This window comes from Natator depressus, chromosome 17 (assembly GCF_965152275.1).
Source record: "Natator depressus isolate rNatDep1 chromosome 17, rNatDep2.hap1, whole genome shotgun sequence".
In the NCBI taxonomy this organism is placed as follows: Eukaryota; Metazoa; Chordata; order Testudines; family Cheloniidae; genus Natator; species Natator depressus.
Window position 1 is genome coordinate 19,903,290 of NC_134250.1, and position 118,108 is coordinate 20,021,397.

General features: G+C 49.5%; 4 protein-coding genes across 6 annotated transcripts; 2 read left to right on the forward strand and 2 right to left on the reverse strand.

The window, feature by feature from the left end:
• Positions 1-8,636: 8,636 nt before the first annotated feature.
• Positions 8,637-51,010, forward strand: MMP28 (matrix metallopeptidase 28). 2 transcript variants are annotated; one of them, XM_074974844.1, is made up of 8 exons: positions 8,637-8,751; positions 20,927-21,006; positions 23,582-23,769; positions 37,366-37,587; positions 41,079-41,324; positions 43,335-43,484; positions 45,008-45,175; positions 49,387-51,010. In XM_074974844.1, exons 1-8 carry the CDS (start codon positions 8,656-8,658, stop codon positions 49,779-49,781), a joined length of 1,545 nt encoding a protein of 514 aa, XP_074830945.1. In that variant the 5' UTR covers positions 8,637-8,655; the 3' UTR covers positions 49,782-51,010. The 2 variants fall into 2 exon arrangements, with proteins under 2 accessions (XP_074830945.1, XP_074830946.1); XM_074974845.1 differs by lacking the exon at positions 8,637-8,751 and adding an exon at positions 9,697-9,815.
• Positions 51,011-61,282: 10,272 nt separating this feature from the next.
• C17H17orf50 (chromosome 17 C17orf50 homolog) lies at positions 61,283-65,321 on the reverse strand. The gene is made up of 3 exons (XM_074974954.1): positions 64,954-65,321; positions 62,213-62,373; positions 61,283-61,416 (listed from the first exon to the last, which is right to left on the reverse strand). The coding sequence occupies exons 1-3, from the start codon at positions 65,202-65,204 to the stop codon at positions 61,283-61,285; spliced, it is 546 nt and encodes a 181-aa protein (XP_074831055.1). The 5' UTR covers positions 65,205-65,321.
• A 1,133-nt stretch (positions 65,322-66,454) lies between these two features.
• Positions 66,455-81,593, forward strand: GAS2L2 (growth arrest specific 2 like 2). 2 transcript variants are annotated; one of them, XM_074974753.1, is made up of 7 exons: positions 66,455-66,485; positions 69,348-69,724; positions 72,268-72,506; positions 73,323-73,430; positions 75,345-75,441; positions 76,397-76,697; positions 77,674-81,593. In XM_074974753.1, exons 2-7 carry the CDS (start codon positions 69,367-69,369, stop codon positions 79,694-79,696), a joined length of 3,126 nt encoding a protein of 1,041 aa, XP_074830854.1. In that variant the 5' UTR covers positions 66,455-66,485; positions 69,348-69,366; the 3' UTR covers positions 79,697-81,593. The 2 variants fall into 2 exon arrangements, with proteins under 2 accessions (XP_074830854.1, XP_074830853.1); XM_074974752.1 differs by lacking the exon at positions 66,455-66,485 and having other exon boundaries at positions 69,279-69,724.
• A 13,097-nt stretch (positions 81,594-94,690) lies between these two features.
• Positions 94,691-117,822, reverse strand: RASL10B (RAS like family 10 member B). The gene is made up of 4 exons (XM_074974507.1): positions 117,712-117,822; positions 108,286-108,657; positions 96,103-96,227; positions 94,691-95,283 (listed from the first exon to the last, which is right to left on the reverse strand). The coding sequence occupies exons 2-4, from the start codon at positions 108,499-108,501 to the stop codon at positions 95,013-95,015; spliced, it is 612 nt and encodes a 203-aa protein (XP_074830608.1). The 5' UTR covers positions 108,502-108,657; positions 117,712-117,822; the 3' UTR covers positions 94,691-95,012.
• Between the last annotated feature and the right edge of the window lie 286 nt (positions 117,823-118,108).

Genomic DNA, 118,108 nt, shown 5'->3' on the forward strand with positions numbered 1-118,108 from the left:
GGTGCACATTCTGTGTTTGTAATCTTAGGATAACCTCCCAGTAACAGAGTAGAATATTGACAGGATCAGCCTCCTCGTCTTGTAGATCAATTGGGTATGATGCAGTTTTGCTGTGTGAGGATCTTTGAGGCATCATCTCAAAAACAGACCTCTTGTCAATTCTGCATGGGCACTAAAGATACCATGACTCTTAGATCTAACCGATGCCTTTCAGTGTCCGTTTTTAGAGCAGAATGGTTGCTGGACATTTTCTATGTCCCCAAGGGATGTGTCCCCGAGCCTCTGTTTGCCAGAAGGTAGGAATGGGTGACAGGGGATGGATCACTTGATGATGACCTGTTCTGTTCATTCCCTCTGGGGCAGCTGGCACTGGCCACTGCCAGAAGACAGGCTTCAGAGTAGCAGCCGTGTTGGTCTGTATCCGCAAAAAGAACGGGAGGACTTGTGGCACCTTCGAGACTAACAAATGTATTAGAGCATAAGCTTTCGTAGGCTACAGCCCACTTGATCGGATGCATGGAATGGAACATATAGTGGAGGGGGAGGTAACGTAAAACTAAATGAGCGCTTCCCATTTTCACCCCTTTAGGTGTTACGTATTTCCCCTGAACTACATCAAGACTGGAGCCGGTGAGCACCAATCTGCTTTGGTGTTTCTGTGCAGGCGGCGTTGCCATGTTAGTCAAACAGACGTTTGCTCTATGGCTTCTTGTAGATTGTAGATTTACTTTTTTGGTTTAGGCCTTAAGTATGCAACACCATTGAGCTAGGCAGTCTGTGTTGTAAATTCCTGTGCTCATGTGATTGCAATCTTGTTGCAGCATAAGTGCTAACCAAACCGCCCCCCCCCCTTAAAAAAAATACCCTGAACAAACTGAGGTTTCCTAGTTTGTAAATTGTCTTGGCTTTGACTGGCTAGGGCCAGTCCAAAATACACAGGCAGAGTTGTTTATTACCCACAGAGCTCCATAGCTGTGCACTGTGATTTTTGCCTTCCTGATAGATGGAATCCTGGTCGCAGAGAGCTTACCATCTCAAGCCCTCGGGCTCTATGTGGATGCATGGATCCATGTGCACAATTCTCCATGCAGGATTGGGGCCTCAAATGAACACGAGCCGAGGCTGATGAGCAGCTGGGTTAGTGGGAGGACAACATAATTATAAACTCATGCGGAAGGTGAGTTCACATATCTAGAGTTTAGCGAGAAGCTTGTCACGTCAAATAAAAACCCCTTCGGTATAGAATGGCTTGAATCAAGTCAAATACGCCACTAGCAAGAATAAAACTTAAATCTTCCCCTTCTCCCCACCACACGTGCTCACCTGGCTAGGCAGTGCTGTTTGCCCCTTGGGCTAGTTTAGGGGCAAGCAGCACACCTGGCCAAGGGGAGCAATGGGGAGGAAAATAGAATATCAGGGCTGACAGAGAAGATGGAGGAAGATTGATCTCTACACCAGCACCTCCTCACTCAGGTAGAAAGCGCTGCCTTGGAAGAGCCAAAGCAAGGACAGTGAATTGCAGGAAGTGGCAAAAAGGGCCTTGGTCACTTAACTAAGCAGAGGAAACAGAACAGGGTGTTAGTTCTTTGGGCATAAAAACGCTTCCAAATTGCATGAGTGTATCTTAATAGCCACCCTCCCCCGCACCACCTTTTGAGATTTAAAACCACTGCTACCTGCCTTTTTCATTTCAAATCAGGTGCAGTCTCAATAGCTCCCACTGAGACCTAAGCGCTTTCCCTTAGTTAAGAGCATCTGTGCTTTCAAATGGCCTGATGCGGCGTGTGCAGGATGATAAATCTTAATGCTGCCTTGGGTGCCTGAAGTCCATCTGTCTTACTAAGCAGGTAAATGACCAATTAAACTGGCCAGGCCAACAACTGGAGCTTTATTCTTCCCACTCTTGCAATGAAAACTTCATGTCGCTTGGGTTGGATTTAGCATTGGTGGCTGCACCACTAATTTTGCTACCAATGTTTTGCACCTTTCTCATGAAATGAAGGACATTTTTTGCTGAATGCTGTGTCTTGTGGGAAACTTGCCGGCCAGCCAGGGAAGGATAGCATTAGCTCTAATGGCAGATCCACTCTCTTAGCTGGTCTTGCTTAGATACAGCATTAAAGACAGTGGCTTGTTTGTTTTTTATTGTGGTGTTTTTGGGTCTTGTAACCAGTGCAAAAGCCCAGATGAAAGTTTAAGTATGACAGCACTCCTACCAGGTCCGTCAGTGGATACTGGATGAAGATCAGTGGAACAAGATTTAATGAGGCAGGAATTGGCCTCTGGTTTTCGAGCTAAAAGGAAAATGAATAGCTGGGAGCTGCCCAGGAGCTGTGTCCAGACTTGTGCTGTCCAGACAAGGTAACGACAGCTGCTAACTCTTTGCCTTCCAATTAAGCAGGTTACTGCTCTTTGAACCTATAGTGTCTTGCACCTAGGCTAGAAAGCTGCCTGCATTTACTCCCAGAATTACGGCGCAGTTGCAAATCTAAATCAGTGCAACTCCTAAAGGGTTCAGCGGAGGGTTTCTGGTTTTATATGGACTTATGTAAATAAAGATATGCTTTTATAATACCCTGCCTTCCTGTAGCAATTTTCATCAGTAGACTTCACAGCAACTTTACAAAGGAGATTAGTATATTATCACGATTTTACAGCTGAGGAAACTGACGTACTGAGAGGAGACCTGACTTGGCCAAAGTGACCCAACAAGTGACTAGCTGAGCCAGGAATAGAGTACAGGTCTCCTGAGTTCTAGTTGCCTGCGCTGTCCGTTAGGCCAGCCTGCTGTAAGATGGAAAGCTTTCTGTCCTGACAAGTTTATAATTAATGCAGCCAAAAAGAGAAACAGGCCAACAGCTCCTGTACAGATCACGTAGGGAAAGATTGGCGGAATAAATGGATTTGAGGGCTCTGGGGTAAGGATTAGTTCTTCCCCCTTCACTCCCCCGATCCCTACATGTACAGCACCTAACACAAGAGATGTAAAGACTTTGCCATTTTTAAAAAGGCCAGCGGGGGTGTTGTTTCGGAAGGTCTTGTTATGAAACAGTGACAGATTATTTATAAAAATGCATCTGGCACTTGCCAGGAGGAATAACAAGTTTATAAAATAACTACATACCACAGAGAGATGCCAGCACAGAAAGCGGGGATGCAGTAATTCCAGAACTTGTAATGCCACAAAAATAGCTAAGAATTCAACACAAGGCCAAGCAATTTCAGTGCTGTCTATATTGGTCACACACTATCCCAGCACCTCTTGTACGGTTGTGCCACTGGGTGAAATCCTGGCCCCGTTGAAGCCAATGGCAAAATTCTTTTGACTTCAGTGTAGCTAGGATTGCATCCAGTAGAAACACCTAGATTAGCCAAGACACAGGTATCTATTATGTTTCCACCAGTAGGTGGCACCTGCTCCTGCCCCAATTTTGGTTGCCCTCAGTTTCGTTATACAAGCTTGGCAACAACACAGCAGTCCAAATTCGCTCTCGGGTGCGAGCAGGCTTTTTAAAAAAAAAAAAACAACTCCTCAATTTTTAGTTCTGACACCCTTCTGTAATTCAGACGAGGCCCTGATCCCGCATAAGTGGTTGTGTGCCTGCTTAACTGCGGGCCCGCCGAAAAGTTCCCTTTGGCTCCAATGAAGCGAGACTCAGTGCGTAAAGTGAAGCATGCGGATAAACCCTTGCAGGATCAGGGGCCTAAGCTTGCGATGTGTTTTACTTATTTTTACGCACGCATAACTCAAATAGCTTTAATTTAAAAATAGTCTTCTGGGAACTGTGTGGTTCAGGAGATGGAAGATACACACTGCCTTTCCCACTCAGCTCGATGGGTCAAATCGAGCCGTGTCAGTGCTAACCCAAGGTTACACTGGGTATGGGTAAGGCCCCTCGTTTTTGGGTTACCAATTTTTACCTTGGGTTTTACAAATCCCGCTATTGGGTTGTACTGATTTCTCCCTGAATTTTGGCCACTCAGGTACATGAAAATACTGATCACGTTAAGGAAATCCAATCCATTACATTAGGTAGGTGTGCTTATGTTAATAAATTAGTCTAAGTGCAAATGCAAGGTTGTCTATTAAAGTAAGGTACGGTAGTGGAAGATACGCACCTGTGCAGGTGGGTACTTGAGTCATAAAAACAGAAGTGCAGTAACTCCCTGGAGCCGGCTCTCTGCTGTGGAAGGAGAGATGGGGGCTCAGTAACCTGGTCAGGTTGCCGAACTGAAGTGGGCCCAGAAAAGGAAGAGTTGGAGGAGGTAGCATGAGGAGATGACTCCCTTTCTACTTCTGGGCCCACTTGTCTCTCTTTGTTGTTTTTCTTCTGGCCTCCCATCCCCCAGTGTTAATCCTGATATTTACCCAGAGAACTATGCAGTTAATTTTGTCCTGTTTTTTAAAAAAAATTATAATAAACACTGATAAATTCCTGGGAAATTTTAAGCAAAATAAAGCCTGAAAATGACCTCCTGAGCTCCCTTCCAACCCTGATATTCTATGATTCTATGAACACCTTCCACTTGATATTTTTTTTAATTGCATTAAAATTGCCTTGAACCCTTCCTATTGCTAAACAGCTGTTAACCATTCTGTTGGTGGATGGGAGAAAGGCCAGCTTTGAAAAGCGGCTGCTATGTAGGAGCTCCTTTTCATCAAGATTTTTCTTATGTGCATGAGACCAATGGGAAAACGTTATCACAATGCAACGGGAAGTTATGTATCTAATCCCTACACATCAATTCCACCTGCCAGAAGGCCCGGCAAAGAGTAATTCTTGTTGTCATTTTGTTATCAAGATAACAAACAGAGGAGCCTGGAATGCTTGGCCGATAGTGATTCATAATGTTGGTTTATAAACTTTTCCTGAACTCACCCCCGCCGGAAACAGACGATGATTTATTTGGTGCTCGGCACTGCTACGCCATCACCCCCCGTATATTTTCATAAACCTTTACGGCTGCAGAAGCGATGTATTTTACCCTCCATTACGTTTTTTAGGCTACAATTATGATGCTAGAGGCCGCAGTTCAGGCTAAGCACTGGGATGCGAGCCACCTTAGAATCAGACATTCAAATTCTGGAAGTCTCATCAGCTGCTGGGGGAGAAAAGGAGAATTTGAAGTCCCTGCAGTTACGATCTTCTGGAAACAAGGCCCTGTACGGATGTTCAAGAGGTTGTGGTGCTATTGTACGGGTGTCTGTGGCCAAACTTCCCCTCCCGGTGCTGCTCTATAGCGTGTTGGTTGCCTGGCTGCTGTTCTCCTCCCAAGAGGTGGCTGCATTTCCATGCTAGGTTAATTGATTCCTGGGTCTAGGTAATTTGCAATATTCTTTGGGATCTTGTATGATGAAAACTGTTTAAAGCCTTGAACCTGAGTCTCTCTCAGTTTGGGGAAGAAGGAAAAGTGGCAGGGTTCAAATTCCTGGATGTAATTCCCACCCTACATTGCAGTTCTGAGTTTGATCCTGAACCTGAAAGGGTCTTTAGGGCAAGTTCAGCTGTGTCCAAATTCTTGAAAGAACCATCGCTCTCACAGGAGCAGCTGATCTCACGTTTCTGGTTTTAGGGGCCAAAATCTCTTGAGCAGCAGCTTTTCAGACCTGGGCTTTCTAGAATCCAGACTTGAGCCTGGGCCCCTGACTCAGCCTTGAGCTCAAGGCCAGCTCCTTGACCCAGCTTCGGCATGGGTCAGACACCAGCCTCCTAAAAATCACAGAAAGGAAACCCAGGAAATGCAGTTAGAAGGTTCACACATTTCTTGAGTCATTAGGGGGCCCTGGTGCAGGTGCTTTTCCAGACACCTCTGCGCAGCGGGGTAATGTGAGGATGGAGTTTCCTGCTTTGTTTGGACCTAAGCCAGTCACTTTCCCATAGTTGTATTCTCAAGTGAAACAGCAGATGGACGGTTACTTCCTCAAGCCGTCTCACACACTGATGCATGTGTAGGAGACTTTTTTTTTTTTTTGCTGCTAAAGGGACTGTTGCTTAGAAGTGCCCTGAGGAACATTCTGATCTTGTATCCGCTTGGCTGTGCCGGTAAACGGACACCAAATATTCCACTGAACCACCCACTCCCGCATCTTGGCCCTGGTCTCTTACGATATCCCACCTCGCCCCTCCAGGCATTCAGGCTCATTGCCCCGGCATCTGAGCGTCTGCCCCAATTCCAGCCTCGCCACTCCCTTCGTTTCCTGTCTTTGGGCCGGCTATCGCTCAGCCTCCGATATCCTGCAGCACCAGGGTCTCCCCTCTCTCTTCCTTTAAATCACTTCTGTGGCCTGCAAGCCGGCAATCTGTACGACAGACAAACATCAGGCAAGGCGCGCTGGGAGAATCAGAGGCTGGCTATTGTTTTCAGTTGGGATGGGCGTTGATGTGGCCTATATAAACTGGTGCTACTTTGGCATCAATCGTAGGTGGCCCTCTCCTGAGACCGACTAATGGGCCTTGGAACCCTTCAAACTGAGGTGGGCCTCCCTGTATTCTCCATCCAAATGAGTTTCTAGGAGCTGCAATTGTGCAGAAATCTTGGGAAGCGAGCCCACTGTCTGCAGGGCGGGACGGGTAGATGGGAGCAGGACAGGCTCAGCGAGAGTCAGCGTGGGGAGGACTAGAAAAGGGGGGAAAGGAAAAAATTTGAGCGAGTCAGTTGCAATGAGCCTGTGGGTTCGCCTACACTGCAGCTGGGTGCGGGGGGGGGCACAATGGGGTAACCGCCCCCAGGATGGACCTAGGGTTTCAAACAGGATTGGCCTCAGGGTGGTTAGCCCCTCTGGCTCCCTGTGCAGCTGTTGCCACGCTGTGATTTTTAGCATGCTGGCTCAGTCAGACCTAACGCAGGTATGTCTCTCCAAGGGGGACGTGACACCCCCAGCTGCAGTATAGACATGCCCTGAGTTGCAAAAGACACACAAGAGTTAGACTTTTGATCAGGGCTTCTTAACCCCATGTCGCTGTTGTTCCCAGGTTACTAGTCCGTGGTGGATAAAAGTCGGAACAAAGGGCTGGGTAAAGTCTTGAAAGCAGGTTAGGAATTCCTTGAGATGAAGGATGGTCTCATGGGTAAGAGACTCAATGGACTGCATTCAACTTTCAGCTCTGACCTCCTTGGACTGGTCATTAAAAAATAATAATCTCCCGGTGCCTCAGTTTCCCCATCTGTAAAAGGGGCTGATAAAACTTCCTCTTCCTCTTTATACTGGAAATGCATCAGGATTGTCTCCTGCTATATGTGTGTACAGCACGTAGTGCAAGGGGGTCTCAGCGTCAGAGACTTCAGCTGCTATAGAAACTCACAAACAATAATGATGTAAGGCTGGAGCGTGGCGTGAATTCTGGTAGCTTGCTACTGGCTCTCTGCAGTGCCCCTAGGTGTGGAGGGGCCGGGATTGGGTCTGGTTTTATTTAACATCTTCATTAATGAGCTGGAAGGGGTTGGAGCCACGCCTAGCTTAAATGAACACATCTGCAGAGGAGATACTTGGACCTCCAGCCGGGCCAGAGCGATACACCTAAATCTTGGTGCAAACTGCCCTGGAAAGGGGCTGCCTGGAGCGTCTGCCAGACTGTTCTGTTGAGGAAGTGGGGGGCAAGGTGAAATGGGCACGGTGTTGTTCCCCCACAAAGCCCGTGGCTGTATGCAGAGCCAGGGCAGGGCCCTGTGCCACCAGAGGAGAGCTAGGCCATGTTTTTAGCCAAAAGCTTTTTGCAGATTCACCTACCCCACAGTGTGTTGTGAATTTGTGTCCACGGTGCCCAATTGTTTTCCGTGCCCCCTCCCCCCGAAAGAAAGAAAAGAAAAGAAAACCCCTCAAGGGTTTGATTTGGGCATTCAAAATGTCTCTCTGTTTCAAAATTTCCTTTAATTTTGTTAAAGGATCATGATCGAAAGTCACCATGCAACATTCCGGTTGATCTCAAACAAAATGTGTCAACCTTTTGATTCAAAAATATCCCTGCTTGGGTTTGACCGCAAACCATATATAATATATATATTTGTTTAAAATTTCAGAATTGCCAGGGACCCAAAACATCCCTTCTTGGCCCAGCTGTGTTCCAGGTCCATCCTGTCTCCATGTATCCCCCAGAGACCAGGCGGGTGGGGTAATAGCTTGGACTGGACCAACAAAGACAGGCTGGCCAGCTCACACCCAGCTCTTCTTCGGGTCTAGACTGGGAACCTGGGGGGAAAGGGGTTGGCAGAACTAACTTGAGGACAAGTGCCCTGCAGAGGAGCTGGGTGCATCGGCCAGCAGGGGCCGGGCCGGGCCCTGGCACCTTCCAAAGGTCGCCTCTCATCCCCTTCGGTTCATCCGAGCTCCGAGGAGCCCGGCGGGGCACCGGGGGCGGGGGGCCCACAGCGGCGAGGCGGGTTTATGGGGCGCAGCGGCTGAAGCCAGGGGGGAACTTGGCCAAAGTTTGGGGGCACAGACCCAGCAGAATCGTGGCTTCCAGCTGGTCCCCGCACGCTGCTGCCGGCGGATCTGCCAGAGCCCCGGGGCCGGGACCAGCCCCAGCGGGGGCGGCGAGCCGAGCCCCGCCCAGGCAGCTCGCCTCGGCCGGGCGTGCCGAGCCCTGCCCCAGCTGGCGAGCCCGGCCGGGCTGCTCCCGGGGCGAGGCGCCAGAGCGGCCGGCGGAGCGCACGGGGATGGAGGCGGCTGCCGCCCTGGCTGCCCTGGCCCTGGGGCTCCTGCTGCTGGCGCCGCCCGGCCCGGGGGCCAGCCTGGAGCGGGGGGCCGCCGAGGTGAGGGGCTGGGGCGGGGCGGGGGGAGCTGCCCAGCCCGGGGGGACTCCGGGGTGCGCGGGGCAGGGCGCCCTGGGGAGGGGCAGAGGGATCCCGGGGGGCTGCGGGGATCCCGGGGGGCTCTGGGGGGCTGTGGGGATCCCGGGGGGCTGCGGGGATCCTGGGGAGCTCTGGGGGGCTGCGGGGATCCCGGGGGGCCCATGGGGAGATCCCGCTATCCTTCGCCCTAGAACAAAACGGGGCTACTTGAGAGACCAACTGAAATCGGCTCTAAGGGAAATTGGGGGATTTCTTTATCTGGGTCAGTTTGCCATTTTATTTGGGTTTCAGTTTATTTTTGTCTTTATGGCACTGAACGGGGGTCTCCCCTCCTGTTCGTTCTGGAGAATTTAGGTGTCAGATTTTGGCACAGAACAAAGGGAGCCTTTAGGGCTTTGAGGTTCCTCTCAAGGGGGCTCTGATTCAGTGAAGATTTACACAGATGCATAATTTTCAAACCATGGGTAGAGTCCCATTGGGTTAACTGGGATTGCTCATGGTTTTAAAATCAAGCACGTGCATAAAACCAGGCAGCAGCATGGTTTTAAAGTATAACCTACAAGATCTGGGAGAAGCTGTTTCCACCCCCGCCCCCCCCCGATCCCCCCAATTATTATCGGTATTGCCAACCCCAACTGCTCCAGAACCGTGAGCCAGCTCTTAAAATTGTGAGACTGGCATAAAATCATGAGATTTAGAAATAAATAAATAATTTTGGATTCTTTTTATTCCCCTCTGGGTTTTGAGCCTTAAGGTGTGTGTGTGACATTTTTAAGCACCTCCCCTCAGTCCTGAGGGTTAGAAAAACAGGAAAGATGGACCAGTGTTTAGGGCCTGGGACTTGGGAATCCTCTATTCAAATCCCTGCTCTGCCACTGACTTCCTGTGTGGCCTTGGGCATGTAGTCAGTCTCTGCCTCAGTTCTGCATCTGTAAAATGGGGATAATAGCACTGCGTCACGGCCGGTTGGAAGGATGAATATGTTCAAGTGTGACATGCTCAGATACTACAGTCCCTCAGGCCACGTAAGTACCGTCAACGTTTATTTTTGTTTTTACATGAAAGTGGAGATGAGCGCTTTGAGATCTGCTGATGAAACGTGTTATCTAAGAGCTAGGTGGTGGTGGTATCAATAATAATAATTATCCTGAATTAATCACATGACTCCAGAAGCTGAGGTTTTAAGAAAAAACATCAAATTTGGCGAGACTTGTCATTAAAACCACAGGAGTAGGTAACACTGGACTACATAAACTAGACGTGCAAGTTTGTGTGCAAATTGTTAATTGTTTTATTTCCTGGCTTGGCCTTTGGTTTTCTTTGTGTTAGTAGTGACTGTGATGGCAATAAAAAATAAAGTTGAAAAGCTACATCTGAAATATCTGAATGTTGAACCGTTATTATCCCCTCTATGCACATGGAGAAAAGGAGGGTGTGGATTCAGATTGGATTCGAATTTGGGAGAGTTGGCTCCCAGTCCCATGCTGAGGGCACTGGCCAACGTTTAGCTGATTCAGGGAAGCACTTTGCCAATTCTCCTTGCAGTCGGCGGGACTTTCTTAAAACAGTGGGGTGTGTGCTTCGGTCCCATTGGCATCAATTAAAGTTAAGCACATGCTTAAAGGTAAGCACGTGCGGAAGTGTTTTCCGGAACCTGGCTCTCTGTGTACAATACAATAAATGACAAAATCCCTGTAGCTTGACGAAGGAAACACCACAAAGCCATTAGAAATAGGCAGAAAGATTGTTTAGAAAAGAAAGGCAGAGAAAGGGTGGGAATACTTGTGTCACCTTAGAGACTAACCAATTTATTTGAGCATAAGCTTTCGTGAGCTACAGCTCACTTCATCGGATGCATAAAGGGTAGTCGGAGAAGTGAGAGAGAATGTAAGGCATAGCTGAAACCTCACTGAGGAATTTTTTATACCTCCTCCCCCAATATCGCCGTGGTGTCTGGCTCCCGTTTCTCTCCCCCTTCACATGCTCAGTCATGAATGTACTTCCCTAGGAATATTTATATGTGCTGAGAAGTCCTCCAAAATATTCCTAAATCTGCCTTCACTTGGTATAGTAGCTCCTCCAACGTAGCCACTCAGTCCATGTGTGTAAAATTGAGCTTGCCAGCACGGGCAGGAGTGGATTTTGTATTTTTGTTTGTTATCGAGTGCTGGGATTAGCCTGCTGTGTTGTGAGAGGTAGTGTGCGTTCCCTCTCCCTTGTTGTATCATGCGGCTTCAGTGGAATTGGTGCTGCCTTTAAAGGAACTAAACACGAGGGCTGTCCACTAATCGCAGTTAATGCCAGCGATTAACGCAAAACAAATTAACGAGATTTAAAAAAAAAAATCGCAGTTTTAATCGCACTGTTAAAGAGTAATAGAATACCAATTTAAATGTATCATAAATGTTTCTGGATGTTTTTCTACCTTTTCAAATATATTGATTTCAATTACAACACAGACTGTGAAGTGTACAGTGCTCACTTTATATAGGGTGACCAGATAGCAACTGTGGAAAAAACGGGACGGGGTGGGGGGTAATAGATGGCTATATAAGAAAAAGTCCCAAAAAACAGGACTGTTCCTTTAAAAATGGGACATCTGGTCACCCTAACTTTATATTATTGTTTTTTTATTACAAATATTTGCACGGTAAAAAAGATAATGATGCAAAGCCGTGTAAACCGACGCACCTTCATTTTCATCATCTGACTTAGATGCTGCCAACAGAAATTAACTCTCTTTTTTTTAACAAGCGTCATCAGCTTGGAAGTGTGTCCTCTGGAATGGTGATTGAAGCATGAAGGGGCATGCGAATGTTTAGCATATCTGGCATGTAAATACCTTGCAATGCCATCTACAATAGTGCCATGTGAATGCCTGTTCTCTTTTTCTGGTGACATTGTAAATAAGAAGCAGGCAGCATTATCTCCCGTAAATGTAAAGAAACTTGTTTGTCTGAGCGATTGGCTGAACAAATAGTAGGACTGAGTGGACTTGTAGGCTCTAAAGTTTTACATTGTTTTGATTTTGAGCGCAGTTATGTAAAAAACCAGTTACATTTGTCAGTTTCACTTTCATAATAAAGAGATTGCACTACAGTACTTGTATGAGGTGAATTGAAAAATATTATTTCTGTAGTTTATCTTTTTCACAGTGCAAATATTTAAGAATCAATCATCAATAAGAATAATATAAAGTGAACACAGCACACTTTGCATTCTGTGTTGTAATCAATTTATTTGAAAACGGAGGAAAAACATCCAAAAATATTTATCATAAATTTAAATTGGTATTCTGCTATTGTTTAAAACTGCGATTAATCATGACTTTTTTTAATCTTACAATTAATTGTGATTTTTTTTTTAAAATCATTTGGCAACCCTACCCAAAACCTCACTCTTGTGGGGCTAACCTCGCACTCCTACCACAGCAGGAAATAGGGGATGTTGGAGTGGCAGAAATCAAATATGTCCCACTTTATTGAACCGTGGATCTATCACGTTGCCCACATCAGAGGCTTTTCATCAGAGCAAGGCTTGGAAGGGTTAGGTTTTATCAGCACACGTCGATAAATGTCAATTTCAGCATATACATGCAAAGGGAGGGGGAAAATGTTTGGATAATATTTGAAATTTACAGATAGGCAAAGAAAGAAAAATGCTGCTTGAAAACTAAGACCTTCTGGGGAAGGCACTGGACTTGGATGGATTAGTTTACACTCCCAGCTTGGCCACCGACTGTCCTTGTGCAAATCACTTAGGCCTGCTCTCCGTTTAAAGATTAGATGGATTTAGCTCCACGCTCTGAGAAATTTCACACCCTGAGTCCTAACCCATGGGGAAAGACACAACTAGGTCGGTGGAAGAATTCTTCTGTAAATCTAGCTACCGCCTCGCAGTGGTGGATTAACGACCTCGACGGGAAAACCCCTTCTGTCGCTGTCGGCAGCATCTACACCATGGCAGCCCAGCTGCAGCCCCGTAGCTGTCCTGCTAGAGTGGCTGTAGCGAAGACGTGCCCAGAGACATGGGCTCTCTGGGCCAGGGGCTATCTCTTGCCAAGTATCTACGCAGGGTCTCGCCCAATGGGATGCTGGTCTGTAGGTGCTATTGTATTTCTGATAAGAGTGACACCCCCACAAACTTTCCTTGTGAAAGATTTAAATTAAACTGTTTTAAAAAATTCTGCTGCTGGAATAATTCCTTCAATTTGGCACCAGTATATTTCCCCCCTTAACAGGAGGACAAGCAGCACTGGGGTGGAGGGAGAGGTCATGAGTCGATTTCCTGTAAGGAATAACAGTCATAATTTTATTGATCCTGTAATCTAAGGAGGAATAAAAGGCTCATTAGATCATAGCTGCTAACAATGGCTAGTGATCGCACCGAGGTGTCAAAGTTCAAAGATAGCTCAGTGGTTTGAGCATTGGCCTGCTAAACCCAGGGTTGTGAGTCAATCCTTGAGGGGGCCATTTAGGGATCTGGGGCAAAAATTGGGGATCGGTCCTGCTTTGAGCAGGGAGTGGGACTAGATGACCTCCTGAGGTCCCTTCCAACCCTGATGTTCTACGAACGTGAACCTCCATGTGGATAATTGCGACGCAATTACATGAGTCACAGATGTGAATGTGCAGCGTGAACAATCAAACTTTCTTTACAGCTGGGTCATGAAACAATCATTGCTTGTTGCTGAAAAGAACGCCCTGGAGTCAAATATTCGAAAGCTTCTGGGACCAGTCCGATTTCGCTTTCCTGACTTTTATTCTGACTAATGGTGACGGATTCTATTTTTTTCCTCTCTTGATATCCCTTTAAAAACAAAACCAAGCCCCCCCTTCCCCCAAACGTTAATACTTTTTAAAAAAAGCAGCGTGTGAAAACTGGTTTGGCAGGTATTTGGGTGTTTGTCAGGTCAGAGCCTCATTCTGAACGCTGGCAAAACTCCCCCAAGCTCCTTAACCCATCTGGTTTCACTTGCACCACAGTGACTCCTGCCTCTCCCGGGGGTGAGCGAGATGACCATTGGGCCACCGAGCGGGGAATGCAGGCTCAGTCGCAAGTCGTTGCAGTCGCTCAGGGCAAAGCCGAGAAGGCTGTCTGCGTCTACAACGGCAATTATTTTCCCAGCGTCCGTGCTGAGTGAAGGGAGTGTACGGTAGCCAGAGCGCGGAGGCCGGAAGACAAAAGGAGGGGGGAGGCATACAGTTCACGAGCAAAGGGGAAATTCTAGTTTATGCTGATGTGAAATTTATTTATTTAATATTAAAGCAACTGAGAAGAATCTCTTTGATTGCTCAGCGGAAAATAACATGGCACAGATGACACAAAGGCCTGAAACTGTGTACATTTCAACCTCCTCGTGGTGGCTAGATGTATTTAATTTTTATAGGGATATACTATGTATTATTGGTGTTCCAGCACCACTCGTGCTCCGCTTGGTGCTTTCCAAACAAGCAGGAAGCCACTGGGCCAGGTTGGTATAGTGCGGTTGCAGGTCTGGTTCACTGAAATTGATGAAGATACTCCATTTACACCAGCTGAAGATCTAGCCCACAGTCCCTGCCCAGAAAAGGCAGGTCAAGAAGACAAACAAAGCATGAAGAGCTTGGAAAAGGCTTAAAATATATGGTCAAAATGTAAACAGCTTACATGTTCTATCTTTGTTCCAATCATTCTGTTGTCGGTTAATTTCATGTTGGAGTGGGTCTTGAGGGACATGCAGGAGAGCGCATTCCTTATGGAGGAATTTCATATGCAGGGGTGGCATGGGAGGAAGAGTAAAGCAGGGTGTTGGTTTAACCGATCTCGGACCTCGTTTTCCGTTGAACTTGGTTCGTGTACCTTTTCAGCGATGGAGGAAACTAGGGCTGTACTTGAAGTATCGTATGTGTGTTTGAAAAAAGATCCATGAGGACTCACTCCAAGAGGCTGTGCCGTCCAGAGTGCAGCTTGGGAGTGTGGGAAATAGACAAACAAGAAGTCTTTGCATCCCCCTAAACCACATGTTTAGAAAGCAGTGAACAGCTTAGGGTGATGCACGTAGCATGGATCCTACCATCGCAGTGTTTATCCTCCTATAGCGCTCTTCACCCAAGCATCTTGCCATGCTTTGTAAACGTTAATTAAATCCTTATCAGTCCTGTGAAGTAGGTAAGTATCGTTATCCCTGTTGGAGGGAAACTGAGGCACAGGAGTTAAGGGCCTTCATTTCAGAGGTGATGAGCACTTGCAGCTCCCATTGACTTTCAGTGGCGCTATTGGCCCTCTGCTTGTCTTCGCTGCCCCTAAGCAGGGGTGCTGGAAGTAGGGGTGCTGGGGGGGCTGCTGCACCCCCTGGCTTGAAGGGGTTTCCATCATATCCAGGGTTTACAGATGGGTTCAGTGGCTCTCAGCCCCGCCCCCCACTGTACAAATTGTTTACTATGCTAGCCATTGGTAACGCTGACCTTGCAGGAGGGAACTCATTGGTTTAACTGCTGAATTGGAATGCACGTGGATTCGCTTGCGTGGCAGCCACTTTATCCACTGTGACGGGGAAAGGGAGATACAAAAATAGGTTCCTTGTAGATTTCTGAGTTGTGCCAGGTGGGACCGATAGCGGAGAGAGGCTGAGGTCCAAAGGACTTGGCATCCAGCTGAAATTATAATTCAAACGAGGGAGAAGGGCTTTCGGAGTGTTTCTGATCTAAAACAATTACGATCTGCCTGAAGTCCCATTGTCTTGGGGTTAAGGATTCAACCTGCAACTAAAATCTGCTGCTTCTAATTGTGGTTTCCAAGGGGAGGAAATTCAAATGGTATTTGCTTCTTGCCTATGGACACTTTCAAGTGAGGAAACACCTTGCCCTCGGCCTGAAGTGTCCATAGGGATGTTTTCCCCGGCGGGAACTCTTGCTCTCTTGGAGTGTTATCCGAGGCGAGGCCAGGACGTTGCAGCTTTGTCTTCCCTTCCAGCTGCAGGCAACCAGGGCCAAGCTTCATGAAAGTCGTTCATGGGAACAGCAGTGGGTGGGCTGTCTGCTCCAGGGCTGAAGCCTCTGCCATAAAGGCCTAATTGGCTTCAATGGGCTTTGGGTCAGGCCCTGACCAGGAAAGCAGGATCTCTATCATAGGTACTTACAAGGCCCCCATTGCCTTAGTACCCGAGTCCCCAGCTCCTCAAAGGTATGAAAGTGCCAACTGCCAAGTTCCCATTGAAATCAATGGTCCTTAGGTGCCTATATACCTTTGAGGATCTGGGCCTGAGTGCCTCATGCTCTTTGGTGTATTTATCTTCACAGCACCCCTGTGGGGCAGGGCAGGGCTGTTCTCCTTGTCCTATGGATAAGGAACCAAGACACAGAGAGGCTACACCATTTCACTTCCCTGCCTCAGTCTCCCTGTCTGCCAAATGGGATAATACAGGCCACCTTTTAGGGGTGTGCTCCTTTGTCAGTGAGCATCCGTGTCAGGACCTGAAAGGGTCAAATACCTTCGCCACTTTCACCCCATGAATCCCCTCCCCCGCAGCATCCTCAGCCCTGTGCATAGTAAGTCCTTCCTGCCCTGGCTTGACCTGCTCCCTGGGGCACTTGCTGCCTTCTGTGAGCAGCTCTGGCTTTGAACCAGCCAGAAGAATTTCCCTCTTGTTTTGCTCCATTCTCCGGTGCAGAGGGAGTGCTGGGCATGTTCTCCTTTAATGCTCCACTATTCATTTCCTGCTGCTTTTTATATTGCATGGAAAATAGAATTTCCCCTTCTGTGGCAGCGGACGGGGTGGGGTGGGGGCTAAAACTTTCCTAGCATTGCGAAACTTTTAATGATGGCTTCTAGCTCTGCCTAGTAACTTTAAACTGTAGCTGTAATGAGATTTAATCATCTTGTTTTGATCAAGTGACATAAAATCCCCCTATTTGTATTCTCCGGGGTGGGGGTTCAGAGCTGTGGCAATTCTAGAGGCTGTGTTGTCTATTGGTTAGAGCAGAGGTGGCTGAGAGTCAGGATTCTTGGGTTCCATTGTTATAGTCAAAGGTCTCTGGTGCAGGGACCTTGCCCCCGATCCCCAAAGGTATTTAGGCACCTGCATTCCATTGATTTCAGTGGGAATTAGGTGCCTAAATACCTTTGAGGACCTGGACCCTTGTCGTGTTCAATGTCTGATAATTGCCATGCAGAGCCAGAGAACTATACACACAAAGCAGAACTCACCCCTTTGTGGATGGCCAGCATAAAACCTATATCCATTTCACTACTAGAGGTTTGTATCTGCATCTGATCAATGATCCGCAAAAAAGGTCCGCAAATATCTGTGGATTTGCAGGGCTCTATTCGCCACCTCTCCTTGCAGGAGTGAATGTCACCCACAAGGACTAATCATGCTCTATCCAGGGTCTGTGCAATTGATTACATAACTGGTCCCCAGAGTAAGAATGGAAACCATTTAAAAATAAACATTCCCCTGCTGTGTTTACAACCCAAATATTTCCTCCCATGAGAGCTGGCAAGTGAAACTGACCAGAAACTAAAGGGAAGGTGACAAGCCTAGTTTCATTTTCAAAGCGGAGTGAAATCCAGAACATTTTAAGGGCTTGTATATGCTGGGAAGCTAATTCAGATTAGGCACAGTATGAATTTAAAGCAGCACAGCTATTCCTGATTAACCCCACTTTGTGGATTAAACTGATTTGGAATATGGCACTCTGGAATAAAAGCATCCAAACCGAGAGTTAATCAGGAATAGCGATTCTGGAGTAACTCTCCATAGAGACAAGCGCTTCACACACAGCATGAGACCTTGTTGACCCACACAATTACTCCAGAATAGCGACTGTGCTTTAAATTCACACCCTACTTAAATTGCAGTTAACTTTCAACTACAGACAAGCCCTTTGTAGAGAAAAATACATTAGATTTCCCCCCCTCCCCGTTTTAAGAATTTGGGGTATTATTAAAGCACACACACGGGAATGTGCTTAAAACGTGACTTTTTTTTAAAACCGAGTATCCCTTTGAATGTTTGTAAAGGGCTTTTAGACTCTCTGATTGGAAATACGTTGTGGCATAACAGTATTGTAATAAGACCGTGCACTTTTTGTATCGGGGGCGTCGGCTTTCCATTTGTGCTGCATTGCACCTTTGGGTGTAATGAAACAATTGGAAATAAGACCAGCAAGCACCATACAAGTAACTGGTGGTGATCTGAGTTCATCTGCGGAGTAACAAATACAAAGGCATAGGTGTTAAAGAGGGGAGGGGAGGGGAGAGAAACCGTCTTATTCCTCAGACATTTTTTTTCTATGCTGTGTGGTTGTAGCCGTGTCAGTCCTAGGATCTTAGAGAGACAAGGTGAGTGAGGTGATGGTTTTTGTTGGCCCAACTTCTGTTGCTGAGAGAGAGAAGCTTTCCAGCGAGACAGATCTCTTCTTGAAACTCGGCTCTCTCACCAACAGAGGTTGGGCCAATAAAAGAGATCACCGTGCCCACCTTGTGTCTCTAACGTTTTGTGTGTGTTTGGCTATACCAGGTGTTGTATATCACAACTGGAAAGACACAGTCTCTGGCAGGGCTATATGATGAAATCTGTGGTCTGCCTGCATTTCCCCCCCCTCAACTCAGGTGTATTTACTCCAGGAATGCTGATAAGGAAAGGGGAGTACCGGAGAGAACAGAGATGGAACAGCCTCTGGGAGTCTGCTGGTCTCTGCTGAGTCTTGGCTAGAAGCTGGATTAATGAGAAATGAGCTCTCTTTGTAGCATGCTAGGATAGCATGTAACGGAAACGGCTTGGCTTTCCCTGAAAGCGATTGCTCACAAAGACCGAGCCAAACAGCAAAGTCACCCGAATTGATCAGAAGCGCGAGGGCTGCGTGCAGTGAGATGAGATTCAGTGCTAATGAATTTAAAGTCAGACACCTAGGAACAATAATTGGAAACCTGAGGACCTGAGCGCCTCACTACCATGGATGGATTCGTCCTCACAACCTCCCTGGGAGGCCGGGCAGGATCCCCATTGTACAGATGGGGAATTGAGGCACGAGGACACCATGGTCTTGTCTACACTGAAAAATGTTTCTGTTTCAGGTATGCTGGTAAAGTTAAAGGGGCAAAAACCCCGAGGCTAGACGCACTTGTGGTCTAAAAGCTTTTGAATCAGTATAGCCTTTTCTGATTCAGCAGAGCAAAATGATCGATACCGGTATAACTGGGTCTGTGCAAAGGCTTTTAATGATGTAACTCTGTCCGCAACAGACTCTGTTTAAGTCAGATTTGAGTTAATGGTAGTATCAGTCATGTTGCTGTGTTAATCACCCCCCACCCCCGTAAGTCTGTGGCAGAGCTGAGAATTGAACCCAGATCTCGTGGTGAAAGCTCTAGCCTGTCTTAGACCCACTGTAGTGAAGGACAGTGCTGGAGAAGAAGGCCTCTGAGAAGAGAGTCTGAAGAAACTGAGATTATAGCCTGGGAAGGAGAAGACTGAAGGAAGGCAGCTATAAACAATTCTGAGGAGTGAAGGGAGGGAACTGTTCATCTCACAGGCTAAATGTGATGGAGCAAGAAATCCCAGATCTGCTCGTAGCCATAGCAACTGGAGGCTGGAATGGACTCGCCAAAGGGAGTTGCGACAACTAGGCCCTGATCCTGCTCACGTTGAATTCAGTGTCAAAGCTCCCATTGCGGGTGCAGGGTTATGGCCTGTCATGGCAGACACCAAAAAGGATGGGATGTTAATGCGACAGAGTGTAACTTGCCTGTCCAGGAACTGGGGAGGTGTAAGGTAAATAGTAGTTAAAAGCCATTGTTATGTTTGACAGCATACACATAAGAAAGTGAGATAAAACCGTAAATACTCTTGCTGAAAGGTTGCAATGTAACATCACTTTATTTCTCAGAATTCAGAGAGAACTACACAAGAACCCAAAAATAGGAGAGACAAAACAGGCTGCTCCCTGGGGGCAGGGAGGCATAACTTTCCAGCCTGACTCTCATCACAAGCTTCACTGCAGAGCCCTCTAGCCTGCAAGCAAGACCAGGAGCCCCTTCTCCCCTTAAAATGATAGCTTGCAAATCCAACATGGTCCTCAGGACACCACAAATATATAGTTTAAAACAAAATATCTACATCCACCCTGCTTAACCCACCCACCCAAATGTATTGGTGACACCTTGGATCATGAAAACAGCCCAGTTGGTCTCACTTCAGTTTCCCATCAGTTACGCTCTCTGGTTCTCATTGCTAGCCGGGGAGGTTGGTTGTCTAATGAAATTGTTTCCACTAGGATGGGAGACAATTTCCTGAGAACTTTTCTATGCATCTTGTATGTTGGACCAAGTCTGACCTGACGAGGTCCCTTTATTTAAATAATTAATAATTAAAGAACAATCTGGAAAACAGAACTCCCTGTTTGCAGAGCAGAGAATGCCATGAGAGCATGTTCCCTCTCCAGTGATGCACCTGGTTCCTTTGCAGCAGAAGACCTTGCACACACAACTTTACTGTGGCCACAAATCTCTCCTGTGCTGGATCCTTTCCCCCACTGAAGGCCATGGGAGTCTTGCCATTGACTTTGTAGGGCGCAGAATGGAGCTGATCGACATCCGGCGTCTTCCTCGTCCCTCAGAGGCTTAGAACCATTTCAGGACACTTGGTGAACTTTGGCTATGGGCTGTGTGGTCGGCAGGCTGTGCCCAGAGCTCTCTGTTTGAGAGGCACGTTGCAGTATTTCCAAAAACTCAGTGGCTCTCAAAAATGTTGGCAGTGTATTGTAATGAACGGGTGCATGTATGTGGCAGTGCGAAAACTACTGCCCTCCGCTGGCTGGAATCAGAATGGCCCAATAATGTCATGAGGCCTATAGTGCCAGCAGAGAAAGAAGAGTCCCTTTTAGCTCAAAGTGGTAGAGGCTGATGCTTTTGGGACGGGAAGATCTCAGTTCTGTGACTTCTGTCCCCACGAAAATCACAAGTAAGCAACATCCACGCAACTGTGTACTCCTAGGTGGGCCTGGTTTTGCTGCACTATTTCCAGACGTGAACGTTGTGTCCCAAGCAATCAAGTGCAGATGAGCAACTGTTAATATTTTCAGGCTTTTTTTTTCCTCCCAATTGTGCTTCAGCTATGACTTAGTTTTCTCTCTTCCTGTTTTTCCTTTGATGGCAGATGTTCCTGGAGAAGTATGGCTACTTTGATAAGCCAGCTCCTAGTGGACCCACGTCTGCACAGTTCATAGAAGCAGTGAGGTAAGAATCTTCCTTCGTGTAGAAATTTCAAATGCAGCAAACCAAGATCCCCATCCAGCCCCCGGCTTCTGGGTTGTGTGAGCTGCCCCCTGACCTTAGATGGGGTTGCCAACTTTCTACTCACACAAAACTGAACATCCTGGCCCTGCCCCTTTGCCGAGGCCCCACCCCCCACTCACTCCACCCCCGCACCCTGCTGTCGCTTGCTCTCCTCACCCTCAATCACTTGCTCATTTTCACCGGGCTGGCTCAGGGGGCTCAGGTGCGGGAGGGGTTGAGGGCTCCGCCTGGGGGGCGCGGGCTCCGGAGTGGGGCCAGAAATGAGTTCAGAGTGCGGGAGGGGGCTCCAGGCTGAGGCAGTGGGTTAGGGTATGGGGGGGGGCATGAGGGCTCCAGCTGGGGGTGCAGACTCTGGGGTGGGGCTGGGGATGAAGGGTTTCCAGTGTAGGAGAGTGCTCTGGGCTGGGACCGACAGGTTCAAAGGGCAGGAGGGGACTCTGGGCTGGAGCATGGGGCTGGAGTGTGGGGGATGTGAGGGCTCCAGCTGGGGGTACGGGCTCTGGGGTGGGACTGGGGTTGAGGGGTTTGGAGGGCAGGAGGGGGATGAGGGCTGAGGCAGGGGGTTGGGGCACGGGGGGGGGGGTATCAGGCATGCAGGCTCTGGGCAGCGCTTACCTCAAGCAGCCGCCATGTCCCCCCACTTCCGTCTCCTACGCGGAGGCGCTGCCAGGCGGCTCGAGGCGCTGCCCTGTCCGCAGTGCTGGCCCCGCAGTTCCCATTGGGGGGACAACATGGCAGCTGCTTCCCAGGAACCGCGCGGCGTGGAGGTTAGCAGGGAGGCCACCAACCGGAAAAGTCGTTGATCGGAGCTGCCAGGATCCCTTTTCGACCGGGTGAAAATCGGACACCTGGTCACCCTAACCTTAAAGTCTCTTCCCAGCAAAGGTCTTTTCCTATGCTCTGTCTCCCTTATGAGCAGACCAAAGCACAGCTGGTTGTTCTAAAATACACAGCCGCATGCCCAGCGCCATTCAGCCCAGTATCTTACTGCACTGATTAGTTTTCCTTTTATGGCCTGGTTAGAATAATATCTGCAGCAATGCTGCAGTTCACGGCTGGCTGGAAGATTTCATGAATGCCTGGGATGACAGCCACACTCATAACAACACCACCACCGGGTCCTTCTATGGTGCTTTTCGTCAGTGGATCTCAAAGCACATTACAAAGGAGGCCCCCTTTGTATCATCGCCCCCATTTTGCAAATGGGTAAACTGAGGCACGAGACATGAGTTGCCCTAGGTCACCCAGAAGGTCAGGAATAGAACCCAGGTCTCCTGAGCGCTAGTCAGGTGCTCTGTTCCCTAGGACGCACCGTCTATGTTCTCTCCTACGCTGGCGTAGAGGGGCCATAGATTTTGAGGCCAGAAGGGTGCATCGTGATTGAAGGGTATCATAGAATCATAGAATATCAGGGCTGGAAGGGACCTCAGGAGGTCATCTAGTCCCACCCCCTGCTCAAAGCAGGACCAGTCCCCAACAAAAAGATTGTTGTCTCCAGGAAGCTGTGCTCCTCCTGGGGCTTTAGTTAATTGATTAATGCCAGGGGCGGGCCTCCCGCCCCAGTGCATCCTCATGGATTGCGTTCGGTGCCATGGAGATTTGCCCTTTCTGAGGGAGCCTGGCTCCGGAGAGTTTACCCTCCCTTCCCCAAGTGCCCAGCCTATGAGCATCAGCGAGAGGGGAGTTTCACACTGGTAAAATGGCACATGTTAGAGGAGGGATCACGTGGCCACCAGCGGCCAATGCAAACGCTATATCGACCCCTGGCTGTATTACGTTAACAGCCCCAGGAGCTTGTAATGCAGCAGAGACAGCAGGAGTGCCGGGAGCTGTATGTGCCTGGGCCCAATCCCCTGATAGCGGACAGGGCTACAAAAGGTTCATCCCCCGTCACACGGCAGACTCCTGTTCCAGCTCCCCTGGGCCACACTCTGATCTCAGAGACTCCTGTGTGTACTCGGGTGACTGCACTGACTTCAATGCGTGTACCCCCGTCTAATTAAGCTCCAATCAATCCTGGGCCTCCCCTGCTAAGACTGCCCGCCAGAGCCAAGTATGCGTCTCATCTGTCTGCTGGGAGCTGAATGTGGAGACCTGCCTGTGAGAAGTTGAACTGGGATGCACTGATTCATTTTAGCAAGGCAGGCAGTGTGGTGCAGCGGTTAGAGCACAGGCCTGGGAGTCGGGAGGCCTGGGTTCTAGTCCAGGCTCTGCTGTTGTGTTCCCTGCTCTGTGCCTCAGTTTCCCCTCTGCAGTGTGGGTAACCACATCAATAAACAGCTTTCAGATCTGTGGATGACACGTGCTGCATCCTGCTCGCAGTACAATGAGAGCTTTGCCGTGGGACTGGGATCTGGTCCTAGAGGTGTAGAGTACTATCATTTCCCATAATGCACCAATGCCAGTGGCTACTCCGTGTGAACCAGTGATTGAGGGCTGGTCGTGCTATCATCCTGCGTGACCATTCAGTTCCCCACCGTCTGCGCTGCCTCTGATGTTTCCCCTTCTTTCCCAGGGAGTTCCAGTGGGTGACCCACCTGCCTCTCAGCGGGGTCCTGGATACTTCCACGGTCCGCCAGATGAACCTGCCGCGGTGTGGTGTGAGTGATGCGGAAAGCCATGCTGCCTGGGCCGAGCGGGTACATGCCCTGCTCTCCGGCAGACGGGCCAAGACGAGACGCGGGAAGCGCTACGCACAGCAGGGTAGGTGCTTTCACTGGTCACGGAGATTTTCATGGGCTGAGCGCAGTAATGCAGACTGCTGGCCAATACAACCTGGCTACATGCTTCTGAACTTTTACATACTGTGACTTGATTCCCAGCGCTCCCATCACTTGGCTGAGGCGCTGGTAGCTAATCCAAGGAAAACAAGAGCAGGAGAAGACCTAGTAAGTTACCTCGTCCTGCTGCTGCCTGGGATGGATTGTTCCTAGAAGCTGCCTGAAGATGGGCCCTTCTGCTGAGTTTTACCCATTCTTTTGCACAATCTGACCTCGGCAACAATTAGAGCTGATTGGAAACTGAAATTTCTGTTCCACGGGAAATTCTGAAATTTAGATTCTTTTTAGGGTTGTCAAGCGAATAAAAAAATTAATCGTGCTGTTAAACAATAACAGAATACCATTTATTTAAACATTTTTGAATGTTTTCTACATTTTCAAATATATTGATTTCAATTACAACACAGAATACAAAGTGTACATGCTCACTTTATATTTATTTTTTATTACAAATATTTGCACTGTAAAAAACAAAAGAAACAGTATTTTTTCAATTCACCTCATACAAGTACGGTAGTGCCATCTCTTTCTCATGAAAGTGGAAATTACAAATGTAGAATTATGTCCAAAAAAAAAAAACCTGCATTCAAAAATAAAACAATGTAAAACTTTAGAGCCTACAAGTCCACTCAGTCCTACTTCAGCCAATTGCTCAGACAAACAAGTTTGGTTACAAATTGCAGGAGATAATACTGCCCGCTTCTTGTTTACAATGTCACCTGAAAGTGAGAACAGGCTTCCGCATGGCACTGTTGTAGCCAGCATTGCAAGATATTTACGTGCCAGACACCCTAAATATTCATATGTCCCTTCATGCTTCAACCACCGTTCCAGAGGACATGCATCCATGCTGATGACGGGTTCTGCTCGACAACGATCCAAAGCAGTGTGGACTGACGCATGTTCATTTTCATCATCTGAGTCAGATGGCACCAGCAGAAGGTTGATTTTCTTTTTTGGTGGTTTGGGTTCTGCAGTTTCCGCATCTGAGTGTTGCTCTTTTAAGACTTCTGAAAGCATGCTCCACACCTCGTCCTTCTCAGATTATGGAAGGCACTTCAGATTCTTAAACCTTGGGTCGAGTGCTGTAGCTATTTTTATACATCTCGCATTGGTACCGTCTTTGAGTTTTGTCAAATCTGCTATGAAAGTGTTCTTAAAATGACCGTGTGCTGGGTCATCATCCGAGATGGCTAGAACATGAACTATATGGTAGAATGTGGATAAAACAGAGCAGGGGACACACAATTCTCCCCCAAGGAGTTCAGTCACAAATGTAATTAACGCATTATTTGTTTAACAAGCATCATCAGCATGGAAGCATGTCCTCTGGAATGGTGGCCGAAGCATGAAGAAGCATATGAATGTTTATCATATCTGGCACATAAATACCTTGCAACGCCAGTTACAAAAGTGCCATGCGAATGCCTGTTCTCACTTTCAGGTGACATAGTAAAGAAGAAGCGGGCAGCATTATCTACTGTAAATGTAAACTAACTTGTTTGTCTTAGTGATTGGCTGCACAGAAAGTAGGCCTGAGTGGACTTGTAGGCTCTGAAGTTTTACGTTGTTTTGTTTTTGAGCGCAGTTATGTAACAACAATAAAAATCTACATTTGTAAGTTGCGCTTTCATGATAAAGAGATGGGACTACAGTATTTGTATGAGGTGAACTGAAAAATACTATTTCTTTTGTTTATCATTTTTACAGTCAAATATGTGTCATAAAAAATAACATAATGTGAGCACTGTATACTTTGTATTCTGTGTTGTAATAGAAATCAATGTATTTGAAAATGTAGAAAAACATCCAAAAATATTTAATAAATATCAATTGGTATTCTACTGTTTAACAGTGCGCTTAATCGTGATTAATTTTTTTGAGTTAATTGTGTGAGTTAACTGTGATTAATCGACAGCCCAAATTCTTTTTTTCATTGTCCTGAATCATAATGAAAAGCCAAACTTTCCCATGGAACAAAAATTCCAAAAAATTTCCATTTGGGAGCATCAAATTCTTCCATTTCACTGATGTTGAAACACTTCATTTTGGTAATGTCCAAACGTTATAATTAAAAGTATTATAATAAATACTGTATATATTATAGTATTAAAAGAATATTTAATGCAATATAAATGTCTAAACAAATCGAAATGATAAATCTTAAATGAAACTTTTGCATCTTATCAAAATGCAACATTTTGACTTTCTCGAAATGAGAGCCCATAAGGATTTGTTTCAACATATTCCTTATTGAAATGGACATGGTCCCATGAAATATTTTGATTTTGACAAAGCTGCATTTTCCAACAGAAAACTCTTCTGTTGGAAATATTTTAACCAGGTCTAGCAACCCTGAGATCCTGTTATTTATTCCAGATCATCTCCGCATGTCCTGCTAGGTCTGTTTTAAATTACTTTGGCAGCCACTACAAGCATCCAGCTCTACGCGTGGCCGGGGCAGTTGGATGTATCTTTTATTTAGTTCTTTTCCTGGCTTTACTGCAGTAATGTTATGCTTGGAGAAGATGGGGCAAGAAGATAGAATTATCTTTTCTCCCTTTCAAGGACATTTGAATGCATCTATCTGTTTAAACATAATTTCACCCATTGGAACGTAACGTCCCTGATCAACATCAAGGAAATAGCTGCCCGAAATTAAAATTGTGTGACTGGGATCCAGGCTTGTTAGTGAGAAGGAAATTTTGGAAAACATGTATCTGCCTGTTCCAGCCTTTTGGAGGTTAATGGCTGAGCCACTGCTGAGTTGATCCCAGCACTAGGATTGTTTGGAAGGAATCGCACTGAACGCTGATTCTGAAAATTGTCCCAAGTTTCTCTCCACAGACAATAGCTTGCAAAGACACTGCTGTAAATGACTCTTATTCGGCATTGCTCTCAGTATTGCAAGTTCATGCTGTGCGGGTTCTATTCTATTCTCTCTCTTTTACTGTCGTATCTGAGCAATCTTCCAACTGTGCATTAAGTAACATGGGTAACCTCTGGCATGCGTAGTTCATTCCTCCCTGGGGGAGCCGTGTGTGTGCTGTGGAGTGTCTTGTTTGGATAGGGTTTGGTTTTGCTTTAAATGTCCAAGCAAATGTGTTTGTATCTGAGAAGACAGGTCAGAGGAGTGTGCCTGGCAGTTGGAGTGGAAGCTGGTAAAGTTTGTGAGGGTCCTGTGGGAGTTAGGATTTAAAATTTTTATTAAAGCTAATGTTAAAAGAAATTACATAGTACATAAGTTGGGAAAAGAGTGTCTGTACATCTGGGTATAGTGCTTAGATTATTCACAAATACAAAGTTAGTTTTTTGAATGTCATATGCTGTATAGAGTACATAATCAGCAATAACCCAAATTTAGGTGAATAGATTTAACAATACAGTTTAGATATTAGAATCAGAATACTCAGGTACATCACTCATGAAAAGTTGCACAGAAATTTGGTTGCGCAAAGCAAAATATATCGGTGAGTGGAGATTGTCCCTCAGTAATTTGAGAATTAGGTTGGTTGTCCATTTAGAAAATACAATCCATGAGGAAAGTCTTTGTTACTTTCCTGACTGCGCCTCTCATCGGCACTCCGGCTCATCCCTCCTGGTATTGCTGATGTCCAGTGATGTGTTCTACGTAGATGTCCACCTGATGGCATCTGACACCATGAGTTGCTGCATTGGCCGAGTGTAGCGTGGACCGATTCCGCATTCTCTCAGCACTTGTTTGTTACTGGGGGTCCCATGTGCCTAAGGCTCCGATAGTCAGTGTGTGTGTCTCGACCTGGTAACCCTTAGCTCTCAAGGTTTTGGCCAGAGGGGCATATTTCTCTACCTTTCGAGCTCGGGCATCGTCCTGTTCTCGAAGGGCACTGTGGTGTCCACCATGATGATCTTCTTCTGGTCCTCGTTGGTGATGATGATGTCCGGTCGCAGTTGGCTGTCGGTTCCGGGGATATACTCTTAGACTGGCCCCTGAGGATGCTCTGTCTCCTGCACATGTGAGTTTGACCCTTATAACAGAAAGTCCCTCGGTGCTTGAGGCATGGAGCTGTCGACTCTGGACCCCGTCCTGAAGTTTGGTGATTCTTTTTTTTTTTTAAAGCAAGATAACTAATGCACTGGTGCCATCTCATCGTGAAATCCAAGTGGAGCTAAGGCACAGGTAGATTTCCCCCCAGTGTAGCTTTCAAGATCAACACCCAGAGATGACCTTGCTGGGCTACATCACAATGGCCTTATCTGCGTTAGGATTATGATGGCCTATTTATCTCACTGTAACATAAACATCTTTTCTGGCAGGGAAGACAGAGCCCCTTGGTCCAGGCCATTGAGTGCCTTGAAGATAAGGACCAAGACCTCTCATTGTTTCTAGCTTGCTCAGGGAAGATTGCTTGGAGGAGGGGAAATTAAGGCAGGCTGGGCACCTCTCTGGGACTGATGGCTACTTAGGCCAGGTTAGGAGGCTCTCTTTTAGGGCGGCTTATAACAAAACCACGTTCCTTAAAACTGGACACGTGACCCTACCAGTAATAACAATGGGCACAATTTGCAAATTAAGGGTCGGGCAGCTCCATCCGTATTTGGGCACCTAAATCAAAGTGCCTTGATTTTCGAAGTTGCTGAACAACTGCAGTTCCCGTTGAAATCAGCGGGCGTTCCAGATTGGCATCGCCTCTGAAACTCAGGATGCTTTGCCATAGGTGCCTGTGTTCGAACGTAGGGGTTTGCACCTTGGTAGTGCCTCCCATTGGAGATTCTCAAAGCGCCTTGCGAGGAGGAAACCGTGATCACCAGTCTGGGTGTATGTCTGTCCATTGAGTCAATTGCTTCAGACTTTCTGGTCATAGATTTGTTGCTACAGGGCCAGATTTGCCTCTGAGCTGGGCACGCCTAACGCCAGGTGAGTCAGCACCGTCACACCCATTTACCCAGCCCCTCAGCTGCCTTCCAAATACGCCGGTCAGTAACGTGCTTTGTGGTGAGAGCGGGCTGGGCGCAGCTGTGCCTGGGACATGGGAAAAGTTAATGAGCGATTAGGTAAGTGCCAGCGACAAGTCTGCATCTGTTTTAGCGGCTGAGGTTGGTGGTGGGGTGGGGAATGTTCCCCAGAGTCAGCACGTCCCCCCCGGGGCCGGGCAGGATTGTTACACGCAGCTGGTTTCCCTACAACAAAAACGGGACTCTTCTTCGCATCTTTCCTACAAACTGTATCTTGGCAGGGCTCCAGGGAGATAAGACCGAGCGTTTGTAGGCGGGGGCGGGGAAGCAAACAGGATATAGGCAAGGCAGGTTTACAGACCGAGGCAGGCAGGGCCACATGGGCTGCGGAGGAGAAGGTGCTGGAACTGTGATGGAGCAGAAGGGAGGGAGTGCTAAAGATTAGGGAGCAGGGAGAGCTGTAGAGAGACCAGGAGATAGACAAGAGCAGGCCCCTCCGGTCGAGGGGGGGATTTGGAACAGGATCCTGGACTGACTTGAGTGCCACGGGGTTGGTCTGGGGAGGGTGCTGTGTACTGGGCTACTCTGCCCGCATCCGAAGCAGAGCAGCAGCGTTCTGCCAGAGGCCGGAGAGCAGGGGCTCGGGGAGGCTGCAGAGAATCCCGACCCTCGGTCCCCTGCTCTAAGCCCTGCTTAATGCACCCTCCCTGTTCTGGCTCGCCCAGCCCTGTTCTGTCCCAGGAAACCTGGGCCGGGCGTCCTTGCTGCCAGGACCTGGTGGAACTGGATAAGGTTCAGAAAAGGGCAAGAAAGATGATCAAGGCTATGGAATGGCTTCTGTAGGAGGAGAGACCAAAAAGATGAAGGCTCTTCACCTTGGAAAAGCGATGGCCACAGGGGGAGATGTTCGAGGTCTATAAAGCCACGAACGGTGTAGAAAAAGTATATGGAGAAGTGTTATTTACCCCTTCACCCAGTGCAAAAACCAAGGGGCACCTGATGAAATTAATAGGCCGCAGATTTAATGCAAACGAGAAGTACCTGTTCACACAAGGCACAACTAACCTGTGGAACTCCTTGCCAGGGGATGTTGTGAAGGCCACAGGAATAACTGTGTTCAAAAAAGAACTGGATACGTTCATGGAGGATAGGTCCATCAACAGCCATGGTGATCAGGGACAGAACCCCATGCTCAAGGTGACCCTAAGCCTCTGACTGCCAGAAACTGGTAGTGGAAGATGGTGGATCACTCCAGAATTGCCCTGTTCAGTACGCTCCCCCTGAAGCTGCGGCATGGGACACTGTCAGAGACAGGACACTGGGCTAGGCAGAACATGGTCTGACCCAGTATGGCAACTCTTATGTTCTTATGATGCCCCTTGCACTGTTTTATGTGACTTTTCTCCCTTTGTCTTCCTTGGGCAGGGTCAATGTTCAGTGACAGCGCCCTGGCAGCATTCACAACAGTGCCTTTCTCTGGTACAGACACCCAGGGTTAATCTGGGCATCCTGAAGCTGTACATGGTAGCTGTTGATCCTTTCCTGACACTGGTTTCCAGTGCATCTATTTCTACCCTATCCCTGGTGATGACAAGCTGAAGTGACGTATGATGTGTGTGCATGCGTGTGAAATGTCCAGTCCGGTGACAGGTTAAATCATTTCGTCTGGCCAGAGTGTTGGCAGCAGGACCCACTGCGGCTGGGAAGTGGTCTCTTGCATCCTCAAAAGTCTTGGGACACTTTACAGATCATGTATAACAATCTTTCTATTCTTCACTGAAATGCAGCCACCTCTGGGGTGAAGGGCAGCAGCCATCATGGTGTGCAGGGAGAGGAAGGATTGGCAGGGAACCCTTACAAGTATGAGATCTTCAGTGTACATGGAGACTAGAGAGGATCTTATCTGACCGACCCACGTGCAGGGAGCTGCAGGGAATCCCAGTGTATCTGCCTTGCAGTGATGAACGTGCCAGGCACTTCTAGGCACTTCACATCTGGAGCTAAGCCCCCCAGCCCCGATGTGGATCGGGAATTGGAATGCTGCAGAATCCATGGTGCCTTGAGAGGAAAACCTGGCATAGAGAGGCGTGTTCTTCCCTTGCCAAAGGGCGTGTGAACCCGGTTGGCCTGGCGGTGGCGATGTAAATGAGAGGCTTTTTGCTCGCTGGGAGCTGTGTCTCTCTGTGTCTGGGGACAGCTGGGCCCTGCTGGCTCCAGAGCGAAGCCAGCAGGATGGGGTGTGAATTGTGCAAACATCACGTAACCTGCTGGGTTCTGAGTGCCCCAGAAACTTGGGGCCTGATCCTGCCTGGTGCTGGCCGCCCCGTGGACTTTGCAGTGGTGAAAGCAGAACGAAAGAGGAGGGGTGTGGATGGGTCACTGCTACCCCAAGCCAGGGAGAGGCCATTGCTGTTAGCTGGGCCTCCCCCTGCTCCTGCTTACTCTAACCCCTGCTTCAGCGGTGGCCCTGAGGATCAAATTCTGCCCTTGGCGATGCACATGGGGTCAATGGGCGTGAGGGGTGTGCATCTGAGACCAGAGTCTGACCGCTGGGGTGTAATCCATCCACTGAAGCCAGTGGCCTCTCTCCAGGGATGGACTTGGCCCAGAGACGTCTAAGGGCGCAACTGAGACTAAACCCACAAGAGAAGAGAAATGCAGCTCGGGAGAAATCATCTCTCTGAAGCCATAAACCATCTTCCCTTCCCACCCCCGTATGAGTCATTCCAGGGAGAGGGGGTTGGGGAGGAAGAGTCCCTAAGCGAGGCAGTCCAAGTGTGGGGGGTGAAGCTTCCAGCGTGCCTGGGAATGGAGGAAGTGGGCAAGGGGAGACATGGATTCCTCAGCTGGCTCTTCACGTCCTGTCAGGCCAGCTTCCTCGAGGGGGCGAATTGGGTAGAGTGGACCAAAGCCAGGGAGGATGCTCTAGTTCCAACAGTTAGTTTGGGGCAGTTCTTCTGGCCTGCGTTATACAGGCCGGATGGTCAAGTGGTCCCTTCTGGCTTTAGAATCTACGAATTATGCTGACGTGTGGGCGGGGAAGGGGAAGAGAAGCTGAACGCTCCTGCCACGTGATCCTCCCAGGGGAAATGCCGAGAGTGGCTGTGGCAGGACAAAGAGTGATTAGGCCCAGTGGCTGGGAAGCCAGACGCTCCAGAAGCTTTCTGCTGAGCTCATTGTTTATCCTGCTTTCAACAGGAAGCAATCTGTCTGAGCCGGGGTGAGCTTTGTTGGAAAAAGGGGAATAGTTGTGATGGGATCTTCTATTAGGTGACAGTCTCACCCGTGTGCTCCGTAATGCGAGCTCCCGATTACAACATGCTAGTTCCCTGCTGTGGATAAAACACTGTTGCATCTTGTAGTGTAGACTGGACCTAACCACGTTTTAACCCCAGTCCAAACTGGGGTCGGACCAGGGTTGGTTCTATGCAGCAAGATGGAGCCGTGTTTTGATCACGGCAGGGGACGAGCATGCTGCTGCTTGTGGCCATGCTAATTTAGGCACCGGATGCTCATAGAGGCAAGCACGCTGCAGACTGCATCTGCCCCTGAATCCTTCCCTGCTTTTTTCCACCCCTGCCTCTAGCCCTATAGAATCCTTACCCTGCTGAGTTGGGGCTGGCAGTGGGGGAAACGTAACTGAGCCACTGTTCACTTCAGACAGGCTGCAGCATCTGTAGGTCCTGGCTTGGCTGCTGCAGTGAGAACAGGGCCTCATCTTCCAAGCACCTCCCCGTAGTGTTCCCTGATGTCTGGTGAAATGTTCCTTGATGTTTTAAGCCCCAGCCATGGTTTGCCTTTGCAATAGGGGACTGAGCTTGTTAGAAAGACGTGTCCTGTCACCTGCTTTAATCGCCAGCCCCAGACGTTTATCTGGCTGTGCCCACGACAGGAGAAGAGTGTGTCTGGAGGTATCTGCAACGAAGCCCTGAAACAGCCTCTGCAGGCTTTGGAAACGCTGGCCCATCAACGGGGATTAGCTGCGAAAAAGCCCTGCACAAGCAGAGCCGAGCCGGTATAGACAGCAGGAAATGGGCACCCCACCGGGGAAAGACCCATCCGTCCAGGCTGCAGTTGCCTTTTCCTAGACCCCAGCGCTCGCTCTGCTTTAGCTGCGGGCTGCTGTGGCCCCAGAATGCGCAGACGCAGGGCCTGGTTCAGATTTTATTCTGCTGGAACTCATTGGCTTCACTGGAGTCTCTCCTGATTCGCACCAGTGCAAGTGAGATCCAAATCCTGCCTCAGCCTAAAGGAGCAAGAGGGGGCCTCATCGATGTGCCTGGTGTCTGCTCAGTTGGAAGGGGCTGATGCTAAGGGATGAGAGAGACATATTCCCCACCACAGGCTGAACTGGCTGCTTCCACCCTGCAGGGCCGGGGAGTGAACAACTGGACTCGGAATCTGGTTAACACTCTCTGGTTAAATGCCAGGGGCCTGATCAGCTGTTGCCCTGCACCCTTGCATTGTCACTTACCCCAGGGAGTGTAAAATGCTACCATTCTGATCTGCTATGTTGCATGCACTTCACACTCACTTTGGACCAGCGCAGATGAAGACACAAAGTGCAGGGCCCCTGGAAAATTGAGCCCTATGTCTTTTTAAAAGGTCCTTCCCTACATCACAGACACTGCCTGGGGTTAGACCAAGTGAACAACGGTTTAAATGCTTTGTCCCATTTGTTCCCTTTGTACGTTTAACTCTCCTGGGCCAACGAAATCCGGCCCCAGCTGGTTTAATTTTAGTGTCGAGTCAGTTACACTTTCTGGTTCTCACATACCAGCATCTTGTTGCAACGATGGGTTACAAATGCTGCAGGGCAAGATTTAAATCTGGATTTAAAATCTTCAAAGATCAAGGCCCAGATCCTCAAACTCCCATGGGAGTTAGGTGCCTAAAGTACCTCTGAGGATCTGGGCCCCAGTTCCCATTGTTGTACCAGGGTGAATAATGAGCTGTTCCACTAAGGGAATTTCTCTGGCTGTGACTGGGGCAGATTCAGCCCAATGTTGCAAACGTCTCTAACTTATAGTTTTGTAAGCTTCTTTCCCTGTCCTTCCCCACCCCTGAGCATTTGGCGTAAACTCTCTGCTGATGTCTCTTTACAGTATCTTCTTAGGGTTATCCAATCCATCAGAGTCCTGCATTACGTCTGTTCTCAGCCCGAAGGCTCAGGAAAGTCCACTTCGGTGTTTAAAAATCCCTTGCTCTCAATTGCATTTGACAATGTACACCAGGTGTGAAATGCTTGGTGCCTATGTCCGCTTTCCAACCATTAGAGGTGCAGCCATTCCCCTGGGTGATGCCCCATAAGGCAGAGTTATGTGAAGCATTTCCAAATGCACGGTTCCCATGTCCTGCATCCAGCTGGCCGGCTGGTTATTAGTGCTGGCACATGTTATAGCCTAGGCCACTCGGACCTTATGTAAATCACATGAGGAACCAGGAATTTCTTTTTCCTCCCCCCATAACCGCCAGTAAATGCTTCTCGTCCTTTGGCTTTTGCGTGTGTGTGTGCAGAACTCCTCGGTTGTCTGGGAGTAATGAGCCAGACCCGCAGCTGGTGCAGCAGGCTGGCTCCGTTGATGTTCATAGATCCATTTACTTAATGGTGCTACACTGCTTTTCTGAGAGGAAGGATGGCCTAGTGGTTAGGGAACTAGCCTAGAATTTGGGAGACCTAGATTCAGTTCTCTATCCTGCTACAGACTTCGTGTGTGACCTTGGGCCAATCATCTACCCTCTCTGTGTCAGTTCCCCATGGATAAAATGGTGATTCTCGCACTGCTGTCCCTCATGGGTGGGTTGTGAAGATAAATGTATTGTGAGATCCTCAGCTACTACAGTACAGGGTGGCTGGCTCGATGGACAGTAGCCGAGGATGTAGCTCAGTATGTGGATAAAACACTATGAAACAGCGTTGCAATGGACAACGTAAAGTGTCTTGTAATCCAACCGGAAGAACTCCTGGTGCCAAATTTAGAACATGCTCATAGATTCCAAGGCCAGAAAGGACCATTGTGATCATCTAGTCTGACCACCCATATAACCCAGGCCAGAGAACGGCCCCAGAATTATTCCTACAGCAGATCTCTTAGAAAAACATCCAATCTTGACTTAAAAATTGCCACTGATGGAGAATCCACCACAACCCTTGGTAAATGGATCCTGTGGTTAATTCCCCTCACTGTTAAAAATTGACGCCTTATTTCCAGTCTGAATTTGTCTAGCTTCAACTTCCAGCCGTTGGATAGTTTTGTACCTTTCTCTGCTAGGTTGACAAGCTCAAGAATTGTAGTTCTAAGTATAACGAGAACGTGGAACCGCTGCGGTTCCGGGTCCACTTGGTGCTGGCAAAACGCAAGTTTGAGCCTGCTGAATGCTTTAGCTATTTCTTACCCACAGCCATCCTAGTATTGTAATAGGGCAAGGAGAATAGTGTTCACATAGGCCTCTTTGGGCCACATCCCCTGCTGATGTAAATCACTGAAGCTCCTCTACAATCTAGTTTACTTAGCACAGTTTCCACTATGTTAGAAATGTAATAAAAAAAAAAATCCCTTAGAAAAACAAAGGTTAAAACTCAGCGTGGGGGCGGAGGAATGTTCATGAGATTGCCCAAAACGTCAGGCAATGTGTCTTCATGGAAATCTGAACCCCAGTAGGACTCCCCCACTCCAATGCCATTTCCCCCAGAGATCCTGGTCACTACAGCTGGTGGTTTGGATACTAAACGGCTCTGTTTTCCCCACAATTGAGTGGAAACACGGAGGTTGCCGAGTGCTTTATGTTGGACACGTAGAAACCAATGCCCCCGAAATTAGCATTGACTTTTGAAATAATAGCAACCCTTAGCTCTTATCGAGAGCTTTGCACCAGTAGATCTCAAAGGGCTTCACCAAGGAGGTGAGTCTCATTGTCCCCACTGTACAGATAGCAGCCGTAACTTATCACTTGTATGAGGGTAGCTCGGGGAGGTCCTGGTCAGGGATCAGGGCCCCAGTGTACTGCACGGGTGTATAATGAAAAGATAGTCCCTGCCCCAAGGAGTTTACAATCTAAGCATGTATCAAGCGACAAAAGGTAAACACAGAAGAGGAGGGGAAGGAAGGTGATAGTGAAAGGATCCTGTCTGATATAACAGGGCAGTGGTTGGACCACTCTCTGCCTCGGTAAAGGGGCTGGGCAATGATACTTACCTGCCTTGGAAAGCACTGTTGGATCCGTGGATTAAACACGTTACACGAGTGCTCGTGCGCTGGTGGCGGATGAGTGTAAACGCTCCCCTGCTACTTCTCAGCCTCAGCCAGCCGTCTGGGTTTGAAAAGCAGCATTGTTGCCTTACGACACCGGAGCTGATCTTCGCCACGTGGCCCGGCGGGGGGTGCAAGGGGAAACCCGCTCTGCAGAACTGGGTTTCAGCTCCACCGGCCAATCCCAAGAGCTGCCACTCCCAGCCTCCGTGACCTGAGCTCAGTGGCTGCTGGTCCACCTTTTCACACTGTTCCTTCCTGGGGACGCATTTCAATCCCACCCACGTGCTGCCCAGGAGTCGGAGCATTGCGACCGAAGCCTGGCTTTCCGCGTGGACAGCTCAGCGACGCGTGCCTGAAATCTTGCATTCCTTTTGGGCTGCCCTTACCAGCCACCCCCAGCCTTGCCCCTGTGTTTGAGGTCATTCCCCTTCCCACATCTTTGCTATTTCTTTCTGCCTGCAGGGCAGTTGTTTTCAGCAGCAACGTTGTTTTCATTCACTGAAACCCACAGGTAGTAAAGCTAGTTATGGGGCCAGATCGGCAGCTCGTGCAAATTGGTATAGATCCATTGACTTCAACAGAGCTGCACCCATCCACACCAGCTGAGGATCTGGCCCTCTACGTGCATTTACTCCGCTTGGCTCTGGGGGGGAAACGCCCTCCTTCAGGCTGGGGGTCCCACTTTCTTTCCTAACTAGATCAAAACACCCCTTGGCTTCAAAATGCTCAGCTCTCCAGCAATTCAGTGGTGGTGATTGTTCCCATGTCTGGCAAACCTTTGTGGGTGGTAGGCAACGGAGATCCTTGCTGCTGAGAAGAGATTCAGTGGGCCAAATCCTGCTGTCAGTTTTACTGGTGTAAATTCAAAGTAACTCCATTCAAGGCAGTGGAATTATTCCAGATTTTTTCTTCTCGTCACTGAGATCTGAATTTTGCCCGGTGTGTGAACTGGAGGAGATGTGTTGAGCTGAAAGAACCTTCAGATCAACAGGGCTGGATTCTGATCTCATTTACACCAATGCGAAACCAGAGTCACTCCATTAAAGGAACCTACTCCAGATTAACTCTGTTGTACCTGAGATCAGGATCTGTAGGATTTCTGAATGCACTGTCCAGTGGAGGTGAAGTATAGTCCATTGGATAGGGTGCTGGGTCAGGACACTTGCTTCTATTCCTTGCTCTAACATGGCCAGATCACTTTTCTTCTCGGTGCCTCTGTTTCCCCATGTGTAAAATGGGTATAATGATCCCAGCCTTCCTTTGGAAGGTGCAGTGAGATCTGTGGATGGGAAGCACAATGGAGGCATAAAAGAAAACCCTCCCTCTTGCAGGTGGAAAGTGGTACAAGCGACACCTGACCTACCGGATCGTGAACTGGCCTTGGTATCTGCCCCAGCACCAGGTGCGGCTGGCGGTGAAGGCAGCTTTTGATCTCTGGAGCAATGTCTCATCCTTGGTATTCTGGGAGGTGCTGGACGGCCCTGCTGACATCCGCCTGGCTTTCTTCCACGGCGACCACAACGATGGACTCAGCAACGCCTTCGATGGGCCAGGTGCTAATCGCTCCCTCATCGTAAGCTTCTCTTTTACACCGGGGGCTCTTACCAGGCAGCAAGCGAGGGAGGGAGGGGTGGGGAGGGGAAGAGGCTTGTGATGCTCCAGTGCCACCCCCATGAGCAGATCGGCTTAGTGTCATGGGCCAGGAATAGCACACGATGGCTGAAGGGGAAGGATGGGCCTAACTAATATCATTCTGGGCTGTCCTGTGTAAGACATGGGTGGTCATTGTCCTTCTCTGCTTGGCACTGGTGAGGCCTCAGTTGGACCACTGTGTCCAATTCTGGGTGCCGCACTTCACGATAGATGGGCACAAATTGGAGAGAGTCCAGAGGAGAGCAACAAACATGATCAAAGGTTTAGAAAACCTGACTTGTGAGCAAAGGCTAAAATAACTGGGCATGTTTAGTCTTGAGAAAAGACTGACCTGATAACAGTCTTCACATATGTTAAGGGCTGTTATAAACAGAACTGTGATCAATTGTTCTCCTTAGCACAATGGAACAAACAGCCTAGGGAAGTCATGGAAGTTCCTACACCGGAGGTTTTCAAAAGGAGGATGGATAGCCATCTGTCTTGGATGGTTTAGTCACAACAAATCCTGCATCTTGGCAGAAGGTTAGACTAGATGACCCTTGCAGTTCCTCCTAACCCTCTGGCTCTATGATTCAGTGTCTACTGGAGGCTGGACATGAAGTTATGGGCTCGATCTGCAGCAAGGGAGACTTAGGTTAGCTATTAGGAAAAATCTTCTAACTCTAAGGGGAGTTTAGCTCTGGAACAGGCTTCCATGGAAGGTTGTGGAATCCCTATCATTAGAGGTTGCACAAACACCTGTCAGGGCTGGTCTAGCTTTACTTGGTCCTGCCTCAGCGCAGGGGCCTGGACTTGATCATGCGTTCAGGTCTCTTCCAGCCCTGCATTTATGATTCTGTGTCTCTGATCTCACTCCGGTGCCAGCTCCATTCCTTGGACGGAGTTCCTCCTGGTTTACACAGGTGTAAGTGAGAGCAGAATTGGGGCCACGCCGTCCAATGGAGACTGAGGCAGGGATTTAGGGGGGTAGAATGTAATTGTTACTTAGCTGGAGTTTGGCTAGGACACTGGGACTAACTACGCAAGTGCCTTTGTCTCACTCCTGTCTACGTACTGAACAACACTAGTCCTGTAAAGCATGCCCTGAGATCTTTCCTAGACACAACTGTGCTCTCAAGGACTTGGGACAGATCCTCACGTGGTGTAAATCAGTGTTGCTCCATTGATGGATCTAGGCACTAGACACTAGGCATGGATCTGTGCCCTACTTTTTATTTCTCCTCCAAAGCTGGTTAGTGGTAAAGTGTGGGCCTCTCGATTCTGGGGTGACGGCTACAAATTCCACACCTTTGAAACCTGAGTTTAGTTGCAGATATTTATTCCTAATGTCCTGGCTTTAAGGAATTTGTGATTCCTTAGAATTTGTTATTATTAGGCAGCATGTTTAAAACAAACACAAGGAACTTCTTCACGCAACGCACAGTCAACCTGTGGAACTCCTTGCCAGAGTATGTTGTGAAGGCCAAAAGTATAACAGGGTTCAAAAAAGGATTAGCTAAGTTCCTGGAGGATAGGTCCATGAATGGCTATTAGCCAAGATGGTCAGGGATGCGACCCCATGCTCCGGGTGTGCCTAAACCTCCAACTGCTTTAAGCATTTGACACCGGCCACTCTCAGAGCCAGAATACTGGGCTAGATGGGCCATTGGTCTGACCTGCTATGGCTGTTCTTATGTTCTTGTGTGTTGAATTTGTGATGTCAGTTGTTAAACTGTGCTGTGGACTTTCACACAAATCCGGGACCACAAACTTTTCACAGCTTGGGCTATTTCCTCCCAAGTCCATCACATCCCTTGCTAAGCCATTCTGCTATGTCAGGGGCATTTCAATCCCCGTAGCCTTCAGCCAGTGCAGCATAGTAGCTCGTACTGAGTTACTGCAGAGTGACTACTCCCACGCCCAAGCGATTAACCCGTGTGATAAAGATCTTCATGCCAATTTCAATGGAACAACACACTCTACAGATAAAATCGCCTGTATTTAGAAATGAACAACAGAAATCATTTTAATCTCACTGTTGCTAAAGAGATTAGTCCACAATATCCAACCGCCTGCCTTTTTTTTTTTTTTTTTTTTTAAGGCCTGGTTTTAATTCACATTTTAAGAATGTATTTTTGGGACAATCCTATCCAAATGACCAATGCATTTGGTTTTAAAAGAACAGTTGCTTTTGGGCTGAGCCCTTTTTAAATTATCCCTGCAAATAAGGGATTCGATTTAAATGCTGTCAGACCTGTAACGCCCCGATACTTCTTGGTGCCTTAGATTCCATGGGTTTCAGAGGGGTAGCCGTGTTAGTCTGTATCAGCAAAAACAACGAGGAGTCCTTGTGGCACCTTAGAGACTAACAAATTTATTTGGGCATAAGCTTTCGTGGGCTAAAACCCACTTCATCAGATGCATGGAGTGGAAATACAGTAACAGGTATATATACACAGCATATGAAAAGATGGGAGTTGCCTTACCAAGTGGGGGGGGTCAGTGCTAACGAGCCAATTCAATTAAGGTGGAAGTGCGCTATTCTCAACAGTTGACAAGAAGGGGGGAAATCACTTTTGTAGTGCTAATGAGGCCAATGTAATCAAGGTGGCCCATTTCAAACAGTTGACAAGAAGGTCAGAGTATCAGCAGGGGGAAATTAGTTTTTGTAGTGATTCCACAGTGAATGTTTGTGGCATGTGAAAGGAAAGGAATAGCTAGTGAAAGGGAGCCAGCGAGGATTTACCTGAAGGTGAGTGGTTCAAATCCAGCCAAGATCAGCTGTAACCAAAATGTCGTGTTAGCTGGGATTAGATGCCAGTTCCTATTGGGCTGATTTCCATTTCCCAAACCCACTGGCAGAGTCAGTGGAGAGGTTAAGGACAGAACAGGACATTTGGCATGAATTGTTAGTAGATTCTCCCCATCACTGAGGAGCAAATTTTCCCTGCCCATATACTCCCTGATCTGGGAATAGCTACAGGGCTTCTACCTTTGGGGTTGTCAATCTCCCATCAGTGTTGTATTCACACACTCTGACCTAGCTGCCACTGTATCCAGAGGCAGTGCAAGCCCATTGGGGGGCCCTAAACAGGAATGTTTTTGCCCCCCCCTTATAGCTCAACCACCCCCTAAAAATACTAATTGCATTATTTCCACAAACCAAAACATTTACCAGCACAGCCCGTACTAATATACTTGTTAAAAAGTCCATGTTAAATAAGATGATTGATATTTTAGGGGTAATACTAAATCTAAGCAATTGCTCAATCTATATATACCTAGGGCCCCCATGGACAGCATCCTTTGCCCTTTTGTGCCCAGACGTCCCTCACCATTGTAGAACAGGACCGGCACATGCATGTGACCTTTGTGTCAGTTGTAACCGCCTCCGCTCCTCTCTTTCCACCAGGGGGCGCCCTGGCGCACGCGTTCTTCCCCCGCCGTGGGGAGGCCCACTTCGACAGCGATGAGCGATGGTCCCTGCACAGCGGCAAGGGTCGCAACCTGTTTGTGGTGGTAGCGCACGAGATCGGGCACACCCTGGGGCTGGAGCACTCGCCCGTCAGGAGCGCCCTGATGTCTCCCTATTATAAGAAGCTGGGCAAGGACTTTGTGCTGAGCTGGGATGACATCCTTGCTGTCCAGAACCTGTACGGTGAGCACAGGTCTCCTGGATCCCCTCTATCATCTGTTGGCTTGTGTGTATGTTCTCTCCACGTGCTGCCCCAGCTCTGCACGGGTAGCTGACCCTGCAGGCATCGATAGTGCTACCCAGAAAGACCCCAGACGCAGGTTGGTGGTGAAGGCGCTCGGCCAGGTTTCTTGTCAACAAAGTACAGCACTAGGACCCCGCAGATTCTGCAGGTACACTAACACATGTGTGCCCATTACGATGGACCGGCTTCGTCAGCAGTGGACTTTCTACTGCCCCCTAAGCCGGACAAAGGGCTAAGACAAGGTACCCTGAGGTTTATAGATGGAGACAAACAACTGGGATAAACAACTTACATGCCACCTTACGTGTTTCATGACGTCTATTTGTTACCTCCTCTTGTTCCTTATATCTTGGACAAAACATCCCTATTGTCAAACCAGCTTCTCTTGTACTAGACTGGGGTGTACCCAGAGGTGAAAGTAACTTAAGGGACTTATCGGTACGCAGGGCCGGGGTCCTGAGCAGGCTGCAGTGTGTGACCCTCCGGCGGAAGGGGCAGGGCCTCAGGCAGAAGGGGCGGGGCCTTTAAATCCCCGGGCCCTTTAAATCGCTGCTGCTACCCCCGGGGCTCCCAGGGTGATTTAAAGGGCCCGGGGCTCCGGCTGCGGTACCGGCGGCTGGGAGCCCCAAGACCTTTAAATCGCCACTGGAGCCCTATGGTAGCTGTAGCGGCAGCCAGGAGCCCTGGGGCTCTGGTGGTGATTTAAAGGGCCCGGGGCTCTGGCTGCTGCCCAGGGCCCCAGGCCCTTTAAATCGCTGCCGGAGCCCCGGGGCTCCTGGCCACCGCTGCTACCCTAGGGCTCCGGCAGCGAGGCTCTGGCGGCAATGTAAAGGGCCAGGGGCTCCGGCCGCTGACGGGAGCCCAGGGCCCTTTTAAATTGCCCGCCTGGGGAAGCTGCCCCCTGCCAGTACGGTCGGCTGTGTACCGGCTCTTGCCAGTACGCTGCACCATACTGTACCGGCTTACTTTCACCTCTGGGCGTATCTGAACTAGCTGGAATATCTTTATGTAAATATCTAGTGCCTTGTCAACTAGCAACAACTTTGCCAAGTTCATGTACCGGATAATGAACTTGTGAGCATCTGCTTTAATCCATGGCCTGACTTTGGTTCATGGCCTCTGGTTCAGGCCTCAGATCTTGCACCAGGCCCAGTGCCCCAGGCTCTGACTCTCCCTCTATTACACCCTCTTGTTTCAGCTAGAGCCGGGTGAACGATGGATCTTCTGGTTCTCTGGCAATTCTGAAATGTCGGGGGAGAGGGCCCGGGGGCGGGGAGGACAGGGAATCGTTGTCTGATCAAAACCAAAACCGGTCAGAATTTCAGGTGAATTGAAAAGTAACCAAAAAAATTGTTTCAGCAACATTGAAAAGTTTCATTTAGATTTTGATCATCTGAAAATGTTTCTGAACAATTCAGTGAAATTGAGGTGAATTCCCAAACCGGTTCAGGGTAGCCAAATCTGCAACTTTTGCTGAAAAAAATGTTTTGGCTGAAAAGGTTCACCCAGCTCGGGTCCCTTGGTCATAACCTCGCATCCAGATAAAAGGCTTGCGTGATGTCTAAGTGCATCTACAGACCCCCCCTTTCCCTGGGTTTGCCGAAGCCCTGGGGGGACTCTTTGCCAGAGGATGTTGCGAAGGCCAAGACTATACAAGGGTTAAAAAAGAACTATATAAATTCATGGAGGATCGGTCCATCAATGGTTATTAGCCAGGATGGGCAGGGGTGGTGTCCCGAGCCTCTGTTTGCCAGAAGCTGGGAACGGGCAACACAGGATGGATCACTTGCTGATGACCTGTTCTGTTCATTCCCTTTGGGGCACCTGGCACTGGCCACTGTCGGAAGACAGGACACTGGGCTAGATGGACCTTTGGTCTGACCCAGTCTGGCCGTTTTATGGAAGCATCAGCCACTCTACACATCTCATGGTTTCCCTTTCCATCACAGGAAAGCCTTCGAGGGGCTCCGCTGTGCGGCTTCCTGGGAAGTTATTTGCTCATTTCCAGAACTGGAGCCCTGATTTTCCAGGCGACAATCAGCTGCAGGGGAGCCTCGGCTCTTATTACTGCCAGTCCTTCTTCGATGCTATCACCATCGGTGAGTCTCCCAGACGCTGACACGCAGCTGGAGCCCTCTCCCGGCTGCTCCGTCCAGCCCGCCCTCTCTTGTTGCTTGTCATTTGTAGACGTTCGAGATGGAAAAGACAGATTTATTAGATCAGGGGTTCTCAGACTGGGGGTCGGGACCCCTCAGGGGGTCGTGAGGTTATTATGTGGGGGGTCACGAGCTGTCAGCCTCCACCCCAAACCTCACTTTACCTTGAGCATTTATAATGCTCTTAAATATATAAAAAAGTGTTTTTAATCCCTCAGGGGGGTCGCACTCAGAGGCTTGCTGTGCGAAAGGGGGTCACCAGTACAAAAGTCCGAGAAGCACTGTATTAGATCCACTGGCCCGTTTCCCCTCCAGCTGCTGATGGCGGAGGCAGTGTTAATAACCCCCTGGGGGATCAAGTCTAGGGTACCACTGAAAGAGCTGAGGAAGTAGCACATGTGTGTCCTGAGGAGAGGTGTGCAGGGAAAGAAAAAGACATGCCAAGTGGGAGAGCTGCTGTGTTGGCCAACACACCAAGGATTGAACTGGGGACCTCCAGAACTAAAAGCAGGAGCCAAGTGTCCCAGGGTGGGACTGTGACAGACTCCTATCCTCGGCAGATCAGGCACAGAGCGGTAGACCTGTAACGCGCTCCTTAGGGGGGTAGCTAAGTACACATGGTAGCGAGGAAGACGGGGGGAGGAGGCTTGAGGGAGGAGTACAGAGGGGGAAGGCATAGCGGATGTAGTAGGAAATGAACTCAGCGATGCAGAGCCTTGAAGGGGAGGGCGAAGAATGAACTTGATGCAGGAGAAGACAGACGAGGTGGGTGAGATGGTATCTTTTATTGGGCTGACTTCTGTTGGCGAAAGGCAGGCGAGGAAGGGGAGTAACCTAGATGGAGCGACAGGGGAGGAAGACGCCTTCCACAATAGCAGTGTCTATGGATTGAGAGGAGAAGCTGGGAGGTCATGGAGGGGCAGGCGGCTGCAGGGGTTGGGGGAGAGAGGACCGAAGGGTCAGTGCTGTTGGATAGGGATGGGGCTTAGAGATGGCGTAGCAGAGGAGCTGGTAGGGCTTGCACAGAGCCCGAATGTAGGGAGAGGAGAGGTGAGTCAAAGATGGCCTTGCGGTGACGAGATGGGCAGGTGGGGTTGTGACTGGACGGGGAGCGGAGGGCTTGGGAGGAAGTGGCGGGTTTGCCATGGCATGTTCAAGGTGCCTGCAGGGCCCCCAGGTGGAGATGTTGGGGCAGAGAGGTGGAGCTGGCACACACTGGGATGGGGCTGGCACTGGAGAAGATGAGCTCCCCCAGGGTGAGTGAGGAGCCTGAGCGTGGATTCCTGGGGGAAGAAGCAGAGATGTTGGAGGGGCAGGAGAGAGGCCCTTGCTGTAATGGATTTGCAGATGCTGCTTTCTGTTCTGGGTGGGGCGCAGAGGGGGGCCGGTTGGCTTGCAGAGATAGGACCCCCTGCTCAGGTTTGCAAGGCCACGCTCCCTCTAACTCAGTTTCCCCTTCTGCACAGATGCAGATCACAACCTTTACATCTTCAAAGGCCACCACTACTGGGTTGTGGCGAACGGAGGCAACACCACCGACCCGCAGCTGCTCCAGACCCAATGGGCAGAGCTCCCAGCTGGCATTGACGCGGCTGCTGTGTCGGAGGCAGACGGCAAATTCTACTTCTTCAAAGGTAGCCAGACTCAGATGGGGAGGAGCAAAAATCTCCCCCTTATGGCTGTGTCCTTGATCTGTCTGTCCGTCTGGAGCATAGCCGGGTGCATCGGGCTCTAGACTGGGAGTTGGGACTCTGGATTCTGTTCCTGGCTTTGCCGCTGACCTTGGGCAGGTCCCCTTTGCTTTGTTGTGCCTCAGTTTCCCCATCTGTAAAATTGGGAGAATGACGCTCCCACTTTTTTGTGAAACTCTTTGGGACGAAGGGGTGGAAAGCACTTTCCAAGCACTAAGTGTTGTTGATTAGCAAGAGGCCAGTGCAGCGCTCTGAGCCCCAAGTGTTACAGGGGCTGTGGCCATGGTGTTTGGGACCCCAATGGCTAAGACGATGTAGTCCCCCATCTGACTGGGAACTGCTGCAGTGGGCTGACTTACTGGCCATTTAAAGGTTTCAGAGTAACAGCCGTGTTAGTCTGTATTCGCAAAAAGAAAAGGAGGACTTGTGGCACCTTAGAGACTAACCAATTTATTTGAGCATAAGCTTTCGTACAGCTCACTACATCGGATGCATACTGTGGAAAGTGTAGAAGATCTTTTTATATACACACAAAGCATGAAACAATACCTCCTCCCACCCCACTCTCCTGCTGGTAATAGCTTATCTAAAGTGATCACTCTCCTTACAATGTGTATGATAATCAAGTTGAGCCATTTCCAGCATTTAAAGGGGCAGCTCAGGGTCATTAGGGCAGGCCCAGGCACTCGGCTGCAAAGGAGAATGGATGTCAGTGTCACATTGGCTTGTAATTGTTAAAGCTTGGAGGCTGTTCAGAATGTGGGCTTTGTTCCTACAGCAGGGTGGGGCCCAGCAATCCCTCTTCCCTCCCGCCCCTGGCTTCCGCCCCCGCCCCCCGTGCAGGGCTAGGATCAGAAACAGCCTGGGAGCGGGGGAGGCTCTCTGAAAAGAGTTTTTGTTTTTCTTCCCTTGCCCTAACCCATAGTCCAGTAACCGAGCGCCCAGCCGGTGCTGAGGCTGATGGGGCAGTGGGAAATCAGCCCATGTGCCGAGGGCCTGCGGTTGCAGGGGAAGGAGTTGCTGCTGTTCCGGCTGTTTTGTTTGTTTTGCCATAACCACCAGGGAGGGATCAGGGCCCCAACTCTGTCTGCCGACGTGGTTGTACAGCGCTGAGCACAAGGGGGCCCAGCCATAATACAAACTAATAACGATAACCCGCCAGCCGTAGGCAGCTGGCTTCGCAGTGGAAAAGAAGAGAGGCGCAAAGGCAGGCCATGGTTACAAGGATTGTCAGGAAGGTTCTCCCAGTGTACGAGCACCCTTGCAAGGAAGGATGGTCTAGCGGTTCGGGCACTAGAGCGGGTGGTGGAAGAACTGGCTTCAATTCCTGCACTGCCACAGATTTCTTGCATGGCCCGGGACAAATTACTTAGCCTCTCTGTGCTTCGGATCCTCATCTATACCATGGGGATCACAGCCCAGCCCGACCTCACAGAGGTGTGTGTGGGGGAAATACATTAGAGATTGTGGGGCGCTCGGACACAATGGTAACGGGTCCATAGTAGACAGCCAGAGTCCAGTGCCTTTAGCCAGCAATTGCAGAGATTTCAGTTTACAGCCCAATATGCCAGCTGGGGACATTTCCCTTTGATCTCCAGGGTCCCTGGGCAAGGCTATCCCTAGCTATTCAGGGGCCCTACGCAGCCCCCCCACACGGGGGTGGTGTGGGGCCCCAGGCCTTCACAGGGTGGGAGGCTGGCTTGGGGAACAGGGTGAGTGCAGGCCCAGCCCTGCTGCAGAGCCCAGGGGGCTGGGGTGGGAAGAGCCGGGGCGGGGACCCTGGGGAAGAGCCGGAGCAGGGGCTGGAGCAACACGCAGCCCCAAATTTCCTGGTGCCTGACGCAGCTGCGTACTTTGCGTATGGGTAAGGACGGCCCTGACCCCGGGATTTCACTGCACCGCTCGGGGCTCACCAGCCGGAGGAGGTGCACTCAGTGGCAATGGAGGGTCCTCGGTGTGGAGGATCCCAGTAAGGGCTGGTCCATGCACTCACCGCTGGTTGCATCTGTCCTGAGATCCTTGGTTTTGCTCTGGAGTGACTGGCTTGGCATTGAGGCGCTGCGCACCAGCGGCCCCTATGGGAAGCAGTGGGAATAGCAAGTGCTCAGCTGGTTGTGTATTGTGTTGGTTTTTGCACAACTTGTGGCAGCCCTGGGGCCTCGGGCAACAGGAACAGGAAGAGCAGGGTGATCTTGCCTCACCCCTGCCCGGGAGGGATCACCTCACAAAGGCTGAGAGGGGAGATTAGCCAGCAGCCCATTCAGTCCGTCTCTAAGGAGACAGGCTCTTCTCACAGGGGTTTCAGTCCATGCCCTGGAAGAGGTGAATGGCCCTGTATCCCATTGCCAGTCTCTTCAGCCAGCCTCTCCCACTTCCACTTCCTGAACAGTGGGGGGCGAAGACCTAGAGCAGGGGTTCTCAAACTGGGGGTCGGGGCTATGTGAAAGGAGCCAAAAAGTTTGAGAATCACTGACCTAGAGTTTATTGAGCTGGTTGGCCTGTCGGGATGGCTGCCCTATCTGCTGCGTGTCTGGCAAGTGACGCGCGCTTTGGCACCGAGTAAATATAATCGGAATAAGACAGGTGTTTGTAGCCTGGGACTTGAGAGACCTGGGTTCAGTTCTCTGCTCTGCTACAGACTTCCTGAGAGACCTTGGGCAAGTCACTTAGCCTTTCCTGCACCTCAGTTCCCCAGCTGTGCCATGGAGATAACAGCCCTACCCTGCCTCACCAGGGTGTTGGGAGGAGAAAAGCGTGAAAGAAATTGTGAGGTGCTTAGGTATTACAGTGCTGGTCACCCTATAAGTACCTTAGGTAGGATATCCCGTGCAGGTGAGTTCCCCCTTGTGAGCCCGGAGCTGGGTTTGATCACAGGTTTCCTGAGCGCATCTAGGCCTCTTTGCAGTCCACATTAGCCCTTTAGGATCCTCTGTTGTTGCGTGTCAATCTGTGAAGGGGGCATTAGTTGGGCTGTTGTCTTTTAATAATAAACCCCAAACCTGGTAAGTATCCCTCTTCCCCCTGGGAATCGCTCAGGGATTCTGATGTAGGGCTGGGGAACCTATCATAAATTGGACCACACTGACACCTGCTGGTTGTTTGTCATTAAGAAATCTACACCCATCTCCCTCCTCCCTCTGAGTCAGCCTTTTGTAGCCATGGCCTTGATTCCCCCCCCTCCTTTTGTTTTCATTTGATTGACAGCCAACAGTGGTGCAGCAGGCATGTGTGACCAGCACTGGGGAGCATGTATAGATGGATGGTCCAAGGACACAGCAGCTGGCTACGGGAACTAATAATATTCCTGTGGAAAGCATCTTCCCCAGTTCTGCCCATGATCTCAGAGCAGCTGGGTGTGTCTGCGGAAAGAGTCTGCTACCAAATGCAGGCATTAGGATTCAGGGTCCATGCCCACGGAGGTGAATGAGGGCAGGCAGGTCTGACCTCTCGTAGCTATGGTTTGCAAACTAAGGTGGGCGGTGCTGGGTATGGGCACCATCCACAAGGTGTTCATCCTTCCAAGGCAGTTTATCTGAGTTCTGTGCGATTCACCATGGGTGAGCTGGCCCCAGATCTGAATCACAGCCCAGGGCGTGGGACCTCCCGCAGTGTGGTACTGGGCCACAGACGAGCCTGCTGCAGCCTTGGGTCATTTAGGTTGGCAGGAAAGGCTCCTGCTTTTAGATCCAGATCCCTCCTGCCGGCAGCCCACTTGGGGTGCAGTGTTACACTTGAACCACAACACCATCTGTCCTCCTCCAAGTGCCTATTTGACCTGCCCATGTGGCCTAGTGGATAGAGCACTGGACTGGGACTTGGGATAGCTGGGTTCTATTCCCAGCTCTGCTACGGGCCTGCTGGGTGACCTTGAGCAAAATTACATTGCCTTTCTGTGCCTCAGTCTCCCCATCTGTAAAACTGCAGGAATGGTGCTGTGCTCCTTTGTAAAGCACTTTGAGATCTGCTGATGAAACGTGCTGTCTAGTATTTAGTACCTACACACCTTTGAGAAACCAGCTCCCTGTCTCTCTCTTGTCATTGTCAAAATGCTGTCGATAGATCATGGCTCTTGACTTCCCCTCTGTGTGTCCTGGCCCCTACACAGCCTCCCCCCGCAGCGATCCTAACCAGCTTTGTCTCTGGCTTCTCCCCAGGCGGCCGATGCTGGCGATACAAAGGGTCCGCCCTGGAGGCGGGATTCCCCCAGAAATGCAGCACCAGCAACCTCCCTCGCCACCTCGACGCGGCCCTCTATTTCCAGCAGCTCCGCCACCTGGTGCTCTTCAAGGGCCCCAAGTACTACGTGGTGAGCGAGGAGTCCCTGCAGGTGGAGCGCTACTACCCCAGGAGCCTGAGGGACTGGAACGGGGTCCCGGCCGGGGTGAATGGCGCTCTGACGCAGCAGGATGGCTTCGTGTACTTCTTCAGGGACGACCAATACTGGAAGTTCGACCAGGCCAAGCTGCAGGTGGTGGCGACTGGGAAATGGGCCACCCAGCTGCCGTGGATTGGCTGCTCGGGCAGGAATTCCAGTCAGACTCTCTTCTGATCTCCCACACAATCGGACATGACCGGGGCCATGCTGTGCCTTCCGTCCCCCTCCACGCATTGATGCCCTGGGCACAGACAAGGGCAAAATCCGGCCCTGAACATGGCATTGAAAAGATGGCGGCTGATCCCCATGGGGAGGGCTTTTATTTAGATACATGTTTAGCTTCCCAGGTTGGTCCTTCACCCAGGTACCTCTTGTCAGTGATCTACTTGAACTCCTGTCTCAGGAGCCATCCCAATGACTGGCACAGGTGAGCAGGGATAGTCGCTACCTTGAGATGAACAGTGGGCAGATCTCTCCGGCCTGCGTGTTCTTCAGTGGATTAGCCCATGGGCCCCCCTAAGCAGAAGCGCTAAAATGGGCATTTTACAGAGCTCTAGAGAAGACAAGACCAGCTTCTCAGTTCAAAGACATCTCCACGTGCAAACAGGAGGAGACTGGCCCTTTAGCCTGGCAGGGTTGGATAATCCCAGAACTACCACCCTGACGTGCCAGGGTCCAGATGGCTGAAACTTTAAACATATTTGGAGGGGGGACCAAAGATGCCAACATATTTCCCGTAAGATGAAAAGTTTTGTGGGGGGGGGGGAAGAGACTCTAAAAACTAAAACCCTGTTGACTTTTTCCACATACTTTTTATGTTGTTTTTCACAATATTTTTAATGGGAATTTTTATCAAACCTGCTATTGCCATTTTTCGTTTATCCCAAACTGGGGTTTCCACTGGACCGTTTACCGAAAAAAAGGGGGGAGCTGACAAATGCAGATTGAACGTTTTCAATTAAAACAAACAAACCAAGGGAGAATGGGCCCATGTTGAACCTGCGAAACGGAACGTAATTTCCAAATGACTGGCGAATTTTTCCTCCGTTTTTCCAGTGGCTCTAATCTTGCTGTGTTCATTTGGTGACAGATGAGAACAACTCTGATCATTCTCCAGGCCAAATTCAGGGGTTAGCGTAGGCTACTGTAACTCGCTGAGAGATCCAGAAGAAGTTGTAAATTACAGCAGTTTAGACTGGCATCCGTTTGCTTGGTGGAGGAGGTGGTCTGTGTAGCCATGAAAGTATCCTTTACTGTAAACACAAAACACTGCACACGCCAATTAAAACCCTTTGAAACATCGTCGGCTTGTGCTTCTGAATTAGCTGGGAGCATCTGAAAAGAAGCATAATCTCCTAAGGGCAATGGTGAAAGCTACGCTCCTGGAAACCGAAATCTAGACTGGGCAAATAGACAAAATAGCGGGGGTGGGAGGGTGGGGGTGGTTTGGACTCATGGGACATAATAACTCTGCTCCATCTTTGGCTCCTGGCTGATTCAGTGATTGTGTATTGATTTCCCAGGTAATGCCGTAGACTGGGCTGTGATGTGGTGCTCAGTGGTGGGGCCACATCACGCAGATGGATCAGCTAGGGAATTTCTCTGCCTGGTCTCTGGGGATTGTATTTACGACATTCTCTCCATCTTCTTGGAGATGTGTCTCTTCTGGATGCCTCAGCAGTAGCTGGCCTGGGTAGCCCAGGAAATCAAGAAACCAGAGTGGTAACCCTACGCTTGCATCCTGCCCACGCTGCAGAAGTTGCCCAACAGGGAGAGGGGCCTGCAGAGATGTTGCCCTGTTTTTTTCAAGAACACTTCGGACTCTCAACTCCTGAGCCCCCGGGAAAGTGAGTGAATGTCTCGGAAGTAGAAGGGGACACATGTTTTGCTGGAGTCTGCCATCAAAAGCGTTTGAATCCTTGTCTAAAGCTGCCTCCTCACCAGCAGCTGTCCCGGCTCACACCCTCTTTGGAGGTCTCCTGGCTTCCAGCTCCCTTTACATCCTGCTTCTCCAGCTTTCGCTCGCAGTGTGTGTGGCTCTCCAGTTTTGCTGATTTAAGCAGCTCTTAAAGCAGCCTGGCCTCCTGGTTTGGTCCAGCAGAGGGCACTCCTGGGCAGGAATTAAAGGATTTGATAACAATGTAGGGTAAGGCCTTTCCCATATAAAAACCAAATCCCAGTTCCCTGGCACCTTTCTCCAAAGCCTCTCAAACCGGCATCTTCCACTGCGTGCCCAGAAGACCATCGAATTGGGCTGGGTTGACTCTGGTAGGAGAGCAATTTCCAGAGTCCTCCAGCCTTCTCGGAGAATGCTGTACCAGTCACCCCTTCACATTTATCATGCCAGCTTGAGCCCTCTGCTGAAGCATGGGGAACAAGGTGATACCTCAGGTATCTCTGTTGTGAACCCTGCTAACTGATAGTGACTGTACTCCCTCAATCAGAGGGACTATTGCAATGAATGGGATCTGGGTATCCCATCGCTGAGGCAGCTCCGGGCATCTCACCCTTAGCTCACAATATTGCCAGGTCTCACACTGGCTGATGTTTTTTCTTAAAGCCCCTGCTCCTGGAGGCATGTGATATTTGTGAGAAATTCAACTTTCATGTAAAAACAAGAGCAAGTTTCTAGCCTTTCTTGCTGCAGAGGAAAGCTTGAGAATGTGACCGCAGTGAACTCTAAAAAGCTCAAAATGCAAATAAAAGGAATCTCTTGATTTTTAAGCCAATCGCAAGATTTATTTGGGAGGCGTATGGCTTGTTGGTTTCTTTCGAATGTTTGTGGTTGGCATTGCTGAGTTTATTTTAACAGATTAGCTGCCAGCAAGGGAATGGAGTGGGCTGGCTTTGTTAGTGGAATCCTGGAGACTGTTTTGGACCAAAGTAGGATGAAATGCAGTGTTCCCAATAAAGGCACAAAGTGGGTTATTTTCCAGGGGCGGGGAAAAGTTTCCCTCTGATCTGATTGTCGCAGGCATCTGTTAGAAGCTTTTCATCCGTAGCTGTCGAAACCAGCTTTGATTGTTCAAATTGCAACTGGCACAACAACAGATCATGAAGATTTCCCAGGGGCTTTTTTTCACCCCGGCCACCAACTGCTCAGCTGCCTCTTCCCTGTACTAAACCCAGTCCCTGCAATGAAGAGCTGGTTTAACTGTGTAAGCATTTCGGGCTACGGTGTGTATGAAGGGCATTATACTAAATAAGGGCCTGCTCCTGCCTTGGGATGCGATCCTTCACTGAGGATTAAAGGGCCTCACCTCACAAGAGCAGGCCCCTGATTAGCAAGGATTTCTTCCAGCATTGTGATTCGTTAATTTCGTTTTCCTCCAGAGCTGAAATAAGGAGCACGGAGGATTAACTTGTGGCCGTCCATAGCAGCAGTGCATGGGTGATGCCAGTTCTGTTTGGGGATGAGCTGGTGAGACACAATATTGACCACTTCCTGGCCCACACCGGCTCTGGCTAAGGAGTCACTCCTCCCCCATCGCTGAAGAGACAAAGGGGCATCTGCCCCTGTTTGTTTTTCTTCGTGTTGTAACATGCCAGTGGTGTGTTTTGTTTGCTGCCTACTGACACCCAGGTATGTTGGCGGGGGACAGGATATAAAGCGCAGAACAATGCGGAAGGTGTCGCAATACGTGCGGAGGGCAGGGTGGGCCGAGTTCATTCCTGCTCCAACTCCACAGAGCTCAAACAACTTACCCCGCAGAGGGATCTGGCCCCCTCGCCTAACCTCCACCAGCTCCCAGTGGCTGTGGGGGAGATAGATAGGGGGAAAGAACAGAACAATCACAGGTCTATGAAAGGGCTGGGAAGGAATTTCTTCTTCAGATAAGAGAGGCTGGGAAGAAAGCCCAAGCATGTTAATCATAAAGGATGGCAGCTCCCCGGACTTCAGGGAAATCAGATGTGGAATTGCTAACGAAAGGGCATGTTCCCGGAGGCGACATGGATTCGCCTCATTTGATGAAGGACAAATAGGATCTCACGCAGTGTTGGAATTAGGCCAAGGCTGAGCCACAGACACTCCCCATCTCCATCCAAGGACCGCAGAGCACCTGATACATCTTAGTGACTGAATCCTACAAGGCCCCCCCAATCCCAGGAGGGAGGTGGGTATTGCTTGGCGCATTCTAGAAAAGGGGAAACGGGGCACCCAAAGATAAGGTGACCTGACCAAGGCCACACAGCAAGTCTGTGGCAGAACCGGGAATAGAACCAAAACCCAAGCCCTTACGCTAACTATTAAACAATGTGTCCTCTTCTCCGGTCATTGGAGGTACTTAGCAAGGCAGGAGGCAAGATGTTGATAGGAAAGGGTGCTGATTCCAGCCCTGATTGGAGGTGAGCCTGCCCCTAGCTGTATGTTTCAGGGGTTCTGGTAATACTTTATTTGTAGTATCATAGCACTTGGGAGCCTCCATCATGGACCACAACCCCATTGTGCGAGGCGCTGTACAAACGCAAGGCACTGCCAGACTCTTAAGCGCTTCTATAAGGGCTGACACTTGGATGGGGGTCGTTTGTGAAGGGGTTTTTCCCTAGCACTCGATCTGTGATTGTATCTATGACCTTGCGGTCAGGCTGTGCCATTCACCTCCATGCAGGTCCCACTGTCTAGTGAGAAACATGCTTATCCTTTCCCATAGATGGGCTCCAATTGTGTTAACGCGAGCGGCGCAATGAGCAGAGCTTGCTGTTCCTCGCCTGTCACTTGCCTTTACAGCAAGGACCCATTCCTTCGTCAGGGAGCGCTGTTAGGATGCTGTGATTAGAGCAAGATGGTGCTAGATAAACATCTAGGCTCAAGGGAGAATGGGATCTTGCTAACTGCAGAGCTAAAAGGCTGCTGAGCTATATAAGATCTTTTCTACAGAGCATGTTCTTCCACTATAACTAAAGCAGAATAACCGCAGCCGAAGGGTGCCTCCCCGTGCTTTGTTTATGCTGGTTTAAGGCACTTCCCTGTGAATCAGGCATCCACAAAGCACTGTGCTTTTTCCAGATAACCATAAGAATGGCCACACTGGGTCAGACCAAAGGTCCATCTAGCCCAGTGTCCTGTCTTCCGACAGTGGCCAATGCCAGGTGCCCCAGAGGGAATGAACAGAACAGGTCATCATCAAGTGATCCGTCCCCTGTCGCCCATTCCCAGCTTCTGGCAAACAGAGGCTATGGACACCATCCCTGCCCATCCTGGCTAATAGCCATTGATTGGACCTATCCTCCATGAATTTATCTAGTTCTTTTTTGAACGCTGTTATGGTCTTGGCCTTTACAACATCCTCTGGCAAAGAATTCCACAGGTTGACTGTGCACTGTGTGAAGAAAGACTTCCTTTTGTTTGTTTTAAACCTGCTGCCTATTAATTTCATTTGGTGACCCCTAGTTCTTGTGTTATGAGAAGGCGTAAATAACACGTCCTTATTTACTTTCTCCTCACCAGTCATGATTTTATAGATCTCTATCATATCCCCCCTTAGTCATCTCTTTTCCAGGCTGAAAAGTCCCAGTCTCATACGGAAGCCGTTCCACACCCCTCATCATTTTAGTTGCCCTTTTCTGAACCTCTTCCAATTCCAATAAATCTTTTTTGAGATGGGGTGACCACATCTGCACACAATATTCAAGATGTGGGCCTACCGTGGATTTATATAGAGGCAATATGATATTTTCTGTCTTATTATCTATCCCTTTCTTAATGATTCACAGCATTCTATTGGCTTTTTTGACTGCCGCTGCACATTGGATGATTTCAGAGAACGATCCACAATGACTCCAAGATCTCTTTCGTGAGTGGTAACAGCTAATTTAGACCCCCATCATTTTATATGTATAGTTGGGATTATGTTTTCCAATGTGCATTACTTTGCATTTGTCAATATTGAATTTCATCTGCCATTTTGTTACCCAGTCTTGTGAGATCCTTTTGTAGCTCTTTGCAGTCTGCCTGGGACTTAACTATCTTGAGTAGTTTTGTATCATCTGCAAATTTTGCCACCTCACTGTTTACCCCCTTTTCCAGATCATTTATGAATATGTCTATAGGACTGGGCCCAGTACAGACCAGACTGCTTTCTGGGAAGGCATCCCATGGTGCAATGTTCTGCGGTCAGGCTCTGTGCATTCTGGGATTGTTCGCATGGTAGCACACTGTCTGCAGCTGTGCACATCCTTACTTGTAAAATCATATCAAGAACAAACATTGTGGAATGTCCAAAACGGTTGCTGAGAAATGAAGGGATTTCTGAGCTTCAGTGGGGAGTAGGGAGGGGTCTAATTCAGAACATGTGGCTCTGATGAAGGCGGGTTTTCAGGCCGTTTTCCCCATTTTTCCACTCTGTCACTCACAATAACTCCCTGGAGCTTAAAATGGAAGTCTCGTCCCGAGCTGAAATATTGTTTCTCCATTGCATGTAATGATTTTTTATTGTATGGTTATGCAAGAGTGCTGGGCCGCACACACTGGTTTGTTATCCTAGGGTTGCTCAGAAGCGCTGGGCTACATGCGGACTGGTTTGTGGTTCTTGGAGTGCAGGCAGCACATGCTGGTTTGTTATTGTAGGGCTACGCAAAAGCAGTGGGCTCCATGCACTGGTTTGTTATTGCAGGGCTGCTCAGGAGCGCTGGGCTACATGCACTGGTTTGTTATCGTAGGGTTGATCCTGAGCAATAAGTGAATCACATGAGCTGAATCAAAGTGGGGAAGCAGAAATGGAAGGAGGAGGATTCTCCAATGAAGTCCAAGAAGTAGCAGGGAAAATAAAAGGAACGGCTTCCCCTGACCTCCCTTCTGGGATAGGACAGAAGAAATATACACAGGGCACCTGCTAATTAGCACTGCCCCAGTTGTCTATGCTGAGATCCTCCCAACTTAGCTCCTTGGGCTGGATGGAGCTCACACTTCATGTAATACGGCAAGCTCCAAGCCACCAGGCAGCCCTGTCTCAGAGCCCATTTTACAATGGGTCTTTTCTCCTCCGTGACCTTGCTTCTCCGAGTATGTCAGGCACGCAGCATTCCTGAGCCTGCAGGAATATTTGAGATTCTTCGGCCACTCGGACCTCCTTCCCCCATGTGGTGTTGGCTAGCAGAGTACAATTCTGTGTCAAGTCACAAACTCCTTGCACACTCGTTCTTGGGGGTGGGGGCAGGGTTACACTGATGCAGCCAAAACATGTGAAGCTAAATCTATGGCCCACAAAATGTCCATTATATGTATGGAGGTTTTGAGCATATGATCCAAACTAGACACTGTAATCCTGCAAGCTTTGTTACAGGGCAGGAGAGCAGGTGTCTGGGGAACTATTCATGTTCTCGTGTTGCCAGCGTTCACAATTAATGGTGTTCTTCTTAAACCCTCAGCTCCTGGAGGCAGGTCTTTAGAGAAGAAATGAAAAGAAATTAAGTTTCTAGTCCTTGTGATTGCAGAGAAAATCTTAAAGACATGAAGCAAGCGCATCCTAGAGAGGCTCAAACACCAGAAGGCAAACAAAAAGAACCCAATATTTATTATTAAAAAAACCTCACGATTTTCATGCCAATCTCATGAATTCTTTTGGACCCGATCCATTATTTTTCATATGCTTGGGTTTGGCAGTGCTGCATTCCCACCGAGCCCAGATTGCAAAACCAGTATTTGGTTCTCAGCCTAGTACTAACGTGTCTTCAGATTAAGTCCCTAACTTAAATGGCTGGCTTCATGCTATCTAGCCATCTGCTGCCAGCTCTGGAGCTCATCTCTCAGCCAGAAACCTAGCTTTGTGGCATCCAAGCACCTAATAGCTAGACCTGGAGTTCTTCCAGCAAATGGATGAGCTTCCAGACACCTGCTATGCTAATATCCCTGGAACTCATCTGCTCACCTGGGACCAGATCCATGGCATCAGGATACCTACAGGCAGGCAGGGTGATTCTATTCCAACCAGGGAGCTGAAGGCATTTCAGCCTGCTAGGCAACTAGAAAAATATACGAGCAAATATAGAAGGTCAGAAGTTGCCTGTTTATAAATCTCTTTCCTGCCCTTCTAGCACGGGTTGCGGTTGTGTGGGAACAAAGAGATATGATGAGCACCTCGCAGCTCTTTCAGTGTTGCAAGACCCAAGACCATTGAAACAAGCAGGGCTTGAAAAATCCACCCCATCCAAGGCAAAAAATTCCTTGGAGTGCGGTGATCTTCGGAACATTGTTTCTAGCTGGAAGCAGAACCCCGTTGAAGGGAATGAAACAGTCCTGAAGCAGGTCAATTCATGCTGCCACCACTGACGAGGACTGGGGAGAGGGGGAGCTGGAAATGGTTGGTAGAGGAGCACAGACCCACTAGCACCTGTGCGGCAGACAGGAGGTTCTGCAGGGCGAGTGGTGGAAAAGACAGAGTACGCGCCTCCTTCCTTCCGCCGGTCAGTGGGATTGGAGGGGTGGCTTCAGATTAATGAGCACTTCATTGACTGCGCTTTGGGAGCGTCCCCCTGAGATCAGAGGGCCACGCGCTTAGGAGGAATGTCACCAAGCATGAGTGAGGACAGCGTTTGGTGACGGCAGAGGATAGAGGAGAAAAGCAAGTAGAGTAGCTGTGAATCGGGCACCATAGGAGACAGCCTGACGAGGACTGGGGAGAGGAGGAGCTGGAAACGGCTGGTAGATGAATCGGGAGCCATCTGCCACAGGAGACAGCCTGGTCCCATCAGACCAGTGCATGTGGCTGGTCCAGAGACAAGCACTTACAGTAGCATTTTGTCTTCTGTGGTTGAGAATTGTCTATTCAGCTGTGAGATCTGCAATAACCAGAGCCTGCCATTCTCCCGACAGGGACGATGGGTGCATCTACACCAGCAAATGTATAAATCCCAGGGCTGCAACATGGCTATAACACAGCTTGGTCCTTTGCACATAAGGAGATCATGGCACCGTCATGTTTTAACACATGACCCCAGAAAAGGTCCGTAGTCTAGAGTTAAGTAGTTTTCACTCCGTGCATCTGAAGAAGTGGGTTTTTTTTTACCCATGAAAGCTTACGCCCAAATAAATCTGTTAGTCTTTAAGGTGCCACCGGACTCCTCCTTGTTCTAGTTTTAGGCATCTAATTTACAGCCTATCCGCACAGCTGCTGGACCTTGGCTATCAACAATTCCCCCTGCTAGCACGGGCCAAAGAGTGCTGCACAGAGAGAAAAACTCAGCTTGTCTCTTTCTGATTAGAGACCTCAGTTTTTCTTGTGCCTTCGTCAGCCAGAACCCAAGTGCCCCCCCTCTGGGCTTCCTAGTGGCGCTTCACCTGCTATCCAATTAGCACCCCTTAAACTGCACCCCTATTCTCAGATCACTGCTCTGCGGCTTTTAACTCGCTACTGCATCTACATGAAAGCAACTGAGTCCTAGGGAGGGTGAAGACCACCTTGAGGAACAAAAATTCAGAACTCCAGGTAGCAGAGAAAAGCATGGGAGAATCTCTCTCACACACACACGCTCATACACACAATGTGACCACAATTTCCTTGGGCTGAAATTGACCCCTTTGCAGAGGGCCAATGTAACCCACCGGTCAGTGTGTGTGTCTTGCCCAGTCCACAGACGACACGGGTCCTCCAGCCCCAGGTACAGAGCCTGGCTCTCTAGCTCGCGCTGGAGCAGCTCATGGTTTTTGCTCTGGAGTTGAGCTGGTGGGGAATTTTTTGACAAAATGTTTTTCCTCAGGAATTGCTGATGGCGGGAAAGGGTCAGTTTCCAAGAAGCTCCTGGCTCAAGCCAGTGTTGGAAAACAAAGGTTTGAAATTGTCAAACTGTCCTGTTGTAATGGTTTTGAAATGCAAAGTTTTGGTTTCCCAGTTTGAAACAATTTTTGGTTTGGCAATTTCAGCTCATTGTAGTGGGGGTGGGGGAGGAAGGTCGAAACGAAATGAAACGTTTCAAAATGATTGAAGTGAAATATTTCAATTGACCCAAACTGATTTCTGCCCCCAAGATTTTAAGGTCATAAAAATTTTGAAGATTTTTGACTTTTTTGTCTCCATGAGGGATGGGAAAAAACGTTCAAATCTCAAATTTTTTTGCAGGATGAGAAAACTATTCTGGGGTCCCTGGTTCAATCCCCGAGCACCTGGCGAAATAGCATCTGTCACAACAAGCACCAGGGTTATGCACCACCCTATTTTGTGGGCTGGACTGGAATTTAAGGGGTGTGTAGGCCTTCTACACTGGTGAATTTCAGCCTCCCTGACCAGCTGATGAGTGGCTCTAATGAACCATAGAAGATTAGGGTTGGAAGGGACCTCAGGAGGTCATCTAGTCCAACCCCCTGCTCAAAGCAGGACCAATCCCCAATTTTTGCCCCAGATCCCTAAATGGCCCCCTCAAGGAGTGAACTCACAACCCTGGGTTTAGCAGGCCAATGCTCAAACCACGGAGCTATCCCTCCCCACTCTGCTCTCCAAGTCAGGGTGTCTCTACGCTTAGGATTTTCTGAAATCTTCCCCCAGTGATCTGTCAGCAGTGCGGTGCTACCTGTGTTATCAGCCGTGGCTGAGCTATTCCACGCCAGCCACTGGTGTCAGCTAAGTCTGGTACACGAGCAGCCAACCCAGGCTGGTGCTCCCATCACTGCTAGCACTGGGAGAGGTTGCATCAGCGCTAGACTAATGGTGGGAGAATTTCAGACGCTCCCCAGCACACACGTGACCCATGCTGATGGCCGGTCAGTGGAAACGGGACTGATGGGGGGAATTATCGGTGAGTGGCGGTTGAAGGGGTGCCAGTCACAGAAAACCCTGGGGCTAGATCCAAAGTCCACTGCAGCCAATGGAAAGACGCTTGTTTGGATCCAAAGCCCTTCTCCACTCCCAGCATTGACTGTACAGCATGTATGTATCTCCATCCACTGCCAAATGCCTTCCTCCACCAACAGACTCTACCCTAGCCTCTTGCACCCCGTTACTCTTCGTTGCAGACCTTTTTATCTCCCTGAATAATCCCTCGGCATCCTTGGGATTTTTTTTCCATGCTCCACATCCAGGGACTGTCTCTGTCTCCGGTTGGAAAGTGCCTGTCACCTTTTTGGGTGGCTAATGCAATCTGTATTATACTCTTATTATTATATGTAGCATTCAGATGCCAGCGGGGAAGAGGAGGAGGTGGAGGTATTGGTCTGAGGTGTATAAGAAACCCCCTGCATTGCTTTTCTCTTCCATGGGGTGGGGCTGGCAAGGGGAGAGCTGGTTGGAAAATGTTTGGGTTTGCTGGGAGGGTTTTTGGGTGGAAATTTTTGACTTTTTGTCAAAAAACCCCAAAGCCCCAAACTGAAAAATGTCTCAATTTTTGGCAACCAAACCCCACAAAATTTTGGCTGAAAATGCTGCCAACCAAACTGGGTTTTTTTGTTTGTTTTGGCCAAAACCTGTTGAAATTAAAAAAAAGTAAATAAATAAATAAATTTGTTGTTTGGTCCCAAATGTTCAGATTTTTGCATTTGCAGTGACACACCGAATTGGTTTGAGTAAAACCAGATGCTTTCTGCAGACATTTTTGTTTAATGGAAACACCCCATTTTCCATCGAGAAAACGTTCCAATGGCTAATTTTCAACCAGTCCTACGGGAAAGGCTCTTGTGTGCTGCGGAAGACCACTGAGCGCACGGGCCAGGTAGACACGTCGTCAGGCAGGCAGCCCCTCACCTTCTTTTAGGAGCAAGAATGCAGATGCAAGATGTCTGCGGTGTCAGGCGATTTATGGGGGAATAAAGGAGAATTATTACAGTTGCTCTCCATTTCTTCATCTTCTGTTCCCCCTAGAGCGACAGCCAGGTTGATGGAATCTGGAATAAGGGACGATCACACGTTATGATGGGGGGGGTTGACAGCCTGAATGATGAATGCTGGAACTTTCAGTCTCCTCTCCGTGTTTAATTGTCAGTGGTCTAGCGGCCTCTCTTTCCCCATCTCCTTTTGCTGCTGCTCTTGACGCTGCTCCCTGCCGCAGGGCAGGTGCCAACCCCCAGCCAGCTGCACCAGCTTGGGAATCTACTGTGGCCCTAACCCTGTGCAATGTTGGCATCAGCGGTGCGTCCTCAGTGCTGATGTTTCGCCACACGCAGGCTGAACTTCCAGCCAGCATTGGAGCTGGAGAGGTGGCTAGCGAGGGCGTTACCGTTTGAGGGATGCCATGATTCTGGGAAGAGCTCTGCCGTGAGAGAAAGCCAGCTGGCTGGAAGAGCCCAGGACTCTGGGAGCAGTGTGGGCTGCAGGAAGAGACGGGCGGGTTCGGAGGCAAGGAGACCCCAGAGAAGGGTGTGCAATGCACACTGAGTTTCTCAGGCACTGCACGTGGAGGCTGGCTTGGGTTCCACTCCTTAGCAAGAGGAAGGGGAGAATGGGGGCAAAGGGACGGGAAGTGACTGATGTAGGGAAGGGGGAGGGCAAGAGAGGGGGATCTACTTTGAGATGGGGGTAAAGGGGAAGCACACGGATCCTCTGCGTAAGGCCCTGACATACCTAGGGCTAGCCCGGTGCCATGCCTGCAGCACGAGGCAGGTTGGAGCCCATGCACCCGGTATGCCTAGCAGTGCTTCACAACTGTCAAATCCCAGCCCATCAGCTCTTTGTTCAACCCACCTGCGCTCAGAATGGGGCTGATGAAGCCCAAGCGCCTGCCCTCTGGCTCCTCCTTGCCATGGCCCAGGATGCAGTGCTCTATGAACCTCGGGTTGTAGTGCAGCACCTCACACTTCCTGCAGAACAGGATCTCGCACTCGGAGCATGTGTTGCCGGGGGGCCTCTTCTTGTCCAGCCGGCAACAGATGGGCTCCTGCGGAGATCTCTTCCTAGGAGGGAAAAGGGAGATGAGAGGAAGTCCTCATGGCTTCTGCTGTGCGGCTAGTCTCTCTCCCCAGCCCTGCAGGATGACACTGATTGTAGCAACAGGTGTGGCAAGTTTAAGAGATGTCCATTTCAAGGTGATGAAATGACACATGTTTTTAAATGGCTGGCTAGTTTTCAGATGACTAATAACATTCGTTATGCAAGCTAAGAAAATAAAACATTAAACCTCCTTCAGGGGTGACAGCTGCTGACCTGCAAGACAAAGGAAGAAATGTTGCCTTTGGACAGCATGGTACAATTGATCAGACGATCACCTTCCTTGAAGCATCCGGTAGTGGACACTTGGGGACAGGACACTAGATTAGGTGGAGATAGATCAAGGGTCTAATCAATCCAGGAGGAAACCAGAGCTATCTGGGACAGGGGTCTGGCAAGTCTCACGTTCCTAGGTTAGGTTTCTGAACCCACATTTTGACCTGCTTGCTAAATTCTTACCCTCTGATCCAAGCTCCTGCTCTGATGTTAAGATACGGATGCCTTCAGAACAAGCCTCACCAGCTTTTTTAGGAAGCAAGGGCGAGCCTTGCACTGCCCAATAGCTAACCCGGTCTGCTGATGAAGGAATGCCACTGATATGCTGGGAAGGAAATCCTCCCCTGCCTTCCTCCTCAGGAAGAATACTGGCCTGAAGGGGCATAGGAGTAAAGTGGGAGACAAACTAGGGGACTGGATGTGGTACATAGATTCAAAGGCCAGAAGGGGCCAGTGTGATCATCTAGTCTGCCCTCCTGTATGACACAGGCCAGAGAACTGCCCCTAAATAATTCCTAGAGCAGAGCTTTTAGAAAACCAGCCCATCTCGTTTTAAAATTTGTCAGTGATGGAGAATCCACCAGGAGGACCCTTGTTAAATTGTTCCAGTGGTTAATTACCCTCACAGTTATTGCCAGTCTGAATTTGTCTAGCTTCAACTTCCAGCCATGTTAGACCTTTCTCTGCTAGATTGGGGGTCCTGCTTTGAGCAGGGGGTTGGAGTAGATGACCTCCTGAGGTCCCTTCCAACCCTGATATTCTATGATTCTATGAAGAGCCCATTATTAAATTATCTGTTCCCCATGTAGCTACTAATAGACTGGAATCAAGTCACCCCTTAACTTTCTCTTTGCTATGGTAAATAGATTGAGCTCTTTGAGTCTATCACTGTAAGGAATGTTTGCTAATCCTTTAATCATTCTCATGGCTCTTCTCTGAACCATCTCCAATTTATCAGCATCCTTCCTGAATTGTGGACACCAGAAATGGACACACTATTCAGGCAGCGATTGCACCAGTGCCGGTCTGGAATCCATCTCAGACTTGGCTTTCTGAGCACTGATTCTTTCTGCTGACATTTTGGGAGGCAGAAATGAAGCAGCAGATTCCAGAGGAGATGCACAGATGGTGCTCTCACATGGAGACTTTTCTTTTGTTCTTTCTTGATTTGTTGTTTCCTTTAATATAACTAATTTAGGCTGAAAGTATAGTGTTGCTCTTTATATCTGTTACACACACAACACTGGCAGGCTGTAGGGATCAGTACTGAAGTAACTGGAGGTTGCCTGTTTCATCTCTAGGTCACCATTTTCAATCCAGTCCATGTTAGCAGTGATTGAAAGTCATCACCCATGTGAAGGTTGTGATATGGTCTGAATGGAACGAGTTATCGCCAGTCTCAGGCCCACTTGTAGTGGGTAAGTGTCCATAACACGAAAACTCTCACCACGGTATTCCAAAGTCACAGTTCGACAACATTTTTCTGCCAAAAATTTCTCTGTCAAAAAATGCAGACTTGGGATGACTGAAACATTCTATGACTTTGGGTTAAATTTGTCAAATTGTTTCAGTTAAAAACAGAAAAGAAAAAAGGGGGAAAAATTCCCCCCAAATCAAAACATTTTATTTTGACATTTTTTGCATTAGAACAGTTAGATTTTTTTAATGCAAAATGTCTTTTTAAAAACATTTCACTGCAATTTTATATTTAACAAGTTTTTTTTAAAAAAGCCCCAGGGTTGCCCCGCAACAAACTGGTTTCCAGTGGTTTGGTTCAGCCACTGAACTGAAAAATTGTTTCTTTGCCCAGCTCTAGTTCATCCCCAGGGCTTTGCACAGCTCTAGTTCATCCCTAGCATTTTAGAGACCTGGCATTGATAATGATCCGTCTCAGCGGATGGAGCAGGTCATGCAAACAGTCCCTCTGGAGCAGCCTGGCCACAACTGATGGCCCAGTGTGCGGGACGCTTCCACTGGTGCTGTGCATGAGCTGGGAACAGAGGACTTCAGCCTCCAGGGAATTTAGAAAATGGTGGCAGGTTGGAGTGATCCTCTGGCCTCACTAGAGGACTTGGAGGGACACCTCCCAAGCTGTCATGCCATTGTAGTAACATCTCCCCTACTGTAGGTTTGAGGCACACCAGCACTGCTGCCGGCTCCCCTCTTTTCCCCCAGGTGGGTTGCCCTCTGCAGAGCACGGCCTGCTCCCAGATTCCCAGTGCCGGTACCTGTCTGCCACCGTGGTCAACCCGGAGAAGATAGAGAATGGCGAGAGCCAGCTCCAGAACCAGTTCTCCTCTGCTTTGTTCAGCTCTTGGACCTGCTCTGTGTTGGATGTCTGAGGAGAAAGGGGGGTGTAGGAGACTATGTTCTCTTCCTCTGTGTCCTCTTCTACCACTTCCAGCTCTTCGGCCTCCTCCTCTGCCATCTCCTTCTCTTCCTCCTCCTCCTCTTCTTTGCTCCACCAAGACATGGGAAGCTATCGAAATGCTGGGGGAGGGGCAAACAGCAGCATAAAATGAAGTTGGGGCTAAGGCCCCAGTATGTTTATATCCTCTACCTGCTGCTAGGACCAGTGACCCTGCTGATCAGCCAGGGCCCTTTCTTGCCTGACTCATGTGATGGTCATTCTCTGGGTTGACCATGTGGCCGAAGGCTTCTGGGCACTTATGTGAAACCACAGAACAAAACTGCCTTTTGTCTTATGGCCCTCACCCCATAGCACGAGGGGTGCTTCGGCTGGCGGTTGCTGGATCCAGATGCCTTGGCATTGGGCATTGCCAGTGAGAGGCCCCCAGCTCTGGACTCAGTTATCTGGTCCCACAGTCTGTGGGGCTCATCTCATCTCTCAAGCTATAACCAGCTGTAGTAGGCCATAGTTAATGGTGGGTGTGGTTTGGGGAGGGGACCTGTTGTGTCTATAAGCTCTGAAGTAAAATCCTTGCAATGCACTCTAAGCCATTGAACAAACTAAGGAAGCGACCACGTTGGAGGAGTTTGTCACTGGCTGAATGGTCTTTGCATAATGTTATATGGTATTGCCCAGCACCAGGGAGGGTGCAACAAATCACATTAACACATACGTGCGTGCCGCCAAAATCCAGCCACGCGCCACCTCTGCTGCTCGAGCCGTGTGGGTCTGGACTTGGCGGGTCTTATCAGGGCTCCGCCCCCCTTGCGAGTGAGTGGCATGCCAATCCCAGGAGCACTGCCTGGAGATGGCCAATCAACGCATGGAGCAATGAGTGATCAAACCAGGGCCTGGAGTCGCCCCCTTCCTGCCAGCAGGGGATGGGAAAGGGGACCACAGGAGTTCGCCCTTCTCTCCAAGCACATGGCAATGCCACGCTCCCAGAGGGAGCACTGAATGCCGGCATGGTGCAAAATCATTTCTTGCAGCATTTGCCTTGTGTCAATGCAGCTAGAGCGCCAGTAACTATGAGACGCCCCAGAGAAAGCCCAGTACAGTTCAGTGTTTGAAACCAAACTCCTGCTGGAACCACCGCTGAGCCTGGGGACAGCGCAATGGAGCGCCCTGCATACTGCCATCACTGCCAGTGGGCAGGTCCAAGAGGAACGGAGCGTGGGATTGTATGAGGCTTTCAGGGGATCAGCCGCAGTGATCCAGGAGGTGCCTTTCAGTCCTGAGTTCCTATGAAATCCATCATGGCTGGAGCCGAGGCAGCCCGTGCTTCTGCTGGGTCTGTCCCTCTGATCTCTCTGGCATCAAGCGGCCCGTGGAGTCCTTGCTAAGGTAATACACTCCCCGGGGAATATAAAATCTTTTGTCCCAATATTGGGCAGGGTTAGGAGATTAGACAGAGTCTGTTGCTGGGTTTTAAACAAGGTAGAGAAAGACCTGCCTGCCCTCCTTGTCTGGGCCCTTGTCGTATTACACCAGGGTGATGGAGTGGGAGAAGGGACCTCGAGAGGTCACCTAGTCTAGCCCCCCATGCTGAGGCAGGATTCAATATCACAAGCCCCCAGCTGCCCACCTGCTCACTCAGCTTTAACATTTTAAATTCCTCCTGAAGATTACATTTCAAGGGATTTCAGGAGAAAGCCTCTTAGCTGAGTCTCACCTGCTGAGGCCTCACTGCCACTCGCTGCAAAGCCACTCTCAGCTCCCCAGCCGCCAGCTGCTGGCCCGCGGCTCATTGTGACACCTTGGGGGTTCTCCAGGCAGGTTCTACACACATGCCAGTGGAAGGGAGTGACCTGGTGGGTCACCCCAGGCTGTGTCATTGGGCATGAGGGCCCAGCTTTGCAGCAGGTCTAACCCTAAAGGCCCCGTTTTCTTTTGAAACCAGCGAGAGTGGATTTCAGTGGGAGCAGTAGGCCAAGAATATCTGTCCATCCACTCATGCATACTCCCAGCTCTCTTTGCCCTTGCTGGGGTCTGTTCTACCTCCCACAGCTCCCACTGAAGAACCTCTCCTTGATATACTCTCCAACCCTATAGCAGCCTCCTCACCCCTCCTCTGGATCTGTGACCCCCCTTGTAATGTGACCACGTCTTTCTTCGGGCCCCAGTCAGGGAAATGTGGTTCGTTTACGGGGAAAGGCCCCATCAGTATATCTGCATCTTCTCCTCGGCTCTTCTCTCTGAACGTTCACTGACACACGAGCTCCACAGGAGGGTGGGGTAGCGCTGGCCCCACGTGTTTTGTTACTGCCCAGCAGCCATCCATGTAAACCTCCAGAGAGGTGCCCGGTTTCATCCAGGCGCTTAGGAGATCGTTGGTGCAGGGACCAGGCTGGTGCAGCGAATGACTTGGGCTGCCACGTTTGGAGGCATTAGGTGTGGCAAGACGTGGTGACATGGCTACGCTGACAGCGCGGCCTCACTCTGGGCCCAGAGCTCGGTTTCTTCATCGGGAGATGCCCCATCAGCTCCCGATGAGCGGAGGCGACACTGTGGGGCTGTGATGCAGGTGCTGCGACCACATGGCGTGGCACCGTGGTGTGATTGTTCTGTCCTGGAAAACCGACACCAAAATGTGGTCGCCCTCCTGATCGCGCCCAAGCTCCAGTTGGCGTGTGATACCATAGACTGTTACACAGGCCGGATGAGCCCGGGCCCTGCAGTGCCTGGCTTCAAAAGGGCCAGATCCTCAGCTGGTGTGAATGGACACAGCTCTATTGAGTCCAGTGCAGGTGTTTTGAGTTACACCCCAGCTGACGATCTGGCATTCTGGTTTTCAATTGAGGCAGAGGGCCAAATTTTAACCTCAGTTGTGGCTATCCGCTTTGACTAACTTCAGCAGGGCTGCGTGGGTGGAGTGGGATTTGGCCTGGTGTGTTTAGCATTTTGAGCAGGAGACTGGGACTCCTGGGGGGTCTGTCACTGACTCACTGTATGACCTTGACCAAGCCGCATTGGCCTGCTAAACCTAGGGTTGTGAGTTCAATCCTTGAGGGGGCCATTGTGGGATCTGGGGCAAAAATTGGGGATTGGTCCTGCTTTGAGCAGGGGGTTGGACTAGATGACCTCCTGAGGTCCCTTCCAACCCTGGTATTCTATGCTTCTATGCTTCTATGCTTCCCTGTGCCTCAGTTTGCCAATCTGTAAAATGGGACAGACCTACAGTACTGCACAGAGAGGGCCGTGGGGGAGGAGGAACTGAGGATCAGTTCATTAATGGTTGTAAAGTGCTTTGAGATCCTCAGAGGAAACATGCCGTAGAGTCATATGATATTTCTAAACAACCGCCCCCAAACCAGTGCTCCAGACCCAAATGCTCCCAAACTTTGGGGGAGTTCAGAGTTGTTTTAAAATCTCCTGGTTTGGGACGATTGTTGCTTTAAAAAAAAAAAAAAAGGAGTGAGGCCCATTGGTTGGGAAAGCAGGAGCCTAAGGGGTTAACGGGGAGTGTTTGTAGCAAGTCTGTGTCACCAAGGAGAAGAGAACAGCACTTGGGGAAGGAAACAAAACACTGGGCTGTCCAGGAGGGGTGATTTCCCGTTTAAATCGACTCCAGCTCCAAGCAACTGCTCGGGGGAAGGAGACAGGCTTCTGACATTCCCAAGGGGGTGAAGGGCAGGCAGCAGGAGCTCTGGGTGAAGGAGAAACGCCCCAGCTCCTTGTCGAAGAAAGAGGGAGAGCCTTCCGGGGGAAAGGTCAGTTCCCAGCCTAGGAATGTGTGTCCCCTCGCAATGGGGCACGGCTGCAGGCAGGTTCCTCCAGGGGGATGGGGTAGCAAGGGCTCTGGGCCGTGGGCACAGGAATGAGGCGTGAGGACAGCACCTTCCAGTGGAGGGCTCGGAGGAGCCGAGCATCTGCGTGTGGGGTGGATGGAGGAACTTGCTCTCCCTGCAGGAAAGCAATTGTGATGGCTAGGGGATCTTACCCATGACTAGGGGACCAAGTGAGCTGTGCCACCAGTGAACTTGCCGCTCCTCAGGAGGGGAGAAATATTGCAACTTTTTCAGCCTAGATCTGCAGTTTGGCAAGTCATGGCGATGGGGGGTCCGGGGACAGGCCCATGAGAACCCACTCTGGGGGCAGAGAGGTGGAAACTCACCATACCTGGGTAAGTCTGGAACCAAACCAAGGGGTTGATGGTTCAGTGTCCCACATGGAAGTCTTTGACGCCCCTTCTCTGTCTCCCTTTAGCCCCGTGTCTCATGGCAAGATGGCTGGGATTCAGGGGGCCACGGTGCAGAGCATCCGGCCCTACAAGTCCAGTGAGCAGTATCTCTACGCCATGAAGGAGGACCTGGCCGAGTGGCTCAAGGAACTCTATGACTTGGACGTCAACGTTGGGTCCCTCCTGGAGGTGCTGGAGACAGGCTCCATGCTGTGCTACCATGCCAACAACATCACCCATGTGGCCAGAGAGTTCTCCCGCGACTATCCGGGCCTGGCCCACAAGCTCCAGCTGCCCAGATACGGGGTGACCTGTAATGACTCTGCCCAGCCAGGGACCTTCCAGGCCAGGGATAACGTGTCTAACTTCATCCAGTGGTGCAGGAAGGAGATGGATATTAAAGGTAAAGGGGATTCTGATCTTTTCCTCCAGTTTCTTTCCATTATTTTCTTTTCTGTTTATTTCTAACACCTTTTTCTGCCCCCTCACCCCATGGCAATTCTTTTTCTTCTCATTATTTATTTGTCTTGCGTTGGTGCCTAGGACCACAGTCATGCACCAGGACCCCATTGTGCTGGGCGCTGTACATTATTTATTAGGTGTATTATGGTAGCCTGTAGGAGCAACAGTCATGGACCAGACCCTAGATGCTAGATGCTGTACAAACACAGAACAAAAAGATGGCCCCTGCCCCCCAAAAAGCTGACAAACTAATATACTTCACTCTTTCTTAGCACCTTCTCTCTGAGGATCTCAAAGCACTTTGCAAACATTCAGTTAGCCCCGCCACCTCCATCTTTATCCTCCATTTATAGACAGGAGAAACTGGAGGGAAGCCGCTTGCTCAAGGTCACAAAGTGGCCCAGTTAGGGAGGCCCCAAGTGTCCTGATCCCATCCAGAGCCTTGATCACAAGCGCATTTTCCCTCCCTTCTCATTAAACTTAGCCCAAACTGAGATGCTGTCTGGGGATTGAGCGCTGAGATGAAGCATCTTAAGGAAGGGCGTGATGTCTAGTATCGTGTCCTAAGGCACTGGCCTAGATTCTGTTCCTGACTCTGCCACTGAGTAGCCACGTGAGCTCGGGCAATTCAGTTCATCCCTTTGGGCTTCACTTCCCCATCTGCAAAGGGGGCCAATATCCTTTGTTTCTCCCACCTTCTTGTGTGTCTTCTGTATTTCGCTTGTCAGCTCCTTGGGGCAGGGCTAGTCTCTCACTGTGTGTACGTGCAGCGCCCAGCGCAAAGGGGCCCCGCTCTCAGTTGGGGCCTCCAGGTGCTACCACAATACGAATAATGAATAACAATAACAACAACGCATTGGGAGTCAGAACACTTTCCCCGCCCCCTAAAAAAGGAATTGCAAATCTGATTTCAAGTTAGCACTGGCAACCCTACAATAACAACAAACTGCAGTAGGGACAGGAGTTGGCAAAGGGACATACGAGCGCTATGCGTCGGAGGTAGCTAGTAGATTGGATTGATTTGCATTGCCCCTTGAATATCTTCTTTCCAAAAGACACCCGAATCTTTGGCAGCCTGCGCTGAAGCCCCGTGCAACAGCAGCTGCGAATGTCGTTAACGCAGCACTGCCTTAACGCATTTCCGTATTTCCCCTCCGACTGGGGTTCAGTGCCGCGCTGGCAGCTAGGGTCGGGGAGGGGGGTGTGGGCTAACAGCGTGTGAATCTCTGCCTCGTTGACTGGCTGAGGTTGTGCCCACGTGGTTGTTTTAGTTCCTTGGTCAAAACTGGCGGCTGGCTGCGGAAGGGCTAATCCAGGCCTTGGTTCTCTCACACAGAACCCAGCCTCTGCTCCTCAGCTCCTTGAATAGCTTGAGCCGGGGGGAGCCCAGATTCTGTTTAACCCTTCCCCAGCCAAAGCAATGTCTGTGCTCACGGCCTCACTTTATCAAGACATTAGCATCCACTTCCAGAAAAGCGCTGGGCGTGCTCGTGATTCATAGATCCAGAGAGTTTAAGACCAGTAGGGACCATGAGATCACCTAGTCTGATCTCCTATATAACCCAGGCCAGAGAGCTTCCCCCAGTTACTCCTGTGTTGAGCCCAGTGATTTGTGTTTGCCTCAAGCATCTCTTCCAGAAAGGCCTTATTTGGAGAAGTCAAGAGATTGAGAATCCACCCCTTCCCTTCGGAGCTAGCTCCTACGGTTAATCACCCTCCCTATTAAAAATTGTGCTTTGTTTCTAACTTGAATTTGTCTGACTCTAACTACCAGCCATTGGCTTTTATTCTACTTTTCTCCCTTAGATGTAATTAAAGAGCCAGTATTGTCTCCCCACAAAGGTACCTATACACTGTGATCAAGTCACCTCTAGGTCTTCCTTTTGATACACTAAGCAGAATGAGCCCCTTCACTCTCCCACTGTAAGGTGGGTCTGAATGCCCACTTGCCTGGCATCTCATGAGCAGGATACCCCATATTTATACCTAAAGAATCCCTCATGTATGTTCATGCAAGGATACTGACACCTTGTCTGTACCTACACATTTGCTTGGTGTATCAAGGATTTTCCATGCAAGTACCCATTCAATTGGCCTATCAGGGCAGGACATATCCAATATGTGTCCCACCACTTACTGTACCCCCTTAGGCCTGAAGAGGTTAAACACTGAGGGTACATCTTCACCCATGTCTTCACAGTTGGCTCCCTGCAGAATGGTAATAGGTCAGGCTGGCTCTCACTCATATTGTCTCACCACACCAGGCCTTGCTTAGCTCTTCCTACATCAGACAGTCTCTGTTGCAGAGATCTGTGGCCACGCGATCAAATGCCCATCATAGCGTACATGCTGCATCCGTGGGACAATTCACCACCCCGGACACATCAGCGCTGCTGCTCTCACTGGCTCTGCCCTTGTCTCTCATTCCTTCTCTCCATCCTTCCTCTCCTTCTTCCCACGTTTCGCTCATTTGCTGTGCCTCAGAGGTGCTGATGTTTGAGACGGAGGACCTGGTGCTGAGGAAGAATGAGAAAAACTTTGTGCTGTGTCTGCTGGAGGTGTCCCGCCGGGCCTCTCGCTTCGGGATGAGTGCTCCCACCCTGATCCAAATGGAGGAGGAGATTGAGGAGGAGATCCGAGAGGAGATGGACCTCCCCCCTGAGGATACCCCACTTCCCAAGCCCCAGAGGAAGCCTTGTGACTTCAAGAACCTGGACCAGATGGTAAAGGGGTGGGGACACTGTAAGCCACTGGCAGGCACTGGGGGTCTGAGTTCCCTGATACTCATTATTCTGTCCAGGCGTGAACTTCAGGAGGACCTGACTGGGGGCCTGTCTCAATGTGGGGGGAGGTTCTCTGTTATATGCAATCTACTTTGGAACCTTTCAGGGAGGAAGGTGCTACCTGAATGTGAGAGATTCTTATTCTTGGCTCATGGGTATTTAAAGCCCAGCAGAGTTAGCAGGAGTTCTGCGCCACTGTTTCCAGCAGGCCAGACCTTCTGGTGGTTAGTGGCACTAACTGGGGTTAGAAGATAATAAGGATCAAATTACTGAACAAAATAGTGCAAAGGGAACTGATTTCTTCAATCGTTAGCTGGCCCCAGTTAGAAATCCGAAGGCCCAAATTAGCATGGCTTAAACTTCCTGGATCTTCACATCGAGCGCTACGTGATCCTGACCTGGATCTCGTTAGAGGTTCAAGAATGTTCAGCTAATTTCCTCCCCAACCCCTGTTGGGTTTTTTTATTTTTGTGATGGCTTCTGTGCTCCCAGTTTCCAAATACAGCCCGAGCCAGAAGCCTGGTTTTCAGGGCCCAAGCACAAGAAGGCAGCAGCAGAAATCTTTTCATGTGGGATTTCCAGTCTGTTTTTACAGGATCGAGTGGCTTTGATGAGATTTGGATAAGCCCTGGCACCCCGGTCTGTCTGACAGAGAATGGGCCTAAGGAGCCTGGCACCCCCTCCCCAAGCTATAATGTTATCCAGGGTGTTCAGGGATAGCACTTTCCTCCTATTGACCGTGAATGGACTCCACAGGTCCAACACCTGGTGAGCCGCTGCACGTGCCCAGTCCAGTTCTCCATGATCAAGGTGTCTGAAGGAAAATACCGCGTGGGCGATTCCAACACCCTTATTTTTGTCAGGGTAAGTCCAGGAGGGTGTGCTTTCCAGGTGCTGTTATGTTGGTCTGTGTGTTACCGGGAACGTCTAATCTAGGCTAGGGGTAGGAGGGGAACCTGCACTGCTGCTACCATCTGGGGCTGGGATGCTGTGTCCTGGGGGTGGGATTCACCAAACAGGGGCTCTTCACCTCTCGTTGTGCCTGGTCCCACTCCAGAAGATGGCATGTGTCGATATGGCAAGCAAGGCTGCCAGAGTCAGAGTAACCGAGTATCGTGACCGTTCGCAAGGCAGAGATTTTCATACTGTGCTGCGTTAGCACAGAGCAAAATGCATTCAGGCTGAATGGCAGTGAGGATTAGTGATGGGATCTGCATGTCTTCACCTTAAGTAGGATGGGACAGCTCAATGGGGACCCAACACTGAAGCCCTCTGATGTCACTTGGTGAAATGAGTCACTCCACTTCCTAGTGGGACAGGGGACCATGTCTCAAAACCCCACCACTCCAGCCGGCCTATTGGTTGGACTGACTGGGCAATGGAGCGTGCGTTCCCCTTTCTCCCTAGAAGTGCTCTCTCTGGGTGAGAAATGAATGGGGCTGCGGGAGGGAAGCTCCCCTTGGTGCTGCCAGGGCCATACCAGCTGTCCAGTGGATGAGTACGGGGCTCCAGCCTCCAGAGCTGTCAGTCTGGTGCCTTTCACCAGCGGGGCATTCACTGTGGGGGGAAACATGGGTAGGGTCGTCCCTCCCTCTCTCCATCCTCCTCTGTATTCTCTCCAGTTGGTTTCTTTCAGGTCTCTAGGCCCCTTCATTAACTTTCCTGGGTGATAGCCTTATCAGTGATTGCAGTGAAAGCCATGTGCCCTGCAGGTTATGGTTGCCTGGAGAGGACCCTCAGATTTTCTTCTCTTTATAGGGGTGGCCACCCAGATTAACCCTCAAACCCCTCTCCTGCCGTCAGAGATGCCATCATGGTCTGACCTGCATGTACATCTCTCAAGTAACTGAATAATCACTAGGTCCCCGAGGCATCCTGCTGGAGTAAGACATGGTGGTAGCAAGCTCTGTATTGTGTTGTGTGTGAGAACCTGCATATTTTCCGTGGCAGGAATCATAGGCAACTGCGCTCCTGGCTGCAGGTCCTCCACCCCTGCCGGTTCATCTGAGTGTATTCAAATCCTCTTTGGACTACATGGTTTTTTTACACATTGTCCACATGTACCTGGGTAAGAGCGGTTATTCATGTGTGCACACACCTATGCCACCATATGCATGGCTAGGTATGCATGCATAGGCAGGCATGTAAACCAAATGTGTGCATGTGTTTGCATGCGTGTATTGTAGTGTACAAGCTAAACGCCTGCTCCTGAGATGGGCTGAGCAATGAAGTCAGTGGAAGACTAGGATATTCTGCACCGATCAGGGTCAGTCCGTAGCGTTGGGATTTCCAGAAGGGCTCAGCACATTGAATACGCACTGGCTGTGCTGTATTAACACAACAGGTGCTGAGCTCTTTGGAAAATGTGGGGCTCCAAGCGTGGCAAAATCTAGCCCTGATCTCTTTGGAAAACCTGGCTGCACATCTGTTTGAGGATGTTATCTAGTAGCTGGCCCACAGAGAGTATGAGGTTCTCTTTTAATTCAAGGGGTAGAGGCTGTTTTGGAAGCCAAAGGTCCTGGGTTCTCTCCCCACCTATGGCCATGAAAACCACAATATGCTGTGGCACCTGGAATTATTATTATGCGCATCACATATACGTGTGCATGTAACCCTGTGTGCATCCCCAGTCATGTGCCTGTGAAATACTGTATACACCTCACTGGAAAAACACCAACAGGATGGCGATATCCATCTGTTGAGCTTTCACTCATTTCTAAGCTCAGGACGCTGCAGGCCCAGGTGAGCCCCCGTTCATGGGTGCTCTGTTTGTTCCAGATCCTCCGGAATCATGTGATGGTGCGGGTTGGAGGTGGCTGGGACACGCTGGAGCATTATCTGGATAAGCATGACCCCTGCCAGTGCACCTCGCTGTGTAAGTCTCCTTGCGCTGCTTCAGTTGGCAGATTCGATGCGTGCAGCCTTGGGGAGGTCTGCATGGGGGGTGACTCTTCTCCTTGGATGAGGTTAGAATCTGGTAGGTGTGTCCCCTTCGCTGTCATCAGGTCCTCAGTAGTAGAAGACTGTGTGGGTCACAGTGAAGGACAGCAAAGAAGCATAGACAGACCGGAGAAGCACATCCGATTTGAACAATTCCCTAGGCTCGCCCATGGCTACGGTGCTGGGTGGAAAGCAGCTCAGCCTTTATAAATCTCTGACAGGGTCACAGGAACTTTTTGGTAGGGGTCATTTCTTTCTGGGTTCTTGTAGCAAGAGGCAGGTGCCTCCTTACAGCATGGAGAAGGCTCCAGGGAAGCCGTTTGTCTCCCATAGTGCCACTAGAGGTCAGGCTAGCACTTCAGAAGGGAGAGAGACCTACAACACCCCAGTCCTGCCTAGGAGTGTGTGTAGGAATTGCCCTTTGGGACTATTGTATTTAGGGTTTTTTTGTTTGGGTATATTTCACAAGGTTTAAAATGCCTCAGGGAGCCAATTAGGGTGGCAGAATAATGTGAGATCTGCTCTCATTGCATTTCAGCATCTGGACGATAGAAATGTCGTAAGACAATGAGATCTTGCTTTATTCCAGCTGAGTAAATTATTCGTAGAGGTTAAAGACCCATGTGAAATTCCTAGGTGTGCCACAGGGCCAACTTTCCAATTCATCATGAGAATTCACAAGGGATTTTCACCATGAGGCTTGGAGTGGGCTGGCGTAAATTCTGGTCTACCCCAGTCTCCATGGCGAGTTAGAACATGCACACTTGAATCGGAAGTGGTTGGTACTATCTGGCACTGCTTAGGTCTGGCACACCAGTACAGCCCCCCCACAAGGTTAATCCACCGGAGTGTGGTGACCAGAGATACTGAGTCCCTGAATCTCTTCACAGCTCACAAGCAGGCTGTCAAGCTGACAAGCCCTCAAAGGCTGCAGGCAATTCAGGTGCAGCATGAGATCAAGGTCTGCCCGACACCCAGGACAGACAACCCAAAGAAGCCCCAGCCCACCCTAATCGTGAGCAGGTCCCAAAGCCCACTGCCCCCAGTGGAGTGGAGGACCTACACCCCCCAGAGCCTCAGCACCAGCCGGAAGCTTCGTTCATCTCCATCACCAGATAGCACCAGCAAGAAGGATTCCAGGCTCAGGCCCCTGCGGGAGCAGTCAGAACCCAGGAGGGTCCCTTCGGCCAGGTAATGAAAAGAAGTTTGCGAAAGGCCTTGGGCTTGGTTTCCCGGATGACTCCCATGGATGCTGTGCTGAGCAGTCGGTATAGTCACTGACACTGAAGAGCGGCTGGCATTGGACAAAGCTGGAAAATTACACAGTGAACGGTACATTTTACTGCTAGCCAGGCTTCCTTTGTGGTGCCTTCCAGGACTCCCAGTGCCCCCGTTGTTCCTGTTTGGTTCCCACCTCAAAGGACCTGTTTCAAGCTTGAGCATAGTTGGCCAAGGTCTTCTTCAGTGCCCATCAGGGTCATCTTGGAATCAGCTGGAGGGAGTCACTTAACTGCTATAGGGTTTCTGCTCAAGTGAGGCCCCAGGACTGGACTGAGGGTCATTGGCAGTGCTTGTGTGTGTTAGGGTCCAGGACTGGAACAACGGGGGGGACTGTAGGTCAGGACTGAGGGGCACTGGCAGAGCTGTAGGACAAGGCCCGGAACTAGAAGAGGTAGAGCTGTTTCCAGATGCAGGTAGATTATTGGCAATCTGTGTGATGTCCCTGTGTAGATTGGGTGGGTAGTATGTCAGGGTAGAGATGCACTGGCAGAGCTGTACTGGGGCGTCTGCCCTGCTAACTCTGACTTCAGGCAGCGCACTCAGCCCCTCGCTCTCAGCAGCAACAAAATGTAACTGTAGTAACATATGTAACCCAAAATGTAACCCATGCCTGTGTTTTTTAGTGGAGTAGATGACATTATGGGGCCCTGTCTTGCTGACTTTGAGCTTGTCAGCACCTCCCAGAGGTGGTGGCCTGCACTGGCCTTTGTGCCAGCTTGTGAGTGCATCACAAGACCAATGATTACAGCCCCTAACGAGGGATGTATACGCCCTCCCATTGCTTGTCAGCACAGAACCAGCGTCATGCCCAGAGCAACGCGGGTACCTACCTCCCTAGGGCTAGAGGCGACTGACACACCAATCTGATGCTTTGTCTCTGTTATAGGGCAACCGAGCGGTCTGCTACTCCTTCACGGAGGCAGCAGTTTGCCGAAGAAAGATCTGCTACCCAACAGACCTCCTCCACCCAGAGCCGGAGGGATAAGCTGTGTGTTTCTACGTCCTCCCTGACCTCACAACTGACTGGAAGCGAGGAGGATGGTTCTGGCGCCTCGGAAGCTCTCCCAGAGCCCCAGAGAGGGCGTCAGACTAGTAGAATCCCTGGGAAGAATCAGAAGGACCCAGCTAGGTTTGTGCAAGCCAGGTGTACAGAGTCCAGGCCCCAGATGACAGTGCCAAAAGACAGAACAGCTCAGCCGTCAAGGAGCACCCAGTATGGAGTCAAACCCTTTCCACAGGCTCACAAGCCTCAGGAATCAGGGGTCAAGAGCTTTCCTGGGATGGTCCGTTCCTGCAGCCCAATGAAACTTCTTCATCTCTCCTCACAACAGGATTCCAAGGGAGCTGCGCAGAGCCTCAACGCTGCACACGGCTGGGGGGATGCTGGGGTTGTGTTGCCATCCTCCCCAGTTAAACACATGGGCCAGACTCCAAAACAGGAAAGTAGCACTAAGATCCCAGTCAAAGCCGGCCCCACATTCAGCAGGCCCCCAACCCCTGTTCAGAGCCACCAGGGGGAGCCCCGCCTCCGAAATGGGTGGAAAGCCCCTGCCAGTGAAATAGCAAAAGCTCCAGCTCTCTCAAAGATCAAAGTCATGTCCAGGGCTGAGGAAGGCTCTCAGGGGCACAGACAATGCAGTGGGGTAGTCAAGCCAGAGACATTGTTGACCAACCTTCCCACAAGCCCAGAAGATAGACTCGGCCTGTCAGATCCAGCAGGGAAGGACAAGGATCCAAAGGCCAAACTGGGGCAGGAGGTAGAGCCAGGGAACACCAATAACAGCAGCAGCAGGAGTGGTGGCGATCCAATAGGCTGCTCAGAGGAGAGGGAACGCGTGTATACGCCTTTGCCCATCAACCTGGCCCAGGAGCAGGCGCTGTACAGGAGCCTAGAAGATGAGATCTTATCCAACATAAAGGTTCTAGAGGCTGATTCGGATGAAAGCCACCACCCTGAAGGGAACCAGCTGGGCGACTTCGCCCTGGACTGCAGCCTAGCGAGCGTCACCACAGCCAGTGATGTAAGTGGGCTCAGGTCCTCCACGCCCTCCCTGTCTTCCTTTACAAGTGCCAGGCAGACCTTGCCCTGTGGCGAGGGTGTGCCCCGGAGTGGTGTCTATGTGCCCAGCGGAGACGCAAAATGGCACCCGGCTGGATTCCGCTATGGTGATGTGATTGACGAACTCTCCCAGGGGCACAAGCCACTCCACCCAGTGGATGTGGAGAACTGGATCGCCAAGATCCCACCCAAGGGGGCTGTGAGGGTTTCCTCTCAGCCATGTTTGCCTCTGGTGAATGGAAACCAGGTGGAAAAGAAGCTTCTGGAGCCAGAAGGGGCTTTGTTCCAGGAGAATGTGTCCAATGAAACCAAAGGCAACCGGTCAAGGAGGCAGCCGCCTCACACAAGCCATGCAGGGTCTGCTGCAGTCAGTAGAAATAGCAAAGCTCCTCAGGCAGCCTTTGATGGCCCCAAGGCATCTATCAATTCTCCAGCCTCTGTGGGTGGCCTTGAAAAGTCCAAACTGCCTCAAGGTAAGCCCAAAAGGTCCCTGAAGAAGCCCGAACGGGTGCCATCCATCTACAAGCTAAAGCTACGCCCCAAAATCCGCCCACGCAGGGACAACAGACCTGAGAAACGGCCATCCAAAATCCCCACTCCAGTGACCTACCGACAGGCACAGAAAGTGGCCAGTGCCAAAGCCCAAGAGAAGGCCCATAGCTTAAAGCATCAGATCCGGCCAACTCAGGACAGCCTGGATAGTACAAGGCAGAACAGCACAGGAAATGCTGGGTCCGAGGAAGAGGCTTGGCTTTCAGAACACAGTGGCTCCCCACAATCTGGGAAGAAGACAATCCTAGCAGATACCAAAGTGTGGCTCACAGAAGAAGATGAGGAATCCTGGGTCTGATGTCTTGCCTGCTGGTGCCAATTTTGCCTCCAAGTTGTCAGTGTTTATAGCTCTACAGTGAGCCACATTCTCCTCCAGCCGCATTGGAGAAACGGGGTTAGAGAGGAGACTCTGGCCCAACAGATGAGAAGCCAGTGAACTGATGATGTTGGGGGTGAAGCTGAAGTTCTCCCAGGTTCTCAGCTGAGTGGCTCAAAAAAATAACCTGTTCATTTGGGCCAAAGAAATGCGACATTTATTTTGAAGGAAGAGAATCTAAGAGGCAGATTTTCAAAGAGGCCTCAACATGACCCTCAAAAACTGCAGGTACAATTTTGTGCTCTCTCCTGGTTTTTGGACATGCACTAACACCTCAAAGTGGCAAATTGAGTCTGCAATTTGGGATGAGGCATCTTTGAAAACTCGGTCCCAAGTCTGGAACTGAGAACAGAATTTAGAACAAAGGGCGAAAACTGATAACTAATAGTGTGGTACAATGGCTGCCACATTTTTTCTTTTCCAGCAGATGGAAATGTAAATATTTTTAGTGCAAAAGTACTATCAGCAGGGGGAGATGCCAGTGATATGTCTGATCATTTTCTCCTTGCCCCTGAGAGCCACACCAAATCCATTGTAATATTTTTCTTTGACAGATGTACTTCTAAATTCCCCTCTCAATTAATCTGGTGGATTTCCAGGGATGGTGTACTTGTGGAATTGGGAGGAGAATTTGGCCCATAAATTGCAAATACAGCGGCCAGTTTAGCCCATGCAGAGAGGAGAAAGAGCATGGTCTTGTTTTTAAAGCAGGACAACTGGGTTCAAATAATTAAATCCCTCTGTGTCTCAGTTTCCCCATCTGTAAAATGGGGCTAATAATGCTTACCTCTTAAGGCACTGAGAAACTTAGTGAATATTTGTAAAGCACTTTGAGATCCTCAGGTGAAAGGCACAAGAGGAAGGCAAAGTATTATTATTATTGTCTTAGATTCATGGATGACTCTTGTATTGATCCCAGTGGGAATCCCAAGTGCACTTGTAACGCAATATTGAGCCCTGCTTTTGAAAAGGTTCCCCCAAGATTGCTCTGCCTTTTATATGAAATGGGCAACATGCCAGCCTCATTCTGTTCACAAAATTCTCGTTGAATTCAAAGGGAGTTTTCTAAAACACTGGAAGTGGAATAGCACACGAATTGTGTCAAAGTCCCTAATCAGACCATTTCCCCCTTTTTCATGAAATTACCGGGGCCAAATACTCAGCTGATGTAAATTTGATTTACTTCAGCTCAGGATCTGGGCCACAGTTGCCTGCACGTATTTTAAGCTTGTCATTATTATTGTTAAACCAGTAGCCATCCATGCATTTGAAATAGGAAGTTACTTGAAACGACAAGAGCTGAAAGAAATACAATCATAGATTCAGATGGTGGGTTTGTTTTTAACCAACATGCTGGCGCTAGAGATGCCCTGTGATATCAGGAAAGAGCCCTATAGAGACCACCCACAGTGTCTTGATACCCATGAATGCTCTGTGTAATTTATGTGTGAAGTGTCTTTACTGTTATAACTCTTGGAAATAGTATTTGAGGTGACTATTAATAATGCTGCTTGTTCCAGTTATATAGCATATTCCTAAACCTTTGATCACTATACAATTCTCAGTGTTTGTGCAATAGAGACATTCCAAAAACTCGTCTGATTCAGTAACTCTTCTGTTTCAATGGGGATATGCAAAGACTGATCCATTGATAGCAACGATGCCTGTAACCCAGGGATGAAATAGCTTACTAGATGAACCCTTTGTTGCACTGTACACGGGAGAAATTGTTTCCAAAACAACCTGTTTTTCCTTTGGGTCATTAAAAATCCCTAACTTTGGACCTATGGCTAGGCTTTCCAAGAGAGGATTAAATAGGAAACCTGAGTTCATAAAGACAAGAATGCAAGAGTTTACAAGGTCTTTGTTAATTAGAGCTGGTGGGAATTTTCGCATTTTTGGAATGCTGATTTACAAAAATATGGAATTTTTTTGCAAAAAAATGTTCTGGATTTTTAAATTTCTGTTCATTAAAGGAGGCAGCAGGAAATAGGACAGTCAGGTCCAGGCAGTAGGACAAGTCAGGTCCAGATGTGGCCTTCTCCATATTTAAGATTGTGGACAGGAGGGTGGGGGGATCAGGAATGGCAAATGGGGTCAGGAATGTAAACTGGAGTAGTAGTAATAGGATGAAATTTAATAGTGAAAAGTCCAAGGTCATACATTTAGGGATTAATAACAAGAATTTTTATTATAAACTGGGGACGCATCACTTGGAAGTAACAGAGGAGGAGAAGGACCTCGGAGTATTGGTTGATCACAGGATGACTATGAGCCGCCAATGTGATATGGCCGTGAAAAAAGCTAATGCGGTCTTGGGATGCATCAGGCGAGGTATTTCCAGTAGAGATAAGGAGGTGTTAGTACCGTTATACAAGGCACCTGTGAGACCTCATCTGGAATATTGTGTGCAGGTCTGGTCTCCCATGTTTAAGAAGGATGAATTCAAACTGGAACAAGTACAGAGAAGGGCTACTAGGATGATCTGAGGAATGGAAAACCTGTCTTATGAAAGGAGACTCACTTTGTTTAGCCTAACCAAAAGAAGGCTGAGGGGAGATATGATTGCTCTCTATAAATATATCAGAGGGATAAATACCATGGAGGGAGAAGAATTATTTAAGCTCAGTACCAATGTGGACGCAAGAACAAATGGATATAAACCGGCTATCAGGAAGTTTAGACTTGAAATTAGATGAAGGTTTCTAACCATCAGAGGAGTTAAGTTCTGGAACAGCCTTCCAAGGGAAGCAGTAGAGGCAAAAGACATATCTGGCTTCAAGACTAAGCTTGATAAGTTTATGGAAGGGATGATATGATGGGATAGCCTAATTATGGCAATTACTTGATCTTCAACTATTAGCGGTAGATATGCCCAATGGCCTGTGATGGGATGTTAGATGAGGTGGGATCTGAGTTATTAAAGAGAATTCTTTCCTGGGTGTCTGGCTGGTGAGTCTTGCCCACGTGCTCAGAGTTTAGCTGATCGCCATATTTGGGGTCAGGAAGGAATTTTCCTCCAGGGCAGATTGGCAGAGGCCCTGGGGGTTTTTCGTCTTCCTCTGCAGCATGGGACATGGGTCACTTGCTGGAGGATTCTCTGCACCTCAGTCTTTAAACCACGATTTGAGGACTTCAAGAGCTCAGACATAGGTTAGAGGTTTGTAACAGGAGTGGGTGGGTGAGATTCTGTGGCCTGCATTGTGCAGGAGGTCAGACTAGATGATCATAATGGTCCCTTCTGACCTTAAAGTCTGTAATTCTATGAATGCTGTTCAACCATGTGCTGAGTGATTTGATTGGACAGTTCACCCATGTTGTTTTTTCAGGTGGCTTCAGCAAGATCTAAATCTGAACTGTAATCAGTGAGGATGATAGGAACGTTAATAACTCTTTGTGCAGGTAATACTAGGTGGAGAAGTGCTTCCATCTCAATGGAACAGAGATTCAGTGAGAATTTCAATACACCCTCTACAAGAGTCTTAAAGCTGCCGGGTTGAAACTGACTTGAGAGATGTGTAGGGGTCACCGTCTTCCACCTCAATTGCAATGGGTCAGTTTTGTGATATTTTACACTTTCCATTACCCACAAAGTTGCCACATGTTCCATTTTCATTATGTTCTCTTGCTGTCATTAGAAACACCTTAACAACCCCATTGTGGGTATGAGACGTGGTTTGGAATCACTGATTCTGAGAATTACAGCCCTGGGTTTTGTTGCTTCAGCTGTTGTTGAGTGCTTGATCGCCCAACTCATTGTTTCCCTGCAAGATGGTGGGTCTAAGAACGTTGATTAATTTATCCTTACAATACCCCAGTGAGCTATAGAAATATTATTACCCCCATTTTACCAGTGAGGAAACTGAGGTACAGGAAAATCAAGTGACTTATCTAAGATGACTCAGGGAGTCTATTGCATAGCTGGGAATTCAACTTTGAACCCCAGTACAGTACCATAACCACAAGACCCTCCTTTTCTTGCTGTCTTTCCCTCTGGAGTATGAAAACGTTTAACAGCTATGTCTTGTGCAGCAGAAGAGGTAATTGTAGTAAGGAAGATCCTTGTTGCTGAATTCCTTTAAAAATTGGGGATGGAAAAAGACACCAATTGAGCCGTTCTCTCAAAGCTCCCTTTAAAATATCTAACCAAAATACAGGGCCTTCTTGATGTCGGTGGAGGCAGCCAAAGAATGATACGTTGCCCAGATGGAACAGAGGTACAGTATGAAATAGACCATAGAAATTGAAAATAGCCATTAATCTTCCCACTAATGAGGGATACATTAATGAACCAAAACAATATGTACACAGAACGTGACTGCCATGATGCTGCCCTTTGTGTGAGTGTCTTTATCACCCTGAAGCATTCCTAAGAAATGTCTACAATTTCCTACTTCTGACAGTGCGTCTTTATTGACGGCATGCTTTGAATTCTGTTTGCTTCCAATTTTGCCCCAGACTTAGCCATGAATTTTTCAGTGAAACTTACCAAGACAATCAGCACCCTGGAGAGACCTCAGAGCTTTAGCATATTGATGGAATATCCTCTTGGTATTGACACCTTCTCATCAATTATTGGGAGTGGACCACATCCACCCTGATCGAATTGGCCCTGTCGGCACTGGTTCTCCACTTGTAAGGTAACTCCCTTCTCTTCATGTGTCAGTATATTTATGTCTGCATCTGTAACTTTCACTCCATGCATCTGAAGAAGTGGGGGTTTTACCCACGAAAGCTTATGCCCAAATAAATCTGTTAGTCTTTAAGGTGCCACTGGGCTCCTCATTGTTTTCATGGCACAAGTCTACTTGGCAAGAAGGATCTTTTAAGAATGAAATGAAATTATTTAGCTAATCAGCTAAACATTCACTTGGAGTGGTTTCTGTTAGTTTATGACCAGGCCTTACGAGATAGATCAATTGAATACCTTGACAAACATAACCATGTTGGATGAGTGTCGTAAATATACAGAACCAACAAAAATGGAGAAGAGCCATCACAGACTTGTGTTTAATTTAAATGCATTGGATACAGATTAATTTTCTTTGTTCAGAACTACAAGCTCCTTGATAACCAGTCTGAAAGTAGAGCTGGTTGTAAAAGTCAGGGTGCTTTTCACAGAAAATGTTGAGGTTTTGGTAAAATATTTCTGTTGAGACCCAAGACATTTTGATTGCGAAATGCATCTCCCATGACACACCACTGTCTCCCTTCTTGGAGAGGGTAGTTAGCACATCCTGGAAGTCACATGTTTGAGATGCATCATGGGAGATGAAGTCTGACTGGGGAGCCTGGCCTCTAGAGCAGTGGTTCCCAAACTTGTTCCTCTGCTTGTGCAGGGAAAGCCCCTGCCGGGCCAGGCCGGTTTGTTTACTGACCGCGTCCATAGGATTCGGCTGATCGCTGCTCCCAGTGGCTGCGGTTCGCTGCTCCAGGCCAATGGGAGCTCAGGACGACGCAGAGTTAATTTTGACTCCAGAAGAAGACGTAGAGGAACAGTCTGCAATACCTTACAATCTACGCTCTCGTAAGGGTTGCCAGAAGCAGACGCTGTTCCTCGGCTGCTGGTATCTTACGGTCTGGGGAGATATCCAGCAGCAGGTGTGAATAGCTCAGACCCTTAATATTTCTAATTGCTGGGTCTGCAGCCACATCCCACCCCACTCTCAAACTGGTGTTCCTGTCCTGGCTATCCAACTCAAGTCCCCAGACCTCACTGGAGGGCCTCGTCCGTTTAGCAAAATATGGAACAGCAATGACACTTGGGAAGCGGTGGGAATAAATGCATCTAAATGGATAAGTGTGGTGGAGGGAAAAGGTCATTGGTGTTGGGTGTGTAATGGGACAGGGCTGGATCTGGGGAAAAGCCGTTGGAAGTGGCATGGGCCAAGGGACGTACTGGCCGCCGCTTCCAGCAGCTCCCATTGGCCTGGCGCAGCGAACCGCGGCCACTGGGAGCCACGATCGGCTGAACCTGCGGACGCGGCAGGTAAACAAACTGACCCGGCCTGGCAGGGGCTTTCCCTGCACAAGCGGTGGAACAAGTTTGGGAACCACTGCTCTAGAGACTAGGAGTCTGAGACACCTGAATTACATCTCCCACAAGGCACCATGGCATGACAGCATTTCACACTATTTCAGCTTTTAGATTAAATATTCCAGTTTTGGGGCATTTGGGCAAATCCAGAAAAGCCAATACTCTTTGCAAACAATTTCATTTGGTTGAAAAGCCAATTTTCTGTTGAAAAAACAGTTTGTGGAAATTTTTCACCCAGCCCCCGCTGAAAGGGTTTTTTCCAAGTGTTGCTGTAGCTTCTGTAATGTTTATAGAAACATGGGTTTGAAACTTTTTACAGTAAATTTTCCTCCATGACTCATCACCAAGCACGCCCCTCCTCCTCTTTCAGGAAGGGTAAAACAGCTCTCTCTGCAGGGTTCGTTATCAGGAGGCAATTTAGTGATTGTTTCAAGTGGCATGAGAATGAGGCAGTCGGAGATTAGGAACTGAGTCGGAAACAGATGGCTGGAGAAAGGGTTGGAGATCTGTGTCTTATACCTGTTGGAAACTCATTTTTCTGGATTTAAAGCTTGAAGACAAACTGCCCATGATACAGGGGGTCCCTCTTCAGGGCTCTGTGTCTGACAGGTTAGCTGGAGGGAGCATGGATCCGGGGAGGTGGGTTAATGTGGCAGTTATCAGGTAATACACAGCAACATTATCAGGTCCCACTTGTTCCCAGGGGAAGAGGGCTTTAAAGGAGGTCAGACCTCCTCTATGTTCATAAGTCTCCATGCATTCAGTGGTGTCTGTGTGCAGCTAAAGAGACCCATATGAACAGAGATAGCCCTCTGTAGAGCAGGAAGGCCAGCTGTGACTAGGGAGGGCAGGGTAAGTGCAAAACCTGAAAGGAGGAATAGACAAACAGGGGATGACAATTCTTCGGCAGGTTCTCTCATCTGCTCAGGTGCTGGATAATTGAGCATGGAGAGTCACTTGTAGAAAGAGATGGTGAGCTGCCTCCGGCAATGTTCTTGCCCTGATGGTGCCGTGGCCGTTGAGGGGGAGGCAATTGAGCTATCAGGTGGAACGTGGGGGCCCTGAAGTTTCCGTGGCAGTTGGTGGTAGTGATGATGGGGGAGGGCTAGGGGGAAGGTAAGTTGCCAGGTAGAACGTGGGGACCCGGAAGTTTCCGTGGCAGTTGGTGGTAGTGATGACGGGGGTGGGGGAAGGGGGAAGGTAAGTTGCCAGGTGGAACGTGGGGGCCCTGAAGTTTCCGTGGCAGTTGGTGGTAGAGTTGATGTGGGGGAGGTGGGGGGGGAATAGGGTTGCCAACTTTCTAATTGCTGAAAACCGTACACCCCTGCCCCGCCCCTTCTCCCAAGGCCCCGCCCCCTGCTCACTCCTCTTCCCCCTCCCTCCATTGCTCGCTCTCCATCCTCCCCTCCCCCCGGTCGCTCACTCTCCGTTCTCCCGTGACTCACCTGCTGGAGCTGATGCGGAGCCTGCTGCCTGCCCAATCAGGGCACAGTGGGGGTCAGTCCCCAGAGCAAGGGGCCAGGGCAGGGAGGGATTGTCCCCATAGCGAGGAGCTAGGGTTGGGGTAATTAGGGTACGGTGGGGGTCGGTTTAAGGTTTCGTGGGACCCTGGGCCAGAGCAAGTTTGGGGCCTCCTCCCCACACCTTCCACCTGCAGCCCTACCCAAGGCCCCACACTGTTCTGCTCCTTGCCCCCGTGGCCCTGCCCCTGTTCCACCTATGGCCCCACCCCATTCTGCCCCCCCCCCTGCAGCCCAGAACCTCTGTCCCCCCACTCCTGCCAGGGCCCAGGGGATGCCGCAGGGGGTAGAGCTCCCCCAGCCCCGAGGCCATGGCAGGGCACCAGAGCTCCTCCAGTCCTAGGGCCGCAGTGGGGGTCCAGGCACTGTAGCTTCCTCTGCCTGCCCTGTGCTTCTGTGGGGGACCAGGCTCGGGGCGCTGGGGTTTCTCTTGCCCCGCCCGCCTGCCAGGTGCTGTTGCTGGGGAGCGGAGCATGGTCGGGGCGTGGAGGCTTCCCCTTCACAAGCCGGGGAAGGCACAGCTCTGCCCAGTGGAGCTAGGGAAGGTGCCGGCCCTTTTGTTTCCTGGGGACTGGGTGGGAGGGGATTGCCCTGGGTGCCACCGGGGCTCCAGTAGTGGGCACCTTCTGCCCAGGGGGACCCTGCCCTGCAAGGGGTGCTCTCCCCGCTACTCATCGCCTGCAGCGCCGTGGGTGAAGACCCATTCTTTGGGGCTGTGTCCTGTGCTCCATGGGGGGCTCCTCTCTCCTCCTCCCACCCCAGGGGCAGCGCCGCCCAAGTTAGCTGGAGCAAGATGCTGGGTGCTTGGCATTGCTCCACGCTCCCCAGCCATCTGTGCATCTCCCACCCCAGGGGATACATGATTGTTCCTCCTGCCCCCCACCAAGGAGGGGTACCCTGGCCCAGTGCACCCCCCGGCCAAAGGGCAGGCATTGCTGTCTGCTGTGGCCAAGTGGACATTTCTGACTGGATGCTGCCAGGTTCCCTTTTTGACCAGATGTTCTGGTCGAAAACCAGACACCTGGCAATGGTAGTGGAGGATAAGTTGTCAGGTGGAACGTGGGGGCCCTGCAGTTGGTGGTAGTGATGATGGGGTGGGATGTGGGATAAGTTGTCAGGTGGAACGTGGGGGCCCTGCAGGTTTCATGGCAGTTAGGAAAGACAGTTGGGCAGTTCAATTAAGTGAGGTGATTAGAGTGAGTAGGAAAGGGATTGGGCATCACTGTGTTCTGAGCTCCAGCACCTATGGCTTAAGCCAAAACCCAATAAAGTGGATGGAAGTCTGTCCATTGACTTTGGATCAGAGCCATAGTGGCCTCTCCTAAATTGGCCAACTGGGGCTTACACCACCCAGCAAATTAAGAGGATCCTTCAGAAATTACTCTAAAAAAATCTAAAATTAAATGACCTCCTTTTTTCCCGAACACTGGAGGATAGAATTCTCTATTAAATTCTATGGGATGGTTCATTAAAAACCTACAGAAAGGTGTCCATTCTCTTTTATATTCTAGAGGACTCATCCCTAAGTAGCAACACAGGATTACAGAGACATCACTGATGTTCCGTCACCCTTCATCTAGTGTTTCAACCTTGTAAGGGCCTCACAATGGGGTCTTCAATACAACAGGGTCTTCAATCAGCTCAGGTGGTGAGGGAGCGTTTCATGTAGGTGAAGGGCTGGGCTGGCATGGCCCAGGGACCCTCTGCCTCAATTAGTGCCAGTTATACCCAACTTGTAATGCATCTAACAACTGCTACTATTAACCAGGCCATCGTTCACAGGCTCCAGGCCTAGCTATTGGGAGATCTCGCCTGGTTGGGTTAAGGAGATAGGTCCAGGCTGCAGTCTGGCTGGGGGAATTTTGTCCCCCTAGGTTTCCCTATCTTCATTTTAAAATTCTCTTCAGGGACCATCTTCCCTCAGGTTCTCCAGAGTGGAGCTGTGTGCTCACTATTCCTGCATGTGATCATTGCCTCCAGGCTCGGGGTTGCTAGTGTTTTCAGCTAGTGTTTTCAAATTCTCGCAAGGCTATGCTCTGTGGTATGGAGGGGCATCACAGGGCAAAGGGCCCTTCACATCCAGCTGGAAATCAGGTCAAGACAAAAAACCAGTGGGTCTGATTCCCCCCGCCCCCCATCTCATCCCATATGCAGCTGTGCACAGTTGCTGTTAAACACCAGCAACAGCATCCCCTTATCCAGCTGCAAATGACCATCCAAGCTGGCTGTAGCAGTGCAGAATCAGGCTCAGACAGTGCTTTTGCCTTTACACACAGTGTGTTTTTTGTGCTGCACGTCTAGTGGGCCAGCATGACCCTCACAGCCTATACCGCCTTCTTACTTGATTGTAGGTTTATGGCTTTTTGGGCAGCTCGTAAAAGAGTTCTTAAATCCCAATTATCATTCAGATTTTTCTGATTGAATTCTTCCTCCCAGCTGATCAGGCTCATAATTGTTTTCAGCTTTGTAAAACTGACCTTTCTGAGAGAGAGAGAGAGAAATAAATGTCAAGGTGTCAAGCCAGTTGTGCTTTACCAGGCAAAACGCCACTATCCTTCATCTTGGGTATGACTGAAACCAGACTGAAATAATTTCTGCTGAGTAAATAAGGTACAGTCTTCATTCAATGTAAAACTATTCTTTTAGCTCAGTTCCTCCACCACACAGGGTATGTCTACAGTGCAAGGGGAAAAAAAACAAACAAACCGTTCTCAACTTGGGTTAGTTAGTTCAAGTTAAAATAGCAGTGATGATATGCTGTAAATTGCTATGCCTTTTAGTTTGATTTCAAGCCACTGCAGCTTCAATGTAACCAGCTAAAGGATCTGTGCTTTATTTTTAAATCTAACCTGGTGGATTCAACATTAGATTGATTACTGGTCAAAAGGAAAAAACCACTCATATAATTAATTTGACTTAGTCAGGAATTGCTGAGATTGAGGCGCTGGAATGAGATTATTTAAAAGAAAAACAAAGCTGTAGGAAGTTGCTGGGTTTTGGAAAGTTCATGAGAAGTTGATTGGATCTTTATAGGGGTATCAAACTAGTCAGAGTTAACATAATTAATGACACACAAAATGTGGGGACGGATATTAGACCTCATGTATCAGGACTTAAGCCAACCTCATCTAGTAGAGACCAGGATCAGAGCTAATGGAAGGTGGGTGGAGCGGCAGATTATCCCACATCTGCTACTGCGGGGCTTTTTGCATCTTCAGAAGCAACTGGTGCTGGCCACTGTCAGAGATAGGATATTAGACTAGCTGGACTTCGGTTCTGATCCAGTCTGGCAATTCCTGTATTTCTAGAAGCAGAGCTGCTCATGCTGGTCACTTGGTGATGGTGAGGAGTGTGGATATAAGAAAGCAATCAGACATCGCAGGAAAATGACAGAGACGTAGGTACAGAAGAAGGGGAAATGCACCCGATTTTAATCTGATTTCAGATAACGGGGTTGTAGTGTGTTACAGGCTTTACAGACACATTGGGAATCTCCAACAAGAAATAGTGGACAACCAAGTCCAAGAAACCCCCAAACTAAACAGATCAGATGAAGAACATCTGGGGGCAGGGATGGGAGGGAATAGAGAGAGACTCCTAATTAGAGGCTTTCAAGTCACTGTCTGTATATTTCCTCCAATGTAGAACAATGAATAACAGGTACACAGTGCAGAGAGAAATGTGGCTCTCTTCTGAGCCCTCCCAGGGAAGACGCTCGCCAGGAATATTTGGGAACAATTTTCCTGCCAAGGAAGCACAGTTGTGTGTGTAAAAATATATATGGGGAAATGTTCCTTCTTAGAACCTCGTTTAAAGAAAGAGAATGGTAACACTTTGTATTAAGGGTATTTTTAGAAATAGGTTAATGCATAAATAATTATGTGATTAGTTATTACAATATTTATTAAGAGCTTAGTTATAAATGCTATTGTGCTTGTCATCTTCTCCCTCCTGTTTTGTGGCTTCACAGCCCAATGCTGACACCAACCAATATTGCCTGGGGATCTGAGCATGGGCTTGGAAGCCTGGAATTCCTCAATTTAAATTCCAGTTCTGCCACTAGCTCTTTCTGTTGCTTTAGGCAAATCACTTGAGCTTGCTACTTTATTTCCCCACCTGTAAAATAACGACACCCCACCGCACTGGTGCGAGGATTCAGTGTTTGTAGCTCTAGTTCACGCTGAAGCTGAAAATTGCTATATAAATAAGTCTTCTTATTACTAATATAATTTTCTCTGAGTCACTGTAGAATATGATAATTACATTTATAACATTTTTCAAAATACTTAATCAGCGCTAGAAAACCTACAACTAAGTGTGTTAGAAACCGTTTGTAGTGTTGTTGGAGCTGTGTTGGTCCCAGGATATTAGAAAAACAAGGTGGGGGTGAGGTAATATCTTTTGTTAGACCAATTTCTGTTATAAACTGCAGGGCACAGGGTTATAGTAATCTATGTATTGGCTTAATACGTGATATTTTTACTTTATAGCACATTTATAAACGCTTTATTATTGGCATTTACAAATGAGTTTGCTTATTAAAAATGTTTAAGGGATAAATCTGGCTAGAGAACAAGAATATGGACATAACGTGTTAATACCAAAGAGATGACATTAGAACCCCCTGTAGCAAAGCATGTTATTACGTTGTAGTACATGCAATGTACAGGATAAATAACAAGCCACACTTAATTCTAGAATTACAATTCCAGCACAAGGTTCTACTGATGTCACAAACCATGACCAAGTCCTCCAAACGTCTCAGTAGAATCATAAGCCTAGAATTTACAACTGACCATTCATAGAATAATGTATGGATTGCTGGGAATATGTACGACCGCCCTTTACTGGATGGACTCAGCTGTGTGTCATAGACCCTATATGGATACTAGATTTGCCTTTAGCTCAAGTGATAGAGGCCTGTGTTTTTGAAGCAGGAGGAAAGTTACTGTGAAGTTCCAAGTGGCTATGGTGTAAGTACCTGGGTAGCCATCGATTTGTTTCAGTTCTCTCTCTAGCATTCCATTTTGCAAACCTAACTGTGCACGGCCCACAATTTCAGCACAGTGGACAATGACTTAGCGATGCTCTTCTCTTTAGTGGTGGTGGTAATTAGACCGCTAAATCGCAGCCTCTCACATTGCAGAAGTGCTCTCAATATTGTTTGTATTCCAGCAAGTGACTTTGGTGATCATATAAACCCTGACAGCAAGATTCCAGGGATTTGGTCATAAAAATGAAACTTTAGTTAGAGTTTATTTTTTTTTATAAATGTCTTAATAAAAAGTGTCACCAAGATAGTAATAGCATCACTGTGAAATGGGACCTACCAATGGGAAAGTATTGGGCTTTTTGTTTTATTATAGAGAAGGAAGGCTTCAACATTTTTTAACCTTAGAAGCGGCAGGTCTGGTTTTACTGAAGAACTTGTTGGTCTCAGATATGGATTGGGAGCTTCCTCCTCCCTTAAACTTTAACCAAGAAATCTTTTCTCCCAAGTGTTTCTCATGTGGTTGAGCAAGTTAGAGGGGAAAAACAGGGCAGACAAGACCTATATTTCTAAAGTATAAAACACAAGCAGAAAATAACTTTTTTTTAAAAAATGCAGACCTCTTTTATCAAGCATAAATTAGCCAAAAGAAAAAGGTGTGTGTGAAGGGAGGCACAAACCCAATTTCTCATTTCTTTGCAGATCTTTAAACAACTTGACTGCCTTGACATAATGTAATTCAAGAGTCTGCCGTTGGATGGCCCCAGGGTTTCTGACATGCGTTATGCTTAGGGAAAGGATTGTCTAGGACAAAGTAATAGAAGAACCCAGAAAGTATAACAGTGTATAAACTATTACAGCATCTCCTTCTAGTAAAGCCTGAACACAGAACTCTCCCTCTCAGGTTTCATTTGTTCTATTACACCAGCCCCTGGCTTTGTGTGTGTGTGTGCGCGCGTGTGTACTAAGCTGCTTTCAGTGGGAAGGAATGAAGCTGAGATCCACTGCAGCTACTGATCAGCCCTTTTAAACAGTTTAAGGAGCTAGCCTTGCCTATTAGGAAACTGTACATACTTGCATATAAACTGAGATGTTGACATCTGAAATGTCAGTCAATCTTTGCAAAGTAGTCTTAAGTCAGGGTGAATTTAGCAGGTCAATTATGGTAAAACAACTGTAGAAAACAGGCATTTCTAACTGAAGTTCATTGATCTCTCCTGCCATGACCATAAGATGTAGGTGCGTTTGGGTCAGATCAATTTATAAACGGTCAGTCCTGATACTTATTTATGCTTATGCCCCTTTACACAGAGGAGCATGAAAAGCATCGTGTTTATATTAGCTGTAGGATCTTTCTCAAACACTAGGTACATGGCTATACAGTATTTTTGTTATCCTTCAGGGAGGCCATTGTCTAGTTTTGTTTCATTGATGATCATTTTTAAATCTGTACAAAACTGACAGTGATCAGCTCCAGCAACAAGAGGTAGAACTCCAGTACCTGTCCAGCAAATCTGGTACAGTCAGAGAGTTCCACTGTCCCTGCCAGACTCCTAACACTAGAATTTCAGGATCATTTTGCTTTAAACCTAGTGCCAAAATGCCAGCTGGGGGAAAAAAATCCATTTAAAAGGAAGAACAAAAATGATACAGCTAACTGCCAAACCTGGGTGTCTTGTCAGCAGAAGGGGGGGGAGGGGCTCTTCGTGCACACATGTGAGAATGAACACACCGACAAGCCCATGCCAAGAAAGGCAAGCCTCAGACATGTGCTCACGCTGTTGAGATATTTAAAAAAAGGTTTGGAGCTTGTAGAAACACAACACAGGAAGGAAATGGGGGAGGAACGGCCAGTTTTTGGGGTGGGGGAGTGATTTTTTTTTTTTTTTTTTTTTGGAACCATCTGAAAATTCTGTCCCGAAATAAAAAAATAAAAAATTCCATTTCAGCCATGCCTCTTGCTATCAGGCTGTTCTGTCCCTGGAAGGGAAGAAGCTCCGGATCCAATGGGCAAAACAAGGGAGGATTCAGCTTCCCTGATGCCATGTTACTCTCCGGGCACGAGGGCGAAGGACCTGTTGATTTAAGGCTGATTGGGTCTTTGTATCCCTGTTTGCAGTGAAGACATCTCTGGTTACCAAGGCAGCAGGGGATGCCACGCCATGCCTCGTGGTAGGCAGTTGGCATTACAGATGGCTACCCATACAAATCTGTCACTTGTCAAGACTAGGTCATCATCAAGTAATAACCAAGTGGCAGCTTGACAGCAGTCTTGCCTTGCTCTGGGATGGCAGGAGACTGGCCCCCCCCCCCCACAACTGCATGGTAACCAGTGATACTTCCCCCACCCCTGCTCTCTCTAAGGTGCCCCTCTCCCTTCTTCGCTGGACACTGCATCATCCAGTCCATGATCCAGTGCGGAGGCGGGAGGAGAGGAAGGTGCCTAGAAGCCTTTTGCACTTTGGAGCAAGACACTGCCTCCTTGAATCTACAGGCCATGCCGTCTATGCGCTGGGGACAGGCAGGGATGAAGGAGGCTCACTCCGAGGCTTCATCCAGGAGAGCTGGGCACCCTCCCTGACACCTCTTCCTTTGTCAAGAGAGTTGCTCGCGTCCTCCTGCGCCCACCCCTCCGCTTTACAAAAGGGTCTCTGGGGGCAGTTGTGGGAGCAGGGGGTGGAGAGCAGGGCCTCACATAATGGTGCATCGGTTCCTGCGCAGTGCCCCCTGGAAGCGGATGGTGGTGTGGACGTGCTTGCAGCGGGCGCAGCCCACACTCTTGAGCAGCTCGCTGAAGAGCAGTAGGATGTGCCAGTTGTACTTGGCGGAGCACTCGATGTAGCCGCACTTCCAGGTCTTCTTCACCAGGTTGGAGACGTTCCAGCGGGGAATGACCCGACCCCTCTGCAGATCCCGCTTGTTGCCCACAATGATGATGGGGGTCTCTGTGGTGCCGATGACCCTGCAGAGAAGAAGGGCAGAGATGGAAACACGTCAATTTCTTTCATTGGCATGAAGGCCACAGTCCCTTAACCTCCAACCCATTACCCCCTTCCAATTTCCTACGATAGCTCTTCTGCTTCCCACTAGCACACTATTTTATCTTCCTACTAACATTTCTGTCTCCTGGGGATCCCTCCCCATCCTCAGACCCTGGCTGGGCCTGTCCCAGTGGCAGAGGATGGCAATCCGAAGCCTCCCTTGTGTAACGTGGGGGGCACAGACTGGCGGCTCCTGTCGGGCTGTCAGCAGGGAACCTTGTTCTGCATGGAGGGGTATGATTTGTCAAAGTCATGCAGCTGGATGCAAGTCAGACCTGCTGTAGCAAACTGCCCTGTCACTCACCTATCTCGTCACAGCAAGCACAGCTTACAAATACTGGTAAGAAACCCAACGCTGCTTTGCCAATGACTAAACTTGGCCCCACCGTGGCTCTTAATATCTCATGGGCAGCTTGCAGAGCTCCCTTCTGAGCTATTTGTTGCCCTTTGCTTTTCTAGGATGCTTGAGTGAATTTAGTGCAGATGGAAGGTGCCTAATTCTAGCCTGCACCTATTGGAAGATTTCAGTCCCTAGGACTATCAGCACTGAAGGGAACCAGGAGACTGCTGGAGAGTGTTGAGCTCAGCCAGGGAGCTCCAGCTTACCCTCCATCTTCCTCTCTGCCCCCAATATATTCCCGGAGAGGATGCACAATGGAGAGGTGACTTTAGCTTTGTGAGCGGGGTCTTTCCCCAGCTCAGCTGGGCCCAGGCCAGGAGTAAGGCAAGCAGGCACTTACCTCGTTTCTAGGATCTGTTGGCGAATAGTTTTGATGTACTCAAAGCTGTCAAAGCAACAGATGTCATAGACTAGGATGTAGGCGTGGACACTCCGGAGCCCCCTGCAGCATGCATCCGCCCACTCCTGTAACAGGCACACAGGAATCGGTCAAAGCTCAGGCGCAGAAGGCCCCATTGGCACAGCCCTAGGGGTGTCTCTCCAGCTTTTCTGCCATCTCATAGGCAAGGGCACTACCATGACCAGGCCAGGCCTTCTGCTACTGGGGTCTTTGCCCAGGCTTTGCTGGACTTGGGCACTGCTCCTAATGCCATATCACACCTGCTTCTGCAAACATGGCTGGTGGCCCCAAACCCCAGCATCATTGTACTCTTCTATTTCGAGCATCCCTGGGGCCTGCTGAACAAGTTAATGTGAGTCCAAATCTGCAGTTACCATTGCTTTGGGATGGGTGATATTACAGGCATAACGGGTTTTCCCAGCAGCAGCCTCACTGCACCCTGGTGGAATAAGCAGCAGATAATTATAGCAGGCACATGCTTTAGTGTTAATGCCCAGGCCTGGGACTCAAGGGATCTGGGATTTATTCCTGGTTCTGCTGCTGACTCACTGTGACAAGCTGGAGTCACCTAACTGCTCGGTGACTGTGTTTCTCCTCCACCTGCCCCCTCAAGCTCATCTCATCCCGGTTCCTAACCTTCCCCAACCCCCACCACCCCCTTCTTTAACCTCTCAGTCTTCTCTGGCTTGCTCCCTTACAAATACAAGCATGCTCTAGTCAAGGGGTTCTCAAACTGGGGGTCGGGACCCCCTCAGGGGGTCGCAAGGTTATTACATGGGGGGTCGTGAGCTGTCAACCTCCATCCCAAACCCTGCTTTGCCTCCAGCATTTATAATGATGTTAAATATATTTAAAAGTATTTTTAATTTATAAGGGGGGGGGGTTCGCACTCAGAGGCTCTCTCTGTGAAAGGGGTCACCAGTAAAAAAAAGTCTGAGAGCCACTGCTTTAGTCCAAACAGGAATTAATTCCGGGAGGTCCTATGGCCTGTTGTTCTACAGGAGGTCAGACTAAACGACATCAACACAACTCCTCTCACCAGCATCTCCAGCTACCTCACCCTGGGTAAGCCTCAGGATCAGGGACTATCGCAGGGTTAAGTCCTCTTTCACCTCTAGAGGATGGGTTCAAATCTGACTCAGGGGGAAGTGATCAAAGTTACTTATGTTCTTAGGCTGTTTGATGGGCTATATGATTTGCGATTGACATTGGAGGGCAAGGGGAGAAGCCTAGTTCCTAACGGTTTGTTCCCCATTATATCCACGTTGGCAGGGCACTGTGGGGAAATCCTGCACGTGAAGGACCCCAGTCTCCAGGTCTGTTAATTAGGTACTTTCCAACAGCACTAAATTCACCTTGATTGCTAGATTCTCGATGGCACTATTAGTGCATGATCTGTCCATGGTTCTGAATGAGCTTGTTTGCTAGATTTATAGTGCTTGCTGCTGTCTAATGAACTCACTGAACGTTTTTGTCAGTGAACATATTAAGCTTTCACCTCTGGCAATCTAGACTGTACACATTTTATTTGAACTAGAGTTAGATCAAATCCATTACATTTCCTTTTCTGGTCTAGAGTGGCCATTCATCCACATCACAGAATGACTGGGCCAGGACAGCTCTTTGCCCAGGAAAGGCAAAGACTAGGATACTAGGTTTTGCTAACCAGAAGGCCTGAGGCACGTTGGCAGACCTGAGTGGCAGCCCAGAACTGGAATAGCCAGTGGTATTTCACATTAGCATAGAGAGTCATTGGCTGAGCTGAGTTTGGGTAGGGTTGGGAGGTCAGGATGGAACAGCCGAAGGAGCTATAGATCGAGACTGGTGGTGCTTGTCGTGGGGCGGTCCTAAGACTGGAGTATCAGGGCATGCCATAGATCAGCAGTGGATGTATTGGCAGAGCTGGGGGTGGTCCAGGCTGATAATAGAAGGGGATACTGCAAGTTAGGATTGAGATGCCCTGGCACAACCCCCAGCCCACACAATGTCAGGCCCTCATTCCATGGCTATGCGTTCCTCCCTGCATCATCTCGGTCTGTAGGGAACCAGTTCAGTGTGGGTGAGGCATGCTACATATACAGTTTAGGGTCATAAAAAGACATTTGTGGAACAGCTGGGGCTTTTCAAGAGCTTTCCCTACAGAACAGTTAGTGTTTTGTGCATGACGCATGGGGTGAAAATATGCCCTGCTTTTAAATGCCACCATTCAGCAGCCGCTAACACTGCATTTGTTCAAGAAAAAAAAACAGAGAAATACTAATTACCAGTGCCCAATCCAACCCCTTGTAAAGGTTGTATCAGGGCATCCAGAATGCTGTTGCCCTGTACACAAGCGCAGCTCAAAGGTGATGCTAGAAATACAAGTTGCTGTCAAAGGATCGGAGAGGAGCAAGTCCCAGGAAACAAACATAGGAGACATTCCATCTTTGCCTGCTGACACAAGAATCCAATCCACGGCAGAACCACAAAGCTGTACGGACCTGATCGCTTGCAGCCTGGGCTCCTCTTGTGAGCCATACAAACTGGCACCATTGGGCACCTCTCTCACTGCACAGGGATGCAACCCACAATTCCTAACAAAAGAGGAATCACCCATGTTTACATGGCAGCTGCTCTAATGGACTGAGGAAGCAGGAGGTGTCCCTGACACTATGGAAATGGGTAGAGATTTAGGATTCCATACAATATGAACTATGTTTTGATAGATAGAGTGCTGTCCCAGTCTATACAGGAGAAATTGCAAAATCTTGACTACAGAGTATAAAAATACAGTTAGAAGAAACTATAGTAATTCTTCCTGTAGTGAGACATTTTCATATAATGAATCATCCCCTTTCACAGTTATGATATTTGGGAATAAAGCAAAAGGAGCTAGGAATGGAGGAAATGGCAAAGGACACTCTTTTGGATCACTGCTTTGCAGACCACAAAAGTCTGAATGAATCACTGAAACTAGCGATGAAAGAAACCTATTTATTCATGGTGCCACCCCCACGCCCCTGGTCAGTGCATGAAAATGACAGGGTGACTCTTCAGTGATTGTTACCAAAGAGATAAAGACAATTATAGTGGCAGCTTCTTAGCTGTGGGTTAATATCTTTATGGAAGAGTTCCAGTATGTCTGGGAGATCAGTATATTACAGCTTATTACATTGAGGCTGGGATGCAATTTGCTTGAATGCCATCATTCGAGTCTTTTTCAGCATTGTCCATCATGATTTCACTAGGCTGTTATTATCTTATCTAGATTTCGCTTAAAGTCACTTCACCTAATGACACCTGCAGTTAAGTGGTGTAATGAAATTATTGGCAATACCTAAAAACAAACAAACCAAGGACGGCTTATTAGTTCATTAATGATCAGTTGCTGTTTGCAGTAGCTTATTGATTAGGCACTTGGATTAAGGGCTGATTTCTAATAGATAAATGAGCAACGGTAAATTGCACCGCAAATAGTACAGTGATGCAGAGAGAGAGAGGCATTACAGTATAGGCTAGTGGTTGGAGCAGAGATTCTAGCAGGCCCTGAATTCTACTTTTACCAGTGGCAGTGCATCCTTGAGTGACTATTCGGGCAAGTCACATAATGTGCCTCAGTTTCCCTGTCTATAAAATGCATTTGACAATATTTTGCTACTTCAAAGAAGAGTTGTGAAGCTTTATTCATGAAGGTTGGAGGTGAAAGGCACCAGAGAATTATAAGAATTCCAAATAATCCTACATCACCGGGGAGGAGGAGGATGTGGCAATGCTGATGGAAGGAAAGTGAACATGTTTGATTGCCTTACACCTGAGGCAAGTAGATATTGCTGGCAGGAAGGCTAAAAGCCCCAACCACCAGAGACAAAGAACTTGAGAAAACACCCAGGACACAGGAGCAGTTGGGCTGATGTGGATGATGCAAACTTGATGCCGGTTTATAAAGGTTAAACTGGTTTCTCTGAGAGGGAGTCAAATGTATAAATGGTGTAACTTCACTCCTCTCAGTTGGGTCCTACTAAGGATAAACTTGAATCTTTGAGCTTGATTCTCCACTACCATAGAGTAAACATCTGATACTGGCCATTCTTGGAGATAGGACACTAGGGTGGATGGACTTGGACCTGAGCCAGGAGGACAATTTCCACGAGTAACTCCACTGAAGACAATGGATTTACTCTGGCGTTAAGTGACAGGAGCACTAGGCTGTTACAGGTCTTAGTATCTTGACCGTTGAAAGGGTCCCTGTATCTGAAAGGGAGCTGAGTGAACTTGGAGCAAGGGTCTGTCGGTGCAGGTTCCAGGCTGGCCAGTTCTTCCTCCCCAAGAGGATATTCCAGAAAGTAGGTTCCCACCAATTGTCAGAGCATCAGCATCCAGATTGCGCTTCCCCTTGTGATGCACGTGTGAAACTGAGCCTGGATGCCCCGGTGGATCAGGCTGCTTTCCAGTTGTTTTCCCTTGTGGAATGAGTGTGAGAAAGTTCGCTGTGAATTAGCTCCACGTTGCTCTTTCTGTTCGAAAGCTGTGCGACTGTCAGGACTGGCTGCCTGTCGGTCCCTTCACAAAACGCCTGTGAAAGAGAAGCATGTAGGCCCTCCCTTCCTTGCTACCCCCGAGTGGAGTGTCACCCATGGCTATAAAGCCTAGTGGATGGATGGACCATCCTCATCGGCTGCTGGGCATTCCAAAGGGGCGGGGATCGATCGGCCAGAAGGCAGCACAAAGCTGCATGATCTCAGCTGCCAAATCCATGTTCCTCCAGCACAGAGAGAGAGACGTAAATTTCTCTCACAATAGTGCCTTGTTCATGCAACAATAAGGCTGTTCTGGCAGAAGCTGTTGCCATCCCCTGCCTGAGGCATTAATGGATAAGGGACTGTTCTTTCTGTCTGAGGATGTCCAGGGAGAGGTGCTTATCTCCTGCTATCTTGCTCCCTACGCAGCCTCAGCCCTGCTGAATTATGCATTGCCAGAAGCCCTATATTTTGTGTGATTATAAACACTGCATATTTACAGATTGCTGAGCATCGTTTTCCGCTTGGTGATGTAGCAGCCTTGGCCCTGGTGCTCCCAAGTTCTGCTTCAGAGATGCAAGTGAAGCTATTTAAAGCAACTAGGGCAGGGTGACAGGATCCATGCCTGGTGTCCATGGGCTCGGAGCTAATTCTATTTGCAGTGCATGTGAGGTACTGTGTGTGGGGCCCATCTACCGTCCTCCTTTCTTGGGATTGAGCTTTGCCCCCCTTTATGCCCCAAATGAATCCTGGGCAATCTCCTGCCTGTGTCCTTCCTACAGTGGGGGTGACCCCCTCCTTCACCTGTATATGAAGCTCTGTGATGTCTAGCTAACCCCTAGCGCAGACTGGGAAGCTAAGGAGGTGAAGCTGAAGTGCAACATTCCAAGCAAGGAGCCAGGAAGGCCACATAGGACCATAGGCAGGGAATAGGGGTTGCTGGTCTGACCAGCAGATAGGAGAGCATGCATGGGACTCATGGAAAAGCAGGCCCTTATGTGGCTTCCTATGATGCTGTTATCTAAGGGTACCTCTCTTAGAAAGGCCTGGCCTCCAGATAAGGTTCAGATTCACTTGCCCATCCATTGGCATCACACCACACAAATAACCTTTTGCATTAGTGGCAACCACACAGGCCTTAGTGGCACGATGGGAATGTGGTGGTGGGTTGTGATATGAACAAGCAGACACCATGGGAGACAAAGAGTCTGCCTATCTGGGCTAGGAATCCCTTAAGGACAGCCTCTCTCATGGCCTCTCCAGGACTTGGTCCTTTCAGTCAACCCCAGAGGAATACAAGGCAGAGCCCCTCGCTCCACATTTTGGCAATTCAACTTCTGCCTCTGACCAGAGATGAGCCCAAGCCGTGAAGTTTGGCTCCAGGTCTAAACTATCCCACAGTTCCAGGAGGGTTGGATCAACCCATTTCAGAAGCACATTGCAGCGCTCCCACAGAATCAGAGCTCGTTGGGGCAATGGACGTGGCCTGCTGAAAAGCATGTATTCTCTATCCCCAGAACCCACGCCAAGCTATTCATGCCCCTCAACCGTGCCCTGGAGGGACCCCACCTCACTTAGTCCTCTGCCTTCCTTCTGAGACTACCAGGAAAGGTGCCAGTTCTGATGGGTGCATCGGTTCCTCTGGAAGGGTTCTTACCCACATCATGTTCTACTGATAGTCCCCAAGCAATGACTTCTGGTCAGTACTGAACTGGATCAATAGGGTGATCTAGAAGGAAAAGCCTTTGTAACCCATGACCAATCTCCTGAGCCATCCATTCTCCCTTCAACAGCCAGGCCTCCTCTTTCCCATTCAGGTGATTCAGTCCTATCCCTCTCTACATTTATTCCTCCCCCGCAGCTTCCTCCTTAGTGCAGCTAGGGTGAGCCAAGCCCCTGTGTGTCCTGCCTCCCTTCACTCCTTTGAGATGGCTCCAGGGACCATTCTTCCTTCCCTGGAAATCTCCATCTGTTTGCACCGTTCGCCCTCTGTGGTGCATGCCGAGACGTGGAGTTAATTGAGTACGTTAGGCTTCGTCTGCCATGTCAATAAATTACCCTTTGCTTTTTCTCTCTGGCTCTCGCGCTGACCTTTTGTTCCCTTGTGCACAGTGTTTAATGCTTCTCCTCCTGCTTTCTTGTGCAGCCTCCCCTCCCGCTGCTCTGGGGGAATCCTTCCATTTTTATCCCTTTATTCTACTGACCTCCTGGAATCACAGCAATGCTCCTCCCAGCTAAAGGGGGGAGGCTAGTTGCAGCACCCCCTGAATCCCACCCAGCTGAGGGGGGATGAATGCAACTCCCCCAGAACCCCCCAGCTGAACCCCATTTATATCTGTCTGGGTGCAGGGCACAGAGGGTTGATTTAGGGCTCAAAGGGGATTTAACTGGGGCACTGGCATTGTGCTTGGCCCTTGGCACACGCTTGAAGTTCAGCGTCTAAGGCCAGCAGGGACCACTGTAATCATCTACTCTGACCTCCAGTATAACACAGGCCAGAGAACTGCCTGGAATTAATTCCTGCTTGAACTAGAGCGCCTCTTTAAAACATCCACTCTTGATTTCTCCTCCGAGCTGCTCCAAGTTTTTCATCAAAATGGTTTTACAACCAAATTAGAGCAGAAGTTTTCCATTTTGGTCAACGTTTTCCAGTTTTTTTTCCAACCCTCCCCCCCCACCCCCCAGAAACTAAAAACCAAACAAATGTTTGCTTAACATTTTTGTTTAACCCTACAAAATTGGGGGGTGGGGCCATTTGATCTTTGACCTTTCGCTGAGAAAGGAGTTTGTTTTTTTTTAAAAACCGAAACCAGCTTTTGAAAACCAAACCTGTTTTGTGGGAAATTTGGGGAGAAACAAAAAAACAACACAACCGGTTTTTTCCTACCTGCCCCTTAAAAAATAACTGGCATTTTTTCAACCAGCTGTCTCACTCGCAGTGCGGTGACAGGCACCTTTTAGGACCGCTTCCCTCTTTTATCAGTTAGGCCAATGTTTCTCAACCCTTTTGGATACCGGGGACTGGCTTGCTAACTGTGCCAGGGAGATCTCAGGGCCTGGCATCGGCCCAATCACTGAGAAACACCGAGTTAGACCGCTCTACAATTTCTTCTCCCCCTGATTAGGGGTAGGGCTGTTCATGGTATATTAGCTCCTTAAGCCTCATCTACATACACATTTATACCTTTTGAGATATGCTGGTAGAGTCAAAGTGGTACAACTCCCTAGTGTGAGCATAATAATATGGGTATAACGGTGTTCATGCAGATACAGCTTATCCCCATGTAGGAAGGGGTATAAGCTATACTGGTATAAGGCAATTTTACACCAGTATACCTGCCTCCACTCTAGGGAGTGTACCAACATCGCTACACGTAGACATACCAGCCCAGATTTTTAAAGCTATTTAGGAGCTGCAGTCTAATTTTCAAAAGGAATTAGACACTTGGGTGGAAATGAGACAGGCTCCTAAATCAGTTAGGCATTGCAAGAGTGAGCACAGCAACATCTAAATGCCTTTAAAAAGCTGGGCCACTGTCCACACTGAACTCAGAGGTGTGGCTGCAGCATGGGTAGACATACTTGAGTTAGGTCAAATAGCCATGGACTGTAAAAGCCCTCGCTGGGACCCTGGGTACTTCCTCAGGTGACGAGCCTGTGCTGAAGTCCATGCTATTGTGTCTTTCTGGTGGCCAAGCCGGCTAGATTAAAGCTAACTCGGGTACATCTACATGACCTGGAATCACGCCCTGTGATTGCAATGTAGACATGAGGTATACGCCTCTGCTTGAAACAATTATTCTGGTCCAAAACGATCAGGCCTTGAGTTTGGAGATTGCTTTTGCTCTAATTGAGGTCATGTGCAGATATTACGGGGATGGGCTCTAGATAAATGCTTGCAATAAATAAAGAGCCAGCACTTCCTATCCTGGGACTAACTGGAGCCAGAGCCAATGGGAAATGAAGAAAAAGGTCACATGATGATTTTTCACAACTCAGAACAGATTCAGTTCAAGTTTGGGGAGGGGACTGTTTGGATTTTACCCAGGCTATTTCTCCATGAAAAATTACAATCTTGTATCTTAATAGCAGAGAGCCTCATGTGTAATCCCTAGGCATATGCGCCTTTCAACCTAGCCCTCCATTAGATTCTGCACAGCATGGCCCACGGCACTCCAAAAGCAGCTCATCTGAAATTCAGCAGCCTTTTGATTATCTCTATTTTGGTCCCATTTTGTGGCTTTCACAATCTGAATGAGATTCTGGTCACTCATGCTGAGATGCTTCCTCCCCCCAGCCAGAGATCTCCATCAACTCTGTGGTGTTACTCAAAAGTAAGTCAAGAACGGCTCCTCCTCCTACACAGGACCTTTGCTATCCACTTCCTTGGGCAAATATCCCTCAGGACAGGATGCAGAGATAAAATTTCTAGACACCATAAATGGATGCTTCTTGGAGAAGTCTATCCTGTAACCTAGAAGGAGTGAGGCAATTCTTGATTTAGTCCTAAGTGGAGCATAGGATCTGGCCCTAGAGGTGAATATCGCTGTACCGCTCGGTGATAGTGACCATAATGTAATTTAATTACATCATCCTTGTAGGGGGTGAAATGCCAAAAAACCCACCACAGTAGCATTTAACTTCAAGAAGGGGAACTACACTAAAATGAGGAAGCGAGTTCAACAGAAAACAACAAAGGAACAGTCATAAGGGTGAAATGCCTGCAAACTGCATGGGAACTATTTAAAAACACCATAATAGAGGCTCAAGCTAAATGTATACCCCAAATAAAAAACAGGAAGAGGACAAAAAAATGCCACCATGGCTAAACAGACTAAGAGAGGTAGTTAAGGCAAAAAGGCATCCTTTAAAAACTGGAAGTCAAATGCTACTGAGGAAAATAGAAAGGCACACAAACTCTGGCAAGTCAAAGGTCAAAGTATGATAAGGCAGGCCAAGAAAGAATTTGAAGAGCAACTAGCTAAGATCACAAAAACTAACAGCAAAACTTTTTAAATACATCAGAAATAGGAAGCCTGCCAAACAGTCAGCAGGGCCACTGGATGATCGGGGTGTTAAAGGAGCACTCAAGAAAGACAAGGCCATTGTGGAGAAGCTAAATGAATTATTTGCATTGGTCTTCACTGCGTAGGATGTGGGGGAGATCCCCACACCTGAGCCATTCTTTTTAGGTGACAAATCTGAGGAACTGTCTCACACTGAGGTGTCATTAGAGGAGGTTTTGAAACAAACTGATAAATTAAACAGTAATAAGTCACCAGGACCAGATGGGATTCACCCAAGAGTTGTGAGGGAACTCAGAGATGAAATTGCATAACTACTAACTGGTATGTAATCTATTGCATAAATCAGCCTCTGTACCAGATGACTGGAGGGTAGCTAATGTAATGCAGACTTTTTTAAAAAGCTCCAGAGGCGATCCTGGCAATTAGAGGCCAGGAAACCTAACTTCAGTAGGACCAGGCAAATTGCTGGAAACAAGTCAGACATTAGTGGCGACTTTACATTCTGCATCTGCTGGGAGATCAATGAAATTGTACTGCACAGTTTCAGCAGGACGCCCTGGTACGCTACGAATTCTATTGCTCCCTCAGACTGTCGGTGGGGATGCCATCCGTTACAGCCTTTGATTTCGCCAGCTGATGTTGGAGGGCAGAATATCCCACTTAGGATGAATTTTCAACAGAACTGCCTGTTTCTGTTACAGCAGCCAAACATCCCCAGAAGATGCCAGGTTTGTTTTACGTGAAGAACGGCGAAAGAAACGCACCATACCTGGCAGATCAAATACATACGACACATTGGGGAAGGTAGGAAGGGAAAGCAAGGGACTCAGGTCTAGATTCACACAGGGAGTTAGGTGCCCGGGAAAATCAAACCCACTTGTTCCGGAGCTGGACTTCAGAGATCCAAGTCTGGCCAAACGTCACATTACTGGGCTGTTTTTATCCCACTCCAGGAGGGGTCTGAACTAGGGCAGGAGCTTCACTCTCCTAGGTCCCGTATCAGCAAGGCATTTCTGCTTGTGCTTAACTCCCATTTAAGTCAGTGGCTTCATGTACACTGCAGCTGGAGGTGGAATTTCCAGATCTAGTAGATGTAGAAGACCTTTGATCGAGCTAGCACGCGAAAACCAACAGCACAGCCCCAGGGGCGGCAGGAGGAGCTAGCCACATGAGTATGTACCTTGGTTCGTAGACAAGATTGTACTAGCTCATGCTGCCATGGTTACACTGCTATTTTTAGTGCGCCAGCTCAATCCAAGCCAGCGTGTGTTCCTCTGTCCATGCTGGAAATTACACCTCCAAGCTACAGTGTAGACATATCCAGTGAGATTTAAGCAGGTGTCTAAAGGAAAGCACATGCTTTCGCTGAACAGGGATGGACCACTGAACGTAGGCCACAATTCCTACGGTCACTCAAATGCCTAGGCGGAGTTAAGACGACACCATCCTTTAAATAATAATAAAATAAATAATAATAATACCTAGCTCTTATGTAGATCTCAAAGTGCTTTACAAAAGGAGGTCAGGATCATTATCTCAATTTACAAAGGGGGAAACTGAGGCATAGAGAGGGGAAGTGACTTGCCCAAGGTCACCCAGTAGGCCAGTGGCGAAACCAGGAATAGAAGCCAGGTCTCTTGAATGCCAGTCCAGTGCTCTATCTTCCTACTTTCTCCTCTGGAACTATGTACAGTACCCAAATTATGCAACATGTTCTGGGGGCATCACAAAAATGTTCAGCTCTAAATGGGGGTTCAGGCCTGTGAGAGAGGGGCACATGCTCTGACAGGAGATGGTTTAGTTGGGGATTGGTCCTGCTTTGAGCAGGGGGTTGGACTAGATGACCTCCTGAGGTCCCTTCCAACCCTGATATGCTATGATGCTATGGGGCTCAGCATGGAGCCGCAGGTGGGCAGGTTGGCTATTTGGGGTTTGGCTAATCCGGTCACAATGCGTGTTCTGCATGTTTATGGGATTCCTAAAGTTCATTGCAATTCTCACGGAGACATAATCCCTCCAGCGCTGAAAGGCGTCAGTTCCCATGACACCGCCGATTGTGCCCTGCCGTATATTCTAACTATCATGAAAATTAGCCAAATTGCAATATGTTAGCATTCGAAGTGGCGACACCTTCCCTGGTTTACCGCCTTCCAGTCAAGAGTCTCAAAGCCATTCATGAAATGGGGGCACCAAGAGTGGAGAAGACTCACCGAGGCCATGATGCGATTCAGGGATTAGAACCCAGGTGTCCTGATTCCCACTCCTAGGCTCAGAGCACTAGAACAAACCTTTCCCGAGCAGCCCCCTTCTTACACATTTGTTTACCAGGCAAATCTTGCCCCAGACACATAAGACACAACCTGATCCTACGAGGAAAACTACTGCAAAAATATCTCTGGGCTGCATCTTTGCAGGGCTGTGGATTAGTGTCCTTAACAGACACCCTATGCCGAGTCAAAGGGCAGGAGACTCGTGGCAGTGGGTCTCTTCTGTTGATGAGTCAGAGCATGTGACCTCAGACTCAGAACCGACTCCCATTGTTACGAACAGGCCCATCTGCCTTTGGCTGGCGTTACCGGGTCAGCGCCTGGCACACGTACCTGCAGCGTGTTAACTGGGAAAGACGTGATGGGTGGGAAGTCCATGATCTGTAGGTCGTGCACGTGGCCGTTCATGACCACGGCCGGCAGGTAGACACGCCGTGTCTTGGTGGGCGCGCACGCCTCGCTGAACTCGTTGTAGAGGAACTGGCGGACGATGGCGCTCTTCCCGACCCCTTGAGCCCCAAGCACAGCGACCTTGAAAGTTGTCACCATGCCTCCCGGCCGTGGCCCCCCCACGCGATGTGGCGATCGGCTCCTTGGTGCAGCCCACTGCGTTTGCACTGCCAGGAAGGCCCCCGGGCTGCATATTCCAGCGGCTGCGGTTTCAGCCCCATTCAGGAAGCATTTCCTCCTCCGCCCAGCCTGTCACTGCAAGACCAAGAGCGACCCAGTCAAATAAGACACCTCCAAGTATCCCAGGCAGCCTCACGCCAAACAAACAACACAGCCCTGCCTAGCTAGCTACGGCTCTTATCTGGCCCCACCGTATCTGAGCACCTCATAGTCTTTTAATGTAGTCATCATCCCAGCCCAGCTGTTATGCCCATTTTACAGGTGGGGAATGGAGCCACAGAGAGACTCGTCCAGAATAGGGAATTGAACCCAGGTCACCCAAATGCAAGATGAGTGCTCCAACCACTGGGTCATCCTTCCTCCTACCTCTTCCCCTTTCCTTCACCTGTGCTGACAAAGCCCTCGCTCTCTCCAACCTCCCCCCTCACTGCCACTTTGGCAGCAGATTCTTAACAGTCCCATTAGGGGATGTTTTAAATGACACCAGTTGGCACTGGTCCCCTAGGGATCACACTTCCATCACTCCCCTTGCCTACCTCTCCTTGCCCCGGTGCAGGGGGCTACAGGGAGGGAGGTTTAGGAGAGGGCTCCAGTCTTGGCTGGGCTGTGCCCCCAGGAGAGGCCTTAGAGATGTTTCTGCAGCCCTAGTGGCTCAAAGGGAGCAGAATGAGCCAGAGAGTCTGGTAACCAGCTACACTGAAGGGAAATGAGACAGGATATTAAGTCACAACCCCCCTTTTTTTAAACAATTAAAAGGGAGACAGTAATGACCAGTTAAAGCACCTTGCAACGCACCCAACTGGACAAACTCACTACATTCAGCATCATGGAAATGCAGCCACCTCTGGGGTGGAGGAAGCAGCCAGGCACGTAATGCATTGCACAACAGGCTGGGGGTGGCAGGGCTGAGAATGGAACACTTTTGTCAAAGGGCAACAGTGCAACTCTTGTGCCAGGGTGCAACTCCTCAGCAGAGAGCAGACATGTAACAACCACCCTAGTACTGCACAAAGAAGACATGCTGATTGTAACAGACCCAAACAATACGGGACTGATCCAGAGACCAGTATCCTACTTCTCTCCCATACCAGATCACTCCGTAGATCCATGTAGCCTGCCATCCTGCCCCCTCCTCTGCTGGATCAGTCCAGAGGCCCATCTAATCCAGACTCCTGCCCCCCTGGTTCCCATATTGGATGATATCATAGGTCTACCCAGTCCAATATTCAGCTTCTGGCTGCAGGCACATTATCCCAATAGGTCCTCCACTATTCCCACGGCCAATTGCGCAGTGCTACACGTGGTGGGGGCCCCGTTCCTTCCTGACCCCTGCAGGCAACCAGCTTCTGCCATGAAGCATGAGACTCGATTAGCCTTACTTCATAAAGGCAGCACTGGAAGGCATGGCCAGGGCGGGCAAGGCTGCGCTAAGCACACATGTCCTGACAGCGCCTTCCCAATGCTAAGCTAGCAGCATCTTGACTTGCACCGACAGCACAGCTCCTGACAAAGGAAGGGAGGCAGATGACCCCAAAAAAACCCTTTGATTTTTCCACCCCAAGTGTAGTATTTTGCACTTATCTTTAGTGCAACCCCACCCAGGCTGGTGCCAGACACAAATTTGATAAGCATACTCCCAACTCCATTATCCACGTCATTAACGAAGATATTCAGTGATGCTAGATCCAAGACTGACCCCTGTAGGACTCCACTAGACAGTTTGACAGAGACCCACTGATAATGACTCTTTGAGTGCAGTCTTTCAACCAGTCTTGCACCCACTTTAGTAAGTTCAGCTAGACCACATGTCCCTAGTTTGCTTACGAGAATATCGTGTTGGACTGCCTCAAAAGCCTGACTAAAATCGAAACAGACGAATCTACTGCTAAGCCCCGTAACCCTGTCCACGAATAGTGAGAGATGGTCACTGCCCCAAATAGCTTACAATCTAAACAGTCAAAATAAAGGAAAGAGAGAGGGGACATGATTAGCCCAACGCTACCCACCAGCAGAGCTAGGAATAGAACCCAGGTGTCCTGAGCCTCGAACCAATGTCCGAGTCATTGGATCAATTTCTTGCAAGTTAATTCAAGGCCTTCCTACTAAACTGCGTAAGGGCACGTCCACATGAGGCTAGTTATTACTCCGCAATATTAATCTGAATGAACTAACGGCATGAAGTTAAAGTAGACTAGTTAAATCACATTAAACCCCTGTTTGCATGCTCTTATTCAGAATTCAAGTGGCACAAATTCAGTTTAGCTTAATTTACATGAATTAAACTAAATGGGATTCAGGCCACTTGAATTCTGAATAAGAGTGGCCACACAGGGACTTACTGCAATTTTTAACTAATCCACTTTAAACATTTATTCTGATTCACTTTCCTGAGTGTTCCCATGTAGACAAGCGCTGAACTTGGGCCCTGTTCTGGAGGCAAGCAGACCAAAATGGGGCAGCCCAAACGTGAAAGTGTTTGTTAGCTGCATATCCCAAGGGATTTGGCCCTGATGGAGAAACAGATACAAAGTGACCTGGTAGCAGCCCCCCCACCCCCGAGAATCAAGTGAAGGCCCAGAATGAAAGAATTTTAGAGCATTTTGACATTTAATCTGGAAATTTAGCAAGCTAAATAAAGGTGAAAAACACCCAACAACCCCAAAGGAAATTAAAAACAAAACACACAAAAAATTGGTTTGTGTCCCACAAAGTATTTTGTTCGACCTGAAATTATTTTTTTCGGTTTGTTTCAGCAAGAAAAAAAACAAAACAAAACAAAAACCACCAAAATTTTTTATTTTGGTTTGAACTGAAATGATTCTCTCCCCACTCCGATTTTCCAGTTTGGCACCCAAACCAAACCAAATCAGCTATTATCTCAGCTCTAGATGAGTGGCCAGCGTAAACTAGTACAGGCTGCTGGGCATGATGAAGAGGTGGGATTCACCAGCCACAGCTTAGGGCATTCCTAAACTGACCTCTCCCAGAGCTGGGAAATCCATCTCGTGTTCACTTGGACAAGTGGAATCGCATTTAGCTGGGGCCATCACTCTGCTGCGCGAACAGCTTAATGTTTAATTTCAGGGTTTGATCAGTTATGTGAGTCACGTGATGGAAGCTATTTTCGGAGCAGGCAGATCTGCCGAGTACTACAGACGTGGACGCATGCCGAGAGACGCACGCTCGTGTCTGGAGACAAATGTGGATACGCTCTCAAGGACGCATACACACACTGCGACTCACGGAGCCGTGGCTACACATTCACAACCCAGAATGTGGCACATATAGACGTTCATCCACACACAACAGCCCAAACACACACATCAGCACTGCCCACAGACAAACGCACCTTGCCACGTTCACACAGACAGGCAAACAACAATGCACACACAGCCGGACAGATGCATATGGAGACGTGTTCATATGGCCACACCCTGACTGAAATCCTGGCTGCTCTGAAGTCAATGATCAAACTTCCATTGACTTCTATGGGGCCACTGTCTGCAGAAGTCTGGTTGTATCCCAAGGTTTTCCATCAGGCACGTGCAGCTAAGAAAGAAAAGGGGTTTCTTTATGTCCAGGAGAAGCAGAGGATTCAGAAAAGAAATAAACAGGGACCTCAGGGTGAGCTCAGTTCTGCTTGCTGGCCAGCCCTGACCCAGTCCCCGTGACAGTGCAGTGTTGACCAGCTGTGGCTAACAGCACTGTCCCCGATTATGTGGTAGTAACTGTGTCATGAATATAGGGGAAGGCTAGCAACCTTTATGTCTGCAGTAGCATAAAATCCCACCACTGACACCATGTCAGGGATCCCCCCTGTGAACTGTGGGGTACAGATGTGGGAAACCACATGGGTCTACGACTTTGCTCTGATTGTGAGCTCCACTGTGAAAAATGGAGTAAAGTTGATCAAGTGTCACAAATAGCCTACAACCATAGATGTTGATGGAAAAAAGTGCAAAAAGGAGACAGACTGAATTAGCCCAAACCCAAAGGCCTCCTGCTACAACTCAAAGAGTGTTAAAATCACACCTGGTAAGCAAGAAAAGTGGGGGACTGGAAATCAATGAACCAAAATCAATATGAAATATGGCCTAACTGGTAAACAAAGCAATGAGGGGACGGGCTGTTCTGTCCAGCTCATAAAAAATCCTTAGAGGAGAAAATAAACAGATGGACAGACGTGAATGCTGGCTGACGGAAAGACAAGAAAGGGGGAAGGAGTGAACTTCATCAATGTCACGGCTGCCACCCACACCGTCCCCTTGAACCCCAAGATACACTATGATACCACTGTGCCTTCGTTGCCCTGATCCTGAGAGATGTCCTGACCAAACCGGGCCAGACACAGGGACCCCAATGACACTGCCACCTGCAGTGGCTCCGGCTAAATCCCTACCACTGCTTGGGATTGTGAAACCGTCACACCACCTTTCCATGTGTGTCCCCTCTTCCTTCCCCACCTTACGTCTTCTCCTTCCTCTCTCCTTTTTACCCACTGTCTAAGCCGAGACTGTATATTTTACAACACTGCTATAAGCCTGTGACCAGGGAGGCAGCTAAATCCAATGCCTGAAACACCCCGATGCTGGTACGAGTTTGCCAGGTCTCAGAGTAGCTGTGCGATGCCTGTGGTTTTCCAGCAGCGAGGTTGCAAATGAAAGTCAACGCCAGACACAGAAGCTGCATTTTCAATCTTGACTGCTCTTTTCTCTCCCCTCTTGGGTGTGTTTGTCTTGTCTTAAAGGAAGTAGGATCAGACTTTAATAGCAGCAGGATTTCCAGCCCATCTCAGCTAACGTCTTCTCTTTTCCCCAAAACGACTAAGGCAGAGGACTGGGAGTCAGGACTCCTGGGTTCTATTCCTGGCTCAGCCACTGACTTGATCTTGGACTAGCCCCTTCCCTTTTCTGTGCCTCAGTTTCCCCCACCTGTAAGATGAGAATAATACCACCGACCAACCTCACAGGGGGCTGGGAGCCTTAATTAATGTTTGTAAAGCACTTGGTAATGCTCAAATGGAACGCACTATAGAGGGTCAGAATATTTCTCCTGCTTCTGCATTTTCTTCCACCCACCCGGCTCACAAGTTCCTCCCAGCATCGCTTGTGGCAGGTGCTGTTCCCCAAGTCATGCCTGGTTCATATTCCTGGGGTCCCAGGTTGGAATTCAGCCACCAGAACCAGGGTGCTGGTCACCACCTGGAGAAAATATTGTCTCCTGGAACTAAGTCCTTGGCCAGGCAGCTTCACACCATCATAGGCTGCCATGTTTCCATGCACGTCACACTGCCGGGTCACAACAAGCCACCCCCGCATTAGCAGCATCACACGCACCCCACCCATCACATCACCACCCTGTCATGTGCAACATGAATGGAGCTAGGTCAGCCCAGGGCCGTGGGGTGGAGGATTCCAATGCATTTTAGGAAGATTTCAACCTTATGAAAATCAAGATGGGCCCCTGATAACCCAGAAGGGCGGCATGTGCAGGACCAAAGGCCCTACCTCTCTTTAGGCTACCGCTCGGCAAGGATTACGGGAAACGCAGGAGTGTCCTTAACCAGGTACGATGCTTTCATCAAAGCTCGGATGATTAACCCTCGCCTTCCTTGCGTCGTCCAGGCAACAGCCGTGCTCTTTTTACAGTTTGGTGAGCCAAACTACTGCAGCCAGGGCGCTGCCGAGTCAAACAGATGACCCATCAGCTTAGCAATAGCCAGAACAACAGAGGCGAGCCCTGACTTGGGCTGGAGGGAAGGCAGGGCGCTGAACCCTTGGGAAGGTTGAATCTCACTTGGCCCAACAGCAACCCCTGTCAACAGGGAACAGCAGGCTCACTCTCTTCCTTCGCTGGAAAGGTGTGGTTGAGATGCAGGACTAATGGAGAGGAAGCAGAGAAAATAGGGAGCTTTATGTTAACAGGACAATCAGGGGGACTTGGCATGGGGGGCTGGTTGGGGCTCCAGAGTCCGAGCAACTGGTACAAGGAGTGTAGACGCAGCCTATGGCGAGAGAAGGGTTTTTTCCGTCACTGTAGGAACACCACTTCCCTAGGTCAATGGAAAGGTTCTTCTGCTGCCCTGGTTGTGTCTACACTAGGTCAGGTTTTCACACCCCTGAGAGACGAAGGTACGTCAGTTTTAAGTGTAGACCAGGCCTCAGCGTTGGTAGCACAGCTGCTCTGCTAGATCTCTCCCGCACTCAGAGCCACAGGCCTGTGGCTGTGAACGATGCAGGAGAATCGCCCTTAGCCTGCAGCAGTATTAAAGTTTTTATCCTCTTTGCGGGTCTCTCCCACAAGAGGGCAACATAATCACCAGCTCACGAGCCACCAAGCCAATTCCATACGAGAGGCAGGGAGATCCCTGTCGAGGGAGCTGGGGGATGCAGCTGGAGGGCCGTGGTTTTGGCCAGCATTGGTAACCGCGTTCCATTGTGTGGTTTCTCCTCAGACAAAGTCCCACTCGCTTCTGAGAGGGGCCTTTGATGTGTTTGGGGGTGGGGGGAGTGGCAGAGGATGTGTGGCAATGCCAGGCCCAGCCTCCTTTGCCCTTCCTTCCCAGATATGTAGCCCCCTGGCCAGAGTTTGGGATGGGTACCCGGGCTGTAGGAAGGAGTGGGGAGGTGAAGGAGCAAGCCAGGAGTTGCCTTCCCACAAGGTCCTGCTTTCAGAGACAGTGAGGGAGCTTGGCAGCGTGTTGATTCCTTCCCCAATTGGTCCCTGTTTCCAGAGGGAGACTGGGCCCTGAGTTGCAGATGCTGAGTCCAAAGCAGTCACTTGTTTTGCTTGAGGACAAGGCCAGCGGTTCCTGGGCTCAGGGAATCTGAAAGGCCCAAAACATGCCTCTCCTCCTCCCTTCACAGCGGCCACAAGGAACAATCTACACAGCTCTCACTCTCAAGTACTAGGCCAATCTTCTGCCCTTCCAGCAAAGGAAACAGCCAGGTTATTGTTGCGAAACAAGAGGATTTCCAAAGGCAGAGCGAAACTGGAATTGTAATGAGATAATCTGAACTCTCCTAGCCCTCTACATTTCCACAGTGCCTTCCATTCCTCCGGGGCTTCATAACCCATCGAGGCTCACCAGCCTCCTTTGACTGCTAGCCCTGCCCAACAGAGGAGGAAACTGAGGCATGGACGGGGAAGTGACTTGTCCAAGGTCACCCAGCAGGCCAATGGCAGAGCTGAGAATAGAATGTAGGTCTCCTGACTGCCCTGTGCTTTAACCACTAGGCAAAGCTCCCTCCTCTTCACAGGACTGGTGCCCCTAACAGTGCACGCTAAGGTGGGACCACATCTGCAGTCCTCAATGACTGCCGTGCCCTGAGCTAAAGGAGTGACTAGCTCAGTCCAGCCGAGACTTTTATATCGGCCAAATTCCCACCATGGTTAGACACCCTCTTACTGCCCCTTGCAGCCAAAGGTTTTGTCTACAGGTTCACAGCCCGAGCGAGGGTTCCACGTGCACGGGGGAGTTTGGCAGCTGGAGCTTGCACATCAAGGGTGCATGTATGCAGTGAATGTGTGCACAGCGGCCCACGGGCGCACCTGCAGAGGGACGCGCCGGGTGACAGCAGCGTGTCAGCCTTTGCAGCGAGCCCTTGCACGTCAGGCGCATGCAAGCGAGCGCCCGGGCCGGTGCAGAAAGCGCGGGCACTCAAGCGTGTCCCCAGGGCCCCTGTAGCGCGTGTGCCCTTCAGTGCTTAGACGGGGAGCATGTGTCGGGATGTCAGCGTGTGGATGTGCATGCGAGTTTGTATGGCGGTGTTGGAAGGGAAATAAGTTGCTAACACCCCCCCCCCCCCCCCCGCCGCGCACACCTCAATGTGCTGTAGGGAAAGTCGGCAACACCCAGATGGAACCTTAGCAACTAGCTCAGTGTAAGGGGGAGCCCAGGGACAGCTTGGGCGGGGTTATCCCTGGGCCTGGGGGAGGGAGTGGGTCTCCCGTGAAACTGACCAGCCCCAAATCCTGGAGGGAGGACTCCCCTGTGTGTCAGGGACAGAGGGTCTGGGAGAAGCTCAGGGTTCAGATTTCAGCATCTCCTCAGCTCCAGGCTGACAAGCTCTCCCTTGAATTACAGGCCAAACAGCAGCAGGAGGGAGAGGGGGCACTGGTGGGGGCGGGGGGCTCAGCAGGAGGGAGAGGGGGCACTGGTGGGGGGCGGGGGAGATCAGCGGGAGGGAGAGGGGGCAGGGGGCTCAGCAGGAAGGAGAGGGGGCACTGGTGGGGGCGGGGGGCTCAGCAGGAGGGAGGGGGGCACTGGTGGGGGCGGGGGGGGCTCAGCAGGAGGGAGGGGGGCACTGGTGGGGGCTCAGCAGGAGGGAGAGGGGGCACTGGTGGGGGCGGGGGGATCAGCGGGAGGGAGAGGGGGCACTGGTGGGGGCGGGGGGGGCTCAGCAGGAGGGAGGGGGGGCACTGGTGGGGGCTCAGCAGGAGGGAGGGGGGGCACTGGTGGGGGCGGGGGGGGGGCTCAGCAGTCCAGTATCTGGGGAGCCGGAAGGGGCCCGGGGAGTCAGACTGAGGTTAAACTTCTTCCTCCGCAGGGAGGCAGCACCCGGCCATTCCCCCCTGCGGGAATCCCACCAGGGACCCGCGCTGCTATTCCCAGCCCACCCTGTCTCCCCCCTTCCTGCCGGCAACCCTGGAGCCCCCGAAACGGTTCGAAAGGCTCCAGCAACCAGCCCTTTGCTGCCAGGCCGCCCCCCAGCTGTCTGCCCCACTTCCGTCCTCAGCCCTGGGGGGCGACGCACGGACACGGGTTTGCCCGGCCCCCTCGCCAGGTGCCCGTCACCCGCCCCCCATCAGACTGTGCCGGGGGGGGGGTATTGAATTCTTCCCCTGCCCCCGCCCTGGGGGGGATCCTGGACTGTGGCGGCTCCCCCCACCCCCAGGTCCCTTCAACTCTGATTCCGGATTTGTTCCTTGCCTGGAAAAACGCCCCCCCACCCCCCTGCCCGCAGCCCCCCGAGCCCCCCACCCCGCATCCCCCCGAGCCCCCCAGCCCCCCTGCCCGCAGCCCCCCACCCCGCAGCCCCCCTGCCCGCAGCCCCCCGAGCCCCCGAGCCCCCTGCCCGCAGCCCCCCTGCCCCCAGCCGGGTTTATGCCGCCCCCCCGGGTCCTTACCTCGCCGCGGCGCGAAGCCCAGGGGCGCGCTGCCCCCAGCCCAGGCACCGGCCGCCCGCCCGGACCCCCTGGAAGCGGGGCTGCGAGGGGGGCGGGGGGGTCGCTTTTCCATCCAGCCGCCCCAGCTCCGGGGACTCCGCTCCGGCCAGGCAGCGGGGGCTGCCGCTGCTCCGCGGGGCCGGGAGCGACGCTCGCCCTGCGCCGGGGCTCGGCTCGGCTCGGCTCGGCTCTTTGGGCAGCTCGCTCGCTCCTCCGGGCCGCCTGCCCCTGCTCCGGCTCCCTGCGGGCAGGGCGCCCGCCTCGCCTTGCAGCTGCTCCGCTGGGTCACAGCGCCCGCCATGTTCCCGCAGTCGGGGGGGGGGGCGGGGGGCGGATATTTTTAGCTGCTCCAGGCCGG

Excerpts from the sequence above, each read along its gene's own strand:
- GAS2L2 (XM_074974752.1), top strand. The coding sequence starts at position 69,310 with ATGGAAGTCTTTGACGCCCCTTCTCTGTCTCCCTTTAGCCCCGTGTCT. Across the intron at positions 69,725-72,267 it reads GAAGGAGATGGATATTAAAG|AGGTGCTGATGTTTGAGACG; the intron begins GTAAAGGGGATT and ends GCTGTGCCTCAG. Across the intron at positions 72,507-73,322 it reads TCAAGAACCTGGACCAGATG|GTCCAACACCTGGTGAGCCG; the intron begins GTAAAGGGGTGG and ends TGGACTCCACAG.
- RASL10B (XM_074974507.1), bottom strand. The coding sequence starts at position 108,501 with ATGGTGACAACTTTCAAGGTCGCTGTGCTTGGGGCTCAAGGGGTCGGG. Across the intron at positions 96,228-108,285 it reads TCCCAGTTAACACGCTGCAG|GAGTGGGCGGATGCATGCTG; the intron begins GTACGTGTGCCA and ends TGCCTGTTACAG. Across the intron at positions 95,284-96,102 it reads CAACAGATCCTAGAAACGAG|GGTCATCGGCACCACAGAGA; the intron begins GTAAGTGCCTGC and ends TCTTCTCTGCAG.
- C17H17orf50 (XM_074974954.1), bottom strand. The coding sequence starts at position 65,204 with ATGTCTTGGTGGAGCAAAGAAGAGGAGGAGGAGGAAGAGAAGGAGATG. Across the intron at positions 62,374-64,953 it reads ACGGTGGCAGACAGGTACCG|GCCCCCCGGCAACACATGCT; the intron begins GCACTGGGAATC and ends GGACAAGAAGAG. Across the intron at positions 61,417-62,212 it reads CAGCCCCATTCTGAGCGCAG|ATTCCATCAACCTGGCTGTC; the intron begins GTGGGTTGAACA and ends CCCTTATTCCAG.
- MMP28 (XM_074974844.1), top strand. The coding sequence starts at position 8,656 with ATGGAGGCGGCTGCCGCCCTGGCTGCCCTGGCCCTGGGGCTCCTGCTG. Across the intron at positions 21,007-23,581 it reads CAGTTCATAGAAGCAGTGAG|GGAGTTCCAGTGGGTGACCC; the intron begins GTAAGAATCTTC and ends CTTCTTTCCCAG. Across the intron at positions 37,588-41,078 it reads CAACGCCTTCGATGGGCCAG|GGGGCGCCCTGGCGCACGCG; the intron begins GTGCTAATCGCT and ends TCTTTCCACCAG.